Source organism: Phocoena phocoena, chromosome 14, assembly GCF_963924675.1.
Source record: "Phocoena phocoena chromosome 14, mPhoPho1.1, whole genome shotgun sequence".
In the NCBI taxonomy this organism is placed as follows: domain Eukaryota; kingdom Metazoa; phylum Chordata; class Mammalia; order Artiodactyla; family Phocoenidae; genus Phocoena; species Phocoena phocoena.
This window is the reverse complement of record NC_089232.1, coordinates 1,603,023-1,735,061: the sequence shown is the minus strand read 5'-3', so window position 1 is coordinate 1,735,061 and position 132,039 is coordinate 1,603,023. Positions and strand designations below refer to the sequence as shown.

General features: G+C 45.8%; 1 pseudogene; it reads left to right on the top strand.

The window, feature by feature from the left end:
• Positions 1–56,651: 56,651 nt before the first annotated feature.
• LOC136134116 (transmembrane protein 14C pseudogene) lies at positions 56,652–87,390 on the top strand (annotated as a pseudogene).
• Positions 87,391–132,039: the final 44,649 nt, after the last annotated feature.

The window sequence follows — 132,039 nt, the reverse complement described above, 5'->3', positions numbered from 1 at the left end:
CAAGGTAAGCAAGTGGAGATTTGTCCCCTGGGGCCCGATACTCCCTGACGAGACTAGCAGGACAATCAAGACAGGAGGCTGGGCCCTGCCCAGAGAGAAGGGAAGAGACCACAGATTCCTCATTCTCCAAGTCAGGAGACCTCCCCGATTAGAAAGCTCCTTGGAGGTCAAAAAGGGAGTGATGTCAAGTCTACCCATAGGCCTCTCCACTAGAATCCATCTCGGCTAAGAGATGCACACACACACGGGGAGGACCCTGAGATAAACCAAATACGGACTCAGAACCAGGCAAAGCAAGATGACCGGCCAAAGGAAACCCGGAAGAAATGCCCCATGTAAGTGATTCAAACAGCCACGAGGGCACGACTGTCTCTCTGAGTCCGCCCGTGTGTCTATCCACGCGTACTTTACCCTTTTCCTCCTAATAAACACTCTGCTTGTTTCACTACTTTCTGTCTTTGTGGGAGTTCTTTTCTGCAAAGCCGAAGGGCCAGGGCCTTGTCACTGACCACGGGTCTTGTGGCTTGGATTCCGTGCTCTCACTGCCGCGGCCCGACCTCGATCTCTGGCTGGGAACCGAAACCCTGCTTCAAGCCGCTGCCGGCCGAGGCCAGCCGAGCTCACCGCCACCTCAGCTGAGGGTCTTGGGAGAGGGGAGATGCGGTGGGTGTACCTTGGAAAACCTCCGGAGGCACCTCAGTGATGTGTCTACCTCCCCACCGAGGGCTGCTTGACCCGGGCCCATCCCAACAAGGTCCCGTCCTGCAGCTGGGTTACAGATTCCAGTTTGGTGAAGCAGGCAGGAGGGCTCAGCAGAGTCCGCCCTCTCGCACCTCTCATCAGACCACCACAGGCTCACAGCTCAGATACTGTACAGCAGCACGGCGGGCTCTGCGTTTCACGGAAACTTCCGGAAGGGCCCCAGTAAGCGATGACCCAGGGACTGAGGCTGCAGGGCGAGGTGATGTCGAGGTGTCTGTGGACCTCAAAGCAGCCCCCGGATAATCGCCCTCACCGTGAGCCTCTGATGGAATAAAAGGGACAGATGTCAAAATTCTAAACGAGGGAGGAGATGAGAGAGCTAGGCGAGCCTCCAGCTGGGAAAGGGTGAGGAAGGAGGCTGAGATGAAAGGACAAGATACAGAGTCAGAGAGAAGGACCCTCTTCTCCACTCAGTGGCGCAGCCCACGATGATCGCCTTTCTGTTACTCAGGTAGCAAGCACAGTGCCTGGTGCTAAAGGAAACGACAAAATGTCAATAAGAAACGCACCTAATGCGGCTGATAGCGGATCACGGAGTCGTCATAGTTGCACTTGCTCTTTCCCCCGTCCCTATATGAGCCAGTCTTCACAGGGGGCCTCTCCTACCAGTATGGAGGGTCCTCAAGAAACTAAAACTAGAGTTGCCATATGATTCCACAATTCCACTCCTGGGCGTGTATCAGGAAAAACTCTAATTTGAAAAGATACACGCACCCTTATGTTCACCGCAGCACTATTCCCAATAGCCAGGGTCATGGAAGCAACCTAAATGTCCATCGACAGATGAATGGTTAAAGAAGATGTGGTACATATATATAGTGGAATATTACTCAGCCATGAAAAGAATGAAATAATGCCATTTGCAGCAACATGGATGGACCTAGAGATTGTCATACTAAGTGAAGAAGTCAGACAGAGAAAGACAAATACCATATGATATCACTTATATGTGGGATCTAAAATATGACACAAATGAACTTATCTATGAAACAGAAACAGACTTGCAGGCATAGAGAATAGATTTGTGGTTGTCAAGGCGGTACGGGGAGGGAAGGATTAGGAGTCTGGGGTTATTAGATGCAAACTATTATATATTGATCTACATATATAGTAATGCAAGCAAAGCCTTGGAAAAGGACAAACATAAGGAATACTAAGTGAGCTGCGGGAGCTTTAAGCTGGACAGCCCAGAGCCCAGCACAGGCCGGCCCTGAGTAAGTACTGGTTGAAAGAATGATGTGTGTGTGTGTGTGTGTGTGTGTGTGTGTGCGTTGAGGGTGGGAGCTGTGTGTCTGCAGGTGTGCACAGCTGTGTGCTGGTGATGGTGTTGGAAGAAGTGGGGAGACCATTTGTGGGGAAGCCAGGCTGGGAAGCTGCCCCTTCCAGCCTTGGGGGTGGGGATGGGGGCCTACTGGCAAGTCGGGGCCACGTGCTGTGTGAGGTGCTGGTGGCAGGGGCTTTCAGGGAAGTGGGGGGCAGGGAGGAAGGAGGGAGGAAGTGGGGTAAGGGGGGCCTCAGCAGCAAGCAGACACTCCGGAAGCCCATCTGATGGGAGGGGCTCGCAGAGGGGACTCCTCCCCCACCTCCAGGCCTCCAGGAAAACCAGGAGGCAGGTGAGGACAAGACCGTAATGCAAGGGCAGGGGTTTTACTCACATAAGAACTGAAATCAAAGTGGGTGATCCCTAGGTCAGTGTAGTCACCTGGGGACGCTATACACCGTCTCTGGTGGAGAAGAAGATGTGCGAAAGTGAGAAGCCCACGTGCCTGTTACAGACGGACACGGGTCCTCTGCCCTCTTCCCATGGAGAGGTGAGTCTGTGTCTCCCCGCCTTGAGCAGGGGAGGGGCTCTGACCAGGTACCAGGCCCAGGTCCAGCAGCTTCCACGTCCTGCCTTTAAAACGCTCACGATGGGGGAGGTAGCCACCAGCAAAGACAGACGTCTCTCTCACCCGAGTCCACCATGCAGTGAGGAAGCCCGAGCTAGCTGCGTGGGAAAGGCCACGTGGACCGAGAGATGCCCAGCCAAGCCCGGGCTGCCCAGCTGCCCCAGCCTCTCACTGCCTTGGAGTCCAGCCCAGTGGAGCGTTCAGCTGACTTCAGCCCTGGCCAGCCTCTGGCTGCAGCCACACGGCAGACCCCAAGTGAGAACCCAGCGGAGCCCAGTTAACCCACAGGACCAGGAGTGATCGTGACAGGTCGCTGTTCTGAGCCACTAAGTCTGAGCTGATTTGCTGCATTGAAACGATGACTGGAGCAATGCCAGATGAGAGGAACCCAGAATGCATCCAACAGTCCAGCCTCTCCGAGGGGTTATGTGCAAGCAACATTCAGTGGCCTGTTCCAGTTGTGGTTACTTAACAAGTGTTTGCTTTACCCCGTAGTCACGCGAAAGCAAGCCTGTAGATTTCCCTCGCAGTCATACATCAAACCCATATACAGAACGTGGTCTCACGAAGCCAGAAACAACGATGCCAAAAAAAGAACATACAAGGAATAATGCCAGGGACTTCCCTGGTGGCGCAGTGGTTAAGAGTCCACCTGCCAATGCAGGGGACACGGGTTCGAGCCCTGGTCTGGGAAGATCCCACATGCCGCGGAGCAACTAAGCCCGTGTGCCACAACTACTGAGCCTGCGCTCTAGGGCCCGCGAGTCACAACTGCTGAAGCCCGCGCGCCACAACTACTGAAGCCAGCATGCCTGGAGCCCGTGCTCCGCAACAAGAGAAGCCACCGCAATGAGAAGCCCACGCACCGCAATGAAGAGTAGCCCCTGCTCGCTGTAACTAGAGAAAAGTCCACATGCATCAACAAAGACCCAATGCAGCCAAAAATAAAATAAATAAATAGATAGATAGATAGATAAATAAATAAAAAAGAAAGAAAGAATGCCAGCAGTTTACTTGCTCCGTGCCAGACCCTGTGCTCACTTAATACTTTTTCTGGATTATCTCATTTGGTCTTCCCAGCACCTAGTAAGGTAGGAAATACTGCGATGTCCATTTTATAGATGAGGAGGTTGAAGCCCAGAGAGGTTAAGTAACTTGCCCAAAGCCACAGAGATAACAAGCAGCAGATAGCACATAAAAACCCATCTGCTCACACTTTTTTTTTTTTTTTTTTTTTGCGGTACGCGGGGCCCTCACTGTTGTGGCCTCTCCCGTTGCGGAGCACAGACTCTGGACACGCAGGCTCAGCGGCCATGGCTCATGGGCCCAGCCGCTCCGCGGCGTGTGGGATCCTCCCGGACCGGGGCACAGACCTGCATCCCCTGCATCGGCAGGCGGACTCTCAACCACTGCGCCACCAGGGAAGCCCCATCTGCTCACACTTTTAACACTAAGTTCTGATTCCATCTGACAGTACCAGATGAGGCCATCTATTCTAAATACGCCTTCTTAAACTGTCTGTGGGGAAGGATCATTCTCGCCCTAAATTGTCGCAATCTGAATACTTTCACATTTCCATTCCTGACCGTCTCGGCAATGTCCCCATGCTGGAAAAGCTTCTCAGGGCTCACCAAGTTCTGTCCATAGCTCATCAATGAGCAGTATGCAGGCGGGCACTGCCTGGGGACCACACTTTGAGCAGAATCTGCTAAATGATCTTCCTAAACCTGTCCATTGAGGAGCCAGTGCTTCAAACTGTGATGCTCCAGCCTGACGATCTAAAAGCTGTTTCCAGGATTTCAACATTTGTATTAGAAATCACAAAATTACACTTACTAGCAGTTATCCTGCTTCCCCCGCAGCTGAGCGCCGGGCAATACAGCTCTGACACCAACCACTGCAGCTAGCGGGCACCCCACGGGGAGAGGGCTCAGTCCCAAGAGACTGCCCCCCCACTTCCGACACCAGCCTGAAGCAGGATCCCCAGACCATCTGCGCTTCTTGCAACAGGGAAGAGTCAAATCTGACTCCATGTTGGCTCTGTTTCTTTTACTTTCACCTTCGCTTTCTGCTGCCTTTGTTCACTGAAAGGAGACTGTACACAGTGGCCTGCCTCGGGGAACCCCGCCCCTCTGCCTGCAGGTTAAACCAAAGTGCCTTTGTTCAGGGAAGCATCCGGACCCTGTCCACCTGCGGATGGCGGCAAGGAACAAGAAATGAACACAGATGAACACAGCCTCCCCGAGGCTGGCCATTCCAGGGGATATTTGCAAGTCTTATGGCCTTTTTACTTTACTCCCTCATCTCCTCCCCCTCTCTGTGCTATTGAAGAAACTGGCATCCAAACCCCGATAAGATGGTTATTTCGAGACGCTAGTCTGCTGTCTTCTCGCTCTGCCCCGTTTTCTGAATCAAGTCGTATTCCTTGCCTCGGCACCTCGTCTCCCATTCACGGGCCTGTCATGCGGTAAGCAGAGTGAGCTCGGACCTGGTAACATTCTGTGTGACTACCAATTTGGGGGCTTCCCCATGACACCCTCAGGTTTGAAAACTTGCTAAAAAGACTCGCAGAACTCAGGAAAGCGCTAAACCAATAATCACAGTCTTTTGGGAAGGGATACACAGGGTCCAAGGCCTGGGTGGGGGTCATCCCAAGGGCAGAGATGCCATGTCCTCTACCCTTGGTGTTAAGGAGTGTCACCCTCTTGGGACATGAATGTGTTCACCAACCACAAAGCTCTCCTGAGCAGTGGACCCCCGAGTTATGCTGGGGTTTCATTAGGTGCCCATCACTGAGTTCATCGTTGGCCATGTGACTGAATTCACACTCCAGTCCCCCTCCCATCCCCAGGGGTCAGGCTGGCCCAAAGCCCCTCATCACAGGGTTTGTCTTTCCGGTGATCGGCCCCCATCCTGGGGGTCACCAAGAGTCACCTCATTAGCATAACAAAGACACTCTTGTAAGCCAGGAAATTCAAGGGTTTTAGAAGCTCCATTCCTAGAACTGGGACAAAGACCAAATCATTACACCACAGCAAGGTTGTAGTAGCTAATTTAAAAGGCAGTCTTTTCTGGCTGGAATCCTTCTTACCCGGCTGCGTGCACTGAGAACAGCTCTGAGGCTCATCCTGGCGGATCACTAAAGAATAGGAAACAGAGGTTTCTTATTCCAGCATTCGCTTGAGAGACTATTTTTAAAATCTCAAAGTGAGGCGTGTACCCAGGGCTGCGGTGGGGGAAGCCTTGACCTGCCAGGAGGAGCTGGGGGCCAGCGCACCCTAGGCCAGCCGACCCCCCAGCTGCCTCCATTCAGTGGGGTCAGGAGGCCACGGGAACTGGGCTGGGAGGGGACCCGCCACATCTCAGGGCAGGACTCAGAGCATCACACACAGAGCCTGCTTTATACGGAAACGCCTGGCTCCCAGCCGAAGGCTCGAGAAGCTGTTTCCTTCGTGGGGGGATGAGAGACATGAAAGGGAGCGAAGTAATGAGAGGAGGTACGGGGACTCAGAGGGAGGAAAGGAAAAGCCCTGCAGGACGGGTGGGGTTGTGAGGGGCCAGGACTCGGGGCGAGACGGGGTCCCCTCCACCTGGTGCCCTGAGAGATGGAAAGGGCAGGGTCTGTGAGGCCTTGAACGCTGAGGAAAGAACAGCATACCAAGGCACAGGGTGCCTTCTCGTCAGGTGAGACCTGCCTGATGCTCGGTAATAACAGGAAGGCATGCGCTCGCAGCCCCGCTCCGGGCGAGGCGTCAACTGCTAATAATCCACAGCCTTCCCTGCACCCTCTGTCAGTGCAAACCTCTCCTGTCAATTAAGGGAACATCCTCCGAAATGATGAAATCTCAAGGCAGCGCAAATCCTCTGCTGGCAAAATGCTGTAGGAATCATGACATGTAACATGGCCCCAGTCACCAGCATTTTTGCAAAAATCCAGGACACAGAGAGGTGGAGGATGCCGTCAAAGTCCACGCCGTGGACCAGTCTTTTCCTTAAAATAACCGAACAGCCTAAGAGGAAGACACGTTGGATAAACAACAGAAAAGACACACCTCTCCCCACTAGCTTAGTACATCTGAAATACTGTAACGATACAGCTCAAACAGGTAGCATCTGTTACACCTGCCACTCCATCCCGTCATCCGCAGGGGGACACACAAATAGAGGCCCCCAGGCGACGATGAAAATGGGCCCCCGATCACGGGTTCACGCAGCCTCGTCGGGGATGAAGACAGTGACTGAGGCTTCCGAGGTCCTGCCAGGTTCCCGGGAAGAGGACTGGCAAGGTTAGATGCATCGTCTGTGCCGTGTGGCTTTCTCTTCTCTCCCGTAGCAATTCCAACATTACCACCCGGCCGTGCCAGGGCACAGATTTCAAGTGGATGGTCTCTGCCTATTTGAACCAATTTTCTCTGATCCCCCCTTTCTCCCACTTTCTGTCGCCTTTCTAGCCAAGCCTCTAGGAAGCCTGTACGATAACACAGAGACAATGATTAGAGACAAAACAAAAAAGTGACCCACTGTGAGAAATCATTTTGATGGTTCTACCTGCTCCGGAATTCCGTTGCCCAAATCTTAGCTACTGACTCTCAAAGAAACGCGTCCCACCGCTGCATGGACGTTAGAGGAGCATGAGAGTATTTAAGGTTTCTTCAAGTCATTCAGAAAGAAATCACATTCCCCAAAAGTCACAATTTATGACAAGCTGTCCAATGAAATTATGAAATGTGAGCACCACCACAGACAGACATTACGTACGATGCAGCTGTGGATTAATACCTTCTTATTTCGCTAAAGGTTAGGAGAAGTTACTTCTGGGCTGCCCCGTTTGAATGACGTCCTTCCTACACCCTGAGGTTGACAAGCTTGGTCACTGGTTTTCTTGAATGTAGAGTTTTTTTTTTTAACACACATTGATCGATGCGTCTGCTACAACTGCCATCTGGCCAGCTTTTCTCTTGGTTGGAGAAACACTCGTGCCTTTTTTTGTGTATAGAAGTTGTCTCAGTTAAATCTAAGTATTTGTTTTAACTCTGAAATAATAATAAAGATTTAGTGTGTGAGCTATAGTGAGGCACTTGTGAATCTTAATAGCCTTCAGGAGTCATTTTCTTTCAAGAATCACTTTTCTAAAATTAGCTCTCATCACATGTCCAAGAACACACTCGGCCTACAGAGCACGGGGAGGGTGCCGTCCCAGCCTCTTTACCGCCTCAGGGGGGTCCTTTCACAAAGGGCCCAGTTTCTTTTCTTTTTTCATTTTCTATAAATGCAAGGAGTCCTCAAGGCCACTAAGGGTCCACTCCCTAGTGCATTCCCTCTCCATCCCAGCCCATTCTTAAGTTAATGTCTACAAGAACAGAAAGAAAAGTCTGCAGGGTGGAGCAGAGCTCAGTGGTGGTGGGAGGGTAGCCCCTTCTCTGCACCTCCCGCCTCGGCAGGACTGCGATTCATCCTCGGGGAGGAAAGGGCAGCCACAATGCTGGTAGCTTCTGGCCAGTCTCCTCGTGACCCCAGGCCCCAGCAAGAACGGAGCAGTCCCGGATGGGGGGAAGGACGCCGCGAGGGCTGGACCACTTGAGGGAGGTCGCTTGGCAAAAGTATAAGTTACAAAAAGTAGTGCCAGGCTTTCCCTTAGTTCAAGATTTGGATGCTGGGGCAATGCCAGTGCAGATGAGTGCGAGCTGCTTGAAGCCGTGTGAGCGGCTCCCAGCAAGAGTAACTGGTGTTGTGCGCTCGGGTCAGGTCGGACTGCGTTGGTATCATGAACGGTAGCTGTCAGGGTGGTGGACCTGCCGTCACCAGGTGCCCCCACGGGCCAGACACTGCACCCAGGGCCATCTACACCGTCTCATTTTAATTCTTCATTTTTAGCTTAATCTTTATAACAAACTCCTTTACACACATTATTATTCTCATTCGACTGAGTGGTTCCTTCCCTGTACATTGTTCCAAAACCCTGTCTTTTTGCACTATATCTTGAAGCCAGGGAAGGTGCACCACGCTTCAAATTTTAACGTGATTTTTTCCTTCTGCCACAAAGTACCACGTGCTGCATTTCAGCCTAGCTCCGCGCGTCGGTAATAAAATCCCGTTTTCCCTAACATCCCTCTTTACGTTCAGTGGATACACGATCCTCCCAGGCGGGCCTCAGAACCACACAGCTCCGTGCTGGCGGTCACTGCAGAGAGCTTCGCCTGGCACATCAACCACGCGGCTTTTGCCCAGTCAGAAGGGGAGGCCGGCTGCCTGGCATTGCCAGAGAGGCTCCAGGTGTGAAGGCTCGTGATGGCAGGGGATTTGCTCTCTTGGTAGGAAGACAAATGATGACTCTGACTGCCTCCTCTGTCCCAAGGTGGGTGAGTGTACAGAGGAGCGACCAGGACTGAAGTCATCCTGGGCTGCGTCAAAGAGGAGGGGACCACAGGCGGGCACTGAGGGACAGCGCGCTGTGGGAGGGGGTAGCCACCTCCAGCCAGGGCACTGCCTGAGCCAGGGCTGCCTGGTGAGCAGACGGGTGACCAGCAGCGACGGGATCTCCAGCCGGACAAGGATGTGTGTGCCCTCTTGTTGAGGCCATGGGGGCCGTCTTTCTGGGTCAATTGGTCAGCAGTCCAAGGTCTGTCCTCGGGTGGCAGGGCAGATGGGAAAGGGTTTAGGAGGCAAAGGCTCACACAGGCGAGCGGCTCTGGGCAGCTTTTAGCTTCCGGGGCTTTCTGTAGGGAGGCGGCAGGGGTTAGCAGGGCAGGGGGAGGCGTTCCCGATGCCTGTCTCTGGCTGTGCAGAGGTGCGCAAGCTGCCCGACAGCTGGGGTCTCTGGCTGCCTCAATCACAGCCGTCTGTTGCAGACACAGTGGTCTGTTTGTTTTGCAGTCATTATCGCTGGAATATTTACGCTTTGTGCCAACCACGTGCCAAGAAGGCTCGCGGCTGCAGCAGTAAACTAGCTTCACACTCACGCTGAAGAGTTAGGACGGGAGACTGCACGCCTGCCACTGAGATGTAAAATTTCCCCCCGATCCCTCAAGTGTGAGTGGGCTTCGCAGTGGGGGTGCAGGTGTCCGGCAGGCGGTTCTTACAAGGAGGCCTCTGTACCAGCAGAAGCCGCCTTCCTTCGGAAGAGCGGGCCTCCCCTTCTCGTCCGAGAGGCGTCCAGAGCATCACCGCGGGCCGGCAGGGAGTGCGACGCAGTGGGGAGGGGTGCTGGCACCACCCAGGAGGCAGCTCAGGGCCACCGTCCCCGGCCACACTCTGCGCGTTGGACAGTGAGACGGATGCCTCTACAGCGTGTGGCTGACCACGAGGCCCCGGGATGGGACAGGCTGTTCACATCCTCCTTGTCACCTTGGATAATCCTTTAAGCCTCAGTTTCTGCATTCAGCGAGTGTCATACACAGCCTGGTCCTCATTGGTCTACGAGACTTAGCCCAGTGACTGGCTCACGGTGAGAGCTCAGGAAATAGTATTTTTCAGTCCAGGTTTTGGATCTCTGTAAAAGTAATCCAAGCCTGGATTTCACTGTGTGACTATTGGTCCACGTATATACCCTCGAGGGTTCACTGGTGGGCATCCCTTAAATGACCCCAAATGGATGTGCCCCGGTTTAGATACACACCTGGCCCCGATCAAGCGGATAAGCACTAAGGGAGCCCCCCAGTAAACCCCCTGCCTGACGTTTCGGTCGTAAAAAGTAGGCCCATCGTGGACTGAATACCTGATAAGCATATCTTCTAATGGCTTCGTCCTGCTCAGAAGCTTTTTCTAATTTATGCAGCTGTAACTCAACACATATGTATTAAACCTAATGTCAGATTGAACAGATATCACCTGATTCTTTGCCCTTGAGGAAATAAAGTACATTCTTGGGGGAGCATTAGATTGAAATTCTTGAGCGGCAGACCAGGGAACGAAAAGTATACTGAAGATTCAAAATCCAAAATCTCTCTGCAGTCGGGAATTGGGGCATCTCACAAGAGCCCAGAGACGAGAGGCTGCTTCGGAGACCCCCTCTCGGGAGACTTCAAACACCCCACGTGGCACTTGAATCCCGTCAGAAGGAAAGTGTCTTATGTGGGCAAAAGCCGCCTCTTAGAAAACCAAGCTCACTGCTCTAGCTTCATCTCCAAAGACCAGTGCAGATAAATCTCAGAGAAATGTTGACGGGAAAACAGGAGCTGCAAAAACAAACACAGCACATCCTACTGTTTATGTAAAATCTGACAACCCGATACAAGCTACAGCTAGAAGCTCCTCTGGGGAGGGAGGGAAATAGCTTGGGTGACAGAAGGGGCAGATCCTGAGTTATCACTCAAATATGTTCTGTCTCATCGAGACAAGATCTGGAGGAAAATGGCAAAATATTCACATCTATTCAATCTGGGTACCAGAAACTCTCTTACCAGCTTCTCTATTTTACGCAGGCTTGAAGTCCTTACGATTTTAAACATAACAAAAGTTGTCAACATAAAACTTGTCCTGAAAGTGGTAAAAACAAGAAAGAGAACTCATTAATTGTGTTTACATTTATGTCTCTATTTCCTAATCCCTTTAGGTCATGATTCCTGCTAATACATCCACACAAAATAGAAATCGAACATTGTACGCGGATGCCAGCTTGGGTTAAAACTTTCACGTGACAGTGTTATCAGTCTGGAAAAGAAAAACTTACAAGCTAAAGTGATTTACGAAGGCATAAAAGAGCTCGGAGCTCACAGTGGGCTGGGAGAAACACATTAATTTTTGTGTTTTAAAACACCTATACACACATATCACGGAGTCAAATAGAAAACCAACCGGAAGATTTAATATAAAACATGAGACTTCAAAGACAGTTCTCAGTGTGGAGCTTTCAACTCTGCCCTGTGAGCTTCAAAGCCAAGTTCTCCATCCGCAGAGCGCCCTGTTCAAAGGTGTGAGGGGCTAGGGTGGACTCAGCGGACATCAGGACAGCCCAGACATGGTTCAGATGTTTTCTCTCTAGCTTGCTTCTCCAGTTTTCATCTTCAAGACCAGTAAAAAGTTTCCAGGTTATGAAATCATTTCTGAAGTTTCTAACTCTGAGGACTGGCCACTCGTTACAACATCCCCTCATTGTCTCCCACCCCGGGTCACGGCCAGTCACCGGGTCACTGTGCCCATGTCGAGAGCCAGACAATTGTTTTTGTATCTGGTGCGTGTGTGCCCACGAGCACAGCGCTGATCTTCCATTACTTCCTTCATTCGTAAATTCCACAGATATCTGGACACCTGCTACGTGCTGGATTCCAGGTATACGATGCTGAGCAAATCAAAGAATAAACCCCCCCTCACTGAGCCTTAAAGTGATTTGGGAAAGACAGACACCAAGTCCGTAAGTTAAGTCTGGCAGGACGCTATGCATCCTAACTGATAGTTTCCACTTTCCCTTTTGCCCCTGACTTTCCTCCCTTCACAGGGACAAACAGAAGACCTCCCATGCCCAAGGATGACTGTCACAGAGGAACCAGGAGCCCAGAACGTAAATTCTTGGAGTTTAAGTTCAAAAGCTGTATTTCAAGGGGTGGGGAAGGGGAGGACAAAAATTTGGAAGGATACTCGCTGAACCGGTTTTCTCTTGCCCAAGGGGAGATGAAAACTCTCTCTGGGCTGATGGAAAAGGAATTGAAACAGAAGAGTGAGACACATGTGCTATGTGTCCGTTTATTGAAGTCTAGTTGATTTCACTATTGTGTTAGTTTCAGGTTACTGCACAGTGATCCATATATACATCCCTATCCCTATATGAATTGAATCGAGTTCCCTGTCTATACAGTAGGTCCCTGTTGTTTATCTATTTTATATGTGGTAGTGTGTATCTGTTAGTCCCAAACTCCTAATTTATCCCTCCCCACCTTCCCGCTTTGGTAACCGTAAGTTTGTTTTCTATGTCTGCATCCCGTTTTGGTAACCGTAAGTTTGTTTTCTATGTCTGCATCCCGCTTTGGTAACCGTAAGTTTGTTTTCTATGTCTGCATCCCGCTTTGGTAACCGTAAGTTTGTTTTCTATGTCTGCATCCCGCTTTGGTAACCGTAAGTTTGTTTTCTATGTCTGCAGGTCTATTTCTGTTTTGTAAATAAGTTCATTCGTATCCGTTTTTTAGATTCCACACATAAGCCATATCATATGATATTTGTCTTTCTCTGTCTGACTTACTTCACTCGGTATGACAATCTCTAGGTCCATCCATGTTGCTGCAAATGGCATTATCTCCTTTTTTATGGCTGAGTAAGATTCCATTGTATATATGTACCACATCTTCATCCATTCATCTGTCGATGGACATTTAGGTTACTTCCATGTCTTGGCTATTGTGAATACTGCTGCTGTGAACATTGGGGGGGGGGTGCATGTATCTCTTCGAATTAGAGTTTCATCTTTTCCTGATATATGCCTAGGAGTGAGACTGCTGGATCACACGGTAGTTTTATTTGTAGTGTTTTCGGGAACCTCCACACTGTTCTCCACAGCGGCTGCACCAACTTACATTCCCACCAACAGTGCAGGAGGGTTCCCTTTTCTCCACACCCTCTCCAGCATTTAACGTTTGCAAATGTTTTGATGATGGCCATTCTGACCGATGTGGGATGATACCTCATTGGAGTTTTGAGTTGAAATTCTCTATTAATTAGCGACGTTGAGCATCTTTTCATGTGCCTGTTGGCCATCTGGATGTCTTCTTTGGAGACAGAGTGGAACTTTTTAATGGAGATTTCATGTAGCTGGTTGCTTGCTCTCAACCCTCTTTGCTTCTTCCCCCTGTAAGACACGTGCGGTCTTGACCTCCACGAGGTACACGGCGTGCGTGTCCTGCTTGTCTCTCTGACCTCACTTCCCACACTCGGCCCCATGCTCCCAGGGGGCCCTGAGCACCAGGAGGCAGACCTGTCTTTTCTAAATGCTTAACCACTCGGGGAACGTAAAGAATGAAGGACTGGGAGACCAGGGCTTCAGGGCACGGCTCAGATGGGGGGCCTGGGGAGGTCCTGTGCAGGCAGTGAGGTGTTAGCCCAGGATAAACTGATGACGGGGAGTCAGGTACCCAGCCGCCAGGTGCATCACACACCGAACAAGAGCTGTGGAGGCAGGGCAGGGAGGAGTTAGCACGCTGAGGACTGAAATCTGGGTAGCCTCTGGGTAGATCACAGACCTCCCATAAAGTTCAAACCACCTGTTCCTTAATCTACACACAGACCGGCCTCTGTGAAATATGCTGACAAGAACTTGTGAGAAACACTACAATTTTAGTGTCTTCATCCCATCTAATGACAGCAGTAAAATGCAGTGGGTTCCAACCTCCCCGTCCGAGCTCAGTGAAAACCTTCCCTCGCAGATAGTTTCAGCTAAAACCGAACGACACACAACTGAGATTTGGGAACTCAGACATACGACTTCTGGAAGCTTACTTTGTGACATACGGAACCAGGAAGGAGAGAAAAGTGAACGTAATAATATATCTACACGCCCCAGCCTTGACTGACGCCTCAAAAGTTTTGCAGGGCTTCAGCGGGACGGGGTGGTGGCACTGAGGGTGCACCCACGCCGAACGCCGGAACCCAGACCCGCCCCAGGGAGAGGCCTGCCCAGCTCAGGAAAGGTCAGGCGCAGAAGTTCAAGGAAGACCAGAAGGGTGAGACCGCAGCTGTGGCAAGTCATCAGAATCTGAACCGAAAGCCAGCTAGGATGACAGGGGAACAGTCCAGCAAAGGAGAGGGAGGACGCTGTCTGAAAACTGCGAGTTTCTGAGGTGATGGATGGGGTCACATCATCTGAATCCTGGTTCAATATCTGTGCCAAACAAGTCATCTGGGAATCTCCCCAGCCCAGCCCAGCCCAGCCCCTCCCTCCTGCTACTGTAATTTCTCTCTGGCCTGGAAAAGCTTTCTTCTAATTCTTATTTAAGTCGTGGCATATAAGCTGCCCATCCACTCCTGATGGGAATTCACACACACACACACACACACACACACACAATGTACGAGCAATTATTATATGTCCAGGCACTGTGCTAGACGGTGGGGATTAAAAGGACAATACGACACAGTCTTATCCTCCGTGATTCTATAATTTAGAGAGAATAACCGCTAACACTGTCTTCATGGTGCCTGTGTCAGCCAAGAGTATTTCATTATTAAGTGGAAATGATGTTCATTTCTTCTTCTTTCTTACTCTATGTAAATACACAAATACTATTATAATTAGGGTCTCTGTATCTACTTTCCATACTAAGTGAAAGTTCTGTAGCAGAGAAAAAAAAAATCACTGCTCCAACGTTTATTCACTCATCAAACGTCTCTTGTAAGAAGCACTCTGACCTAAGATTATTAGCAGTCATACCATATTAGTACATGCAGCTTAACCAAGACGCCAGCACCACGGTGATCAAACAGCTCCAATCTTTCCTTTGCCTCTCCCGCCAGTATGCATTTGTTCATTTTATTTCTGTTCTTGGCAAGATTTAAATAAAGGCTTTTTTCTTTGTTCTACAAATGTTTGCAGCAGCTATGTTACAATGACTTAACACAGCATTAACTCCAGTATAAATATACACTCCCAGATTGCTTTTTGAAAAAGGAAAATGTTTACAATCTTTATCACAGAAACACTGAATTCATCGGCCTAAAATTTATTTAAAATGTCAGATGAGTTTGATAAAAATCTGTATCTGGAATTCATTTCTGAACAGGGTACAGTTATTACCTTGAATTCAAAGGAAAAGAATACACTATGTTCTGGCTTTCTCAGAATGTCAAGTTCAAGTTCAGCCATGTATGGCTCCTGTGGGTCTACTCTGCATTACACGCTAAAAAAGCACTTCTCACTTGGTTGCCCTTCTCATTTTAGTATACATTTTTAGTCCCACTTCTACAGTAAAACAAAGTATCAGTTCTAAGTGAAGACAACTGAGAAGCGTGGACCGAGATGAATGCAATTTTATTATCTTTTACATTTAGTGCCTTTACACGGGTACTAAACAGGTGTGTCACATAAGAAGAACGAGTTTCTAGAGGGATGCAGAGCAGGGCAGGAGAGAAAAGTGACTCAACACTTGAGAAAATACATCACTGAACTACTTTAAATCTAATTAATTTGATGAATAAAATATATTTCTATTTTACCCACCCCCAAATAGAAGAACGCAATGATAGAAAGATGAGTTCATTGTTCACAATGTAAATGTGTTGTTTGTCTTAGAAAAGCCACAGAACATGAAATGCGTGCTGATAATTTTTTCCCCTCCATCCGGGAGACTTGGGAGCTTTCACAAAAGCTGGGGGAGACCTTACAAAAACTCCCACTTCCTCTCTTTTGCATTGAGGTACCCACGGTCTGGGGACACGCAGTGCGTCATCTGTGGCTACAGAGCTGGCTGGTGGTGGACAGAATGAGAACACAGGTCCCCGGGCTCAAGCTCACACCCTCATTCTGTCTTGTTCTCTGTCATTAAGAGATGGAAATAGATGGAAATACCTAAAACCCACAGAAATCTCTTCTACTAGCATTACACTCACTCCTTGTCATCTAGTGATACTAAATAGATCGGATCATGGATTTTACTTCCACAATTTTATAAAGTTCAGTAGCTGAACAGAATGCTGCGGGAGCTGAAGAGGAGGAACATTGAGAATCAAATTACTACGCTGTAAAGTCTGTAGAATCATCCCAGTGGAGCTCAGGACATCTTGGGGAGCCCAGGTGGCCCCCCGTTCAAGGCACGGTGGTTCTGAGGTTGGCCTCGGAGCAGACTGCCACGAGGTGGCATCCAGGGCACACAGGCAGGACTCCTGGGGCCTGTGTCCCCGAGGAAAACACACTGGCAAATGGGGAGAAGTGTGGGTCCCCCAGGTGCTATGGCAGGACCTGCGCTCCTTAATTAACCTCTGCTGTCTCTGCTCTCTCAACTGTAAGATAAGGAGTAGCGAGGGCCCTGAACATCTCACAAGGTGATCGTGGGGACAGATGGAGGCTGGGTGTCAGAGGGCTGGGAAGCTGGGAAGAGCCTTATTACTACTGTGTGTGTCCTCTCTTCCTGGTGGTGAGGACACTGAAGTAGGACGATACTTCTGTGCGTGCTGCTGCACGTATGTTAAAAATGAAACCTCCTGGGCTCTGCTCCAGACTTGCTGAACCAAAAGCCCAGGGGCAGGGACCACACACCTGCATTGCAGAAGCTTCCCTTCGGATGTCGGCCCTCCGATGGGTTGCGTGAGTGACTGAAATCCAAGGGCGGGAGACAGCACAGGCCCTGCACCCCTGCCCCACCGTGCGGTCAAGAGGTGGTTTCGCAGGAAGCCCCAAACTACCCACAGAACTACCCGCAGACGCCTGTCTGGCCACAGTCTCACAGTCCCCGTCACCTTTCCCCAAACCAGCCTCCACCTTGACACCTGCAACCCTGGACCCCACACGCAATGCCCGGCTCACATCTAAGTGCCTCTGCAAGGGCTGTTTCCTCTGCAGGAAAACTGGGGCTGTCACCTTTCAAGAACCAGCCTGGGCATCCTTTCCTGGCCACTTTCTGGGCTACCCGGCGCCGCACCGGTGCCTGCTTCTCCTACAGGCAGAACCAACGGCGAAACTTTCCATGCCTGATGCACAGATAAATGGATGAAAGGAAAAAGAGAGTGTAATTATACTTAGAAAAATTTTCCCAGAGCGCTGAACACTATTACCTTTGCAAGACATATTCAGATTTCCATTCTACCGAAGAAAGATGTTCAGGAGCTGAGTCACAAACACCTAAATTCAAATACTTCTCCGACATGCATTACTGCACTGATAAGCTGTATAAATAAGGGCAAGTTATCCAACCAGAGACCAGGTTCCTCCCCTGCAAGGCTGAGGTACCATCACACAGCTCAGCCGGACTTCCGGAGGATTTTCATTAGATTCTAAACCAATCAGCGTACCGCCAGGCAAGAAGCTCCAAGAACGTTCACCCCCTTCTTCCTTTTTCCCTTTCCCGCACTTTCCAGTGGGGTCTGGGATAGTCCACAATAGACACAGCTTGTAACAAACCTTCCAAAAGGAACTTCTCTGAATCTCATCCCCATTCAGTAATGTGCTGATAACAGTTTTAAAATTGGCTCTCGGGGAAGGGGGGTGGGGGGAGGAGACCTGATTTTTTTTTTTTTTTTTTTTTTTTTTTTTTTTTTTGGTACACGGGCCTCTCACTGCTGTGGCCTCTCCTGCTGCGGAGCACAGGCTCTGGATGCGCAGGCTCAGCGGCCATGGCTCACGGGCCCAGCCGCTCCGCGGCATGTGGGATCCTCCCGGACCGGGGCACGAACCCATGTCCCCTGCATTGGCAGGCGGACTCTCAACCACTGTGCCACCAGGGAAGCCCTGATCTGACTTTTAACATCTGCCCATTTCTGTGGTGTAAGTATTCCCACCACGGCCAATTCCAAACTACTGACGTGTCGTCACTGAACTCAGAGTTGGGAAGAGATGCACAGAAGCTCATCTCGGGTATTTGTATCACACAGATGCAAATAGATGTAAAGGACTCCTGGAAGAGAGAGGACAGAAAATGGGACGAAATCATTAGGAACTGATGAGTTTTGAGAACTGACTACCTTTGTTTTTAATATAATTTAATAAGTGGCTCACAAAGTTCCGGAACATTGACAAGGGAGCTGTAGCAAACACCTCACCCCACCCAGAAGAAGACGACTGTGAACAGTGTTTACGCCAGGGCACCCTGTTGGAGGGCTTTACACACGCGGGCTCCTTTAAACAAACGCAGGAAGTACAAGCTCAGACCTTCTACGTGGGTACGATACAGCTACAGACAGCCGGTGTCTGGATGGCAGTGACAGGCGCACGTGGGCATCGGTTCTGCTGGCAAAGCCCCGGCTGTGGGGAGAGGGTCTCCAGCTCTACCGCTGCCAGGGCCCAGGCGACAGGACGGCGATGATAAAGCTGGTTTACTGGTGCCCATCACGTCTTGTTGTATACACTGCTATGTCTTTGCTTTTATCTTAGGTCCAGTCTCCTTGTAAGACTGGACCTAAGATAAATGATGTCCAGGTTTCAGGACCCACTAAGCCTCTGAGGCTCTCACTTTGCAGGTGAGGATGCTGAGATGTAGAGGAAGAAGCCAGCTCCCCCGGGAAAGGAACAGGGACTGGAAGCCAGGTCTTGTACTTCTATGAAACCGCTTCCTCTTCAAAGCACTGAAGGCGCTCTATTTTTTTTTTGCGGTACGCGGGCCTCTCACTGTCGTGGCCTCTCCCGTTGCGGAGCACAGGCTCCGGACGCGCAGGCACAGCGGCCATGGCTCACGGGCCCAGCCTCTCCGCGGCATGTGGGATCTTCCCGGACCGGGGCACGAACCCGTGTCCCCCGCATCGGCAGGCGGACTCCCAACCACTGCGCCACCAGGGAAGCCCTTAGGCGCTCTATATTATTTGCTGTTCATTTGTACAGACACTGACTCATTTCCAAAGGGCAATAAGATTTATCCTCCGTGACTTATAGAAGCCTCTGTGCAGCTTGCTCAGTTCTGGACGTGACACCGAGTGCCCCAGGCTGCATCTGCACCAGGCCGTCTGTGTCTGAAGCCTCGCTTGGCAGTTGAAAGGGTAAAGTCCACCGGGGCCAAGTGTGCCACTGTGTCAGCAATAAATGGAGTCATTAAACCTGAGGACAGCCTATGAGTTATACGTACTATTAGTGCCTCAATGTTACAAAGAGGAGACAGAGGTTAAGAATCCATCAGACATCACTAGGGCCGGCTTCACGGGCACATGGCTGGTAGCCCCATGGGAACCCACGTGCGAAGGGCCAGCCTTGGTTTTCTGCTTCCCTCTCACTGTCTTGGAGTTCTTCACAGCTGTGTCTTTGAGTCTGTGTGTTCTAAGAGAAGCTGGATGGGAGAACGGGACCACGAAGCATGTACTCCAGCAGAACAGATGTGCACAGCACACGTGTCCCACGTGTGACCACCAACCCTTGCTGCCTCGTCCACATGCAGCAGCCGTGATGCCCCAGGAGCATGGATCCCTGGGCGCCCACTGTGCCCGGCAGTTCAGCAAGACTCAGAGTGAGTGCATGGTGACATGTCACCTCTGTAACTAAGTGAGGGACCCCAGAGTCCCGGGAGGCCAAGCTTCCTGTTAGATCCAGAGCTTGCTCCAAAAGTGGAAAGAAATGCAATCGACCAAGGGCCCATATCATGTCCTTTCTTATCTCCCTTGGGGTCCCTCAGCCAGCCCACTGTCACATGGCTGGTAAGTGGCAGAGTCATGATGTGGAGCCAGGTTGACCTCACATCCCATTGGCTTTGGCAGCATCTCCTTCAGCCTCCCTCGAAGGGCCGCGGGATTCGCGTAGTTTCAGAAAATGTTTGTCATGATTCCACCGTTAGCGATCTGGACACCTGACCCTTATGTGTTTACCCCCTTTGACTTTTTTCCTTTTTTTCTTATTTTCTCTGCATCATTGAAGCTGCATTTTCTCCATTCACTGAGCAAATCATCACTCTGACCCAGGAACACACAACTATGTCACCCAACGGAGAATTAGCAAAGCGTCTACTTTCAGAGACAAGGATGGCTGAGGCATTTCTAAAAATCCTACTAAAAGCAGAGAACTGATGAGTTTCATGTAACTTCAAAGTCTTTCTGCTTCTTTTCCCCAATACCCATACTCTCAGCTGAGGGCCATGTGGATTTCAGATTAAATGTCCAATTCTGACCTCCCTTACACTGCAAAGAAACTTCTCACAGGTCATAAATTGTTAGCACTTGCCGTAAGAAACCAAGTATCTGTGTACGAGTCCCAAAGCAGAGATCAGTCCCTGGAACCCCCCGGCCGCGTCTCCACAGAGCTTGTGTTGATGCGGATGCAATGACGTGATGTGTCGGAGAAAGACGGAGAGAGAGGCTGAGGGGAGGCGAGGACAGAATCCAGGACGAAAAGCCTCACCCACCCACCCTCAGGGTAGAGTCTGGGGGCTTCAGAGACAATCACAAGAAGCCAACTTGCTTCTCTTCTTAAGAAGGAAATTTCTAACCTCAGAATGTATGTGTTAGTCATGGCTGAAGAGCGTGAGCCAGGCAGTGGGTGCAGTAAAAAAACAACCCTATGAAACGCAGAATTCTTGACGGAGAGCCATCTATCGCTTTCCAAGACACCTCAGCCATGGGACAAAGAGTCGGTGGGGTGGGGACTTCCCCGGTGGTCCAGGGGTAAAGAATCCACCTTCCAATGCAGCGGACGCGGGTTCCATCCCTGGCTGGGCAACTAAGATCCCACATGCCGTGGGGCAACTAAGCCCGCGCGCCACAGCTACTGAGCCCGCGCGCCACAACTACTGAGCTCTCACGCCTCAGTGAGGAAGCCCGCGTGCCACAAACTACAGAGCCCGTGGGCCACAACTAGAGAGAAGCCTGCGCACCACAATGAAAGATTCCGCATGCCTCAACGAAGATCCCGCGTTCTGCAAGCAACTAAGACCCGATGCAGCCCAAAACATAAAGAAAATAAACAAATAAATAAATATTTTAAAAAATCATTAAAAAAAAAAAAGAGTCGGTGGGTGGAGCTCCATGCCCGGTGGCAACAAGCCCGTGTCTGCCATGAAAGGAATGTCTTTGATTCAGTAAATATCTACAGGAGGAATTTTCCAGCCCCCGGTGACACAAAAGTAAATTAGATAAGCTCCCACATCTAGGAATGGTCGGTTGTTGGGGGGGTGTTGGAGAGGATTTGGGGAGGTGGCCAGGATACCCACAAGCACAGGACGGTCCACAGGAGATGTGAACAGCGCTGAGACAGTCCTGGGGAGGGAGGTCCCAACTGACTCCCTAGGATTCTGGATCAGGGTCTGCGTCAGGATCTGGGTCTGGAAGGGCACCGTCCCGCGGAGGCGGCCGGGGAGCAGGGGAAGACAGCCACGTGTCCGGAGCTCCCTGCGCACAGTGCTTCGCCCCTTCCACTCAGACACTCCGGGAAATACCAAACCCAGGCAACTCTGTTCATTTCCTCCGGCAAACAGAAAACACATTCCGTCTCCTCTTTCCATCTTTTCCTCCAGAAGCCCCTAAACGACACTTGCCCTTTGTACTCTGTGATAACTGTTCTGGTCCCAGGGAGCCTGCTGAGATGGGGGCAGAGGGACCCCTCCGCCTGTTTTCTAGGTCAGGGAGGGAGAGGCTGCGTTTACACAGTGCCGCCGCCCCTGCCGCCGTCTCCCGTCCCTGGGCAACTTCAGAGCTGTCAGTCAGACCCTTCCAGAAGGCGGAAGAACCCTGGGGAGGGAAGAAAGGATCTCCTTGCTTTTTAGTGCTTCTCATTCACTCGACTGACAGCCAAGGCTTTGCTCTCAGCAGTGCAGGGATCTGAGGCTGAAGCTGAAGCCGCCCCCCCCTGCTCCGGGGGACCCCACTCCCCGACACGCAGGAGGTCTAGACACAGGGGATGCCGGGCCTCTGCGCCTGGGAGACAGATCATCCTTATTTACCTGTTTGTCAGGACTGCGCTGGGGCCACCATGCATGGAGCCAGGTCCCCTTTTGCCTGGTGTGGTCGACGGGCTTGGGGTGCCTGTCAGGGGGCCCGTCTGCAAAACGGCCAGTGGGGAGGGGTAGGGAGAGCCATCGGCACAGCCACCTGGGGGCTGGGGGTGTCACTCGGCCACCGCGTGACGGAGAATCCTCCCGACCGCCCCACAGTGAGATGCCCCACCTTTCACCCGGCCGGGAGCTGAGGCCAGCGTGCGTATCACCTCCTCCGCCGGACCCAGAACAAGGCCTTTCTTTCCAAAAACAGAACGGACGCGATTATTTTGGTGAGCGAACTGAATGCTTCACAGTAATTCACTAAGAGGGCCTCAAATGTTGAAACTTCCACCTACTTCAGATATTCCTGAAGTGGAAGCAAGGGAAAGGCTTTTGTTAGATCCGAGTTATTCAGCATCAGTTTCTCGGAGGCCACAAAATCGTCTTGACTTTGAGGCTCCCTGCCTGAGAGTAAAGTTCTCAAGGAGTCAAAATCAGTTGGAAAAAAGAAAGCCAAACAAATAAACAAGCAAAACAGCTAGCCTGGTACCGAGGTCTAGGCTGAGGTCGCACCCTCTCCTAAAAGCTTGGGATCCACTGGAAACCAGTTTCACTACCCGACGGTTCTGAGTCCCCGGAAGAGCACAACAGAAGCTGGGTTGGTTTCATCACAGGGTTAGGCCTTCCTGGCTGGCCCCGGAATTCCAGAAACCGGTAATAGAATGTTCTAACCACATCCAGTTATCAAAAACCTTGCGCAGGACAACAACATAATTAAAAAGTGCAGAGAAACCAACCGATAACACACACCTTACTAAGCTGGTACAGCATGGCTTACAGGCAAATGAAAAGGGCTCGAGGGTGTGCAGAGAGCAAGGTCCTTGACGATGCAACACTTTTCACAGATTTTTCACATTGTAACGTATTACCATAAATGGCAATAACACCTGATGCTCTGGGACCAAACCCCAAAGCCTCCTCCACTGGGTGTGTGTCTCCAGGACACACCTCCGTCTGTGTGACTTTGTGGAGACCCTGGGCAGTGGGGAGAGGGTGTCACCAGGTGGAACCGCCGGGTGTCACAGCCAGCAGCATGGCGGCTAACAGCCAACACACAGGAAATCATTAAAATCCACTTAACTAGGTTATGAAAGCGATTGAAAAATTATTTCCTTGGGTGAGAGGAAAGCCACACCTAGGTTCCTCTCTCTTCATTTGCAAGTGATATCCTGTATCTGAAGCATACGTAAGTGGAAAAAGAGAACAGTACATTCAGATGTCCCATGTATTTTTTTTTGACACTCCATGTGTTTTCATGAAATTACTGCAGTGTTCTACTTCCCACTGAGAATCACTTGAAGTCCCTAAATTCAACCACTGGTAACGTGTTTTGTTTTTTTAAATAAATTTATTTTATTTATTTACTTTGGCTGCATTGGGTCTCCGTTGCTGTGCGTGGGTTTTCTCTAGTTGCGGCGAGTGGGGGCTACTCTTCGTTGCGGTGCGCGGGCTTCTCATTGCGGTGGCTTCTCTTGTTGCGGAGCACGGGCTCTAGGCACGCGGGCTCAGGAGTTGTGGCTCGCGGGCTCTAGAGCACAGGCTCAGTAGTTGTGGTGCATGGGCTTAGTTGCTCCGCGGCATGTGGGATCTTCCTGGACCGGAGATCAAACCCGCGTCCCCTGCATCGGCAGGTGGATTCTCAACCACTGCGCCACCAGGGAAGCCCACCACTGGTAACGTTTTTAGTTTTAATTCTAGTTGGGCTCAGAGTGAGGGAAAGGGTTCCTTTAATTAACTGACTCACCCAGGCCTGCCCCGAGCTCTCACTTGACCTTTTGGGAGAGAAATGCACAGCGCTTAGCACACAGGATGTGAGTCCAGGATGATGCTTTGAAAATACAGGAAGCGCCATCTAAACTCTAATGACACAAATACACGCTGTCTCTCTGTCACTGCAAGGTGCCCTCAGCCCGGGTGGAAGCGCTGGCAGGTTAAGGTCACAGCCACGTCTGACACTCATGGCCACATCTGACACACGGGAGGGGAGGCACAACACAGCACCGTCCTCGGCTTCCCACCAAGAGTGTGTGTTAGCTTCCCCACATGCACCTGGTGGGTCTGAACTCAGGGTCAAGACTGAATTTACAATTTTTCACAGACAGTTGATATTTTATACCTTCCCCTAGAGGGACATTTTCCAAATTTTAATATCTATTCACAGATGATTTGTGGGCAGGCAGGAAAAAACACGGCCCAAACACAAACACCACCGAGCCCATCACTGGGGATCAGCCTTATTATCACACCAGGTGCTGATAACATATGTGGCTCTAATTGTTAGAATTTTATACATTTATGAATCCGAGACAAGTGCTTTTATAAACTCTCCGTGGGCAGATCCTACCCAATTTATTTACTAATTACTGACCAATTACACATGTCCCTCACTTCTGAATACTTTGTTAAAAAAAAAAAAGAACAAAGATGTTCAACTACATTTGCGATAATGATGAAAAGAAAGGTGAATTTCAGGTTTTCTCTTTGAGATTCACTGAAGCATAAAAATAATACGGTCGAGTGGTTTAACTCTGACTTCCTAACATGGCTCGTAAATGTGTTTCTCCAAAGGGATGAACTGCGCCTCGAAAGATAACGTACGTACAGAATGGTCCACCTGACCCACCGTCCCTCGTCCCGACAAGGTCCTGTTTACCACTGGATCGCTGGAACCGAGGGAGTTATGTACGTGGGGATTCAACTTGAAAAAAAGACATAAGGTCCTGCCCTTTCTCTGTTTCCAGAAATCACGTTTAGGGAGCGGACGGTGGTCCTTTCAATCTGATAGGATTTTAGCTGCCGTGAGTCGACGCGCATGAAGCATGTGAGCTCAGTCTGTGAGGTGTGCTGAGTGCTCTGGGTGCAGCTTCAGGGCTGCCTGCGAGGACCTCACAGTAGGAGGCGTGCGAGAGCTGTAGACGGAAGGGCACCACTCATCCACTGTGTGTGTGTGTGTGTGTGTGTGTGTGTGTGTGTGCGCGCGTGCGTAACGGAAGCCTTGGTGATGGAGGGAGAAGAACCAGGGTTGTCCTTACATCCAGCCTAATGTGGTCGGAGCCTAAAAGTGGGAGGGCGGAGACCATAAGCCGGGGGCCAATCCAGAAGCACATGATGCTCTAAACATCCCAGACTGTGTCCTGGAAGCAGTATGGGCTCCTGGGGCAGCTAAGCAGAGGGGAAGGTCACGATCGAGCTTTGGGTTTGTCCAGTAAGGACGATGGACAGGGGTGCAGGAGGCGAGCGAGAAGGGATGAGACACCTGTGAAACGAATCCTAAGACAAAACGCTCCTTCCACTACCAACACTGCAGGCTCCTCCACTTTTCTGTAAAGAATATGATAGACACCCTTCGCCCTCCAGATACTGTAAAGGCCACCGTCTCCATCAGGAGGGAGATTCCGGCGGGTACACGAAGCAGAGTCACGCGTTTTGAAGCCACTGACGCAGCACACGCCCAGGGGCGCCCTGTAGAAAAGCCAGCATTGTCAGGGGCAGGTCCCTGCACACCCTCTGGGCACGGCTGCCCCAGGCCACCTGGCTCCATCGGCATCTGGCTTTGGGTTTAAGCCGATCTCTTTGGCTTTAGGAAAATCCCGAACTTCTACAATACCGTCTGAGTACATCAGCTCTTTATGAAGCCATCTGCCTGTTACCCTTTTTACTTTTAAAATCACATTTCAGTTACTTATTCTCTTCTTTGCTACACATTTGAAGATATCATTCTAGCTTTTCTTTACATCCCTTTGAACTTGACCGTCTGGTGCAGTGGAAACCTCTCTCAAAGTTGGTCCGGGTACTCCAAGTACAGCCCAGGCCACTAAGAGCCTGTACTGAGGTTTCAGATTTCTCTAGTTTTTAGATTTTTATTTATTGTTTCCAAATTGCAGTGTAGACTATCTCTGTGAGGACAAAAAACCCTGAAGAATCTATAGAACTTTAATCTTCCATGTCTTGTGGAATTTTCCTTCCTTCTTTCTTTCCTTCCTTTTCCTTCCCTTTCTTCCTTCATTTCTTTCCCTTCCTTCGTTTCTTCCTTCCTTTTTCTTTCCTTCCTCCCTCCCTCCCTTCCTTTTTCTCTCTTCTTTTCCCTTTTTCTCTTTCTTTTCTTTCTTTCTTTCTTCCTCCCTTCCTTCCCTCCTTTCTTTCTTTCTTTCTTCCTTCCTTCCTTCCCTCTTTCTTTTTTCTTTCTGAAGTATAGTCGATTTACAACATTGTGTTAATCTCTGCTGTACAGCAAAGTGACTCTGTTTTACACATTTATACATTCTTTTTAAACATTCTTTTCTATTATGGTTTATCCCAGGAGATTGGATGTAGTTCCCTGTGCTGTACGGTAGGACCTTGCTGCTTATCCCACTGAACTTTCCTACAAGCCGGTTCCTTAAGAACATTTCCTAAGAGAGTCTAATGATATCATTTAAAATGTTTCATGGAACTACCCATCTACCCGTGTCCACTTGCAATATTAAAGTATACCAATTCACAGTTCAGAGGCTACAAGCTGCCAAATGAAATTGAATACAGTTAGTAAGGAAAACTTCATTTTAAAGTGTTTTTTCTATATAAATGTTATAGAATCACCTTTATTTCTAGTAAACTGAAATATGGTAAAATACGTCTCCAAGGGTTGAGCACAATGCACTCACTAGCTTTTAGCAATTTTAAAATTTATGTTTGATCCTGTGGTTGACATGAATTGAAAGATCTGGAGCACCCGGCAAATGGCAAAACCAAGCTCCTGTGTTATTAACAACGAAATGCACATCACACAGCACAGAAGTTTCAAGGATGAACACACGTCAGACTTTCTACTTTAACAGCGTAACAAGTATTTCATCCCAGGTTAACTCTGCCTTGACTCTAGAAACATACACTAAATTGTTAAAAAGTTACTTTGTTTAAACTTGAATGTAAGTAGGTGACACACAGCTAATCTATTCTGCTGGAAATCAGGGGGGTGGTTATCTTTGGGGGACAGTGACCAGACAGGGGTACAAGGAGGCTTCTGAGATGGTGGTGATGCTTGTTCCTTGATCTAGCTGGTGACACACGTAGATTAGGCTGATGGAAAGTCACAGACTTTACACTTCTCATCTGTGTGTGCACAGCTGGCATTGGCAAAGGATTTAATCATTCACTTTTCTATGTAGCAATCCTCTGGTTAGAGAGACACAGCTGAAGGAAGCAGGAGTAAAACTGAACATTGGAGAAATGACACAGCTTCCTCCCAGCTATAAACATGGATGCAGGAAGCCCAGGAATGAGGAAGAAAGTCAGTTTTGAACTCTTGGGAGGAAAAAACTAGTGGCAGCGGGAGGTGAGGTGAGGTGGGGATGTCAGGTCTTTATGCACCTCTTTTCTTTTCCCAAATCCCACTGGATGTCACCCACTCCTGCTTTGAGGACCAGTAAGGAAAGAGGCATGAAGGCCAGCGTCCCAAATCAGGATGCTTCGGCAAATCTTGTGTGGCCTCTCCGATTGGCAAGAGGACCCTAAGCCTGCTTCTCCCCGTCCTTCTGAGATCCCGGGAGGTGGCTGGGGACGTTGTTTCCCCTCGATCTTTTGTACCTGAGGTTGATGAAATCTGATACATGAGCATACATGAAGCTGACAGGAACAACGTCATAGGAAGGTCAGCATAGTTTTGTGAATTAAAAAAAAAGTTGAGAAAAGACATACATGCTCCAGACCCATTGTGTTCCACGTCATTCCCCCCGGCATCTGGAGTTCAACAAACGCATGAGGCTTTGAGCGTCTTGGGGTGAACTTTACCATCCTTTTCCCCGTTCTCCCCACACAAGCAATGGGGCCATGACAGTCGCTGTGTTTTGTCCAAACCGCCGGCTCCAAGGGAAGGACATTTAATTTTGAGGTACACAGGTGACTGGACATTCCAAGGCACTGGACTTTTTCTCTAAGGAAAAATGTCCTTGGCAAGTACACAGGGTAACAAGGGGAATGTCTGCATACCTAATTGTAACCATCAATCCTGCTTTTACCCACGGTGTAAAAATACAATATAAAGCAAACCAGCACACACAGCTGACCTTTCTCCTATAATCCTGTCCTACGTCCACCTTTCCGCACATAGAGAACTTGAATTTTCACCTGAGAGAAAAGAGTACGTGGGCTTATAGGAAATATATGCCCTGGAAAGCAAATTAATCAATCCGCGCACGCCTTTCAGTTGGGCGAGCAATGGCTCTAAGGAATGGCCCTCCGGCCAAGCTGCTGGGGTCCAGGGGTGCAGGGACCTGGCTGCTGGCTGGAGCCGTCACCCCAAGCGTGTAGGGCTGTCGCCCTGCATTGCATGGGCACAGTTACTCCCAAACGTGTTGGCCACCATGCAGGGTCCCTTCATTTTTTTCCATGTTATAAACTCACCTCTCATTTTCAATACGGTGTGATAAGTTCAGTATAGATCTTATTTGGGCAACTGAGAAGCAGGGACCCACACGGAAGAGATTTGGGGTGAAGCAAGTTTCATTTTGCCAGGAAAATATGCACACCACGTATCTGATCACACCCACGGAGTTCCATGTTATAACCGGGTTCCACGAACCAGCCAGAAACACAAAGGCCCCCTGGTCTCGGATACCTCTGACTATTACTTAAGCGGCACATTAATTAATACAATTTAAAGTTTTTTTTTAAATCCACTTCTGGTTTTACATCTAACCTTATGCTTACCAGTCATGAAAATACTGAAAAAAAACTCAAAGCAAAAATTAATTCTGCTCTTCCTATGTCTGTATCAGACAGCAGTATGTGGGGTGTTACTAGGAAATGATTATATCTAATACAGTATGTTTGAATTTTGTGGTGTAAAGTATAGAGTGAGGACAGCAGAGAAATGCCTGCGTGTAACTTACAGAAGCCGGCACACCTTACAGACACGCTCCTACTATCAACACAGTCTGACACTCGCTCTCCCCCCTCAGAGTTAATGAGATAATCTCTTTAATGGCCCTCTCTGAATTCAGTCTTATAAAGTACCAAGCATCGAGTCAGGAAAATTACTTAGTTAGCTCAACCCTCCCAGCTACTAGATTTGAACACAGGACAGAGGGATACAGTTTGTAACCACGCTATTGACTCAAAGGGGGAAAACTGCCCTTCGGAATATGGAGATTATATACTTCCATACACATTACATACATGTACATACACGTGTATGTTAACATCAAGTAAGCCATGTTGCACCGTCAGCTTCCCATCATTTGTCATTTGCTCAAAAAGTATTAGTACCTTGGGAATTAGCGGGTATAGTATTTTTTTTTTTTAAAAAGGAACAAAAAAATAAAAAAATAAAAAAAATAAAAAGGAACAAAACACTTTTGCTTATGGTCTTAATTCTTTTACCTAAAGTCTGAAGTGATTAGAGGACTTTACGATTCAGGGTAACTTGAAAGAGTTAGCTGTTCCCCAGGAGAGAGAAGGACTTACATCCACTTTGGCCAACTTCAAGTTGACCTGGAACACCTAAAACGCCCCAACCTCTTTCACGGTAGCCAGGAGCTAATTGATACCAGGACTCCAGTCACCTGGCCCGGCCCAGCGCCCCCGATGCCCTGCTAGAGATGCCTCTGGTGGTCAGTCCCCAGGATCAAACACATCCTGCAGGCCACCCTGGGTACCTGAAGACTCTGACGTCATAAGAACACTCACACTGCACACACAGAAATAAGTGTGTTCCCACACATATTCTACTTATAATAAACTAAGAGTACAGTTTAAACACTAAACATTTTTGAGATCTTCCTACCCCACTGGTAATTTGGAATTCTCCAGAGATCAGTGACATAGGAAAAAGAACGCTCTCTCAGGGAGAAGGCCAGTGTTCGAGTCCTTCCTCAGTTTGTTTCTCAACAGCTGTGAATCCCAGCCATGAATACTTACGTGTCCCAATTCAAGTTCTCTCCCCTCATCACTGATGTAAAAACATATCAATGCAGGGATGTATTCCTGCACTGAAGTGTGAATGTGTGCAAATGTGTGTGTGTGTGCTCGTGGGGTTCTTTTAAAAGGCAGTCCTAAGATAGGAATAAAGACGCAGACCTACTGGAGAACGGACTTGAGGATATGGGGAGGGGGAAGGGTGAGTTTTGACAGGGCGAGAGAGAGTCATGGACATATACACACTAACAAACGTAGTAAGGTAGATAGCTAGGGGGAAGCAGCCGCAAGGCACAGGGATATTAGCTCGGTGCTTTGTGACAGCCTGGAGGGGTGGGATGGGGAGAGTGGGAGGGAGGGAGACGCAAGAGGGAAGACATATGGGAACATATGTATATGTATAACTGATTCACTTTGTTATAAAGCAGAAACTAACACACCATTGTAAAGCAATTATACCCCAATAAAGATGTTTAAAAAAAAAAAAAAAGGCAGTCCTTTTTTTTTGTACTGAGATTCCTCAGGGGATATAGTTTTCCCGACTGTGAAATAGAATTTACATAGCAAGATCTCTCTTCTACTAGTAAAAACAAATTCATTCGTTTAATCATGCACCTTGAGTCTGACACTGTCGCTGTATTAACTGTATCAGTTAGAAAACAAATCCGGTATTAATTGTACTTTCTTCTACCTATTTGTGGCCAGAGGTACAAATATAGGTTTTTAACACATAATATAACTTATATTTCAAAAAAGTCACCAGTACACTTTCGAGGAAGCTGCTTTTCACATTGATTTCTTTTTTTTTCTTTTCATACATTTATTTATTTATTTGTTTTTGGCTGCATTGGGTCTTCGTTGCTGTGCACGGGGTTTCTCTAGTTGCGGCGAGCGGGGGCTACTCTTCGTTGAGGTGCGCGGGCTGCTCATTGCGGTGGCTTCTCTTGTTGCGGAGAATGGGCTCTAGGCGCGCGGGCTCAGTAGTTGTGGCACGTGGGCTCAGTAGTTGTGGTTCGAGGGCTCTAGAGCGCAGGCTCAGTAGTTGTGGCGCACGGGCTTAGTTGCTCCGCAGCATGTGGGATCTTCCCGGAACAGGGCTCGAACCCGTGTTCCCTGCATTGGCAGGCGGATTCTTAGCCACTGCACCACCAGGGAAGTCCCCACATTTATTTCTGAATCAGGAAAGCTATTGGATTATCTACAGGATTTACTCTTTCCCAAATTTAATTTACAGCCAAGTCATTTTAGAAGCCACAATTACCAACATGCAAGAACCTCTACTTGAAAAATTTGTATAATTTGAACATGCAAAACCAATTGTTCTAAATTTATTAAAGCATTTTCCTCTCAGGCTCAAATCCTAGAAGCAGCCTAGCGTAGGACTAGATGTGTGAATTATAAACTTCTGGAAACAGAGGCTTCTGATCAAGACATTGCAGGATTTTTCTGTACAGTGTTTTCTCTAATGCTTTAGCCGATCCATTTCTAAATGTCCCAGGAGACTACTTTCTAAGCTTGTGCTCTTCCCTTTCCCAATAACTCAAAGCACAGGGGTAATTCTCTTGAATCTTAGCTTAAATTTTTCCTTGGAAATTTCACTGCCGTATCATCTTGTGAGCCTGAATTTCATCCTAACACTGCCAGCCTGGCTATTCCAAGTGGCAGGAGCCACCTTTGAACTGCAGCTCAAGCCTCCCTCGGCCTCCAGGTTCTGGAAGACATAGGTTCCCCTTCCCCCGCCTGCAGCCTGGAAAACCTTCTGAGGCCGAGGCTGGGAGCTCCCGGCCAGTCTTCGTCTGGCTCCAGGACAGCGAGACAAGTCTGTCCCCTTCCTCTGCGCGGCGGGACCTCATCTGACCGCAAGGCCTTTGGAGACACAGGAACCCAAGCTCAAATCCCAGCTTTGCCATGCTCTCACTCTGGAGGCAGCCACTTCCTCCTTCTGAGATCAGTCTCCCCGTCTGTAAAACGGGGATGATAAGCCCCGCCCCCCAGGTTGTGGCCAAGGTACCCCTTGGTGCCCCGTGCAGACCCCGAAGCAGTGGCTGTTATTATTCTTGGAAGCACTGCTCTCCCTGGGGCTACGTGGTGTTGGCAGGGATGTCCAGCATGTAAACTAAACGCTCGTTCTCTTCTGTGCAGGGGAATCCGCTTTTCGGTACGCCAGAACACACAGTTATCAACTCCACGCCATCCCGGCACCGGAGGACACCTTGCAGAAGGTTTAACCTGAGTCTTTACCTTGCAGCCCTGGAAGCCACGCGCCGGCCACTGCAGGACTTGCGTCCAGGAGGTCTCCTTGCTGCTTCGCTCTGAGAAAGTCCAGTGCAAATCCGCAACCCCAGTCCTCGCACCTTTGTCAGAGACAACATCTGCCTGGAACTGGGAATTCTTTCCTCAAGAAGACCACAGGGGGCAGCAGAAACCAGGAGGGGCACAGACAGGTCTGTGCAGACAAGTCCCTGAGACTGGGCAGTGGCCTGACGTCACTCCCATCCACAGAGCAATTCCTCCCCAAAGCAGGAGGGACCTGGCGCTGGGGGACAGCCCACAACCTGCACGCGGCCGAGTGAAGACAGTAGCCAGACCACCGCTGGGGCCCAGCTTTTACCAAGTGGCAGTTCTAGGACGGATGCGAGTGCTGGACCAAACCACTAGCTAAGGACTGCCCAGGCCACACCTCACCCCTTTATACTACGACTACCACTTCACCCGCGGGCCAGGTGGGCTCCAAGCATTCTGCATTGCAACTCTACCCCATCAATTCGGAGGCGGGGCTTGGAATTTCAGATCAGGATCGGATTTGGTGAGAGTCATAACAAATCCATGTTGCTGCCCGTGCACTATGTATTTCATAATATTTACAAATTAATCTCTCAAAGGTAGAAAAATGGCAGATGTATGAAATCGAGAGTCTGATGTTTATACACTAACAGTAGCTGGTCACCTTCTACAGCACATTCAGGGTTTGGACTTGACACCAGTCTGTTAAGAACGTTGAAAACTGTTGTGCAAATTACACCCACACTGTACTGACTCCAAAATTAGTATCTGGTTCTATGAAATTGTATCTCTTACTGTCAGTTGTCAATTTCATCCCATAGTTCTTTTTTAAGGAGACGCTTTCAATGCTTAAAATCTCAAAGCTTAACATACACCTGCCTTGCAGGCACTATCTTTCACTAAGACATTTAAGCAAGTAGTTCACTTAATTAATCAATTAAAATTTAAGATCACGTAACAGAAGGTCCAGGAGGGGGAAGAACACCGTACACTTAAAGAGACGTGAATATTAAAACAAGGACTGGGGCTTCCCTGGTGGCGCAGTGGTTGAGAGTCCGCCTGCCGATGCAGGGGACACGGGTTCGTGCCCCGGTCCGGGAGGATCCCACATGCCGCGGGGCAGCCCGGCCGTGATCCATGGCCGCTGAGCCTGCGCGTCCGGAGCCTGTGCTCCGAAACGGGAGAGGCCACAACAGTGAGAGGCTCGCGTACCGCAAAAACAAACAAAAAACAAAGACTGTCCCAATTATCAACGCATAAGATATTTCTATTCAGAATTAGAATAGAAAATTCACCAAATCCGAAAATTAATTAAAAGTTTCTCAAAGAGCAAATCTCTCCAAGTTTCTGGAAAGGAACCCATCATTTGCTTACCTAAATGGTAGGTACAGAAGCCTAGAAATGAGTTTGTCACTGTAGGGCGGGCTGGAGTACTTGAGAAATGCTTGGATAAACTGTAGACCCAGAGTATAAAATCTCAGTTAGTATAACCATTAGATCAGATACTCACACACTTACATCATCTCAGAAAAAGAGCTCCAGAAACAAACAACTACAGGAATTTCTCAGCAACCACTTCCCTATTTAACCGGTCTCGCTGGCTACCCACAAATCCTTCCCCAGACCCAACTTAAGTCTTCACGCCTTGAGGCAACCCTATCCCTCTTAACTACCCTCATCAGAGACCGAAAACAGTTGATTGCCCTTCTCTGCATAATAAATCCATTCACATTTTTTCAAATATTAAATTATCTCAGCCTTGAATCCTCCAGTCTAAATGTCCTCATGTCTTTATCTTTACTTCCCAGATCGCGTACGTAATACACTCACCAAATGCTGGTCTCCGCTCTGAACTCTCTTCCACCATCTCCCCTTCCTGTCTAAATTGCAGGGCTCAGAACCCCACCAAGACCCGAGGCTCACACCACAATCTCTACAGAGATTCAGCTCAAAGCTCCAGCAGCTTCAACTGCACCAAGCAAAAAGGTAAAATGCTCGTTTCTATCACTCACAACAAAAATTGTATCAAGAATTCCAACATGTTTCAGTGACTTTTTTGTACCCTAGCTGTAAAATTCAAGGCAATTATTCACCCATTATTTTAGAACACTCCCCATTTTGATCACAATATCCTTCCCCTGCTGTCAACAGTTTCCCTGATGCATTAGTGGGAAATGCCAGCCTTCAAGTGTTGTAAAAATTTTGGTTGCCAGTTTCAGAAAAATAACAGGGTAAAAATAAGTTCAAGGCCATCACTTCTCCTTGAAAAGAAAATGTTAGCCCCGAGTTTGCTACAACAGAGTTTCAATTTTTTGAAACTCCGGGGTCACGAATTTTAGTTCAATATGGCAAAGTATGTTGACCAAAATGTCAAAAAATGTAAATATCAAGCAACCCGCGGGAGGCTTTTTAAAATGTTCAGAGAGTACTTAAAATGCCTTCCGAGTCCGCCAACAATGTCCTCACCAAGCAGACGGCCCGCCGCGTTGAGGATCAGCTGGCCCCTTCACCGTTAGAACAGCAACCGCACAGAAAGCAAAGATTTCGACCAAATATGGTTCGTCTCTCCTCAAATTTTCAGCATGACCACTAAAAATACGTTCACAAAAAATCCAGCCAAGCATTACTTTCCTCCCAAAGTGCTTCTCGGATTATAAAACAGCTTTGAAAGTTCAGCCTGACAAAACAAATACGGTACTAGGAGGAGAGACCTGGAAGGCGATCACAAAAAGTCTCATTTAAATTCCTGGAAAGCACGGCTTCTTCGAACAGCTATTCAGATCGCTTTGGAAGGAGACATCACTTGCTTCCCTCAAGCCAGGAGTTTAACTTCACTCTGTCCCCCTGCATCGCAAAATCCGAACGAGATGGATGTTCCATTCCGTACCCCCAGTGCATTAAACCTCCCCTCGGCACACGGTGGAAAGTAGAACAACTCAAAAGCAGGAGTTTTCCTCGCGCCAAGTGCGCAAGAATGAATACCCGGGTATTCAGGATTCTAAAGATCCCTTCTGCCCCTAAACGCCTCAGCTACAGAAAACTAGAAATCAGTGGAACGCACTTTAAGCTTTAAGAAGCTCAGTTCTGCCTGCGGGCGGGGTCGAGAAAGACAATTACAGACCTCGACTCCCCTCCGGAGCCCAAAGAAAAGATCACTGTTACTGAGCCACTGGGGCACAGTGGGTCCTCCTGTCCCCGAAGCGCAGGCCTGCCGGGGGTCTCACCTCTCTAAGAATTTCCTGCTTCTCCCCCGCAAACCGCCCTCAACATCCCGCCCACAGGTCTGGGTGCGGGTCGCCGAGTCTAACCCGGTGCTTGAGCTGCCCCCGGGCTGCGGCGACCCCGCGGCAGACGCCTGGCACCGCCCGACACCGAGCCCCCGGTCGCCCACCTTCTCCGGACGCCGCGCCTCCTGGCGCCCGACCCCGAGGCGCTGGAGCCGGGGACGAGCGTGTCACATTTTCCTCTCCGGCGGCCGCTCGGGCGCGCGCCACGCGCTCCCACAATCGCGCCAACTGGAGCGGAGACCCGGGGCCCGGGCGCCAGACGCGCGCGGCTCAGCGGCTCCCGCCTGCCTCCGCCAAGCAGCCTCCCGACGCCGCCCCGGAGCGCCGGCGAGCCGCCTTCGCGGGTCCGGATCGCTCGGCGCCCGGCAGCGGCGGCGGCCGGCGCGGAGCTGCGCTCAGCCCGCGCCGCGCGCCTCATTGTTCCCGGCGGCAGCTCTGGGCTCCTGGCCCCCGCGCCGAGCCTGCGCCGCGCCCCGCCCCCAGGCCCTTCCGCCTCCGCGGCCGCCTCCGGCCTCCCCTCCCGGCCCCGCTCACCTAGCGGGCGGCCACCGGCCCCGGGAAGTTCCCCGTCGGCTCCCCACGCCCCCGGCCCCGCTGCCCTGCCGCGGCGGCGCAGGGCGTGCACGCCGAGCCCCGCTTCTGACACAGAGCGATCGCAGACTCGGGCGGCGCGGCGGCCTCAAAAGGCACGCCTGTCCCCGCCGCCGCCTCCTGCCAGCCCCGGTCCTCCGGGGGTCACCTGCACAGGCTCCGCCCGGCACGGCGCGTGGCACCCGCGGGCACTCGGGCCCCGCCGGCGGCAGGGATGCAGGGATGAGGACGGGCTGTGAGTGGCAGAGAGGGTGTCGGGGCGCCTGGCCCCGCGGAAGTGAGTCTTTGTGCGCCCCTCTCCGGCACACCCTCCCGCGGCGCCGAAGGCCGGGCTACCTGCGCGCGAGGGAGAGCCCGGGAGGCGGCCGGGTGGGGCGCAGCCGGGCGAGCGCAGCATCCTCCCGGCCCGCTGGCTCCCTTTGTTCCGCCCGCTCGGCCGGGGCTCCGCGCCGCCGCCCGGCGCTCGCTCCCGGGAGCTTCTCCGAGGCGCCCGGGGTCGGGGTTGGAGCGGGAGTGGGCCACCTGCCCCCGGGAATTCCCTAGTGCCCTGTCTGCCCGGCCTCCCCGCCGCCCGCGCCCGGCCCCGGGAGGGCCGGCAAAGTTCTCGGGACCGCGGCACCCGGGCTGCTGGCCCGGCCCGCGGAGAACCCGGAGCGGGAGCCGCGGATGCGGCCGCAGATCGGATGTCCGTCTGCCCGCGTGCGGAACGCCAGTTTGTCCCTGCGGCCCTCTTCCCTTCCGAGGGGACCGCAGCTGGTCCCGGGACGGAGACCGCGCCGCCCTTTGTTTGCTAGTGAACACGCGTCTTTGAAGTTAAAGGCGCTCCCAGCGTGTGCGTGGGAGGCGGTGGGCCGCCGGCTGCGCGGGGGTCCTCCCGCGAACCGACAGAGATATTGGGGGGCGGGATGACGGGACCCCCGGGTGGAGCAAGGTTGTGTTGAGGAATTGAGTGATACTACCAGGTAGTGCCCATCTCAGAGGGACAAAAGTTACCGCTGGCCCCTCCATCCCTGGCCGCTGCGAGGGCTAACATTTTGGAGACACAAATCCTTCATTAAAAATACTACTTTAAAATTCGTATGTATTTACGTTCATCGACCTCACTGAGGATTCTTAGGAAAAAAGCAATGAACTAGATACCCAGTTCATTCAGTATTTGAGTGCCCGCTACGTGCTGGGGACTCTGGGTCGGGTAGTAGCCATGCGAACGTGAGTAGAATCTCTTTCCTTATCCTCTAGAAGCTTGCAGAAATTTAAAACGTCACAGGGGTTCAACCACTGATAAAACCGACTGGGCAAAACGCGCTGCCCTCAATCAAAAGTGTGGGCCGAAAACGCTTCCTCAGTGTTTCCCCAATTCTGGTGACAGTTTCTGACACCTGGAATTCGGAGGAACTGCATTCAAAGGACAACTTGGCACACGGACTTAAGGAAGAGTGTTTCGTAACAGTGAAATAGGGACAATACGGCTACAGAAAAGTGACGTGATAGAATCCTGGGGCCAGTGGGCATGGGGGTAAGGCTGAAGAATCCGCCCCATATCCCCCGAGGGACGCCGGGCAGGTCGCAAACTCTATGGGCCTTGGTTTTGTGTTTTGTGTAAGGCACATAACAGTACCTGCCTTCAAGGTTTATGGTAACAGTATAGAGATCAGGTGTTGAAATGTCTCCTTAGTGCCTAGAATGTGATATTTAATAATTGTAGTAATTAATAAATAATAGTGCCATTATTAAAACGCCTTAACCATGAAATAGATAATTTATATGCTCTTCTTTTAGTGTTTAAATGCTGCAGAAGTTGACGCCTTGATTACCTTCAGGAAAATTTCATGAGAAGTTCAATAAGGGCGGCCAAATAACTTTATGCTTGTAGAAGAATTACCACCTGCGGGCAAATATGCAAATCATTGTTGTAAAATTTTAAGTGAATTTATTATTTATGGTTGGGGTAATCAGTGAAGTGGGGCTAAATGGACTTAATTTCTGTCTTCCTAAGGAAATCACGAAGATAGTTGATACATATAAAGCTATCAACTGATGATTGTTTCTGGCAAATAAAATGTTTTGACATCCTTTAATTGCCTAGAGGCACTCGAAGTAGGCGCAGATTATTTAACTTTTTTTATCAGTCTACGGATTTGCTAGGAATTCCCAGCCTCTTATCACTTTAATATTCCTTTCTTACAATAACAACAAAACCCAAAAAACCCGAATAAACTTATTCCTAAGCGTCAGAAACCCACTTGATATTATCCATTTGCTCCCAATAACCTGAACTTCCTCTTCTGTTTTTAAACTCAGCGTTCACCACTGTCTTTTTTCAATCCACTGTTGACGGGTGGGCTGTGCTCACAGGGAACACTCCTTCTGTTTCCTGAACCTTGTCTTTGGTTAGCAGTCAAACTGGGAAGTTCCGTGAGTCTCCCGGCTCTGAAGTATCTGGGTTTGTGTAGGAAATGAGGAAATATTTTCTAACAGTACCATAACTGAATCTGGGGTATTTGTTTTCACTTAACTACGGTTCATAGAAAATATTTCTCTCCTATTATTATGCCATTCAGCTCTCACAATAAACCCCCAGATTATTTTACAGATGGGGAAACTGAGGCTGACATATATATATATGTGTGTGTGTGTGTATATATTTATATATATATATATATATTTTTTTTTTTTGGATCATTTTCCCTAAGTGTAATGTCTTCAGGTTCTGATTTACCTGAGTTGCCATTCTGTAAATGAAATTCGTACCTCAGGGAGGAAAATTACCTACAGACGTGTTCTTCGTACTTAATCAGTGAAACAGATTTGTTAGCGGGCAGTGCAAAAATGAATTTCAGATACTCACTTGTCTGGAGCCCATTAAACAATGCAAACATGGCAAGAAACATTTTTTTCCCAGCCAACTCATAGGTTTTCTTCTTTCAAATTGTCATGTAGTCTTTAGAAATGTTAATGGGGAGATGACCACTATTAAGAAGAAACAGGCTCAGGATCCTGGCTGCACGTAGCGGCCAGAACCCTGGACGTGCAGGAGCTAACACCAGCTCATAACACCTACAGTATTTTCAGATGGGGAGAAAAAGATCTTTTTTAGCATCAGATGTAAGTTAGATGCCTTTTCAGCATCCGATACAGACGAGAAGACACTGAGGTGTGACTGGCTGTCCCTGGGTTGCTGTCTTCCATTCCGCCCCTCCCCATCCTAGGGGTCCACTGGGAGGCAGACCTGGCCTCCGGCGGGGTCAGGGGTCACAGCCACACTTGTAGGACTGAGCCGGTGGAAAACAAGTCCGGCTGTGAAAGAAATTCCCCTTTCCTAAACTTTCCCTTGTAGTCCACAACCTCAAGTGGAAGGGACAGGACTCAAATCTGGGAGATCTGGGTTTTCCTCCAACCTGTCACCATCGTGAAGCTGTTTGAACCTTGTGTTGCCTCAATGACCTTGTCAGTGACGCAGACTAAGCCTGCTTTACAAACACCTAAGAGACCCTGAGCTCACGTCACAGGCTCACAGACATTCACAAGGGTACAGCACTTCAAAGTTTACGTAAAGGCTTTTGCCCCGCAACTCCGAATTACGAAGTGAAGGTATGAGGGTTAAAGGCCATCTAGAGGTGGCCCTGCCACTTCTGAATTGTGTGACAGTAATAACACCTAACACTGACATTTTAAGGCCTATGTTCTAAGTCCTTTATAAATATTAACTCATTTACTACTCATAACAAGGGTGTTTTTTTTTAACCTTATTGTGGAATAATTTCAGACACAGAAAATTGGATAAGCAATACCTTCCCCCAGATTCCCCAAAGGTTGGCACTGGACTAGGGTTGCTTTATCACCCTTTACTTCTGTTTGTTTTGTCCTGAACTGTTGGAGGGCAAGTTGCTTTGTCCTGCCCTTTTCCCCCTAAATACAGGGATCCCCCGCTTTCCATAAGTTCGCTTTAAGCCACTTCGCTTTTAGAAAAAAACCTACATTAGTGCCTGTTTTCACTAACAGGAAGAAATCCTAGGAGGATTTCTCACTTTTACAAAAAAAAAGGCAAAAAGTGAAAGTTGCGTCCGGGTGTTTTGCACGAGTGGCCCCGCCAAGCTCCTTCCTGGAACCACACTCGGCATCCGGCCCCCAGGGCTGTGAAGCGCATCTGTGAGCATCTGTGCTTTTTCTCATTATTTTGTGCACCAGCTAGCAAGACCTGTCCTAAGGTAACTTCTTTGGCTTACGAAAGCTTCCTTGGGAATGCTCTACTTTCAGAGAGTGGGGGCCGGGGCGGGGCAACTGTGCTTTATTTTATTTTCCTAATAACAGGGACATTCTCTTACATAATAAGGGAAATAATATTGTTATACTATGATCTAATCTCGGACTTTATTCACGTTTTACCAATTGTCCTGTGAATGTCCTTTACAGCAAATAATAATAATAAACAATAAAGCAAGCCCAGGACCCGATCCAGAATCATCTGCTCTATTTAGTTATTTCTTCTCTTCGATCTCTTTAATCTGGAACAGAATTTCCTTAACCTTAACATTTTTGCAGAGTTCAGACTATTTCTTGGGTTAAGTGCCCTCCATTTGGGCTTGTCTGTTGTTTCCTCACAATCAAATTCGGATTAACCTCAGATTATGCTCTTTTCTTTTTGGCCAGAAATAACCCCAGTGTTACGTCCTTCTCAGAGCATCTTTTCAAAATTACATACTGGGTTCATTTGTTCCAATACTATGAGCTTAACTTTTATTACATGGTTAAGGTGGCGTCTGCCAGGTTTCTCCACAGTGAATTTACTGTTCCTTCCTTTATAATTAAAAGTAATTTGTGCGGAGATACGTGGAGAGTATGTCAATGTTCCGTTTCTCCTCAAACTTTTACTCGCTGGTTTAAGCCTCTGTTCGTGATTCTCGCCTGCAATGACGACGATTTCCTAGTTCCATTCTCCCTTTGCACAGAGTGGTTGGCATTTTGCCACAAGGAAGAGCTTTTTACATTTCCCCCACTTCTTGATTTCATAACGAGCTTCTGATGCCAGTGTTTTATTTCTCCCTCTTTTGAAAGAGGAAACTGAAAGGTCACAGACAGAGAGAGCGGACTGTCCTGGGTCACACATCCAATGATGGAAGAAACTTGGCAAGATAATAACTCGGAAACCATCTCCTCATCTGTAAAATGAGAATAATCATCTCTAGGGCTGTTCAGTGTGACTTCAAAGTGCCTCGACCCCGTCGCACATCTAGTAATTGTTCAGTAAACAGCTGTTGTTAGGCGGGTGGAGTGTGCTCATTTGTAGATAAGAAAAGCCGGTGGTAGAGGGTGAGAGGGACGCTTGTTACAGAGGATCATTCTGACCCGAGTCCTCTCCTTCAGCCACTGTTTGCTGAGTGCCAGCGCTCAGCCAGCCAGGTTCAGTTCCAGACCGGCAGACACAGACGTCGTCACAGAACAGGTGCTTCTGTTTTTTCCACATAAGACTGAATACACAAACCCAGACAGCAGACCGTATATGACAATGAAACTCTGCCCCAACATCTGTAGCACCCCAACCAGGAAGCCAAACCCAGCCTGTGTACAGTCAGGGCTTAATAAGAGCCAGCTTCTCAAATGTTTGCCCTCATTTCCGACGTACAGAATCCCTAGAAAGCCACATATGCTCCCCTAACCAACCACAGAGGATGCCCCGTTTCTAGTTAGCCCATGACTACGGGATAAATTACATGCCCGTAAAATTTGTACTGTAAAGCCTAACACCCTGTACCTCAGGAAGTGACTGTATTTTGAGATAGGGCTTTCCAAGAGGAGATTCAGTTCCAATGAGGTCGTTAGGGTGGGTGTTAATTTAGCATGACTGCTGTCTTTATAAGGAGAGGAGATTATAATACAGAGAGACCCCAGCGATACCATGTCACAGAGAAGAGACCACACGAGGACACAGCCAGGAGATGGCCGTCTACCAGGCAAGGAGAGAGGCCCGAGAAGGAACCAGCTATGCCGACACCCTAATCTTGGACTTCCAGCCACCAAAATGTGGGAAAATAACCGCCCACCCTGTGGTACTTCGCTAAGGCAACTCTTGCAAACGAATGCATCCACATGCAGCCTCCCCAGACCAGCAGTCTCCAATCAGGGCATCCCTGAAACCTTCCATTTTTTCCACTGTCAAGCTCTCCAAGTCCTCTGCCTGCCTTTGAGTCTCTGTCAAAACCAAGCGATGGTGGCTGACTCCCTCGCTATTGCCAGCTCTGCATTATCAGCCTTTGCTGGTTCTCATTTGTGTGGTCTTCATTTATTTCAACACAGGGAGAGGGGAGACCCATCAGAAAGTTGCCAGGGGACACATAATTCCATCCTTAATCCTTAGGAGGATTTGGAGATGGACCGAAAACTAGTCAAGAAATTCCCTTTTTACAAATAGTCTTACGAGAACAAATGGCCCATATGTGATGTTTCTTTGATTACCTTTCCAAAGACCTCTCCTAACAAGCGAGCAGTATCATTAATTAAAACCCACCTCCACTGCTGAGTAATTTTCCCGTTGATGAGCTCTGCAGTTTGTTATCTTTCACAAAACACTCATCATTTTAAGGCGAGGCAGGCTGTACCGCACACAATTACCACCGAGTTTAAAACCGCATTCCATTTCTGAAGTCTAAATCCTACAGCAAGTCAAAATTTTTTCAACCAGTGATAGAAATGGTATAAAGCAGCTTTAGTTAGTAGAAACTAATGGGTAATAATTGCACGAATTTAAGGGACAGCAGAAGCATGAATGCAAAGTGGAAACTATGGACCATTTTTAAAACCCTGTCAGTTTTTTTTTAAAGAAGTACTACGTTTTCTGATACTTCTCTTGTTCTACTCAAGCTCTTCTTTCCAACGTATTTCTAGGTCTCCTTTAACACAGTTCAAAATCAATACTTGCATCTATGTGCATCAAAGATATTGGCCTGTGATTTTCTTTTTCAGTAGTGTCTTTGTCTGGTTTTGGTATTAGGGTGATGGTGGCTTCGTAGAATGTCTTTGGGAGTGTGGAAAAGAACATGAAGAAGAATATAAACAGACGGATAACTGAATCACTTTGCTGTACGGCAGAAATTAACATTGTAAATCAAATACACTTCAATAAATAAAGTTAAAAAAATCAATACCTGCTTCCCAAGAGAATTCTCACAGAACTGGGATGGGCGGTAAGTTATATATCCAATAGCACACACATTTAGATAGCCATACATTTCTTAATTCGAACAGCAACAAGAATCAAAAGGAACTGCCAAGGTAAACGGTATTACATTACATGCAATAAATAAATTTTAAATTTTTGAGTGACTTACCTGAGGGGAACCAATTATCCTGCAGCATGAGAAAACATTAGAGGGACAGATTGATCTCTTGCCTTCTAGCTCAGCTGTAACTTACGGGGCAGCATTGATGTCATACTTGTTCTTCTGAGAAGGTCAGCACTTTAAACATTGTATCTTCTTTTTCTTTATAGTTTACGTGGGTTGCAGAGGATGTTCCTGATGTATTGAATCACTGAGAAATGATCAAAGGAAAAGTGATAAAAGCACACTCGTTATTTTACTTTTTTTTGAGAATGATAACATCCACTTATGAGCCTTCTTGGAGGAAGAGTTCAGAGCCGTCAGCATCCTGGGTTGTCCTTATGCAGGCAGGTTGTCTTGCACGGACACCTTCCCACACGAGAGCAGGAGACCCTGAGCGTGGCTCAGGTCTGGGGGCCTCAAGACCCTCTCGAGAAGGGTTCCCGAGGTCAAAACTATCTTCGTAATAATGCTAGAGATTAGGTTCCTTTTTAACTCGCGTTCTCTCGTGAGTGTATGGTGGAGTTTTCCAGAGGCTGTGTGGCGTGATTCTGCAGCAGATGGATTGCAGAAGCAGCTGTATTTTAAGCCAGACATGAAAGCAATTTGCAAAACTTAAAGCAATGTGACTCTTTTTCCTAGTTTTTTTGTTTTGCTTTGTCTTGGGAAACAGTTACATTTTCACAAAAATGTGTGACTTACGTGAACAGGTGATAGCTTATTGTTATTTTTAAGTGAATTCAGTGTTTTAAAATTTTCTTAGTTTTAATTATGGGAAATATGCAATAGATATAACCCACATAAATAAATATGGTTGAAATGCATAGGTCTACCCATATAAATAAAAGCTCTCTGGGATTCTCAATAGTTTTTAAGAACAGAAAGAAGTCCTGAAATGAAAAAGGTGGAGAATCCCTCTGCTGGAGGGCTGGAGCCTGTCTGCCCATGAAAATGTTCTCGAATGCGGGGCTCCCTGGCTGGCGGGCAGTAGCCTGGGCACCACCCGTCTGTCTCCTGCTTCACCGCTCCCCGCCTCCCCCGGAAGTGCCCCGGACCCTGCCCTCGCCCCTCCAGGCTGGCCTGGCCGTCCTGCTGTGTCCCCTCCCCCGCTCGCTGTGCCTTCTGCCTGCTGTCCGCCCTCCGCCCCCTGCAGCCCCTTTCTTCTCATCCTTCACATCTCAGCTTAGAGAAAACTCACCGACACCCCAGACCAAGCTAAGTCCTTTAAAAGTGCTCGAAAACAATCACAGAAGGCGTCCCAGGCCTCGTGGAGCTACAGTCCTGGTGCAGGGTGCGGGGGAGACAGACCATAAGCAAGGAAATACCTACATTATACAGTGGCCGGTGATGACGAGAGCCATAGGGACACATAAAGCGGAGAAGGAAGAGAGAAAATGCTGGGAAGGGTGCTTTCAGGCCGATGACGCAAAGCCTCGCGAGACTGTAAAGGAGCAAATCGCGCAAAACCCAGCGAGAGCAGGACCCGGACCAGGAGGAGAGGCAACGGCGAGTCGCAATGACTATAAATACGGTAAGGACGTGGATACTCTACCATGTACTTTCTGTGGCACCTCTACATAAACCTTGTCTGTATGTGGATTTTCTATACAGCCTCTCACTGCTGTGGCCTCTCCCGTTGCGGAGCACAGCCTCGGGACGCGCAGGCTCAGCGGCCATGGCTCACGGGCCCAGCCGCTCCGCGGCATGTGGGATCCTCCCGGACCGGGGCCACGAACCCGCGTCCCCTGCCTCGGCAGGCGGACTCTCAACCACTGCGCCACCAGGGAAGCCCCTTTCTATACATCTTGAACCAACAGAAGCAAGGACGCGTGTGTCGCGTTCAGCGCTGCGTAAACCTCTGTTAGGGGGATGCCACGTGCACGCGCTGTGCCCGGACTCCGTGCCCCGCATTCAGCCCCGCGCCGCGCATCTTCACGGTCACCAGCTGCTCGTCCTCTTGCTCCAGAATCTGGCTGTGCTTCCTGTACTCTCTGGGTCGTGCCCCTCAACACATCCTTGAATGCAGGCTCTCCTCACTCTGGGGCTGGTTCGGCGTCTCCAGCCCGCATCCTCAGGGCACCAGCAGCGCCGGTAAGATGATGCTTCCTCCCTCACCACTGACCTCTTCCCCAGGCCCGCCCCGGGCACGTGCCTGCCCTCAGGGTGTCTGGATCTCCTCCTGCCTACGGGTCAATCATCATTCTTGTCTTAGTCACCCCGGTGTTACTGTGCACGGCCCCGGGCGTCCCCGGGAGTCCCGACCAGCAGGACAAATCCTTGTGAGTCCGAGGAGGAACCTGTAGGGGTTGAAAAGGGAAGAAGGGGCAGGAGACGCGAAAGAATGGAGGCAAGACAAAATCCTGATCAAGCCTCAAATTTTTATTGCTGCAGTAGCTGTATTTATACAGTACAGAGAAAGGGGGGCGGGATCCAGAATAAGGGAAGTACTTGGCAAATTATCATTGGTGCTGCGTGCGCGGGCTTTCGTTTTTAGGCGCGGGCTTTTATCTCATTAAGCAGGAAGAGAAGCAGGATGTCGGCCATCTTCTAATGGCGAAAACTTCTTGGCTCCCAACATCTCCTCCCTTTTTATTTCTTTTAAGGAGGTGGGCATTAACCGAGTGAGGGAGTAGTGACCTGAATCCTCCCGTGGACAATGTATGTGTGTCCACCATTGCTGGCTCTTGGTATCTTTTGGGGAGGAGAGGCAGAGCCAAGAATAATCTTAGATACTGAAGCCAAAAACAATGTTTAGATACCAACCTCTTTCATAATTCAGGTATACTCATAGGGAATAACAGAGATTACCTTATGTATAAAGGTTTTCCCTTGTGCATGCTTTGCTGTCACACTCAACTCGGTACCCATACCCTCCCATCAAAGAGGGGGGTAGGCATGTCTCTGTCTCATGCCGCTCCAGTGGAGGGGCAGCCAGAATCATCTTTTGGTTCTGCTTCAGGTTAAATTCTGAGGCAAGTGTGGAGGGGGTTCAGCCTGGCTGACAACCAGCAAAGATGACAGGATCAGGGTCACAACGGATAGTCCTTGTTGTCTTTGTCGTCTTTTCAATGCCAAAAGGATCTCCATCTTTTTCTGAAAAGGAAAAGAAATACAATCTCAGGGAAAAGGGCCCTGGATAATTTTCATTATTTCATAGAATTTATAGGTTTAATAAGACGCTCGGGCAGCCAACGTCTGGGTGAGGGGAACTTGTCCAGATTTTTGAGGAACAAACCGAATCGCCCCTTGGTTCGGTTCCAAGGAAGGGGCCAGGGGCTGGCCCCGTGAAAAGTTTCCCTGTTTTTTGGGGAGTAGTTGGCCATTTATGTCCGTTTTTGAATAACATTCCGAAGACCAATGTTTGCCTCTTTTACAGCGAGGACAAACGGTGGTGGGAGGAGCTCGGGATTGATGTTGGGGTTGTTGTGGGTTAGCCTTTGATGACTGTCCTTGTCTATATAGTGGACAATCCCGGGCAAAGTGTCCAGGTTGTTTGCAATTATAGCAAGTTTTTTGTTGTTTGTTTAGGGCGGATGTGTCTTTAATAAAATCTTTTAGGGCGGCTCCTATTGCAAGACCAACAGAATGGGAGGGACCAATTCCGGAACACAATTTAATATAATCAGCAAGGCTACCACCACGGTGAGCCCGAAGGGCAGCCTGGCAGGCTGGATTAGCATTTTCATAAGCTAAATGTTTAACAAAGGCGTTATCAGTTTCACTGTCGCCCACCAGATGTTCGGTGGCGTCCGTGAGGCGGCTAATAAACTCACAATAAGGCTCTTCTGGTCCCTGGCGAATTTTCGCCAAGGAAGTTGTGGCCGAACCCTTAGGCGGAAGGCGGCGCCAGGCCTTAAGGCCAGCATTTTGTATTTGAGCCAACAGACCAGGGGGAAAAGCAGCCTGAGCCTCATTGGAATCATAGGGGCTACGGCCAAGTAATTTATCTCGGGTCCATGTCCGGGAAGTTCTGCTTTCAGCGTTTCGTTGAGCAGTTTCTCTACAATTTTCCACGAATTCAGTGCGCCACAAAACATAATCTCCCCCAGAAAGGGTGGCGCGAGCCAGGGTAAGCCAATCATTTGGGGTCAGCCAGCGATCGCTTAATCCCTCCAAGATTGCCAATGTATAAGGGGCTGTGGGCCCATAATTGCTAACAGCAGATTTTAGATCTTTTATATGTTTTAAATTGAGGCGGCGATATTTATGTTCAAAATGACCACCCCTAGAAGGATCATGAATATCTGGTCCCTCATCAGGCTCAGGAGATTCTTCTCCCTCTTCTTCTTCTCCTTCCTCACTATCCTCAGCTTGAATCCCACCTTGGGTGGGTAGACTCTGACTGCGAGTAACAGGGAAAGCTAATTTAATGGGTCCTGATTTTTGTCGAAGTGGGGGTTTGTTGGGACTTCCTGAGAAATTTAAAGAAGTAAGCTCCACTTCAAGGGCTCTAAGCTCCTTTAGGAGATCTAAATGTTCCCGTTTTTGTTGTAAAACGTCTCTCAAAGAGGAAATTTCCTGGGTTAAGGCTGTCTTAGCCTGTCGAAGGGGATCAATTAGGGGGGCAATGGGAGCAGGGGCACTAAAGGCAGGCATCTGGTGAGAAGTATTATAAGATGGCGGAGGCTTCAAAAGGGGAAATCCCCAGGGGTCATCCTTGCGATGATAACGAGCAGCCTGCTCATCGAGAGTTTCCTGGTCTTGGGGGGAAAGCTGGTCATCACTGGGACCACCCTTAATAGCAGCAAGGGAAGGATAAATCCTTGGGACAGTTTTATTATCTGTGGGACATTGATGATAAGTTTCTGGAATTTTTGGGAAATCTTCATTTGAACCCATATCAATGGTAACGGATGGACAAACTGAAGGGGGGCGAGAGGCTGCTTTAAGAATTGTTTCTCCGGTCTCAACAACCTTTTGGATATCGGGGTCAAAAAAGTGACCCATAAGAATCTCTCTAATTAAATTCCAATATGAAAATGCAGTCACAGGTACTTTAGAAGGCCCAAAAGTCTTATAATAATCATTTAAACAATCTCCTACACGATTCCAACATTTTTTATCTATCGTCCCTTCTTGTGGGAACCATGGGCAAACATCAGACAAAAATATAAAAAAATCACGCAAATCTTTTTTTTCTAGCCTTAATCTTTCGCATCTTGAGGGAATCCTCGATCCCCTGAAGAAAGAGTTCGTGGGAACTCAATTCCTGTCCCATTTTTAAGCTCCACTTACCTTACTCTCTACCGGTCACAACTGCCGAAGGGCGGCTAGTCCTCCGGGGACCTAATCGAGCCGCACTTTCGAGTTCACTCTCGCGGCGGCTCAGTGGGTGCCTGGCCAGGCGTTCGTAAGCGTGCTACCTCCGTTAGGATCCGTTCCTCGGGCCCCACGTTGGGCGCCAATTGTGCTCGGCCCCGGGCGTCCCCGGGAGTCCCGACCAGCAGGACAAATCCTTGTGAGTCCGAGGAGGAACCTGTAGGGGTTGAAAAGAGAAGAAGGGGCAGGAGACGCGAAAGAATGGAGGCAAGACAAAATCCTGATCAAGCCTCAAACTTTTATTGCTGCAGTAGCTGTATTTATACAGTACAGAGAAAGGGGGGCGGGATCCAGAATAAGGGAAGTACTTGGCAAATTATCATTGGTGCTGCGTGCGCGGGCTTTCGTTTTAGGCGCGGGCTTTTATCTCATTAAGCAGGAAGAGAAGCAGGATGTCGGCCATCTTCTAATGGCGAAAACTTCTTGGCTCCCAACAGTTACCATCACAACACTACCATAGACTGGGCGGCTTAAACAACAGAAAGTTCTTTCGCACCGTTCTGGAAGCGGGGAGTTCAAGATCAAGGTGCCACAGACACAGTTCCTGGTGGGAGCAACTTCCTGGCTTATAGACGCTGCCTTCTTGCTGCGTCCTCACAGGGTGGAGAGAGGAAGCTCTGGTCTCTTTCTCCTTATCAGGACACTCATCCCATCAGGGGCTCCACCCTCATGACCTCATCCACCCCTAATTTCCTCCCAAAGACTCCGCCTCCAAATGCCATCACATTGGGAGTTGGGGCTTCAACCTATGGATGTGGATCCAGTCCATAGCAATCCTCCCCCCATAAACATGCTCCTTCCCCAAGGTGACCCATCTCTGTTTTCCACGATCAGAGTCTGTGCTCCTGAGGGAAGATGGGTTGTCCCTGCTCCCCCTGTGAGCTAATCTCGGAACAGTTGCCTCAGTGCACTCGCTGAGGAGCAGAGATTTGACTTAGGGAGGCTTGACGTAAAATCTGAAGGTGGCCTGGAATGTCCAGGCTTAGGTCTCTCAAACTCTAAAAGCAAGCAGCAATGTTTCAGGCCATCAGCACTAAATGGGGGTTAACATTGACAGAAGCATGAGGGTGATGGGTCTCAGCAGTGGTGTGACAAGCTGACGGGCACACAGGCTAAACTTGAGCTTACCTCCTCTGGCTCACCCGTCACTAGGGCAGGGACATCTAAACCCAGCCCAGGCGAACGGCATCCTCTTCCATCCAGTTTACCCCAGCTAGGAAGCTGGACGTCAAACACACACCCCGAAGGTCCAGTTAAATTCTGCACTGTCTCTTAAAAACGTATTGCTTTGAGTCGGATTATTGCCATCTCGCACTGAAACTACTGTACAGTCTGGTCTTCCTGATCTCAGAGGGACAGCAGTGAGTGGTCCTGAAGGGAGATTAGCTCCCTCCCAGGACCTGAACCTGGGTAGCCTGGATGAAAACCAGGAATCCTTGCCACTAGACCACGAGGGGCTACAGGCTAGAGGTAAAGTTTCCCTGGCCCCCTGTTTGAAAGCAAGAATGTTTCGAGGAGGCAAAAACTGTAAAAACAGGTACAAAGCTTACTGTAGAGATACAGCACGACCTATGGGAGAACACACAGAGAAGCAGTTTGTTTAGTTAAGACAGAAGCTAGGCAGAGATGCACACCCGGAGAGAAAGGGTGTGGGCGTCCCCCCAGTAAGGAGCCCAGTAAATAGGTGATTAAAATCACTTACATAGGACAGTCCTTCCAGGTCTTTGTTTACCTTTGGCCAATTATCTTGTTTCTTTTATCACACCTGATGGGTCCTAGGACCCTCCGCAACATGTGTGCAACTTTTTGCTAAGATGGATCCCACCACAGTGGCCTGTGGATGCATGTCCACACTTATTATGGGGTGGCGCCCCCTCCCTTTCTGACCCCCAAGGAGCCTTCCTGCGCGTGTGCAGACAGGGAAGTTTTCCTTGACCTCAGGAGTGCTCGTCTTAACCCTTTACTTCAGCAGAGCTCAGCTTCTGCCACTAGCTTTGTCCTTGGAGTGTCTGGGTGAGAACGAATCTTCAGTGTTACGCCACTTGACAAACACCAGCTGTCCGGCCCAGGGGCCCATCTATCTCCTACCTCATTCCTACCTCTAATTTATCCCCAATTCAATCTGTCCTTCATGGCCACCACGTCGTGTTCCTAAAAAATACATATATTTATTTTTTAAAATTTATTTTATTTATATAAATACATATATATATAAATACATTTATTTATTTATTTATTTATATAATCATATATGCATTTAGTTATATACTTATGCAGGCATTATTTATATATTTATATATTTGTTTATATTAATATATACTATTCATGTCTATTATGTTTATATTATACACAAATACATATAAATCTATCTATCTCCATGCATAGATAAATCTACATATCAATATTATATAAACATTATGTACAGATTTGCCAACCTGCCTTTCCCTCTTTAATACCATCTTTGGTTCTTTAATGCCTTCAGAATAAAAGGTAAACACATTTAAAGTGTTGTTCAAAGCCTTCATCTGCTAATTCAAACCTCATTTCCCAGCCTATTTTCTGCAAAAAAAAAAGGAAATGCAATTTTTTCCATATTGGGAAAAGAACAAAATTTGTTCTTTATTAAATAAAATATTCAATTTCACTGTGTCCTTATTCTTTCCCTAATTAGACCCATGATTCTCAGACTGTGTGGAGGTGACCCGGACAGCACAGAAGTTCACCGAGAGGCTGCAGGATAGTTTAAAATTTCAAGGGAAACACAGCGATACTTGATGCCCGTGGGATAACACGGTTTGACAGCCTCGGCATTACAGCGTGCTACACTGTCACTGACGATATCATATCTCTTAGAAATTGCGGTTCCAGAAGTTGTTGTGATTAAAAGTAAGTATCATGTGAGAACCAAAGTGGAAACAGAAACGGAGACAGCCTTCCTCCATCTGATCCCAAGCTTGGGAAGCCACACAGCTGCCAGCAGGCACACAGAATATTAAGTAACGTGGATATTGAGAAACGAAGCAAAAGTATTTTTCTCTTCCATCCATAGGTATTGTTTTTCAAATAGCTACACTCAGTTCTCGGTTATTTGTAGTAGTAACGTTTAGAATGTCCCCGCGAACCGTGGATTAGCAATACTGAATCACAGCGCCATGTGAAAACACAGGTTTGGGTCTTGCAAGTTCCAGACCACAACATTTTCATGAGCCGATCAATTGATAACCTCTTAAATTTGTGTTTCTGTTTAAAGGTATCTTGTTTAATATATATTGTCGACCCATTAACATTGAAGCACAGCTGAGCATGTCAGGCACACGCCTGAAGGAAGCAGTGTCTCGCACATGTTTTTAGTTTTCAAAAGTTTGCCTATAATGGGTCTTCGCATGTGTTTCTTTGGTTTTATTCTGTTTGGAGATTGCTCATTTCTTGATCTGTAGGCTTACACTTTTGGGCAAGTTTAGGAAGTGTTCAGTTTTTATTTCTTTAAGTATTTTTTATTTCTATCCTCTCTTTGATCTCCTGGGATTCCAGTGACATACACGTTAGACCTTTTGTTATAATCCCACATGTCCCTGAGACTCTATTCAATTTTTTCCCATCTGTTTTCTCTCTGTGTTGTTTAGATTTGGTAATTCTTATTCTTCCATCTTCAAGTTCACTGATCCTTTCTTATTTCCTCTCCATCCTGTTGTTGATCCCATCACTGAGCTTTTTATTTTGGCTGTTTCATTTCTTAGTTCTAAACTTTTTACTTGGTTCTTCTTTATATCTTCTACATCTTTTCTGAGATTTTCGATTTTAAAAATTTGTTTCGACTTTTTCATATTTGGTCGGCAAAGCATTTTTATGACGGCTGCTTCAAATCCTTGTCAGATAATTCTGACATCTGTGCCGTCTTGGTGTTGATGTCTACCGATCGTCTTTTCTCGTGTAGTTTGAGATATTCCTGATGTTTTGTATGAAAAGTGATTTTTAAAAAATTAAAACCTGGATATTTGGGGCAGTATATGGTTCAGGATCTAATTTGAAGTCTAGTGTTTTGGTAGGGCTCCTCTGATACCACTCCAGTGGGGGTAAGGGGCTGTTACCCTGTGACTTCCAGGTGGTGGTGAAAGTCTAGATTCTCCACCTGGCCTCCTTGGGGGCAGGGTTTGACACCTTGGATTTCTGGGTTGGGGTGAGGGTTTAGTCCCCCTAGGACTCTTGCTGATACCACCTTGGTACCTGGTATACTGTCCTTTCTTGGTGTACTACACATGATAGATCTAAACTATTTCTCTGTCAACAATCAACTCACAAGCCAAGAGGGAAGCAATGTATTTAGACCAGATAACCATCCTGGCTGATTCTTTCTTGAGAGAATAAGACGGTGCTATGGACAGAGAGCGCTTTTGTGAATGCAGAGCTAGCAGCCACTAGGCAGAGAGGAGGTTCTTCTTACAGATAACTTGGCCAGTTGTTTTAGTTTGGTTTCCCCAGAAGCAGACCTTGAGACAAGTGCAAGTTTTTCTGGAGGAGAGCCCGGGAGACATCCGTAGGGGGGGCTCGGGGAAGGAAGGCCTGTAAGCAGAGGCAGCCAGTAAAGAGTGCGTTGTCAAGAAGATAACCGGTGTGGGCACGCGGAGCTCAATCCTGCGGGGCTCCCGTGGACACCAGCGTAGTACGCTCAGCTCAGAGCACGATGGAGCCGGGGTTTTAGGCTTTAGTTCCTGCCAGTCTCTGTTCAAGGGCTGTGTGGGGGTGGGGGAGGGGGTGTTAATTCCTTGATGCTGCCTAACAAGACTCCAGCTGCCAGAAGAAGTGCCCAGGCACAGGGATGGGGCGGTGACGGTTGGAAGTCAGCCTGCCGCGCTGACGTGGCCGGGTCTGATGGGTGCAAGCAGAGCGCTGACAGCATCCTCACCACCAGCCTAGCAGGCACCTAGAAGGGACCTAATGCTGCACTGGCACATCTGGGCACAATCTGAAACACCCAGTGGAAAAAATGCCTCTTGTAGCTGGGGCCCTCCCTCCATGTGTTTTTCCTTCTGTATTTGTTGCAGGAACACGGTTCGGGAAGATGCTTATCTTCCCTGGGTCTTGTTTCAGCATCTCCACTGCCCTTGTGAGAACTTTCCCTGTTCCCGTCTTCTTTGAGGACAGGTCCCAGGGCTCTCGAGTGACCCCAGGTCTCCTCTCTCCAAGGCAGCTTCAGACAAAGCCACGCTGAGAAGTTACCACTCCAGGCTGAGAAGGGAAGGAACGCGTGTCTAAGGGCAATTCCAGGCACCGGAGCCGCTGAGAGAGGCTGCCCGCTGCAGGGTGGGAGGGGAACAGCGGTAAGTACAAATGGGTCTCCTCCTACAGCTGTTCTGGGAACAGTCTCCTTCTGGCTTCGGTTGAAGGACAAGTAGCGCCCCTGCGAAGATCTGATTCAACAGGGGAGCCATGTGAATGAGTAAATTCACGCTAGGTCCTGGTGTTCTAATACAGATCCCTGAGAGGCAGAGGTCTGTCCTTTCCTGAGCCACTGAATGCTTTGGTGGGAAGTAATTTTGAGCTGCCACACTCGGGCGTTATAAGAATCAATTGAAAATACGATTGTTTAATTTTCCTTATAATCAATAGGATGCTTTCCTTGCTCGGAACCATGTGACGCTTTACTAGAGGGAAGTACTATTTCTGCTCCTTGGTTGCCAGAAGCCTTAGAAAAATGTAAAAATATGAAGAAGCCAATTTAAGTGTATGGAGGAGACTGTCCTCTATTTCCTGAAAGGAATAATAGCAATTTTACCCATTCTTCCTTGTTTTATCTTGGCCTGTAATATAAGAATATGAAAACCAAACAATGGAAATACTTTTTTTTTTTTTTTTTTTGCGGTACGCGGGCCTCTCACTGTTGTGGCCTCTCCCGTTGCGGAGCACAGGCTCTGGGCGCGCAGGCTCAGCGGCCGTGGCTCACGGGCCCAGCCGCTCCGCGGCATGTGGGATCCTCCTGGACCGGGGCACGAACCCGCGCCCCCTGCATCGGCAGGCGGACTCCCAACCACTGCACCATCAGGGAAGCCCAATGAAGTTTTTAATTTAGCATTTATATTAGTTTCCTGGGGCTGCTGTAACAAATGACCACAAGCGTGGTGACTTACAACAATAGAAATGTATTCTTTCCCAGTTCTGGAGGCCGGAAGTCTGGAATGAGGTTTGGGAAGGGCCTCTCTCAGTCTGAAGGCTCTGCGGAGGTTCCCTCCTCACCTCTCTGTTTCTGGTGGCTTCAGGTACTGCTTTCTGTGGCCGCACCACTCTGATGACTGTCTTCACGTGGCCACCTCCTCTGTGACACAGTCATTGCATTTAGGGCAGATAATCCAGGATGACCTTGAGATATTTAATTCAACTACCTCTGCAGAGACCCTTTTCCCAAACAAGGTTACGTTCATAGGTTCCGGGGGGGTTAGGACTTAGACATATCTTCTTAGGGACCACCGTTCAATCCACTAGGGCATCTCTCTTTTTCTGAAAGACATGTGTCACTGGATTAAAATGGTAGTAAAATGAGGCTATATCAGAAAATCAAACACCTTTTCATTCCTTATTTACATTTTCCCTTTCCAGCATTTTTGCTCTTTGAGAACACGACATTGTTTAAAGACTTACAAATCCGTCTGAAGGTTTCCAATGCCTGCTGTTCTCTGCTGGTGCAGTAAGCATCCTGCAGGTGGCAGGGAGCAAGGGCTCCAAGTTCTGAGTCGGGATCTGGGGTGGGGTGGTGGTGAGGCCGCCGCGGACTCCCTTCAAGGCTGATTGGCTGGTCCAGTGTCACGCGACTGCCCCACAGCCTCTGCAGGGGCCCGCGGAACAAGTCCTTATGCTGAGCAAGGAGAAGACGGGTTTCCCCAGGTTCTGAACACAGTTCTCAGGTGAGGGATCCAGGGGAAGAGAGGGGGTCAGTTACCAGAAGAAGAGTAAAGGAGAGACTTTCCCAAGCGGCTCCGAAACCAAACCCCCGAAGTTGATCAGCCTCGGGGGCTTTTCCATGTGTTGAGACCCTGTTTCCTTGACATGTCTATACGGCCTGACAGTAATTCCTTTCTGGGGCTGCAGACACCCCAGGCCACCACCTCACTCTCCAAGGAATAACTCTGATGCCACATGCACAAATGAAATTCTGATGTCTGGGCTTCTCGTGCAACTCGCCAAGGGGGAGAGAATTCAGCAGCTGGGCTGACATAATTCTGTGGTCTGCTTGACCGTAAATATGAGAGCTGGCGTGCTGGCTGCATATTTCTGTGCCCTGTGAGCTGCGTATTAAGTGTTGTGAGGGCGGGATTGTGTGTCAATAATCTCAGTTTTTGGCACAGAGCGTGCTGAGCTAAGCTTGCTGTTCTAGATCAAGGCTGCCCAACAGAACTCTCTGCGAAGATGGAAAGAGCCTGTATCTGTGCTGCCTGACACCACGGACAGTAGCCAACAGGTGGCTGTTGAATCCGTTGAAAGTCCTGTTGTGATTAAGAAACCGAATTTTAAATCTAATTTATTTTTAATTACCACAAATATAAATTAAAATGGCCACGTGTAAAACAAGGAGGAATGAGGAGATTGATGACGAATAGAATTAGAAAAAAATATTGTTAAACTTTGTGGCAGAAACAGTAGGGTTCCCAGGCCTGTGCACCCTCGTCGGCAAATGCAGACCCTGGGGAAGGAGGTGAAGGCCTGGTGTGATCTTCCATTTGGACGGAGTGAAAGAGAGCAATGCAGAAGGACTCCGGCCCCCTAGTGCCTTTACGTTGGATTGGCTTTGGCTGTGTAGCACTGGTTGCTTCCGGCGGGATCACTGGCTATGCAAAAGCAGGCAGTGTCCCGTCCCTGGCTGCCAGGCTCCTCTTAGGTGGATTAGTGGGCCTGGGTGCCTATCAGCTGTCTCAGGATCCAAGGAACATTTGGGTTTTCTTAGTTACATCTGGAACCTTGGCTGGCATTATGGGAATGAGATTCTACCACTCTGGAAAATGTATGCCTGCAGCCTTAATTGAAGGTGCCAGTTTGCAGATGGTCGCCAGACTTGGAATCAGTGCATTGGGTAAGCCCGTCAGTAGGAGTCACGGCCCAGCTTGGACTCATGAAGAATTTTAAATTTTCACTATTTTTGGCATATTAAGATAAATTAGTACAGCATTTTCACATGTTCTGACATTTTGCCTAAAACAAAAACAAACCAAAAAAACCCAACTTTGCAGAGAAAAAAGTCAGTTATTATCATTACAACCCTAAAGGGGTGGGTAGAGTGTAACACAAGAGCTTCCTCCTATAGTAGAAGCATACAGTTTGATTCTTGTATGTTGGTGTTACCTTTTCTTTCTGAATCTGTAGGTGAAACCTCCAGGGATAAAATGTAAGGTGTCACCATTGGGGCCCCTGATAAACATCTGGATGCTGAGAACACATGTTAGACCAATGAAATCAAAATCACTGGGGATGAGACTCAGGCATCAGTAGTTTTTAAAGCTCCCCAGGTGTGATGATTAATTTTATGTGTCAACCTGGAGGGTGTTTTTGGATGAGATTAACATTTAAACTGGTGAACTTTGAATAAGCAGATTGCTCTCCATGGTGTGGGTGGGCCTCATCTAATCAATTGAAGACCCTGAATAGAACAAAAAGACCTGCTTACCCAAGCAAGGGGGAATTCTCCATCAGACTGCCTTTGTTTTTTTGTTTTGTTTTGTTTGTTGGTTTTGTTTTTATAAAATAAATTTAATATCATCTTTTCAATATCCCCCCCAACACAGCCTTTTAATAATTTGGTAGAATATTCCTCTAAACCTTTCTCTGTATTTACACATATTGTTTCCTTATTCTGTCTTTCATTCTTTAATTTTTCAACAAAAAAGTTTACAGTCCGAAACTCCTGGAATTGATTTCCACAGTGTATGATAGCTTGTTCAAATGATAGGTGACTTTTACATTTATAGAAATTGTTTGACTGTTTTGCAAAAAATTTTGCAATCCACACTTTCCAGATAATAGTGGACATGCCCTTTTCTCCCCAAATTCTCTCCATCACAGAATACCATGGATTTTTTAAACTTTGGCTAATCTGACCATCAGACTACCTTTGGACTGGAACTGTACCACCCTGGGTCTCCAGCCTAGCAGCCCACACTGCCGATTTAGTGTTCACCTGCCTCCATGAATGTGTGACCCAATTCCTATTTACACACACACACACACACACACACACACACACACACACACACACACACACAACTGGTTTTGTTTCTCTGGACAACCTCAACCTGACTAATATGCCAGGTGATTCCAATGTTGGAAGTTTAAAAATCAATAGTGAAAACCAATTAAGTTCATGCCAACCTCTGACCAGAGATTGCTGTAGGAAGGCAAATGTGTTTCTGCCCATTTCTACAGCAATTACCAGTACAAGGAACCATAGCTGTAAAATTCAAACCTATGTAACTTCTAATAGATAACACTGAGAAATTCTAGATAGCCTTAGGTTTGGTGATGACTTTTTTTTTTTTTAGAGTTTTAAAGTTTTATTTCTTTGTAAAATACTTATCGAGAGTTTAAACAGTGTTTGCCTTTTTCTCATTGTATAACATTTTTTTTAAATAGATCTTTATTGGAGTATAACTGCTTCACAATACCGTGTCAGTTTCTGTTGTACAACGAAGTGAATCAGCCATGTGCACACACGTCCCCATATCCCCTCCCTCTTGAGCCTCCCTCCCCCCGCCCATCCCACCCCTCTAGGTCATCGCAGAGCACCGAGCTGATCTCCCTGTGCTATGCTGCTGCTTCCCACTAGCTATCTATTTTACATTCGGTAGTGTATATATGTCCATGCCACTCTCTCACTTTGTCCCAGCTTTGCCCTCCCACCCCATGTCCTCAAGTCCACTCTCTATGTCTGCCTCTTTATTCCTGCCCTGCAACTATGTTCATCAGTACCATTTTTTTTTTTTTTTTAGATTCCATATATATGTGTTAGCATACGGTATTTGTTTTCCTCTTTCTGACTTACTTCACTCGGTATGACAGACTCTAGGTCCATCCACCTCACTACAAATAAGTCAATTTCGTTCCATTTTTGGCAGAGTAACATTCCACTGTATATACGTGCCACATCTTCTTTATCCATTCATCTGATGATGGACGTTTAGGTTGGTTCCATGTCCTGACTATTGTAAATAGTGCTGCAATGAACATTGTAGTACATGTCTCTTTTTGACCTATGGTTTTCTCAGGTTATTTGCCCAGGAGTGGGATTGCTGGGTCATATGGTAGTTCTATTTTTAGTTTTTTAAGGAACCTCCATACTGTCTTCCATAGTGGCTGTATCAATTTACATTCCCACCAACAGTGTGGGAGGGTTCCCTTTTCACCACACCCTTTCCAGCATTTATTGTTTCTAGCTTTTTTGATAATGGCCATTCTGACTGGCATGAGGTAATACCTCATTGTAGTTTTGATTTGCATTTCTCTAATAATTAGTGATGTTGAGCATCTTTTCATGTGCCTTTTGGCCATCTGTCTGTCTTCCTTGGTGAAATGTCTATTTAGGTCTTCCACCCATTTTTTAACTGGATTGTTTATTTTTTTGATATTGAGCTCCATGAGCTGTTTGTATATTTTGGAGATTAATCCTTTGTCAGTTGTTTTATTTGCAAATATTTTCTCCCATTCTGAGGGTTGTCTTTTTGTCTTGTTTATGGTTTCTTTTGCTGTGAAAAAGCTTTTAAGTTTAATTAAGTCCCATTTGTTTATTTTTGTTTTTATTTCCATTACTTTAGGAGGTGGTTCAGAAAAGATCTTGCTGTGGTTTATGTCAAAGAGTGTTTTTCCTATGTTTTCCTCTAAGAGGTTTATAGTGTCTGGTCCTACATTTAGGTCTTTAATCCATGTGGAGTTTATTTTTGTTTCTGGTGTTAGGTAGTGTTCTAATTTTATTCTTTTGCATGTAGCTGTCCAGTTTTCCGTGCACCACTTATTGAACAGACTGTCTTTTCTCCATTGTATGTTCTTGCCTTCTTTGTTGTGGGTTTATGTGCATGGGTTTATCTCTTGGCGTTCTATCGCGTACCATTGATCTATATTTCTGTTTTTGTGCCAGTACCATACTGTCTTGATTACTGTAGCCTTGTGGTGTAGTTTGAAGTCGGGGAGCCTGATTCCTCCAACTCTGTTTTTTTTCCTCAAGATTGCTTTGGCTATTCAGGGTCTTTTGTGTTTCCATACGAATTGTAAGATTTTTTGTTCTAATTCTGTGAAGAATGCCATTGGTAGTTTGATACGGATTGCATTGAATCTGTAGATTGCTTTGGGTAGTATAGTCATTTTCACAGTATTGATTCTTCCAATCCAAGAACATGGTATATTTCTCCATCTGTTTATGTCATCTTTGATTTCTTTCTTTTTATTTTTAAAGTGTTTTTAAAAATTTATTTATTTTATTGATTTCTGGCTGTGTTGTGTCTTTGTTGCTGTGCGCGGGCTTTCTCTAGTTACGGTGAGTTGTGATTTCTCCTCTTTCATTTCTAATTTTATTGATTTGCGTCCTCTCCCTTTTTTTCTTGATGAGTCTGGCTAAGGGTTTATCAATTTTGTTTGTATTCTCAAAGAACCAGCTTTTAGTTTTATTGATCTTTGCTATTGATTTCCTTGTTTCTATTTCATTTATTTCTGCTCTGATCTTTGTGATTTCTTTCCTTCTACTGACTCTGGGTTTCCTTTGTTCTTCTTTCTCTAGTTGTTTTAAGTGTAGGGTTAGATTGTTTATTGGAGATTTTTCTTGTTTCTTGAGGTGAGATTGAATTGCTATAAAGTTCCCTCTTAGAACTGCTTTTGCTGTGTCCCATAGGTTTTGGGTCATCGTGTTTTCTTGTCATTTGTTTCTATGTATTGTTTTATTTCTTCTTTGATTTCTTCAGTGATCTCTTCGTTATTTAGTAGCGCACTGTTTAACCTTCATTTATTTGTGTTTTTTACAGTTTTTTTCCCTGTAATTGATTTCCAATCTCATAGAGTTGTGGTCAGAAAAATGCTTGATACGATTTCAATTTTAGTAAATTTTCCAAGGCTTAATTTGTGACCCAGTATGTGATCTATCCTGGAGAATGTTCCGTGTGCACTTGAGAAGAACGTGTGTTCTGCCACTTTTGGGTGGAATGTTCTATTAATATCAATTAGATCTGTCTGGTCTATTGTGTCATTTAAAGCTTCTGTTTCCTTATTTATTTTTTGTTTGGATGATCTGTCCATTGGTGTAAGTGGGGTGTTAAAGTCCCCCACTATTATTGTGTTACTGTCGATTTCTCCTTTCATGGTGGTTAGCATTTGCCTTATATATTGAGGTGCTCCTATGTTGGGTGCATAAACATTTATAATTGTTATACCTTCTCTTGGATTGATCCTTTGATCATTATGTAGTGTCCCTCCTTCTCTCTTGTAACAGTCTTTATTTTAAAGTCTATTTTATCTGATACGAGTACTGCCAGTCCAGCTTTCTTTTGATTTCCATTTGCATGGAATATCTTCTTCCATCCCTTCACTTTCAGTCTGTATGTGTCCCTAGGTCTGAGGTGGGTCTCTTGTAGACAGCATATATATGGGTCTTGTTTTTGTATCCATTCAGCCAGTCTGTGTCTTTTGGCTGGCATTTAATTCATTTACATTCAAGGTTATTATTGATATGTATGTTCCTATTACCATTTTCTTAATTGTTTTAGGTTTGTTTTTGTGGGTCTTTTTCTTCTCTTGTGTTTCCCACTTAGAGAAGTTTCTTCAGCATTTGTTGTAAAGCTGGTTTGGTGGTGCTGAATTCTCTTAGCTTTTGCTTGTCTGAAAAGCTTTTGATTTCTCTGTCGAATCTGAATGAGATCCTTGCTGGGTGGAGTAATCTTGGTTGTAGGTTTTTCTCTTTCATCACTTTGAGTATATCCTGCCACCCACTTCTGGCCTGCAGAGTTTCTGCTGAAAAATCAGCTGATAACCTTATGGGGATTCCTTTGTGTGTTATTTTTTATTTTTCCCTTGCTGCTTTTAATATTTTTTCTTTGAATTTAATTTTTGTTAGTTTGATTAATATGTGTCTTGGTGTGTTTTTCCAAGGGTTTATCCTGTATGGGACTCTCTGTGCTTCCTGGACTTGGGTGACTGTCTCCTTTCCCATGTTAGGGAAGTTTTCAGCTATAATCTCTTCAAATATTTTCTCAGACCCTTTCTTTTTCCCTTCTTTTTCTGGGACCCCTATAATTCAAGTGTTGGTGCATTTAGTGTTGTCCCAGAGGTCTCTGAGACTGTCCTCAATTCTTTTCATTCTTTTTTCTTTATTCTGCTCCTCAGCAGTTATTTCCACCATTCTTTCTTCCAGCTCACTTATTCGTTCTTCTCCCTCAGTTATTCTGTTATTGATTCCTTCTAGTGTATTTTTCATTCCAGTTATTGTGTTGTTCATCTCTGTTTGTTTGTTCTTTGGTCTTTGGTTCTTCTAGATCTTTGTTAAACATTTCTTGTATTTTCTCAATCCGTGCCTCCACTGTATTTCCGAGATTCTGGATCATCTTTACTATCATTACTCTGAATTCTTTTTCAGATAGACTGCCTATTTCCCCTTCATTTAATTGGTCATGTAGGTTTTACCTTGCTTCTTCATCTGTGACATAGTTTTTTGCTGTCTCATTTTTTTTTTTTTATGAGTGGGATTGTGTTCCTGTCTTACTGGTTGTTTGGTCTGAGGTTTCCAACACTGGAATTTGTAGGCTATTGGGTAGAACTGGGTCTTAGTGCTGAGATGAGGACCTCTGTGAGACCTCACTCTTTTGAATATTCCCTGGGGTCTGAGGTTCTCTGTTAATCCAGTGGTTTGGACTCAGAGCTCCCACCACAGGTGCTTCTGCCCGACCCCAGGCTCTCAAACCAAGATCCCAGAAGCTGCGTGGGGTGGCAAAACAAAACAAAACAAAACAAAACAAAAGGACCATAACAAAGTAAAAAATAAAATTAGACTAGGAAACTAACAGATATGTTAGAAAGAATGTAAAAATAAAAATATAGATGAATCAGGCTTCCCTGGTGGCACAGTGGTTGAGAATCCGCCTGCCGATGCAGGAGATGCGGGTTCGTGCCCCGGTCTGGGAAGATCCCGCGTGCCGTGGAGCGGCTGGGCCCGTGGGCCATGGCCACTGGTCTGGAGCCTGTGCTCTGCAGCGGGAGAGGCCACAGCAGTGAGAGGCCCGCATACCACCAAAAAAAAATATATATATATATATAGATGAATCAACAACTGGAAAGTACATCAGTACCACAATAGTAAAAAAGAGGAGGAGGGAAAAGAAAAAAAAAAAAGAAAGAAAAGCGGGGGGGGGGGGAGGCCTTAGCTGTGGAGGGCAGGGCCTAAGCAAGGGTGAGGTTTGGGTGGTGGGTGGGGCCTATGCTCAGGACCCACAGGGCTGGAAAAGGCCCTGGGGGGTGTCCAGGGTGGGGCTTAGGCTCAAGGAACAGAAGGGGCCTAGGCGTGACCCCCATCCCTGGTCTCAGAGGGCAGGGGACCTCACCTGGGAGCCCAGCAGCCTTCCTGGGCTCGAGTGGGTGGGGCAAACGCCCTCCTCTCCTCTCCTGCTCCTTCGGTCCCGGAGGGCCCCTCCCACCTGCTTCTCCTGATCTCCCCGGCCTCAGGGCCGATGACCCTGTCTGGCCTCCACTTCTCCTCCCCCCTCAGTCCCCCCACGTCCTACTGGTTCACTTTGGGGTTCCTCCCGTCTCCTTGGGCATCAGAGTCCCCCACCAGCTGCCGGCAGGCGCCCTAGTTGTGGGGAGACACCAACTCTGTGTCTTCCCACACTGCCATCTTGACTCTGCCCTCTCCGGTGATGACTTTTTAGATACAAAATGAAAAGCATGATTCATGAAAGAGAAAAAATTATTAAGGTGGACTTCTTTAAAATTAAAATAAAATTAGCTTTGTGAATGACACTGTAAAGAGAATGTAAAGACCCCCTGGGAGAAAATCTCTACAAAACACATATCTGATAAAGAACTGTTATTCAAAATATTCACAAACTTTTAAAACTTAACAGTAAGAAAACAAGGAATCCAATTTAAAAAATGGGCCAAAGTTCTGCACAGAATTCATCATTGCTGCTGCTGGTGGTGGGTCTCTGAAAAGGTTTTCTTCTTTATTAAAAAGTGGTGCAAAGGAGGACCATTCTCTCCCCAGGTCTTGGCTACCGCTGTGTGAAGATGGAATGCTCACTTCAGCGAGTTGTAATCTTTTTGCTGGTAGAGGGGCTTGCCTTGAAGCCGATGGCTCCTGACTGATCAGGGCGGTGGTTGCCGAAGGTTGGGGTGACTGTGGAAATTTCTTAAAATAAAACAACAATGAAGTCTGCCAAAAAAAAAAAAAAAAGATGGAATGCTCAGACCTGCTCAGCCTTCCTGCAGTCATGAGGGGACAAGCATGTGGGTAAAAGACAAGCAAATGGTAAAACAGAAGGTGGAAAGAACATAGATCTCCGGGGAAGCTGTTGTGACTCTGTTTTCCAATCGTCAAACCACCTGACCCCTGATTTCTCATTACGTGGCATAATACATCCCTTTATCGTTAAAGTCAAACAATTCAAAGCATAATGATTTGAACCATTTTTGGAAAAATGGCTTCTGCTGCCTTGGTTTTAACAATTAAGTTAGAAAAACATCATCATCGTACACTAGCAGGTTCAGAGCTGTGAAGTGTCAGGGTAGCTGCTGGCCTAGGTGTTGCTTCCAATCCCTTCTCTAGCTGAAGGGATGATTCTGGCACCACCTCCCTTGTCATCCTCCTACTTTCTTCACAAATGGGGAGGTCAGATGACAGTGTTAAACGTAGTTCTCTCCTCACTACTCGCGTTGCCTTTGTTGTCTAATTGGTTATAGTGAGCTGGGATGCTACCTTCTCCAGGTCGATGAATTCCTGTTCCCAAGCTTTACGTGAACTGTGAAAATCTGAGGTTGATATAAATATTTGAAAGACATTTGCAGAAAAGATAGATAGTTACGGCATTGTAATGAAATAAGGTTCTCTCTAAAAGGTCAAACCAGAAGGTCTCCTTAGCATGAAAAAACTTGTATTAATGTATTACAGGGTAAAAATGCTAGAGTACCACATGCTAACACTTAAAGATGTTTTAGTAGGACCTACTGTATAGCACAGGGAACTCTAGTCAGTACCCTGTAATAACCTATATGGGAAGAGAATCTGAAAAAGAATGGATGTATTATGTATAACTGAATCACTTTCCTGTACACCTGAAACTAACACAACATTGTAGATAAACTCTATTCCACTATAAAATAAAAATTAAAAAAAAAGTTTTAGTTGCCAGGATCATGGTGAATAAAGTAAGTAGTAGAATCCCTCTCTTCTCTGCGTTTTTCTGTGTCCTCCTCAGTTTATTCATTATTGCTGACAACTAATAGCTAAGCAGTGGGATTGTGGGTTCTGAGATGTATGTAAACGGAGAGCAGAGGAAAAGAACAGCTGAAAACGTTCATGGTCATCAGATGGTTTGTATCTGCATTTATAAGCGGGAGCCATGAAAAAGACAAGACCAGCAGGGCACAGGCTCTGTCCTAGAGCAATAAACAGTAGTTATTCAACTAGTCACGTGTTGAGTGGATGGAAGGGATCCCCGGACAGAACACTCTAGACTGGAATGCCGCTGGTTTTCAGAGACTGAGGGGACATGTTCCACATGGTCGCCCTCTCCAGGACCACCCCTCCACACGGATTCAGGTATGTCGATTGGGTAAGTGGATCTCTGCAGGTCTCAGTGACCTCACCTAGTAAGTGGGACTGATTTCGTAGGTTGCCGTAGGACTAAATGCATAGGTGTAAACGTGAAGTGCTCAGAACAGTTCTTGATATACAACAATCAATCAGTAAGTCACAGCTGCTCTTTGCAGTAGCGTTAGCGGTATCATAGGAGCAGTACAGATTACATGCCGGGGGTATTTAGAGGCTTAATGAGGTGAGTTACTTGGCCCCCACCTGTTGGAGTGGATCCTCAGAGATGTTGGCTGTCAGTCTGTCTTTGGTGGTGTGTCCTAGTTCACCTCCTGTCTTCTTGCTGGAGGACAGGCCAGCCCCCGAAGTGCTCTCCCCACGGCTGTTCCATTTCTCTGGAACTCTGCGCCCTTCTGAGACGTAAGATGCTCTGACCATTTAAAAAAAATTTTATTGGAGTATAGTTGATTTACAATGTGTTAATTTCTGCTGTACAGCCAAGTGATCAGTTATACATGTATATACATATATATATTCTTCTTTTCCATTATGGTTTATTACAGGATACTGAATATAGTTCCTCGTGCTATGCAGTAGGACCTTGTTGTTTATCCATCCTATATAGAATAGTTTGCATCTGCTAATCCCAAACTCCCAATCCATCCCTCCTGCATCCCTCCTCCCCCTTTGGCAACCACAAGTCTCTTCTCTGTGTCTGTGAGTCTCTGTTTGGTAGATAAGTTCATTTGAAGACACTGACTTTTATGTAAGAAACACAGGGCAGTTTTAAAGAGAATTTTAGCTCTGAAGAGGGATCCACTCATCAAAAGGTTGTGTTTGATGTCTCCAAAGACCTGAGTGTTTCACTTCATGACAATTCAATGACAGGTAATTTGCTTGATTTTTCTTTTTCAGTTTCCATCCAGGTGTTTGGCTCGGCTCCACAAGGAGAGAGTCTGAATGTTGCTCCCTTGTCAGTGTTGAACGCTATTTGCGATTATACTTGAAATCATGTAACAAAGATGTATTCTTCTGTAGCTCTTCCTCTGACTACCCAATCATGTGAGTATTCTTGAAGACTTTGTGTTTTACAAAACAAGCCACCGTCATCAGGATGGTAACTTACATCACGTGATCACGAGTCCCAGGCAAGCCTGATCCTCTGCGTTCTAATCTTATCTCAAACACACCTGAGAGGTATTGTTTGCAATATTCCTTCCCTACTTCCTCTGTGTTCATTTGAGCCACGAAATGAGGTTATGAAGAAAGAAAAATGAGGTAAGAAAAAAGCTAAAAAAAAAAAAAAGACTAGAAATGAGACGGTAGACTTGAAAATTATAATATATGTCCACAAACTGGTAAAAATCCAGGGAGACTGATTTTTTTTCCCTCTCACGCTCAAGCCTGTCTGTCTGCATTTGGAACAGGGAGGCTAAATCATGGTTAAACAGTAAATGCAAATGTCATGCTTGCTGACTTCATTTAGCCTCGCTGCATTTATTAAAGCTTATGTTTAACATCTTGGCTATCCAACATATAACATATGGACATGTGGGTGAGAGTGCTATAAGAACCTTTGCTTGTTCAGTCTTTGACTGCAAAGGCTTCAGAATAACCTGAATGTTAAATTGCTATTTTTTAAGAAAATGACTTTTTAAAACCCTAGGAAAAACACCATAGCCAAGAATTATTTCTTCAAGTCTCCAGGACAGGCTAACAGGGCCAGGAGACCTCTGGAGAGCTGGTGGCGGGGAGATTCTGAGATTCCCGAGCACAGGAGAGGGTCTGGGGGCAGGGGCAGAGTCAGTGCAAAGACTTCCTGAGAGGAAGCATGAGACCTTCGCTGCCCTTGAACTCAAACAAGGAATTTGTTCCAGCCATTGGGGTGTGTGTGTGTGTGTGTGTGTGTGTGTTTAAAACTTGAGAAACAACACAACCTCTTTATCAGCTTCTCAAAAGGAAAACCTCCACTGGCACACTTGAGAATCTAGCCGTTGTTTCTGCACTGCCTCTAAAAAGTTTGCATCTTTTGAAAGGAGACAGCCAATGAGCTTAGGTCAAAATCCACTGGAGAACAAATGAACTTTTATCATCTTTTTAGTGTATATTTTGAGTCAGTTATATTAACAGGATTTGTGTGTGTGTGTGTGTGTGTGTGTGTGTGTGTGTGATTTTGATTCCCCAAATCTTCATGCTTCTTTTTAGTGAAATCTGTATAAAGAAAGACAGTGGCCAGGAAGAGAAGATAAGGTCTGCCAGAAATCGAGGACATAGCAAGTTGTATGAATGTTATGGATCAACGTTCGTTCCATAAATAAGGTCAACCTCATCTTAGTGAGAACTTGAAATCTAGAACTTTTGTATACCTTTAAAATGTGTTTAAGTAATAAAAATAGTCTGTTTTAATTTTAGAAAAACTATATTCTCTACTTTTGAAATAGATGGAACCGTTTTAACACGACTTCTTTCTTTACAAACGTGCAATGGGTTGCATTTTGCTGAGATCATGAATGTAATTTCAGCGCAGTTGTTAATCCAAGCTGTTTAATTCCATCATACAAGGTTTCTTCTCATCTTTGGGTGACAGATTTACAGAGTTAAGAGAATATCAAACATCATATTGTGAGTGGAGGCTAGGGTTGTTTGGTCACTGCAGGTCACTGTTGTAAATACACACAGCACCTGTCCTGAGACACCGGCTCTAGTCCTGGAACTGAGCCCAGGGCTACTGCAAGTGGGTAGACCTGGACTTGACATTGTCTTTTCCTCCCAGGAGCTTTGTGTTCTCAAACAAGACAGTTTGCAAACTTGCATCACTGTTTCTTTAGGTGTAAACTAGAAATGACAATGCCTGCTTTGCAGTGTGCTCTTTGAGCCTTAAGTGAGGGGGTCGGAGCCTCACTCACGGTCGTTGTGGAGACTGAAGACCATGGTCCCTTCTGCTCCTCCCTGGGCAGGCTCTTTCCCCAGCCTCCACTTTCCTCTTCCCTAACTGATGTGAAAATTTGCGCTTCCTTCCTTTGTGGATGCAGGCAACAAATCACATCGCCTTTGAGGTTGGTCCAGAGACAGAGCCTTGGGCTGAAGTATTGTTGGATTCGTTGGATGTTTCTAATATGCTCGTAGCCTTTTGAGGTGTTGACATTCTATGTCCAAGGTAGGTCTGTGGCTGGTCTCAAAATCCAGCCCTCTGTCTGTTTTTGTGAAGGAAGTGGTGTTAACACAGCCATGCTTGTTTGTGTTCTGTTGTCTAGGGAGGGCTCTGTCTGAAAAGGATAGAGTTGAGGACTTGCACCAGAGACCCCGTATCCTGCACATGTAAAACTGACCATCTGTCCCTTTAAGGAAAACTTTGCAACCCCTGGTATATTAAACACACCACTGCTACCTCGGCCAGGTCATTGCTGACTCGTGTGTAGCTGTTTCTCAGATGGGAGTCGACAGCCTAGGAAACATCAACATCAAGCCCTACTATGAGCCAGCTCCTGTGCTACATACCAGGGATGTAAAGATGAAAGAACGCAATTATTGCCCTAGGGTCTTTCTAGTTGGGTGGTGGACACCTAAGAAAACAGGGAGCTGCACACACTACGGGAAGAGCTATGATGTAGGAAGACATATGCGCTCCACGAGGACTTGTGACTGTGGCCAGTCCAGCTGTGTTGCTACCACAGTGAGTGGTCCAGTATGTACATCTATACTTCTGCCCTCAGAAAATTAACCGTTGCTTGAGGGATCTGATATTAACTCATGGAACCCTAGCAAGACCAGGGACAGTAGTTACTTAACTATGCATCAGACAGAACGTGGAGTTCAGGGTCACGGGCTCTCGCAGGCTGTGAGGATGATACTGGAGGCAAGCAGAGAGCTGAGTGTGCTTCAAGGATCTGCACCAGCTTCAAGGAATAGGCGGGATGTGGATCGGAGCCGACCCTCAAATATCTCAGTTTTTGCCTCTCACTGTGGATTTATTACTTACTCAGCTCTTGGTCAAATTTTTTTGATAGCAGGACCTTGGAAGAAACAGGGGCAACAAGATGGTCTCCTTCATGGTTACCTGACATGTCTGTTCTGTTATGATTGTTTCCATAGGGGACATTTCCTGACCTTGACTTTAAGTTTCAATGACACTGAGTAACTTACGATGTCCTTCTCAAAGGACAAAAATGTACTGATTAAGTCTCTGCTTGCCCTACTCAAATCCTTTCTGATTTTATAGGTATTTATCATCTTAATTCCCAAACCTGTTTTTTTTTTTTCTTGTGGTAGTAAACAAAGGTCACTGAATGAAAACAAACAGAGGCTGTTTTTTTATGGCTGGGGGTTAGGCACTGTCACCGTGTTTCGGCAGAGACTCAAGACTCAGAGGCAGAGAGAGGAATGGGTAAGAGTTATGGTGGACTAAAGTGCAGGGCTTGGGTGCTCTGAGAGAGGCTGGGGGCCATACACATATGACGTTTTCTTTATCAGTTCATCCATCGGTGAACACGTTCCACATTGTATCTTGGCTATTTTAAGTAATGCAATGGACTTGGGGGTGTGGATACCTCGTCATGTTAATGATTTCATTTCCTTTGAATGTATACCCAGTAGTTGGGTTACTGGATCATATGGGAATTTTATTTTTAATTTTTTAAAGGAACCTCCATACTGTTTCCCATAGGAGCTGGACCAATTTATATTCCCACCAACAGCACACAAGGGCTCCCTTTTCTCCACACCCTCAACATTCATCGCATTGGCTTTAACTTAATTTTAGTTTAGTTTAATTTATGTTAGTTGAGTGTTTTTTATGTTAGTTTAGTTTAGTTTGTCTTTGTAACATAAGGAGTTTATATTGACTCTTCATCCTTATTTGGGATTTAAGAGCTAAGAACCTGTGGTCTAAATAGAGTGTTTTTGTTTTTTTTTTTTAACACTTGTAAATAGCAAAATAATCATGAACCATGCTTACTGCTTCTTCAAGGGAAACATCTCCACTCCTGGTGCTTTTTGAGGAAATGTCCTCATCCATTTTTGTGCAGCAGGAAGGCATGTTTCTCAGGCCCTGACTGAGTTGGGGCAGGCAGTTCCTCCAAATTTGGGTGGGGTCTACATGCTTTTTAAGTGGCTTATGCCAAAGCTCGCTGGACAAGTCCGAATCGGTGTCTTGGGAATTTAAGGTGAGAAATACGGAGAAATACAGGTAGCTGGAATCAGGCTTAATAGGATGCTCCAAGAAAGGCCATGAGATAGACTGTGAGCCTGGAGGAAGGTGATATTCTGAGAAACAAACATTATGACTAACCAGAGCCGTGGTGGAGAGCCAGTGTCTGGGTGGAAGAGGAGGAAAGCCAGCTGTCAGAGGGCGGGACGTGCCATAGATGTGAACGGGAGCAGAAGCACAGTGGACAGAGTGCAGGCAAAGTGGAGACAAACTCACACTTCTGAGTGCATATAATTTCCTAGGATCTTTGAGATTTTACATTGTATGTTCTATACAAAAATATAAATTTGTCATCTGACTCCTTTAGAAGAATGCAAGCAGATGAGGTCAAAGGCTTTGATTTGCTAGTGTGTCCCCAAGGCCTGGCATAGAGCAGATGTCAGATAAATATATGTTGAGTTAGTAAAAAAGGTTTATAATTTTATGATTTTATACAAGTCACGTTTATTGGTTTGGAGCTTGTTCTTATCTACGGAGCAGATCTTAGGCAGGTGTGAACCAAGGGATTTTACTCTGCAATTTGAAAATCATTGATAAAAATAACAGATAAGGTAGAGTCCAGGTCCATTGTTTAATGAGCTCAGTACTTAGCCTTTTTCATCCACAAAATCCATTTCTAGTAAGTTGCTTGAGTTTGAGGAAATGTGAAACATTATATGAGGATATATATTAAGTAGCCTTCCCATAACTTCCCTGTTAACGGATTAGCCCAAGTCTTTCCCAAAATGAATAATTTGAGGTTAAATGCTGAGAATAAAAGGTGTAATCATAAAAAAAGACTGGAAAAACCCACTAATGATAATCAAAAGCATGTGATTCTACATATGATAATTTTGAAAAAAATTAAGTTCTTTCAAAGGAATTATTGAAGTATGGTTGTGTGTTAATTTCTACTGTACTGCAAAAACTAAATTCTATGTTAAATAAAATTGAGGATAGAAGTACAAATCAGAACCTGAATATTAATAAAACATACAACCACAGCTAAGAAGAAACTCGCATTGTGTTCATGTGTACATATGTGCGGATGCATAGCCATAACATCTGCATCATCTCATCTAAAAAGTTGTAGAGAGTGTATCAGCATAAGTTAGGTCGTGCTGCATTACAAGCAACCCCACATCTCACCGGCTCACCACATCACAGTTTATTTCTCACTACACTCACTTCTGACACAGTCAGCAGATTTGTCACATTCGCTCACATATTCGTCCCAGCAGACTTTGATTTCAAACAGCTTGTGATTCCTGAGGTGGAGGGGGGATGGCGTTGTGATTCATACACTTGCTTTTAAAGCTTCTGCCCAGAAGTGATACTTATTCCACTCGCATTTCATGACCAAAGCATGTGACACGTCCACACCCAGTTTCAAAGGGTGAGGGAAGTACAGTCCTACCGTGTCATTATAAGGAGAAGAACCAGGATATTTCTAAACGGCAGTAATGGCTGCCACAAAGTGTATTTTTACTTTGGCTTTGAGTGAAGGTCTGTAAACAGGGTGGAATGGTTGGGTGTAGGAGTCAGTCCCTGGTTACTCCCCGTTCCCTTTCTGACACCCTTCTTCTCTTCAGGATAAAAGTGTCCTGGGCAAATGCATTATAGGTTCTAAGTTTTTTCTACTCAAGCCCTTTGCATTTATTTATTTCATATCTTCCTTGATTGCATATTGAGTTAAAGTGCTTTTTCTCTGACTGAGAACAAAACAATATTAGAAGAAGACAGGAAAAGAGACAGTGACCAAAAACAGAAAAGAAAATAGAAGAGGCATAGCAAAATGGTTACCTTGACTTAACCTTATCAATAATTACTTTAAATGTAAATGATATAAACACTCCTATTAAAAGGCTGATTTTCAGACTAGATACAAAGCAGAGCTGACTCTATGCTACTTAATGAGAGAAAGCAGACAGAGCAGGAATCACTGAAAACGGAAACAGGCAAGTGATAAAGACAATTAGCCAACTCAAATGTTGCTTCTTCGGAACCCACCTCAGCAACCTTGGCCGGCCTAAACTCCACATCTGTCTTTGAAGCTTAGGGTGCTGCTGAAAGCTTTACTGGCTTCTCGGCCTCCCAACACCTTCCCACTGACCAGCTTCTCACACTCTTGCCATGAGTCATGGATCCAAACACGTTTTGAGAAGAAGAGCTACACTCAGACAGGTAAGTACACCTTAAGAACTTCCCTTCTCTCCAAGATCTGGCCACTCAAATCTTGTCACAGCTGCTCCCCAGTTCCTTCAGAAGGATTTTTAAATGAATTTTAATCCAGATCTTGTAGGCAAGTAGGAGCATGGGTCTACTACAAGCCAGAAGTAGAACTTCTCTGTAAATGATTATGGGTTATTATTACTCATGGATTTGCCCTAGAAAGTACTGTCCATCCTCTACATATGTAGAGTTATTTGCAATAGAAATGGTAGTAGTAGAAGCCTTTGAAATTTAATTCAGTTTTGGATCTGTAAGTCATTGCTTAAGATATATTAAAACATAAATTTACAACTATAACTTTAAGAATACAGCCACTTCCTATGCCAAAAAATGCCTGTCACCTTACAGGCAATATAATCAAAGGCTGTAGGAATTGCCAGGAGTCTCAAAGTGGGAATTTGGAATGGTTGGCGTAATGAACTCATATTCCTGTCACTCAGGGAACGCCTGTCTGTCAAAATGTCTGTCCAGAAGAGCTGCTTTAACGTTCAGCAAAATATGATTCAAGTCAGACAGAAACTTAAGCTACACATTTAATCGTAGGAGATTCATGCAAAACCATAATGTTACTGGACATGTTTCAGAATTATGCTGTTGATTCTAAAACAGCGAAATGGGTCCAAAACACCAACAAGTATGGATTTTGTGAGACAATGTGCCACCATAATCTTATCTATGGCTAGTGGTGGCCAAAAGTCTTCTAGAATAATCTTTCACTTGTGAAAGTAGGGAAACTTTTGTAACAACAGAAGGAAAGAAGAATGAGTTAGTATGTGGTATGTATGTTATTTTTGTTTAGTCAAAAAATCAACACAAAACCCAAACATATGTACATTCTTTTCTCCAAAAGTCTGTTATTAAGTTGATGAAGCAGCTTCTATTTGAGGGTGTCAGAGAATCAAGGAAATAGCAAACATCTGTATAATAAGGAAGCACAGGCTCTTCTTGTCGTTTTTATTTTCCAGTATTTTGTCTATGATCATTTTCTTCTAAACTCAAATCCCAGTTTTCTGATCTGTTGACTTCACTGACCGAAGGGGCCCCGTGGCCTACCCCTCCCAACTCTCTTGTGGGTGCCTTAGCAAAGAACAGTTTATAGCTAATGTGTCTCTTGCTTGTGTTGTGACTGAATCCTTCAGAAATGTATTTTTGTGATTTTAGATGCAAATTCAATCCGGTGGGAGAGAAAGCATTTGGAAAAACCTTGCCCCTTCCTTGTGATTTGCATATTGGGATGACCCATGATCTGAATTTCCGATGTTGGCTGACCACAGCTCACATGATGTGCTCTGAACATTTCATAATTAAAATGGATGACTTTTACCTCTGGGGTGTCACTGAGGTTTTCAGTATATCCGATTAACTTTTACCTTTGAAGCCAAAATTACAAGAAGCAGAACGGTACATTGGATACTAGGTCTGGGTTGTTTGAAAATATTTAGAGATTATTTAGGAAGATACATTTTGTGTGATGATGCTCTTTTTAGATGTGGCTGAAGTTAGCACCCTGTAACGATTTCTAAATTACACGCATGTTCCTGGAGTCGTTTTCAGCACACACTTTTTAAAACATTTATTTTATCGAAGTATAGTTGATTTACAATGCTGTGCTCATTTCTGCTGTACAGCAAAATGGTTCAGTTATACACATATATACATTCTTTTTCATAGGCTCTTCCATTATGGTTTATCCCAGGATATTGAACATAGTTCCCTGCGCTATACCGTAGGACCTTGTTATCTGCCCATCCTATATAAACTAGTTTGCATTGAGCAGAGACTTTTTAATAGTACATTATGGGCCAGTTAATTAAACTCAATGTGTGTCACCACTGAAGTGACACTGACAGGTGACAATTTTCAGGTTGAATGTTACATTCCCCATTATTTCCTCAGGTCATGTTGGGTAGCTCATCTAAATAAACACCTCATCTCCTCCTCTGAGGATTATCAGGTCAGTACCATCCCATGCATTGTGCCATTTTTCTTATATCTGAATATTAGCAGACACATGCAGGAGAGAATTAGGTCCCCAGAACATCAAGATGAACATTTCTGAGCAAAGGAGAAAGCCATCCTCATCCTCTCAGAGCGAGTGACTGACCAGGCAGCTTACTTGAAGGCAAGACCTCCAGACACATGTTGCAGACTGTGTACATCCTCTGCGTACAGGGGATCTGTCAGACTCACCGGTCTCCAGGGAGCTGGGCGCGTTGTTCCTGGTGCAGCCATATAACCATGTGATTTGTCATCCATCCCCAAACATTTTTTTCAACCAAAGGAGGTGCTTTTAATAAGTACTTTGGGACCAAAGACTCAAATGGGGAACATGTGGGGAACGAGGATGGATGGCCAAGCTAAGTCAGCACAAAGTGGTGATTCCTGCCTGCCCACCTGCAGCTCTTATCAGGGCTTGCCTGTCCACTCTGAGGTGTAAGAATCGTGGTCTCAGCTTGGAAGTGTGAGAAAGTACCACTGGTGGGGCAAAGCTGTGATCACTGGGGAATGGGAGCCTGCACGCTGTCTTTCCTCTTCCTTCCCTGACACATGTAGGAAGAGGGCCCCTCCAAGACAGTGGTGGATGAGTGGACAGTGGGGCAAGCTTGCTGTGGAGCCGGGCAGCTCTGCCATGCACTCTGCTGGCCTCTCCCCCGTTCCCTGCTTCCTCTTCCTTTTTCCCACTCCTGATTCCAGAGATCTCACTTCCTAACAAAGCGGTAACACGTAAGCTCTCTGAGGAACCAGGCTAAGGGAATTCTGAACACTCACGTCCATAAAAAGCACGCTCGGACCTGTCTTAGGGGAATCCATTGAATGCATTTCAGTGAGTTCCCTGGGAAAAAACTACTAGCTGGTGGCAGCACGCAGCTGTAAACATGAGTGGCCGGGCTCTTAAGAAAATAGAATTTTTATGAGACCAAACCTATTGATTTAACGACCTGTGGGTGAATTTTCGCAAAGACAGAGCCCCGTGTCAGCAGATTTTCAAGAGGCTCACAAAAGTGAAGTTTGAGGACATGTGGCTTTCACCCTGAGAAAGATACTGTGAAAAACAATTACAGGAATAAGTTGACACAATACAAAGAAAAGCGGAGGAGGTGGACTGTGTGTGGAACTGCACAGAAACAGCAATTTTGCAGAAGGAGTTGCGTGTGGAGGCCAAGGAGTAGAGCACATGCTTTGTGGAAACACACCCGCTTCACCCTCACTCAGTCCTGCAGGCAACTGGCTCCAAATGCCCACTCACTTGACCAGCATGATGGAAATAGAAGGAGAACCTTTCTGTACAGCACCCGTACAAAGATGCTGCAAAAGAAAAAAAAAGACAGTGAAGACAACCAACAGAGGAAGGGGATTCTCCAGAAAATCATTGCTTTGGAAGAGATGAAAATTGTAAAAAATAAAATTTTCATTAATTTAAAATAAGTGCTATTTTAAAAGGTATACAATGAAGCAGAAATGTAAGAACTCAGGTGAAAGATGATGAAACACAAATCATCACCAAAAGGAGGATGGAATTGGATAGAGTCTAAGGGCAAATAAACACTAAAAAAAAAAAATGAAGTGACATGAAGAGTAGAAATGAGAAAGCTCAAAAGAAAACAGGGAAAAAAGTGTTAAAAACATTACAGGACAAAGGCAAGCAGGAAACTAGCCCAAAAAACTTTGAACACAATATTTTGACTATTTACCTCAGCCTGAAGATAAAAATAGTATATACGTATGGAATCCTAATTAGTGACTGTGTTTTTCACAGTCATTTCGGTTACTAACTCTGAAACTACCTCTGATTATTTTAGGATTGAGAAAATAAGTAAATATCTTAAGGATACTTGGCCTCAACTTTCTCCTCTCCTGTTGGATGGCTGAGCTACAAGTACAGAGAGGGTGGAAATTAAAACGAGCCCCATTGTGTGCAGAGGAATTGGAGGTGTCTGTAATCTCACGACTGTGTGCATGCACACGCACACACACATGTGCAGGTACACACATGTGTGACTCTATCCATAGAGTCCCCAGCTCTCTCAGCACCAGGGGCACCCACATCTTGAGCTCTGCAAACCATCCTCTAACAAAAGGCTTGAAAAAAATGGTTTCCTTGGAGAAGTGGCTGATTCTAGGATCGCAGCAAGGAAAGTACAAGATGAGGAACAGAGCATCCTTTTGTGCTCAAAGTAAGAAAGGAACCAGAGAATGGAGACCTGCCAAAAGGCCCTACGAGCCAACTTACAAACACATTCCCCCTGGTCCATTCTGAAACCATTTGAGCGTCAAAATAAATAACAAGGGAAAGAAAGTATTATCCATCAAATAAGCTGAGAATCAGTCAATCCCTGAATGAATGAATGAATGAATGAGAAGGAAACACTCCTTCTTCATGTAGAAAACCAACAGAGAAAAGAGGAAGGGACAGTGGCCTTAGGAAATCACTGTTGGACAGCCATTGACTCGGGTCAAAACCAGGGGGAGAAAGTTAGAGCCTGTAAACATCTTGTTTCCATCCAAGTGTCTCCCCACAAGACACTTATTAGAGGCAAAGAAACCTTGCAGACACCATATTCCCTGAAGGATGGAAGTTAACTTCGCACCAAAGCGAGATCAAGTACCTCTTGCTATGATTCACTGAGAAGATCACAACATCACGTCTGTGGTGTTTCTGCCCCAAACGTGTAAAACCTGCAACTAATCACACCAAAACATCCAAGTGCCCACATTGAATGATATTCTCAAAGACAACTGGTCAAAGTTATTAAAGAAAGCGAAGTGTAAGAACGCTTCAGTTTAAAGGAGACGCAAGAGATGATGATGAACTATGATGTGTGGCCTTTTATGAAACCCTGGGCTGGGCAGGGCTGGGGAGCGGTCTTTATGATAGACATTATTGAGACAGTTCATGACCTTTGAACAGAGACTGTGAATTACATAACTGTATTGTATCAATATTAAATTTCTTGGATTTGAACATTGCTTTGTGGTTTTATAAAAGAATAGCCTTGTTGTCAGGGCATATACTGATATATTTAAGGTGAAGGAGTGCAAATAAAAATATATGTGAGAGGGGCTTCCCTGGTGGTGCAGTGGTTGAGAGCCCACCCACCAATGCAAGGGACACGGCTTTGTGCCCCGGTCCGGGAAGATCCCACATGCTGCGGAGCGGCTGGGGTGGTGAGCCATGGCCACTGAGCCTGCGCGTCTGGAGCCTGCGCTCCGCAACGGGAGAGGCCCGCGTACCACAAAAAAAAAAAAAATATATATATATGTATATATATATATATATATATATGTGAGAGAGAGAAAGAGAGGAGAGAGAGAATGCACAAACCATAAGGCAAATGGGGCAAAATATTTTAAAAATGGGTGAACCAGGGTAAAGGGAAAGTAAGAGTACTGCAACTCTTGCAACTTTTCTGTATGCTTGAAATTGTATCAGAAAAAAAATTATAAAGAGAAAAATAAATATAGATGATAGGCAAAAGAGATCCAGCATGTGAGTTGCTGAAAAAGGAAACCAAAATAACAGAATTGAAAAATGTATTTAAAAACATAACTTCAAGGGTAAAGAAAGAACTTTTAATGCAGCAGGGCAAACTAAGACATAGGGGGGGAGAATGAAGTTTATTTTGTTCTTTTCCACAGGAACTTTTGCAGCAGGACCAAGACATCCAAAGAAATGAAGAGTGAGCTAAGGATTTTATACTCATTGAAATGTTAAAAGAGAAAAGGAAAAAGAAATTGAGAAAAATTAGCTATCTTATTTGTAATAACTGGAGTCCAAGGATCACAGTTTTAAAACTGACATATTTAGGAGTAGACGTAAGATATGAGGGAAAGATACAAAATTGCCCATGGAAAAAAATTTTAAAAAAGAATTTGAGGAAAACTCTGAAGAAGAAGACTGATGGACAGGAATTATGCTCAGGAGACATAAAAAGTTACTTGTAAAGCCAGATACATTAAAACAGCATGGCGTTGCTGCGTAACTAGACAGACCAATGGAAAACAAAATCAGTTAGAAAAGAAACAGTCCAGCACCTGACCCTAATTCAAATTTTGTGTATGGTAACTGAAGAAAGACAAACTACTCAACAATTTGAGATGATACTACTGGACAAGCATCTGGGAAAAAACAAAGGTAAATCCTACAACAGAAACAGAGTAAAAGGGGCCCTAAAATCGCAGGGGTTTAGTTTAATCTAACTGAATTGAACAAAGGTTTATTACTCATTCACATTATTTATCCATCATTGAGCAGAGTGCAAAAATTTGCAGTTTTTAGGTAAATCTGAAACTATTCTAGAATTTTTTAAAGTTTATTTAAAAATCCAAATACCGTATTCTCCCCTGAATTGCTGCCTTCTCTGAAGTGGGTGGGGAGCCCCATGGTCTGGCGATGCCCATCTCCTGAACTTGCCCTCCCTCTGGACAGACTCTGACTCTTGTATTGTCTCCCCCACCTGCCCTTAGTCAGCAGGAAATGCAAAGGCACGAGGATTAGGCCACTGCTGTGGGTTATTGCTGTTCCTAGATCCAGAGGCCTTTCCAGAAATCCCTGGGGATCTGATCCTTTATTCCTCACCAGCAGCCAGGCCTCCAACCTCCTCTAACTCTGATCACCCAGCTCCTGGCCTCTGCTTTGACGTCCTTCTTGCCTCTCACCATTTGATTTATTTCTGAAGAAGAATCAAAGCCTGTTAGTTCTGGAAAGAAACTTAGACTGTGTAGTCAGATCCTTTTGAGTTGTATAAAAAATGAAACAGAGACAGAGAAACGGAGGGCTCAGTGCTAATCCTGACCTTGGGGAGATGTGCCCCGGCCCACCCCCTGCAGACCTGGCTGTCAAGGTTGGTCTTGGCCCTTCTCGACCAGCTGGACACTCCTGACAGCAGCTCTGTTTTAGATTTCGTGTTATATGTCTTGTGCATACACACAGAACCACAAGTGTGCGTGTGTGTTCGTGTGAAGTTTGAGGCTGAAATCAGCTTAGATCTTCCTCGTGTTTTATACACAATGTTTTCGGGAAAGGGTTAGCAGGAGTAAAGGAATATCAGTTGGCTAAAAAGACATACTTCTAATTTTTGAACATTCTGAACTACTTTTTCAATCTTTTGGAGTAAATGTAAGATAAAAGCTTTAGCTGATTTCTTTCTCCTCAGATGTCAAAGCTCCTAAAACTCCTTTTCAAAAGAAAAGGTCATCTAGGTTGGATTCGTTAGTTAATGCAGCAGAGTGTAAAACGTAGAATTAATTTTGACTTTTAAGCCTCGGTCTGTATCTGCCTTTAGAGGCAGAGCTTGCATTTTTCTTCATGGAAATGAGCTTGAGAAGACCGTGCGTTTGAATGATGCGGTGACCACGTTAAGCTCTCATCTGGATGACGTGGGGAGGTGTGTGGAAGCATTTCCCAGGAAGCAATCTGAAAGCAGAGCTGTGCTTTGGGTAAGACGTTGCAGGCTCTCAAGATAATGTGTTTGCTCGAGGACTTCTGCAGATGGTCCCAGTACTACCCCAGCAGTAATAAAAATGGGGACTCTTCTGAAAATATGCTCCTGGTACAGAGGCATGGGATTTCTGCCTCTTCCGACCGGTCATATATTTGAAAATAGGCATGCTGGCCATGTGTTTTTTTTTTCCTTTCAAAAATCATTTTAGACCTTCTAGACTGAAAAAAAAAGGAAGACGGAATCAATTAGCACCTCCTTGAAACGGTTCCACCAAATCTGAGGGTGGGTTTCAGAAATGGAAGAAAATATACGGGATTTGAACGTGTTGTACACAAAAAGTTACGGTGACTTTTGAAAATACTGTTTCTCAGTGCTCAGAGGCAATCGTGTTTGATGTTTATTCTAATCCCATCAAAGCAACACGACAGGAGTATCATCACTCACATTTCAAGGAAAAACACATTTGTGTCACCCCACCCCCACCCCCGCTCTCTGTTATCTTGTTTGATTTTCAGCTTTGAGAAGAAGTTACTTTGAAAATCGTAACTATTTCCTAGAACGGATCATGTGAAAGTAGATCCAGAGCATCTTTTTAATGGAAAGGATAGATCAAATACTGTACCGGGATGAGAATCAACGTACTATCATTACAAGCAACAGCGTGGAAGAACAGTTGAGTTGAAGGTGCCAGACACAGAGCACAGTGTGTGAGTCTGTTTGTGTAAAGCTCAGCGGCAGGGGAGCTAATTTATGGGGTCAGGGTCTGGTTGCCACTGGGGCACGGTGATGGGAAGGAACACAGAGGTCCCTCTGCCTTCTTATTCTGTCTTACGTTCTGTTTCTTCTTCTAGGTGCTGGTTACACGGGTGTTGGGCTGATTACACTTAGGTACATCCCTCTACCTGAATATAACATGCTTCAATGAAAAGGTCATTGAAACAGATGACTTTTAGCTTAGGTTTTTTAGTAAAGCCAATCCACATTCGATCAAAGAAGCTTAAGTTGTAATTATAAACCCACTGAAAGGTTTGCCTGGATTTTAAGGTTGTTCCTTCAGACGTTGGCTGTGGGTTCCGTGATTACCAGGGTCTTCTCCAGGCAGGATCTGACCAGTAATTCTAGGCACCTCACTGCATTTTTTAAATGTTGGGTATCAGAAGCATTTTAGATGTATTGAAGTCAAGGGTATTTTGCATAAAACTCAGAGAACTGAATCTTGGTTGCCTGGAAATGCTACTGTAGTATGGGTATTATTCACTCCTATTTCAACCAAAGTGAAATTGCTTTGTGGATACAGTATTTTCTTAAGGGAATGAGTCAAGTATATACAGCAAGTGAAGGTCAGAGGCATCCCACTGTGTTTTTACTATGTTGATTTCTAGAACCTGTCCAACTCCTGGCATTAAATTCACCTCGGAAAGAACTTCCTGTGATCTAGGGCTACTATACTTTTTCATTAATTCTGTCCAACCTTCCTGAAAGCAAGTAAGCAGAGCTGCCCAAAGAATGGGAGTTTTGACTTGACATGTGAATAAAACTGGTATTAGCGCAAATGGTTATTTAGGACTAAAAACAGTTCAGATTGTCCATCCTTTCAATTTTTTTTTTAAAAGAAAAGCATTTAAAATTGATCTTGAAACATAGCATTTAGTATCTTTCCACAGTGTACACATTTTAGGAGGTTTGAAAATGCTTATTGGATAACCCGGAAGCGCTTATCATCCCAGACCCCTGCACATTCAAAAATCTGTCCATCATCTGGTGGTTGCTACAGCAACAGCCTAGTTCCAGCTGGAGAGACCAGATCCCTTGTGTTGGCTCACATGGGACTCTGAGCTTGCTTTCCCCTACCCGTCCAGCTATAAACCATCATTTCTAGTGGGGCGTGTAACATGGTACCAAAATTCTGGTGGCTTGAATGGAAGGCATGTCCTTGTTGCTGCCTCTTGTTTGTTTCCTTCCAAGTTAGTAACGATGCCTTACCAGGTAGATGCCTTGTAATTACTTCAGATGCCTTGGTTTTTGATCAAGATTCTATATTAAGACAAGCAGTTTTACATAATTTAAACATAATTTTTGCCCTTTCTCTTCTGCTGGAAATCTTGTTAGCATCTCCTGGTTGTCCTCAGGCCCCTTCATGCCTGGAGGGCAGTTTTGATGCTACCAATGGAAATTCCTGCTAATGTTCTCCAGATGGGATGGGCTGAATGCGGTTTCCAGGCTGGAAGCTTGCTCTGAGTGGTTAGGAAGAGGCCCTCTTTGGCATGTCTGATACTGGCCCACTGTCCTCGCATGTTTCAACATGTGGATTTAATTCCGAGTCAGAACACTTGCAAAGATGGCTGTCTAGGGTCCTTTGTAAGAGCTCAGGGTCAGATACTTGAATAAATCCAGCAGGCCTTGCAAGTTTCTCTTTAGATCTACACAGCTCTTGCCTTTAAGTGTCTTCAAAACTATCCATTAAAGAGTAAAGACAATAGAAATGAATCTTTCTCTGACTGATCTATGAGTTGTGATATTTTTGTCTCCTATTCCATTTTCTACAACCATGACATATTAATTTAATAATATAAAATAATTATACCTTATTATTTAAATCATCCTAATTTTTAAACCCTTCATCTTGAAATAATTTTAAGTTTACTAAAAAGTTGCCAAACTAGAACAAAGAGTTCTTGTCTTCCTTCATCAAACCTCTCAAATGTTAACATTTTCTGTAACCACAGTACAATTACTAAAAGCTCACTTATTAATTGGAATTCTACAGTAAGGAGGCGTTTTTCCTCCCCCTCATTTTCCTATCTATCTGTCTATCATCTGTCTATCATCTGTCTATATCATCTATCTTTATGTCAGTATGGAATCTCGTATATGTTTCATTCAAAGCACTACTTCTGCATGTAATGCTTATGAAATTAAGAATAAAAATATTTATGTGCAGAATGAAAATTAAAAAAAATTTTTTTAAGATATTCAGAGTTCATCTTGACTTTTCCCTGTCTCAGTCCCTGGAATTCGACCCCTAAAAATACCTGGTTTCTTTTATTGGAGAATAGTATTTGGAAAACAAAATCAGAGTGCTAGGTGAATTCTACTTTATCTATTTTAAATCTCAGAGAAAATTTTATGAGTTCACACTCTTCTTGCTGTTAATAGAAATTATGCTTTAGAATCAGAATTTATTTAAAAACTGTATTTCCAATACAGAATATCAATTTTTTTGAAAAAATGCTTGCTATTTCTTTTCTGATTACAAAAGTCATATATGTGCACTGGAGGAAAAATTTTAAATACAGATTTTAAATACAAATTCTCATTTGCAAGTGCTAATCACAGTTGATATTTAAAATATTGTTTTCCTTTGGATTTTTATTAATATTAAAATAAATAAGAAGCCATACTGTGCATAATGCTATAACCTACTTTTTTTTTTTTTTTTTTAAGGCTGTGCTGTGCGGCATGTAGGATCTTAGTTCCTGGACCGGGGATTGAACCCAGGCCCCCTGCAGTGGAAGCACTGAGTCCTAACCACTGAACTACCTGGAAATTTCCAATATAACCTACTTTTTAAAACTTAATATAATTTCGAACCTTTTACCACATTATTAAAAATTCTCCTAGGGCTCCCCTGGTGGCGCAGTGGTTGAGTCCACCTGCCAATGCAGGGGACACGGGTTCGTGCCCCGGTCCGGGAAGATCCCACATGTCGCGGAGCGGCTGGGCCCGTGAGCCATGGCCACTGAGCCTGCGCGTCTGGAGCCTGTGCTCTGCAACAGGAGAGGCCACAGCAGTGAGAGGCCCGCATACCATAAAAAAAAAAAAAAAAAAAAAAACTCCTAGAACTCTCAAGAGTGTATAATATTGCATTGTATTAACTCTTTCTTGCAAATTTATGTTTTCCATTTTTTTAATCATATATAATCTGACAACAAATATTCTTATGTATAAATATTTGAGCTCATCTCTGTTTTCTGTAGATCACACTTTAAAATAAAAATATTTATTTTCTTATTTTTCCATACACTGGTTTATAAGTAGCATGTTTTAATAACTTTTAATTTAGGGAAGGGAGCTTTCCAGAATGCTCTATAAATGAGTTACCACTTCTTAGTAGGCTGTCAAACTCAGAACCTAATTAGTCATACATCTCTAGCCTATGCTTACCAGGATACTATATATATTCAGGAGGCCACAGTAGATATATATAGTACCTAAACCATATTTTACTAAATCATACTATAAGAATGGTTTTAGATAAGATAGCAATTCAACTTGGGTCAGCATTGAGAGAATTCACATCCATTATGATAAAAATTTCACAATTATTGTTCATAAAATAAATTGATAGCGTTGTGGACGAACTCTCTATTCTTGACACATTTCTGAATGATCAGAAATTCATTTTTAATTATTTGAATATCCCTGAAGTGGAAATTCCATAGCTGGAGTTCAGTCTTCAAGAGATACACAGATGGGTTGGGCTCATGGTAGCCGTGCTTAAAACCAAGTTTTACACAATTCAGTGTTTGAAGGAATGCTGTAAACTCTGGGTGCCTAGGAATTTTAGAGAGAGAGCATGTGCAGATTGCACCTTCCTGGGTGGCTTCCTCGAGGCAACTGAACGTATATGGTTCCTGAAATACAGCTCAACTTTCCTCTGGCAGTATTGTCCGTTCTTACAGCATCACAGCAGGAATTACACGGGTGAAGGGAATCAGGGGGATTTCTTGAATGGGGAGGAACAGGAGTTTCTTAGTGATGAGCCTGGTGAGAATCATCTCCTGTGTGATATTCTCTAAATGATCTTACTTAGACCTGAAGGACTTTCTCCCAAGATGGGTAGGTCGGAACCAAATGTCAACTCTCGAGCCTACGGCAGAATTTTATCTTCTTCTCTAACAATGAAAAATCTACAAGACCTGGGTTATTGGGAGACTAGACATCACTTTTTGTCATGGATTTTTGCAGGCTGGTTGATTATGTAGATACTGTCAGTAGAACATTACCATCAATTGCTGTGATGAGATTATACTTAGCTTGTCCCCTTTTTATTTCTTAAAATATATGTAATTGGGAGGAAAGCATCTCAAGAAGTTTTTATAATGACACATTCAATGTGCCATGAAAGGGGACACATGAAATTGATAATAGCTTGTGAAACTCAGTGGTCATGCACCTAAATCTACTTACAGGCCGCTGGGCTTCCAAATGTCGCCGAGGCGACTGAGTGATGGAGGTCATAGGTCACAGGGCACAGTGGGTGCAGACACTGTCTCCTGTACATGTCAGAGAAAGTCGGGGTGCTCCCCTGGTGGGGAGCTTGGGATTCTCTTCCTGGGCTCCAAGGGGCGCAGGGAACTTCTGAAGCCAATGAGGCCCCTGGAAGTGTCTGAAAATTTTGGAAGGTTCCCTGTGCCTGGTTGTGGAGAGAGGAACGCCTCAGATTCTCATCGCTGGGTGTGACTCAGTGGGTGAAGAGCCACAGTTTCTACAGATATGATCACGATGGGGAGATTTTAGGTACAGGGTTCTCACTACGTTTCGTACCTACAGTGAAAATATTTTCCTATCTTGAACCGTACACAGGAGCGCCAGCAGACATACGGTCTAACCAGGGTACGGAGTGTTTGCTTCATTTGTCCTAATTGAGGCTATCCGGCAAAATCTTGGACAAAGGACGGGGTGAGGTAACACACCCCCTTCTCGTTTCCGGTCTCAGTGGCTGATGCCCTTGAACCCCAGCCCCCAGCTCCTGAGCTTCCGGGTCAACACAGAGACAAGATCCTGGCTTCTGTTCTCCAGGCATTTGCAGGTCTAGGGTAGAAACAGCCGCAGAATCTCAATGACAGGTTTGCAGGGGGTACTTCCGAAAGGAAAAGGCCTGCCTTTGCGTGGTATGTCAGCTTAGATTTAGATATAATTTATCGAGGTGGAGCTGATTTGCAATATTACGTTAGTTTCAGATGTACGGCATAGCGATCACAATTTGTGTAGACTCTACTCCATGTAAAGTTGTGATAAAACATTAGCTGTATTCCCCATTCTGTATGATATATCCTTGTAGCTTTTTCATTTCATCCATAGTAGTTTTTACCTCTTAATAATTTTATAGTAGAAACATTTTTAAAGTTATATATTTTAACTTACTGATGATTAATAAGAGTCAGATTTCATATTTGAAAACATTTAAGAATTTCTTTGTAGTATTTCTGCTGATGTCACCCCTTTTAGGATTCTGAGTCTTGGAAATAAGGGATTTTAAGGAATCCGGGTTTTGCACAGGGACGTTCAGGGCACATCAGGCCTGTCAGTGGTGCAGACAGTCTGCCTGGTGGTGGCTGGACCCATGTCACATTATGGGGCATGGGGGACTGGGGGCCAAGCCCAACAGCCTTTCAGGTGACTCCTGATGGGACCTCAGTAAGTGTCGGTAAGTGAATGAAAGGCAGCAGCAGACTGATTTCGGGGGTTCCTGCAGAAGAGGAACACGGAGGGGTCAATTCTGTTGGTCCAGAGGCCGTGCTGGTTGCAGGCTGAGGGCCTCGGTCCCCCCGGCTGGGAGAGCAGAGCCGGCCAGAGGGGACGAGAGCTGAGTCCTGCTCTGCTGTCTGTCCTTCTGAACAGACGCAAGGTCGGGGAGACCGCACAGCCTGAAGCCTTCTCATCACCTGTAACCAGTTCCTGCAAGGAGGGTCACATCAGAGCCAGAAGGTCAGTGCCCGAGCCCGACACCACCCTGGCTCGCGCTGGCTGCTCTGTGGAGACCCGGCAGCTAGTGGAGAGCTGAGACCCGGGCAGCGGGGCGCCCTGGCCTGGGTGCGGGAGCTTCCCGGAAGGACGCGGCTCCGCTGACTCGTAAACCCTCCCTGTCCCGCTGTGCGCAGTGGGGGCAGGCCTCCGCCGCGGGCACCGGGATCCCAGATTTCCCGCGGGGATGGAGGCCCCAGGCCCGCGAGGGAAGATGCTGCGGTGGATGCAGTGGCCTGTCCGCCAGCACCTGCCAGCCTGGTCCCGCTGCCTGGCCTCAGGGTGGCAGCCGCCTCACATCGCCTCCAGGGATGCCCAGCTCCCACGGCCGGCCCGCTGTTGGTGGCCTGAATGGCCGGTTGCCTTGGCCTCCACGGGACCAACTCTCAGGGCCACGGGAGCCTGTCTCCCAGGTGAACCCCTTCCTCTGCTCATTGCTACTCACAGGGCTGCTCCTGGGCGCCCTCCCCCTCGCCTGCACCTGCCCATCGCAAAGCCGGTCCCCAGGGAGCCCAAGGGCAGCGGGGGCTCTGGGATCCGACTGCTGAAAATGGGGGCTGCCACTGCCTGTGATGCTGGCGCGCCCTGCTTTCCCACCAAGGCTGGTTTCGTCTCCAGGTTTTGTCGTGAGGCGTGAGTCTCAAGCAGGGCTGGTTCTGTGCTCTGCAGGCCGCTGTTGCCGAGGGGGCCCCCGCTCAGACGGCGACTTCGGCTCGAAGCCTGGGAGTGACGGGCGTGGGGTTTATGGAGCCGCCCCGCCCGGGTGTTGATGAGGGGCGGCTCCCCCGCTCCGCTCCCTGTTTCCAGGCCCTCTGACTCCGCTTCGCGGGAAAAGCGGGTCTGGCCGATTGAGGACGGTCACGTCACTGAGAGGCCAGACGCGGGCGTGTGCAGAAAATGCCAAAGGGATGGAAGGGCTGGGGCAGAGCCCTGGCTGCATCCGCTACCGCTGTTTACCAGCTCTGCACCGCGGGAATCTGGGATGAAACACACTTTGTCTCTGAGGATTCTTCTTGAACTCGAGGAAATTCTCTGAATACTGAGACACTGAAGAGTCGGTTGTTTCGTTTTTGTTCGCTGTACTAACTGCTTGTTATAGCTGCAAACTCAGACTCCCTAGTGAGCAGGTAAGTGCAGATCCTGGTCAGGATGTCACCCAGAACCTCTTGCCGTGGAACTTCTCCTGGATAGAGAGCCTGGCAGGATTCCGTCAACAGCAAACACGGAGTCACAGATGAGAGAAGCTTCTAGTTAACTTTCACTGAAACACGCTTAGGACCATGTCACTGTCTTGACTTAACTTTCTTTGAAACACTGTCAAGAACACAACTGGAAATAAAGGAGGTCGGGACTACTGGACCACCACATACAAAAAGTGAAACTGGACCGCCATCTTAAACCACACACAAAAACAAACTCAAAACAGATTAAAGACTTGAATGTAAGACCTGAAACCATAAAACTCCTGGAAGCAAACATAGGCGGCAAGCTCCTTGACGTTAGTTTTAGTGATTTTTTTTTAGGATCTGACTCGAAAGGCAAGGGAAACAAAAGCAAAAATAAGCAAGTGGGACTACATCAAACTAAAAAGATTCTATATAGCAAAGGAAACCATCAACAAGATTAAAAGTCTGTGTACTGAATGGGAGAAGATATTTACAAATCATATATCTGATAAGGGGTTAATATCCAAAATACATGAAGAACTCATACGACCCAATATCAAAAAACCCAAACAATCAGATTAAAAAATGTGCAGAGGATTACACCTGAAACTAACATAACATTGTACCTCAACTATACGTCAAAAAGAAAATGGGCAGAAGAACTGAATAGACAATTTTCCAGAGAGGAAATGCAGATGGTGCCAACAGGCACCTGAAAAGATGCTCAACATCGTTAATCACCAGGGAAATGCAAATCAAAACCACAATGAGAACCCCACACCTGTCAGAATGGCTATCATCAAAAAGATCACAAATAACAAGTGTTGGTGAGGATGTGAAGAAAAGGGGACCCTCGTGCACTGTTGGTGGGAATGTAAATTGGTGCAGTCACTATGGAAATAGTATGGAGGCTCCTCAAAACATTAAAAATAGAACTACCCAATGATCCAGCAATTCTACTCCTGGGTATACATCCAAAGTAGAAGAAAATAAAAACACAAATTCAAAAAGATATCTGCACCCCCATATTCATTGCAGCATTTTTACAGTAGCCAAGATATGGAAGCAACGTAAGTGTCCATTGATAGACAAGCAAATAAGGAAGATGTGGTATATATACAGTGGAACAGTACTCAGCCGTGATGAAGAATGGAATTTTGCCACTTGAAACAATATGGATGGACCTTGACAGTATTATGCTAAGTGAAAGAAATCAGGCAGAGAAAGACAAATACCATATAATTCCACTTATATGTGGAATGTAAAAAACAAACAGACAAAATAAAACAAAACCTAGACTCATAGATACAGAGAAGAGATTGGTGGTTGCCAGAGGGGAGGGGTTGGGGGGTGGGTGAATTGGGTGAAAGGGGTCAAGAAGTACAAACTTATAAAATAAATAAGTCCTGGGGACATAAAGTACAGCTTGGGGAATGTAGTCGACAATATTGTAGTAACTCTGTACGTTGGCAAATGGTAACTAGACTTTTTGTGGTGATCATTTTGCAATATATAATATATTAAATCACTATGTTGTACACCTGAAACTAATATAATATTCAGTGCCAATTATACCTCAATTTAAAAAAAAGAATACTGCTGACATTTTCAGTTTTACGTAATTTATCATCAGGCAGCCAGTTTTGTACAAAATGTGCCAAAACTTGTTTGATGCCTCTAGGAACAGTGAAATGATGTGTGTAGAAGGCAGCTTAATTAATACAGTTTGCTGCTAGAGTCACGGTAATTTACAAATAAATTACACATTTCTTTCTAAAGGCAATGGTCAGCCATCTCCTTGATGAAGTGTAATTTTCTTCCTTAATCAGTAAAAGGTCATTATATGAATTAGATTTTACATAAATAGAACATGGGGATTATTATAGCAGTGTATATTTTCCCAAGAGTCAAGACGTTTGAAGAGAGAGAGAGAGAGAGAGACAGAGAGGGAGAGAGAAGGGGAGGGGGAAGAGGAAGAAGGAGAAATCTAGTAGCTGTGTACATTTAAAGTGGGGGTAATTTGGGCTTTACTTCGAAAGGAAAGGAAGGCATGGAAAAAAAGTCACCTTATGGCTCTACTTTTTCCCTGAGCTAGTAGGACCCATATATTCTTTTTCCCTAAGGCAAGATTTTACTGAGGTAAGTTACAGCTCCTTTTCATTGACTTAAGGATGCCATTATAAACCTTGCCTTAGCTACCTTTTTGGACTATTGCTGCCAAAATGAACAGGAATTTGAGTTTTCCGGTTTGATCTCTGAAGTTCGCAGCTATCAGAACACACCCCCGACCTCTATAAGCCCGTATCCTATACAAGGGGCAGGGAGCAAAATAAGGGCATCTGAGCAAAATACTCACAGGAAGAAAATGTAATATTGACAAATTTTCATAACTTTATTAATTCAGTGAGTATTTATTGAATTCCTATCACGAGCCAGATCACAGGGTTGGCAAGGATGCAGGGGAGGCAGGCACTGCTTGCAGTTTTACAGAGAAGATAAATAAAGGGGCAAGTCCAGTGCCCTTTAGACTTAGGCGTTTAACTGTATCCAGAGGGTAATGTGGAGCTTGTGGACTCTTAGGCGTTTATTAGGAAAATTGCCCTCTCTTGCTTCTGATGTTTATGCGTGGCACCCTCCTCTATTATTCAGGCATTTTTTGTTTTGTTGTTGTTTTGTTTTGTTTTTTGCGGTACGCGGGCCTCTCACTGTTGCAGCCTCTCCTGTTGCAGAGCACAGGCTCCGGACGCGCAGGCTCAGCGGCCACGGCTCACGGGCCCAGCCGCTCCGCGGCACGTGGGATCTTCCCAGACCGGGGCACGAACCCGCATCCCCTGCATCGGCAGGCGGACTCTCAACCACTGCACCACCAGGGAAGCCCTATTCAGGCATTTTTATCATCCGTAGTGCTGTTAGGGCGGCCAGAGTAGGGGGATGGGAGTAGGATGTGGGAAAAATGGGTGAAGGGGGTCGAAAGGTACAAGCTTCCAGCTGTAATATAAATAAGTCCTGGGGAAGTTATGCACAGCGTGGTAACTAGGGTTAATAATACTGTACTGTGTGTTTGAAAGTTGCTAAGAGAGTTGATCTTGAAAGTTCTCGTCATGGGAAAAATTGTAATTATGTATAGAAACAAAACAAAACAAAAACAGTGGATATTCAACTAATTGTTACTTGAGAACAAACACATACAACTGGAGAATGTTTTCTCTCTAGAGGACAACTCTTTGGCATCCAAAAACCACAGCTGGTTTGACATAGCTATCGATCCTTTCGATTCAGGGTGCAATTTCCTGTCGAAAACATATTTAGTGATGTTCTCATCCCCTCTTTAAAAATTATACATGAGATCATGTTAATGGTCGTGTTCTTCAAATAGAACATCTGGGGATACTGGCAAACCAGATGGAGGATGGATCCTTGATAGATGTGCTACCCAGGGCAACACTTTGCAAGCTCCGTAGGATTTGTTTTGTTCTATGAATCTTAACGCTGTTTTAATGCCATTGTTGGTTTAACTTCTTTTTTTATTGGGTAATAAAAATGAGGAGAATCGGTTCAGTGGGACTTTGTAAAGGTCTGCGCTCTGACTCACATGGTAAACAATGTATAACATCCTTTTTATGTTTTGAGGGATAGGTATGTACAAATGATCATAAATTAAATGTATGGAAGCAGGTGCGGGTCAAATAAACATCACGTGCCGGCCAGCCTTGGGTCCGGCACTGCCCTCGTTTCCGTTTCTTCCTTCTAACTCCGGGGAAGATGTGCTCTTTATCAGTGAAACCTCTATCGTGTTCTGTCTTTTCCCTGGTATGTTGAGTCTCCGGCATACGTCAGCTTTAGTCGCTGCGTTGATGTGAATTCCTGGTGGAGTGTGATGCTACCGAAAGCTTGCACATAATTAGACGATAATTTGGATTTGAGAATTTTGGGCACGGGTTATTTTAAATTTGATTTCTCCAGATCAGTCCTTTACTCGCTGGCTGTTAGATTTGATTTCTCGAATTCAGATTAGGCATTTGGTACATTTTGGAAACGAGATCCCAGGAGCATCTTGGGCCTCTGGTCGGAGGCTGGTAACTGCTCCTGTGGGTGGACCATGGGCCCTGTGGAGAAGACACTCAGAGAATGAAACCGTGTAGCTCGAGAGCAGAGTCATTGCCTGTAATTGGGCTCAGATGCCCGCTGGAAACCCCGTTCAATTGCAGAACAGAAAGAGAATGACACGCTCTGGGGCTGTACAAACAAAATCTAGGGCCAGGGGTAAAGTCCACGTCACAGAGTTGGGAAAATTGTGACAAACACTAAATTTAGGAGAAAACACAAATTCGGGGAGATAATGCCAAAGGTAGGGCTTGGCATTTTTCTCCCTTACATAAATATCTAGACCCAGGCAGAACAAAAGCCAATCGTAGAATTTTTTCCTGAAATACATTTTAGCACTAATCTTAGGACCTCATTTAGCAGGAGGAATAACTCAAGGAGGCGGGGACCTACCTCCGTTTGGTAACTAGAGCTGAAGCAGAAACAAAGGTTTTTCTCTTCCTACTTTCCTGTACAATCACCTGTGGAGGCTCTGGGGGGTGTCGCAGGGGACAGTGACGTGTTCTGGAGACAGACTGGGTTTTGGTGTTGGTTCTGCCATCTCAGCTGTAATCCCTCTTTTGTAAAAATGAGAATAAAGATGGCTTTTCTCTTGTAAAGCTGTCTAAAAAATTAAATGAGGTGATGGATGTAGAATGCCTGGTGCACAAGGCTGGGCACAAAAAACGACAACGAATACAGTTAATACACACGGAGACGTTGAAACGCCGTGATCTAAGACGCGGGCGGAGAGAGGGACTGACCAAGGTCATGAGACACTGGTCCAAAGCCTCTCAGCCTTGTGTCAGGACAGACCTGTGGGACATTTGGGGCACCTTAAAAGGAGCACAGGGAGCCCCTTCTCTAAACATCTCTAACCTGGAATTGCAAATTATGGACTTCTTTTTTACGTAGAATGTTGAGCCTCCTGGAAGGAAATCCTTTCATGCGTGTGTTTAATTGGGAAGGGTGATCGGGTTAGGGACTTGCAGACTCTGGATGGAAGAAAATCCTGCAGCTCCCATGAGCAGAGATGGGAGCCTCTCTTAACTTTTCATTTATTTACTTATTTTTTATCGAGATATAATTGACATATAATACTGTACTTGTTTCAGCCTTGCATCATGTCTCAATATATGTATATATTGCAAAATGATCACTACAGTAATTCTTGTTAACATCCATCCCTCTCTTAATTTTCAATACTCCTCCAAGAAGAGGCAAGGATTAAAGATTATTGTTTGTTCCCATTGGAAGGAACCGGAAGAGGAAGTAAATGGATCTCTGGGTCTATTGCGTGCTCTGTTTCAGATCACTGGAAGCAATTACTTTTATGGAAAAGGATGCAGCAGAGGTGCTGTGTGGATGAGGCCCCACGCACATTCCAAAGTACCCGAGAGATGAAAGCTTGGCCACGCTCCCTGCTGGGGCTCCAAGGCGTCTCCTAATCCAAAAGGGAACTTCTACCTGCTTTTCTAAAGGATTGCAAACAGCAGTTTCATGCTTTCTGGTGTGTTTTCCCATCATTCCCATTTTCCCGTCACCTCCAGTTTAACCACAGGAATCTTATTGAGCAGTTCTGCACAGGGGAGTATGTTTCCACTCTGTCTTCCACCAGACGGAACGTGAATTAAGGGTGGATTAAAAAGCGGCTTCAACCACAGGCTCAAAGCCTTGTTCCCCTCACTCCCGATACGACCCCTCCCTCCTCCCTCTGCAACTTCAGTTTCCCTCCATGCTTTGTCATGTTCACCTCTGAGATCTGAGCTATCTTTATAATAATCAAGAATAGGAGGGCTTCCCTGGTGGCGCAGTGGTTGAGAGTCTGCCTGCCGATGCAGGGACGCAGGTTCGTGCCCCGGTCCGGGAAGATCCCACATGCCGCTGAGCCTGGGCGTCCGGAGCCTGTGCCCTGCAACGGGAGAGAATTGTGGTACTTATCTTCCATGGAACTCTACTAGAGTTTTTGATTTGCTGGTTGGGGAGAGGAAGACAATTGACTTAAGGCACCCATTCTCCACTTGAATTCAGATTCTGTCCTCAGTTTTGCAGGGTGAAAACTATAGATATCATAGTCTAAACTACTCGAATCTTGCATGTATGTCTGGAAAATTCAGAGAACACGTACCACCTTTTGTGTGTGTCTGAAAGTTTTTTATTTAAAAGATTCAGTGGATTTTTACTGCATGAAATATGAACACCATTAACCTATTTGTTTTCATTTGCCATAAAATACTAGGGGGTGGTTTACTTGTACGTCAGTGTTCAAAAAATGATCAGGATGACAAAGTAATTTGCTCTTTGTCAAACAGGGTTGAAATTCATTATAGGTATTTTAAAAAGATGGGAAAATCACTTGAAACACTCAGCTGAAAATGATTCCTTTCTGGCTATAAATCCATAAATAAATCTCAGAAACTGTCATGAACACCAACAGCACTTTTTTGAGTTTATATTAATCTCAGATTTTTACAACAATGCTCATTTTCTTTGGCATGATTTGACATCTGTGCCACTGCTGACTCTAGCAAACTGGTGACTACATTCAATATTTAAAATAGGCATTTAAAACCGCCCATGGAACTAAGACGTAAAGAGTTATTTTAGGTAAAACTTTTTGGAGGGTTCTTCTGAAATCATTTAAAAATTAACTTATTATGAGCACCTCATTTTTAGCACCTGACGACGGCGATTTAAAAAAGTATTCATAAAATTCTTTTTCCGCTGAGGCCACGAGCAGAACTGGTTCTGAGCGTCGTGTGCCGGCGGGGTATAAGTTGCTGTAAACTGGTGGTTGGAGTAAGTACTGTAGTAGCTCAGTTTTAACAGTCTTGTCACAAGCAAGACCCTGCAATGCATAGTGGGCTCCAGTGTTTCATAAATGTATCAGTAAATCTTGGTAGAGGGTTTCGAACATTCTAGCCACACTTGTAGTCCTGTACCCAACTTCAGCATTTAATTTACCACTTTTGTGCTAAGAATGAGCCCTGCCCTGGGCAGAAGTTGTCGGTTCCCCTTCTCCTGGTGACAGCAGTGCCGTCTGAAATTTATGGTGGCGACCACACTGTCGGCCGATGTACTTGGTATCTCATTCCATGGACGTGTTAATTAACTTACTGCAGACATTGAAGACTAAATCGCATCGTTGTGCCACTTGAACTTGTCGATGGAGAAGCAGTTTCCAGCTTTTAGACGTATAGTGCGATTTATGGGTCAGTTACTACTTAGGAGGTCGTAGTCACCGACAATCACCCACAGGTGCCCTTTCTGACCATTGTCCTTTCTGAGAGTTTCAGCCAGAACTAGTCCAGACACTGGTCGCGTCTGCCAAAGGGATGGTTGCCCAGGCGGTTAGATGGCATCAATTCACACAGTCTCCGTCTGGTGTCTGATTCACTCTGGGAAGCTGCTGGATGCAGAGGGGGGTTCCACTGATGACTGTTACGAAAACGCGACCGTAAGCGTGTGTTTTCCGCCGAAGGGTGTCGACGTGGACGGTGACGTTGCCCACGGCTCCAATCCGCGTTCGTGAAGAGGCCTAACACAAACGCCGTGGTCCGGTGTCTCCTGATGGTGAAGGTAGTCAGACACTGGCACACAACAGCAACGGGTGTGGCAGCGTGCTTTACGACTGGACACACTTACGGGAAGGTTTAGAAACCGTCACACTGGAGACAGAGATTCCAGACGAAACCGGCAGGACCTCAAGAGACCCTGTGCCTTAGTCTGTTCAGGACGCTTTAGCAAAAAGACTGGGTGACTTAGAAAGAACAGAAGTTTACTACTCATGGTTCTGGAGGCTGGGAATTCCACGATCAGATTTGCTATCTGGAGAGAGGTCTCTTCCTGGTTCACAGATGTTTGCCTTCTTGCTGGGTCCTGACACGGCAGATGGTGAGGGAGCTCCCCCGTCTCTTCTTACAAAAGGGCACTGATCCCATCTGTGAGACTCCACCCTCAGAACTTAATCACCCCCTAAAGTCCCACCTCCTAATACCATTACATGAGGATTTGGATTTCAACATACAAGTTTTTGGGGGACAGAAACATTCAATCGATAGCATCCTTTAAACCATGACTGTCAAAACTTAGAGATGGTAAGTATTCCCCGCTCCCCCCATAAAAACACCCCCCAGTCATGGCAAACCCATGAGCACAGTGACTCCCTCTGCCCATGAATTGTGCAACTGGCAGCCCAGAAATCCTCGAAATCCTCTGTGAATTTTAGGACTCCTTCTGCTGATTGCAGCCCACTCCCAGGAAAATCCACCATTGTCTGACCTCATGAAAGTTCATTATGCTTTTATTTTATTGCGTGAACTACCTAATGAATACAATAAATAAATAAATCAAGGTCCTAGTCATGTGTTCACCTAGTTATACATTTTCTAAAACTTGCAAAAATAAACTTTGCATCTCAGCTGGTTAAGGCCATTTTTTTCTCTCCACTTTGTCTTTCCAACTGTCATACTTTCTCTCATGTCAAAGGTCACTGGAGGGTTAGCAGGCACTTCTGGGATGCAGATTAGGGGAAGTTCGGTGATGTTTAATCTTTTAGCGGGAGCTGTTCACGTGCTTTTGCGGGCAGTTTTGTGCGTTGTCCCCCTACTGCCAGCTCTCCCCTTGTAGGACTGGCTCCAAGGCATAGTCTCTGGGCCAGTTTAACTCTCCAGGGGTAATAAGGGAGGTGGGGGACTGGAGGTCCCTTGGCAAAAAGACCTGGCTCTAGGTACCTGGCGTGGAAGGTGAGGAAAGGCAGAGCCAGAAGCACCAACCATCTCCAATTCAAAGAGAATCTGAGTCATTCAGGGAGAAACCTTGAAAAACCCTGAAAATTAAGGCCTCCTGTTAAAAAGAAACTTGACGAAAGTTTTCCCAAATTTGACAACCATCCTTAAAATATGCGTGACATTACTAATATTGAGTCGGGAAGATGAAAGGAAGTTTTCTAAACTGTCAAAGGTCAAAACACGTTAGATCGGTCATGCGGCAAAAATATACAGACTGATATTTCCATTCATTCCATAGAAGATTCAAAGTCAGGGTCCTACAAAAGGGAGGCCAAAGAACACACAGATTAAAAAATAGAGGTAAAAAGTATCACAGAAGCTGCCAGGAAGCTAGTTCATGAAAACGTGTTATGTTACTGGATTTTATGGTCTCTGTGGCGTTGGCTTTTAAAGCCGTAGTGGGTTTTTTCATTTGCCTCTTTTCATGCCTACCTTCGTATTTGTGGTTTTGTATTACAAAGCGCCTCCAATTGTAAAAAGCTTCAGACCCCATGAAATCCAGTCTGCTCTAGGACGGGACTTAGGGCAGTTCTCTGGACATAGTTTCTGAGGCTTAAAAGTGGGTAATTGTGCCACTTAAAAGGGCTCTTATGAGGGTAAAATCAGGCAGTGTGATGAGTTTCTGGCACATAGTAGGGTTTCAATAAATGCTTATTTTCTTGTCTCTTATCTGAACTCAGGTGGTGTACATTTGTGATCTTAATTTTGACCTTTATGTCTTTTCTGCTTGGTTAACTCTCTTTTTATCTCCCCGAATGTGTTTCAAGTTCATTACATCCCTACCTGGCCTCTTCCCGTCTCATCCATCTTTGCTCTGCTGTCACAGTGATTTTTCAGAAAGTCCGACCTGATCAGAGTTAAAAATCTGACCTGCTTAAAAATCTTTAACGACTCCCTTTGACCAAAAGATAAAGCTGAAATGCCTCGGTATGGAATTCCAGGTCCTGAAAGTGACTCCTGCGTACTTTTCTTGCCTGAAATGATGCTTTCTTCAAAGCCTGCGATCCAGGCAGCCACACAAGAAACATACGTCCAAGCTTCCAGTCTGTTCAAGTTCAAGAAACGTTCTCTCCCTGCCTGTAATTATTCATTCATTCACCTACTCATTACAGCAAGACTGGGCTCCCGGACACAAAAGCCTTTCTGCGCGCCCCGTTTCTTCATTACAGGAAATGGGCTTCATTCAGCCTCCAGGACCTTCCCTGAGTTCCAAAGGGCAGGTTCACACACACGCTAATCAGGGAAGGGAGGGGATGCAGAGAGCAGGGAGGAGCAGTCAGGACACAACAGCGCAGCCTTGGGGCAGGGTCCTGGTTCACCCTCGAGGGATGCACTCAACGATATCCTTGAGCTGTTTTGCAGGTACTGAAACCCCCTCAGGTGGGAGAAGTTAACTGTCTGCTGCTCACAAGCACGGAGACCCCAGACCGGTTGGAACCAGAAGGTTGATGATGCCGACTCCCGATGACCTCACCGCCAGCCAATCAGAAGAGTGTCCACGAGCTGACCACTCCCTCTTTGAACCATTTCTATAAAACAACTCACAATCCCCTCCAGGCTGAGACACACAGTCTTGAGGGCATTAGCCCGCTGTGGCCCCCTTTGCCTGGCAAAGCAATAAGCTATTCTTTTCTACTTCATCGAAAACTCTGTCTCTGAGATTTAATTCGGTGTTGGGATCCAGAGGCTGGATTCACCTTCAAAACTTGTGGAGTCAGTATTTAATTTGTGCAAGACATTATGGTAACCGTGAGTATGTGGGCACCTGCTGGGTGGGGAATGAGCTTCATGCAATGGTCACCCTCAAGCACCTGAGCAGGCAAGCTCCCCCAGAGGACGTTCAAGACCTCATTGTGGGGTCCACTGGCTCCCAGGGAGAGCAAAGGGATGGAGATGGAGTAGCTCAAACTGCAAATGATGGCATCGGCCTGGCAGGCCCACGCCTAGGTCCCAGGCCTTCCTCAGTGATGGTGTGGGTGTGCGGCCCAGGGTTGAGGCTGTACTATGGGGGCCCCTGACAGGAGGTGTCAGGGACCAGCTCACGGTCTTGCTATGTTGGGGAGCCCAGGCACATCCACTGCCCCGGATGTAGCTCCCCCATTCCTGTGCTGACCCTCAGCTGTGGGCTGTATTTATGGCTCTCAGATAGAGCATACTTGGGGTTAGGATGGTACCACGCTGGGGCCACTGACGTGTGCCTGGTTTAGGGGTGACAGAGCTGTCAGGCCCCAGGCAGCATGATGGTGACTTGGTTTTGCAGTTCTTTTGTTCCGTAAGTGACAGTCCAGTGTGTTCTACCGTGTTGTCTATGACGGCGGTGTGTCTTTGGCACGTCTTAGAGATGAGTGACTGATTTAACACGTCTTATGGCTTTTGTCTGTGACCCATGTACTACCTTCTTACTTATTATCTTTACTCAACACATACATTCCACCTCTATCCTTTGAGTTATTGGCTCACTACCTATACTTGATATTGTTTCCCTGTTTTCTTGTCTCTCTAACAGAATCGAAAATTCTTAAACAATATTGCAAATGCACATCATTCCGGGAGAAATGCCATTTTTCAGGAAACCTGTGAGAGAGAAGACCAAGAGGCCATGCTGTCCCTGCCATGTGTGCTGTGCGGTGGACACGGCCAGGTCTGCTCCCGTCTTGGCCAGGAGCAGAGAGGCTCCGCACGGGGCCAGCTCTGGGGTCAACAGTGGGAGTGACCCAGGCTGGGGGCGCTGGGCTGTTGCGGCTGGTGATGAATCCCACACAGAGGGGTGGGAAAGGTATGTCTGGGAGAGACAGCCACGGAGCTCCTGTTGACGGCCCGGCTGAGGAATTGGAGGTTATCATCAAGAAAGGATTGACAGTCTGGTTTTCCCTCTTCGGACCTTCAAACTCTTCTCTCTCCCTGTGTTGGTTAATTTTACGTCATCTTGGCTGGGCCACGGTACCCAAATGTTTGGTCAAATACTATTCCAGACGTTTCTGTATTTTGGTTGGGATTTAACATTTCAATCAGGAGACTCTGAGTAAAGTAAGCCACCCTCCACAGCGTGGTGGGCCTCATCCAATCAGTTGCCGGCCTCAGGAAAAAGACGGAGGTCCCTGAGCAGGAAGGAGCTCTGCCAGCAGGCAGTGTGGATGGAACTGGGCGCCAGCCTGGTGGCCCACGCTGCAGATGTTGGATTTGCTAGTCCCACGATTACATGAGCCAACTCATTAAAAGAAATCTGGCTGTCTCTCTAGACACACTCATCCTCTTGGCTCTATGGGCCAATTCAAATGTTCCCCTATTTGTAAAATTTCTCCAGCTCCAAGTTAGTCTTCCTCTATCAGCCTCTCCTGTCACGTTTCCTACCTCAGTGTTCCGGACTCAGGATCCACACTTATTTATTTACATCTGTCTCCCCGCTAAAAACTGTGAGTAACTAGGGGACCAGGTCTCATCCCTCATGGACGTGTCCTGAGACTAACAATTGGCTGGTCCTAAAAAAGATGCTCAGTAGATATTTACTGAATGAATGAAAAAGATGGATGAATAAAGGACCATTTGCAGTTGCAGTGTTCACAGCCGTTATGATGCCTGGCGCATGGCGGGTGATGGTAAAGCAGTGCTGATACCATAGGCTCTTATCTACCAGGTTATGAGCCAAACCCTTGTCTGGGCTCTGAAAATACCCTAGAACTTGAAAGAGCTCACACAAATTTGTTTTTATTAAATTAAGGAGTTCTGCCAAAGAGCCCTAGGACCGGCCATGGCTCAGGTTACCTCCGCCACCATAAACCCTCTTCCCCACGCCCCCAGCTCTCCTCAGCACCAAGACGAAGCAGGGCTTGTGCTAGGCAGAGGGAGAAAGGGAATGAAGGCAGTATTGGAACCAGAGGCAGTGGGGCCGTTGATGGAGACCCCAAGGTCACTGCCTCTCTACTCTGACCCTTCCCAGCTCCCCGTGAGCCCCCAAGCTCCCATTCAAGAAACTCTGTTTCCCGGGAACTGCTTTCAATGTATGTGTTTTGAAATGAGCACGTGGGCTAATCAAGCCCCAAGTAGCCTTGGGGGAAGGCTTAAGGAAAGGTAATAGGCTAGAAGAAAACACAGTAATAAATCATAAGTTTTGACACCGTACAGCTGAGAGCAATGACGAAAGCGTGTTTGTAATTTATTTTCTCCTTTAAAAAAAAAAGAGTTCTTGCAGGGTGAACATCAGATCTCTAAAAACAACTTACTGGCTTATTTGTCACTGAAGAGGTGGGCACATCAACATCTACAGGGAATTCGAGTCTCCTGGGCCAGGTGCCTTCAAAGGGAAGACAATGGAAGTCAGAACAAAGACAAATCGCCCTGCACTGGGCTTCCCGGCTTTGCGGATCCAGAGAGAGACAGTGCCGGGGGAAAGCCATTTCAGGTTTCTGAGATCTGATTCCTTCTTCACGGGATTCTGCGTGTCCAGAGGGCATCCGTGGCTCCCGCGATGACCAGTGCTCAGAAACCTCGGTCGGTTTTGCGGCACTTTCCCTCCTTGTCTTTCCTTGCACACCCTTTATCATATTTCTCTCTACCCAAAGCGATTTTTCAATACTCCTGGTCAGGTGGGGATTAGTCGGCGAGAGGGGAATCCCACAAGACAAACAAACAAACGAGCCAAGCCCTACCCTGCCTTCTTGAAAGCCTGGCCAATTGCCGAATGTCTCTGCTCCTCAGTTTCCTCATCTGTTAAATGGGGTCATTTTCGTGCCTACTTCATAGCACGGCTGGGAGGATGAACGTGAGTTGCTCTGTGGAAAGAAGCAGCCTGCGCTCGGGGTTGATGGTACAAGGAAGGGACCCCGAATGCCTGGCTGAGTAAGATGTTTGCCGTCATAAAATGAGATCCCTCGTGCGCTACAGAAGTAGCTATCCATCCTCTGAGGCTGAATTTGTACATGTAATTGGGCTGCAGGTGGATGCAGATAATCAAACTCATTGTCAGCATCTCCATTTTGTGAGTCTGACCACAAAAGGCAAATACGGGGAAGCAGGATTTACGTTTCCCGGTGATCCTGCACCACCCGCCTCTCTGATGAAGAGCTCAGGAAGTGGGCGGGGACTGGAGGGGCTGCAGAGCGAGGAGATGTTAAGCCGAGACTGGACAGATGCCGCTGGCTGCTTTAACCTCTTCAGTGTCTGCCCAGATGCGCTGCGCTCCCAGCAGAGTCACCAGCCCGGAGATACGCAGGACACGCGGTTTTGGAAACACGCTGCAAATCTGAAAGCACTCGCAACGAAGAGGTCAGCCTCATGGCAGCAAGTCAGTCACCGGCCCCCGCGAAGCCTCCCCGCGCCGGGCCGGCCGGGGTGTGTTCGATCCGATCCGTGATTGCAGACCCAGGCTCTGAATTTCCCTGCTTCTCCATCCCGTGTCCACCCCTTCCCCCACCTCTCCAGCTCTCCAAACGCAAGGTTGGACTTGGCTCAAGGGATTTCTTTAAATGCTCAAAGCAAAACCTTTGCTCATTTTACTGGAGGGAAAGTGCAGGGGAGCTGAAGCAGCCTTCCCGACGGCACATGCTTGCTCCCTGCATGAGGAACACCCGCCCTCTGGCCCAGAGCCGCTCAGCCCTGCATCCCCACCGGCCACTGGAAGGTCCTCCGTCATCAGCACCGAGTGAGTCGGCCGCCTGGCCTTGGTTCTCTCTTCTCTGGTTCCATGTAGATGAGGTCACCCACCTGCCCCCAGAGCTGTGGTCCACAGAGCATCTTCAGCTTGGCTTCTACCTGTGTTCTCAGAGGAAGCGATGGGAACCTCCAGTGGGGGTCTGGAAGTCTGCGATTTTCCCACATGTTAAATAGTCACAGCAGTGTTGCCTTTGAAGGATTTTATGAATGATTGCGACACTGTTACAGAGGTGGCCTCTAAAACCAGTATATATAAAAATTCTGTTGAAGAACAGAAGAGGAAATTAATCCAGCTTGCAGCTCAGGGGTCAGTATATTTCATGACCTCAAAAGCTTAAGGCTTGAGGGAACTGTATTGGATATCCTGGGATAAACCATCATGGAAAAGACCATGAAAAAGAATATATATATATATATATATATATATACACACACACATATAAGTGAATCACCTTGCTGTACACCTGCAACTAACACGACACTGTTGATCAACTATTCTCCAATAAAGTAAATTAGGGAAGCAGAGCTTAAGGTTTGAAACATAAGCGCCTGAGGAGAAGCTGATTTTGTAGCACTGCTCTATTCAGCAGATATCTGCTGAGACGTAGTCTGTGCAGGCAGGGTTCTGGCCCTCAGGTAGCTCACCGTCTGGAGGAGGAATCTGAGCACAGAGTAGAGGTCAGGGTTGTAAGATGCTGGGTCCAGGTGCTGTGGGGATATAGGATGGGCTGGCAAGCTCCCCACAGGGACTGGGCCACGGAACGCTTCCAGAGGGAGGGGTAGTTGGACTAAACTCGTAGCCTTTAGAGAGTCAAGGAGGCTATTAGGAGGTCAGTGACATACCCACAGCTATATTTTGGGGAGGTGACTGTGGCAGCTGTGGGTGAGTGGGGAGGGCGCTGCAGGACGGGGGACAGAAGCCTCGGGGTGTGGGGAGACGGCAGATCCTGGGAGGAAGGAGTCCGCCGAGTCTGGTTACCAGTTTGTCCTCTGGGGAAGGAGGGGAGGGCTCCAGGTGCCTGATCCTCCCTGAAGGAGGGAGGTGGCCCGTGGACTGAGAAAGGGACACACAGCTTCAGACGTGGGTTTGAGATGCTCTTGGCCTGTGGGGTGTTTGAAATGCAGGACTCGAGTGTGAAGATGGAGTGGGTGCAGACAGTACCCCGTGGGACACACTGACGCAAACGGTGTCGATACATGACACTCACAGCCAGTGATGGCCCAGGAGAGAATGCAGAGAGAGGAAGGGGGAAGGCAGGGGTGGGGTGAGTTAGACAAGGAATTCTTGAGAAGGGACGGCAGAAGCAGCAGCGGCGACGTGCCGGCATCAGAAGGGCACTGGGCGCTGTTGATAAAGAGACACCTCAGGGGTGACAAGGGGACACATGTGGGACAGGCTGGAGTGCGAGGTGAATTCCACTTCCCCCTCTGCCTCGTCAGTCCTCGTAAAGAGCATCAAGCAGCCAGGGTACCATCTGCACATTTAATCTCCTCCCAAGTTAAATCCACCCAATTCAGCCTCAGAGGATGGACGGCTACTTCTGTAGTGCACGAGGGATCTTCTTTTATTACAGCAAACAGCTTACTGTACGGGGCACTCGGGGTCCCGTCCTTGCACCATCAACCCCGAGCTCAGCCTGTTTCTTTCCACAGAGCAACTCACGTTCATCTTCCGAACCATGCCATGAACTAGGCGCAAAAATGATCCCATTTAACAGATGAGAAAACTGAGGAGCAGAGAGATTCAGTAATTTGCCCAAAGTCACACAGCCAGTAAGTACTGAGAAGTGAACCCCCATCTTAGTAATTTCGCAGGCTTCACATTGCGGTGGCTTCTCTTGTTGTGGAGCACAGGCTCTAGGCACATGGGCTTCAGTAGTTGCACGCGGGCTCAAGTAGTTGTGGCATGTGGGCTCAGTAGTTGTGGCGCACGGGCGAGGTTGCTCCGTAGCATGTGGGATCTTCCCGGACCAGGGCTCGAACCCGTGTCCCCTGCATTAGCAGGCGGATTCTTAACCACCGCGCCACCGGGGAAGCTCATGATTTCTTGCTTCTAAGAAAGGTTTTGTACAACTGAGCCAAATCATCTGGGCCATCTTCTCCCTCTTAAGGAGAAACCTGACATTTTTCTATTGTTAAGAGCAAGGGAAATTGAAATCTGTATATCAGATTTTGCTCAAGACAGTTGAAGGTATGTGCACGTGAAGGAGTGAAAAAGGAATCTGATAAAATAATTCATTTTTGGAGCCAGGAAATCTACTAACTTCTTTAGAAAAAAATTGACTGGAGTCTAGTTGATTTACAACGTTGTGTTAGTTTCAGGTGTACAGCAAAGTGAATCAGTTATACATATATCCACTCTTTTTAAGATTCATTTCCCATATAGACCATTACAGAGTATTGAGAAGAGTTCCCTGTGCTATCCAGTAGGTCCTTATTAGTTATCTGTTTTATATATAGTAGTGTGTATATGTCAATCCCAATCTCCCAATTCATCCCCCACCCCCTTACCCTCTGGTCACCTTAAATTTGCTTTCTACGCCTATGACTGGATTATCTGTGTTCTTTTAGGAAATCTACTAACTTCATCAAGCCTGAGGACTGCAGTACGTTAACTCTTTATTCTGGAACATTTCACACATACATCAAAGTAGAGAGAATAGGATAACAAGCCTGATGAACCCATCTCCCAGCTTCAACTGCTGTCAACTCACGGTCCGTCTTGCTTCATCTCCCTCCCTCCCATTTTCCTACCCTATCCTTGGTGAAAGGATCGGGTTTTACAGCAAAAAAGATAGCAAAGAGTAGGCATCTGGTTATTCCATCCATTCTGCCCATCTTGAAGATGACCTCAAGGTACCCGTCCTGGCACTGGGCTCCCAGACAAGCCAGGTGAGCTGGACAGCAGGCTCACACACAGACGTGAGAGGGGCAAAGTCCTCCTGGATTTCAGAAAAATGACTTCTTGCTTTCTGAGTCTTCATGGACATCAGTTCTAGAAGAGGAGAACAGTGTTCTGGGCCAGGATGAAGTGAACCCAACAGAGATGTTCTAAGGGAAACAGGACACTCTCATTTTTTTCCCTACAAGCAGCCACATGGTCCTTATTGCCTTTTCCCATCAATCCTCCTGGGGAGGGTGTCAGGGTCTTGTCCAAGACCAACTCAAAGAAAAGAACCAACCTCATTTGTTGTCACAGACTCACAGCCGAGATGTGCAGGACAGGGGCACCAAGCCCACCTCTCTGCCTTCAGGTAAGTCCCTGAGATAAGAAGCCTTCTCGCTTTGAAAAAATCCAATAGGGAAACTTCAGGACATATTCACCACTTAGTCACTCCCGGGAAATTCCGTCCTTAGAGCCAAGCTTCCTTACTCTGTCTGTTTCATCAGTTTCCTTTTTATCTGGTCCTTAAGTTTTTAGAGAAAAGACATTTACTTTACCTACAGAAGAACTTCTCCTACCCGTGATAAACTTCATAGCCTGCCAAGGCTTTTGCAACAACTTTCCTAATCCTTATTTAGGAGTTGTCTCTATTATAAATCGACATCCAGCCATCCTTATAAATCTCTTAGAATCTTCTCCAAGCTTCCATGTCGCTTTTAAGGTGTCAAGCCCCAAACCGAGAAAGATGCTGCAATAGTAACTGAGAATGGAAACACGATGAGAAACTTACCATCTTTCTTTTAAGACTCGCGTGGGTTATCATTTTCTGTGGAGATCAACCTGCTTTTCAAAAATTGGACAAAAGTCCTAGAAAAGAGGAAGAAAGTGGGATGTGTTCAGACATAGAGCGCTTATCTTGATTCCGTCAGAGAACATGTAGAAAAATACTTCCACGTAGCAGCTTCACAAATTCCCAGTATTTAGTGGCAAAAACAGGGAGACGACAGGGACTCCCCTTCTCATCACCACGTCTCAGATCTTAGAATCGTCTAGCACTGAAACACCCTTTCCTTCAAGGGCTAGATAGTCAATATTTAGGCTTTGTGGGCGAGGTGGTCTCTCTTGCAGCCACTCACCTGTGTCCCTGTAGCCTGAGGTGGCTGTGGACAATAGGCACCGGAGTGAGCCTGGCTGCTCCAAGGAAGTTTTATTTATGGAACTGAGATTTGACGTTTGAAAGTTTCATGTGTCATGAAATTCTTGTTTAGCTTTTGTCAACCATTAGAAAAAATGTAAAAGCCTTTCTTGTCTCTCAGGCCATACGCAACCAGGTGTGTTGGCTTGTGGGTCCTAGTTTGCCTACGTGTGATTCAGCATCTTCTTTAAATGAGCTCCAAAAGAAAGCATGAGATGATTAGGGAGATAATCTGTGCCCTTTAATGTTTTCACTACAACAATATTTTAAAGCAGGAATGGCAAGTCACTATTCTTTGCTTTGAGCAGACAACTATGTAGGGACACTAAATTGTAGGGTTTTTAACGGGGCCGGGCCGGGGGGACCTGGAGCGTCTTTGCCTGATCAGGAACTCTATCCCAGGAGGTCCAGGGTCCTTTTATATGAATTTTGACTCTACTTTGAGGATCCAGAACCAAGAGTCATACATGGATAAAAATTTATTTATCAAGATTTGTAAATTTATTTCCCCAAAATTATAAATCTTAAATGGCATTACTTATGTAATTGATTACTTATGAAAAGAGTTGGAAAATCTCTGGAAGCTTTAGGATTTATGGTATTTATGAAGAAATTCATTAACACGCAACTTATTAAGGGATCTTTTCCTGGATATGTGAGAGCCGGGCCCCGCCCTGTATCAGGGCCCAGGACCTGGCCTCGCCTTTCTGACACTGAACCTGGCACAGCTCTTTTGTGGACGGGACTTGGAATCTGTTAGCAGGTCCTGCCGGGCTCACGATGGTTGCTGACGGCCTCTTAGGGCTTTAAAACTTGACCGAGAATAATAGCACAAGACGTGCTGTAAACCAGCCTGTATCATTTTATCTCTCAATTTGCAGTTCAGAACAGACCGTAAAGTCCTCTTGTTCTAGGAAAAGTGATCAACTTTCCCTGAGCAGAGCCGGCGGACATCTCGTGCTACTTTTGTAAATGTTGAAGCTGAACGGCGAGCTCCTAGATGGGTCTTTGAAAATAGATTGAATTTTGGTGGCGACTTTTCTCACAAGTAACAGTGGTCTCTGAACAATACTTTTCTTTTTATACCTTTATTGGAGTATAATTGCTTTACAATATTGTGTTAGTTTCTAGTGTACAACAAAGTGAATCAGCTCTACGTATACATATATCCCCATATCTCCTCCCTCTTGTGTCTCCCTCCCTCCCACCCTCCCTATCCCACCCCTCTAGGTGGTCATAAAGCACCGAGCTGCTCTCCCTGTGCTCAATACATTTATGTGAGGCAGAATCCATGTAGATTTTAATGGTGTGGAAGTTGGGCTGGAATAAATAATCTTCAATTAGGGGGCAGATCATCCTCTTATGGTTAGAAAGTCAAGTGTTTGGCTATCGCGTATTACTTCCAGGTTCAAAAGTTGAGAGAATTCATAACTAAAATAAAAAAGATGTATCCGCTCAAAAAGACTTCTTTGTCGGAACACCATCGTGTACTGGAACCTTGAGTCCTGTTAAATTCTGGGTGTATGAGAGGCCGCCTGAGGCCGAGGCCACGTGCCACCCAAGGCGGACTGCTGACCCTCTGCTGTGCCGTGGGAACGCTCCCGTCACCCCTACCGCCTTCCCATCCGGCTCTCCGAGTGAGAGGTTACTATTTCATAGACGGGGGTATAAGATGGTTAGCTCAGAATTATTCTGAGTATAATTATTCCAGCACTTTGATCTCCTTTCCAAGTTAAAGACACTTCTCTGTGTTGCTTTCCTGTGGTGCAAATTTCAAACAGGGGAAAGTCCGCCGGCTCCGACAGTCACAAGGTCAAACACCGTCAGATCCTAGTACAGAGAGAACATTCTCTTTTCCTGAGGAATTAGAAGTTGGCAGGAAATGGAAATATCAGACAGGAAGGTCTGGGGGTGGGGGGACTCCTACCTTAGAGGCTCAGGACACCACCAAGTCCCGATGTCACACGTCTAGAGAGGGATTTAGGCATCTCATTTTTCTTACTCTACCTTCACTGCTGGTTAGTACCTGGAAAGAAAAGAAACTCCACCGTGTCAAGTTTGGGGAAGAAAGCGGTTTGCTAAAATTGGATGTCTAGGAGTCCGTTTATCCACGAGCGTCATTCATGAAAACTAACTCTGTCTCTATACCACAGGGAAATGAAGATTGATTGCGTTATTATTATTAATCTGGAACCAACCTCCCTCCTTCCTTCTTTCTTTCCTTTCCTTTATCTCTCCCTCCCTTCTCTCTCCCTCCCTCCCTCCCTCCCTCCCTCCCTCCCTCTCTTCCTTCCTTCCTTCCTTCCTCTCATCCCTCCGCCATACTCGATAAACAATACTGTGCTAGAATAGTAACAGCCTCTGGGTTCTGTCTGGGACCCCTGATAACTCTGCGGTCACCTGTTTCTTATGCTGTCCCTCTATTTGCAGTAGCTAGCATGCGGTAGGATCAAAGTACTTTTCAAAGTGTGCCGATAAATGACACATTAAAAAAACATAATAGCAGAAGAACCGTAGCCGAAATGTCCAGCTGAGAGTTGCTGAGTACAGAAGAGACAGCCATTAATTATGCCTGACAGGCTTAGCAAAGACTCCACAGACAAGGGCACCTGAGTCTGACCCAGAAGGAGCAATAGGATTTAGGCTTAAGGTAGTTGTGACCCAGTCGTGAAGGTCAGGAAGACGCTGTTCCTTTAGTCCTGTGATTTGCGGAATTTTTTGGTCCCAGACTTGCTTTATGATCTCAAAAATTACTGAGGCCCTCCCCAAAAGAGCCTTTATTTATGTGTGTTCTGTCTATTCATATGTAAAGCACTGGAAATTCAAGTTGAGAATTTTGGGTTTTAGAAATATGTCTTTATTAATCCATTTCAAAGCGATAACAAAGTCATTACAAGTTGTCGTAAATAATATACTTCAAGAAAAATAAATTCGTTTTCCCCAACAAAACATTTAATGAGGACAGTTGCACTAAGCTGCGGCCAACCTCTTTCGTAAAAGACGGCTGGATTTTCACATCTTCGACACTTACTGTGGCTCTGACGGAGCAAACGTAACTTTAATTCCTGACTTCACGGAGCCTGTGTTAACATTGGGTCATACTAAGTAGCGCGATATCACACGCTGGGAAGCCTTTGGGAAACTCCACTGTGTATTCATGAAAGGAAGAGGGTCAAAGAGACGAACGACCTCCTAACACGAGGGGCAAATAGCTTTTATCTTTTAAACCATCTGAAAGGCTCTCAGAGGCCCTCAGTGGACACCCAGGAGGTTCTAGGTGGAGAGAATGGCCTGACCAGAATACCAGATGCTTCTCTTAAAATGTATTTCCTAGGTTCTCCCCCAAATTCCCTCTAAGTCTCTTGGGGCCCAGCACACACCCATGTTCTCAGCTGGTCTTGGGTTGTCAAATATGGGCCTGTTATGTCAGCACCCCCCCACCCCAGTTTATAATCCTTGAAGGTTTCTCTAGAGCCCTCGAGATGAAATTAAAATTTTTAGTATATTTTAGGGTGGTGCTGGTCAAAATGCTACGAGTAACGGGTATGGGGTTCGTAGAATCAATTCAGCTGTCCTTGACCAGCATCTTATAAAAACTATGATATACTAGAATAGGAAATATTAGAACATTGCAAGTCAATGTTCAATAATCACGGTGTTGTCCCGTGAAACGAATGTTGCTGTTACACAGATGCGTGTACGTGTGTCTGTGGATGGGGTCTCAGTGCCAAAGGTACTTCTTACTGCGATTCATGGTCCAATCAGTTTGAAAAACACTTTCTTAGCAGCCCCCCTGTCTACTCCCGGGACCGCCCGACTCTCCCATGGGTCAAGTTACTTGCAGCTCTCCGGAGCCTTAAGCATGTTTTTCTTCCCTCTGGGCCTCTGCTCAAGCTTCTGTCTATATATATCAACGCTGCTCTTCTCTCCATCACTCAGATGATTAGGACTCAGCATTGAAGAGTCGGCTCATAGAATGCCTGCTGGGAAATTCTCTGTCCCCTGCCTACCGCCCCCGACCTTGGCCTCCCCCGGGGTCATCCCAACATTCCATGGGGGTTGGTGCAGGATCCAAAGAACCTAACACACACCGTCCATCCATTGCATTGCTCCTTGAAGACCAGCACGGCATCTGTCTGTGTGGCCCGAGTGCAGTCCTGACACAGAATCAAAGCTCCGGGCACTCGTGTTACCTGAAGTCATCAGTGATGGCCTCAAAAATTCTCGAAGGCATTTTTGATGTCTCCCTGTTTCCCAGGGGGGAAGGGAGACCCTGAGCACACTCTTAATGGGGGCTCCTGTAAGTTACTGAACATTAGGATGTGACGTGCGGCCGTGGCATCTTAAAGACTGACGGCCGCAGGGAGAAAGTGGGACCCCGAGGCACAGTCCAGCATGGTTACACTCTGCCCCAGCGCCATGCAGCCTCTCGCCTCGGGGAGACTTCCCCCTAGTTCTCAGACTCAGTACCATTTCTAGTTTATTGCCTCCACTGAAAACAGCTATCACCCTGGCAATTTTCCATTCATTTCTCTGTGTATCTCATTAATCTCTCTAGAGTTATTACAAGTTCCTCACTAGAATATATGGTCTGTGAGGTCAGGGATCGAATTTATTTTTGCTCTATCACATCCACCATCAGTGCTGGGAGAGTGACCGATGATGTGAGCCCCTAGCAGGCCACAGACTGGGGAGGAAGAGCCCGCCTGAAAGGTACAAGAACTAGGCTGATGAAGGTTAATTTTATGTGTCAAACTGACTGGGCCTCGGCGCCCAGACAGTTAGTCAGTCATGATTCTGAATGTGCCTCTGAGGGCATTTTAGGATGAGACTGGCATTCAGACTGGTGGACTTGAAGTAAAGCAGGTTGCCCTCCGTGATATGGGTGGGCCTCACCCAACCAGTTGAAGGCCTGATGAGAACAAATGACTGACCTCCTCCAATCAAAAGGGAGTTCTGCCAGCGGACGGCCTTTGGGTCTGAACCGCAACCTCGGCTCTTTGGCTCTTCCTGGGTTTCCAGCCTGAAGGCCCACCCTGGAGATTTGGACTGATCTGTCTCCATAATCGCTTGAGTTAATTCCTTAAAACGAATCTCTTCCTACAGAGAAGCATCCTAGTGGTTCTGGCTCGGCAGAGAGAATTGTGAAGGCATTGCCTGCTGTCCTGAGGCATCAGGGTTCATCCTCTCCCCATGGCTCCCCTCTGAGGGGCTTGATGCCCATTTGCAGGGGGCTGAGACGCAGCCATGTCAGCATGGAGCTACAGATGCACTCAACACTTTGGGGAAAAAACGACTGATATATTAAAACAAGCAGGGGGATCATGTAAACTAGAATCCAAAGTGTGTATACGTTGGAAAAACAAAGCAGGGGACTTCAGAGACACCTTGGAGAGGCAGCTGGCGGACTGGCCCTTGGCCAGTAGGCAACCATCGGGTGTGAGAACCTTTAGCTTCTCCAGTGTCATGTGCTGAGAAGCAGTCGTGAGCACTGGAAGAGAAAGGAGGATTCTAGGGTGCATTTCAGGGATATTGCTCTGTAAGCGGCATGGGCTCCCCTGGGAGAGGCTGGTGGGGAAACCGGAAGAGAGGGGCTGGCCATAGTGCAGAAGAGACCCGGGGGCGGGGCCACGTGGAGGCAGAAAAATTCCAGTTCGTTATCTACGGTCAGTTCAGCATCATCTTCTTTAGGGACCCTTTCCTGACACTCCTGAAGGCACGTCCGCCCTTCCTCTCTGCTGGCCAAACACCTGCTGCTCGATCACACGGTGTCCCGCAGTGCATCACAGTTGTGTGTTCAAGAGTGGGCAGCTGCAGACTGAGAGCTCTTTGGGTGCGTTTTCTGGACCTTATTCATCTTTCATTCCCCGTGGCTCATCCAGAGCTGAGCGCAATACAATATTTGTGGCATAAAAGGCTGAAAGGCTAGCCTCCAATGGCGGGCACCGCCTTCCACTGAGATAGGGACTCAAGAGATGAAATGGGTTTGAAAAACAATATACTAATTCACACATATCCCTCATCATTTTACTATTATTGCTATTGATAGTTATTATTATTTTGGTCAAACAATTTCTTTTCACCTATATTCGGAAGGTGCGGCAGCCCAGGTACGCACAGTCTATAAATTACCAGTAATTTTGAGTTAGCAGATGCTTAAATAATGAGGATTCATTTCAAATTTAATTAGTGCTTATATATTGGGTCATAATTTTAAAAATAGGATTTCCCTAGAAAATGATAACTCACTTTAGTAGATTTAGAGTGTATCACTTTAGTGAATCTCCTTAGAGTATTATGGCCACTTGACAGAAATATTTAGTAGTATTCTTTTTCATCCAGGGACCGTCCACAAAAGCCGAGCAGAGATGTTACGGGACAAGACTGCCTCAAAAGGAAGAATTATACTCCAGGTCCAAAGAAAAGGGACATATCATCTCCACAGAATAGTTAACTTCCATATGCATACATTTTCAGAGTTATCATAGGCTACGTGGTTTTTTGGGGGGACATGGGTATTTCTTCCCCTCATCCTTATTTCACTGTTTTAGTGTTGGACATTTAATCCAGTCCGATTTTTAAATATGAATGAGAAAAGCTGTGCTCATCAAGTTTCCAGATACTCCAAAACTTACAAAGACTATTGTCTAACAGCAAAGCCCCGTTTTGATAACAATTCACGAGGGGTCAGGTGTCTCGTCTATGCCTTGTGACTCTGGACTCTTGTGTTCTTACCTTGTCACCTCCCTAAAGACATGGAAAAACACACGGTACTTTCAAAAAGGCTTTGACTAAATTGTTTCTCGGATTTGAAAAAATCTCTGAACAATTATGATGGAAATATTGACCTATCTTCCTTCCCTCTATACCACACAATTAGGAGGTCCCTTTATAATGTAATATAATCATGCTGTCTTTCTCTTTTCTCCCATTTTTTATATAGTAAAACGTAGTCTGGATTCAACTGTAAAACGTGTATCTAATACACTAACCACGACAGAAAGGCTTCTCAAAGGGAAAAAAACCCCTCCCAATCTCACACATCAGCTGTTTCTACCTTAGTGGTTGCATTTTCAGAAGCATACAACTTCTGACATCATCGCAATCGCTGTGTGAATACGATTTTTAGATTTAATTTCTTAAATCCACAAAACCTTCCGGGAGATCTGCCGGAGAGAGAAATTCAGAGGACTTGGCTGAGGGACTGGGCTGGGGGAGGAGTTCCTGATGCGGATGTGACGTAGTTCAGGGAGCAGACGGGAAGTCCTTGGAGGGTGGGGGAGGCCTCGGGGTGAGAGCTCCTGGGGCATCTCCTGGGGGCCTGCGTTCTAGGAAGGCGGCTTCAGAACGACTGGAGCGCACTCTCTCTTCAGAGACTCCTGGCCCCAAGTCGAGTCAAGACAACTCAAAGACTGGCTCCCAGGCCAACTCAGAGATGCAACTGGGAGGACGCCCGGGGTAGAACAGGGCTCGTGAGGGTCACTGTCTACTCTGAGGCCCCAAGTTAATAACAAAACCACCGTGTACCGAGCCCCTGGTGTGCACTAGGCAGGATGCTGGGCTCCAACAGCTGGTTTGCCATCATTCAGACCTGTCACTAAACATCGCTTAGAGAAAGGAAGGTGGACCATAATGAAAAAGGGCAGGAAAAAGCCCCCGGATCCTTTAATAACCGTGGAGGGCAATATTACAGGTGAAAGAAAGTAGGTCTTTTCAATTGTTTCAGCATATTTGAAGCCTTCCTTTGGATTCTAGACAACTCCTCCAGTACACACACTTACACACACTCACACAGAGCTACACAGGGGTCTCGCTTAATAAGAAAAAGGAGATAAACTTTCCACACACCTTTCCTGATCTATCTAGGTCAGTTCTCGGTACCATCCTCACACCACGTAGCTCTAATTTAATAGCGCTTTTAAGGTTGTCATTTTATAAATGCAGAGCTGGTTTTTTTTTTTTTTAAGTTACTGTTTCTCTCCATTTTAAATTCTGCGTGTTCCTCCCGGCCTCCTTTCTCTTCTTCCGGCTCTCCCTCCCTTCTCCCTCCCCCGCATCCACATTCTCCCCCAGAACTGGGCACAAGTGCCTGGTGCACAAGTGCCTGGGACGAAGCACCGGGCAGGACACTCAGTACAAGGAAGCTGACAGCTGCCCATGACGATGAGTGAGCCCCGGAGAAAGGAAGTCTTCACATCCCGGCTCTACAGGAAGCCATATGGCTTCCTGTCCCCACGTTGGGTTTTCCCACGTGAGAAGAACGCCTGGGACGTTACAGTGATTTTTCCTTGTGATGGGATTGCTAGCGTGGCCCCAGAACCTCCCACACTCAGGTGGTTGAATTGCTGGCCTGGTGGGAGCCGGCCCGCAGAGGTCCCAGCTGTGATGAAGACTTAGAGATGGTGCATGTGGCCCCTGGGCCCCAGGCACCATATACACAGATACATGTGTGGCCATGCACAGGCACAGGTGCAGACTTGATATGGACCCAAATAACACTGATGGGTTTTGCAAATGTGCGTGTCCAGTGATGTGCACTGAGCATTACCCACCTGCTTTACTATGATTGCCGTTGACTGGGCTTGCCACACTTGTGTATTTGTGGCGTGCAGAGGCCAGCCCATAAATCAAGCTGTGTGTGACAGGATAGAAAAGAAAGTGACGGGGTCTGCAGTATCTGCTGGGAGGGCTTATAGGAAGGAGCTTAGTTACAAACTGGGAGTGACGGGGAGAAGACACATGTTTTTGGTTATTTTATGATTGTTGGGCCCAATTTCCTTTCCATATGTAGAAGCACACAGGCCAGATGCTTTGAAATTGCCTGAAGCCCCATGACTGACGCACACGTGGGCCGAGAAAGGAAGAGACTAGGGCAAGGGGAGCATCTGCTGTGTCTTTGGGGGGGTGACTCCTGGCTGGTCCGGTGTAAATCACGGTTATGTGCCATCAGAGCTAGAAAAGGTGGAGGGGCCATGGGGCTGTGACTGGGTGAGACATTGGGTGGGTTTTTGTAAAAATACAAAGCAATACTTGGTTGACTCTTGATTCCCCACCCCCAACAAAGAAAAGAAGATAAAAATGCATTGATCCTTTGTAAAAAGGAATTTGCTTCTATCAAATAGGAAGGAGGAATAGCAAGTGTTCACCGTAGAAATAACTTTGAGAAACCCAGATTGACGTAAATACGGTTTCCCAGTAAGACCATCAAGGAAAACACACCAGCCTTTGTAAGTGATGGGCTTAAAGGGCCTTAAGGAAATTGGGTGAATTTACAACTTTTTGAGGGTTTGTTCTCTGGGCAGCCGTTGGGCGGGAACTCAAGCAGTGATGTCGGCAGGACGCAAAGCGAAGCGACCGGAGCCCCTGTACCTGCGGGATTTCATTAAAGACTCAGAGAGTGAGATTAGTATGATGGGACACTTGCAAATTCAAAACCAAACGCTGTAACTGAGGTGTCCCCAAACCTCAGCTGATAATAAACCAACACAGTTGGCAACTGTGCCAATAAAGGGAGAGGAAATAGCCCTCCTCCAGGGTGACGAGAGGCTGCCAGGAGGGGCAGCCCTATCACTAGCCCGAGGGGACCGTCGGTTACTACAGACACAGCCAACCTTGCGTTGCAGCAGTGGCTTTGAATTCCAGCCTTGGAAGCCTGATCCCAACCTGATCTCGTTAAAGACAAAGCAGGGGCAAAGTTGGGACAGGACAGCAATGCTGAGGATGTGGCCTTTGGCACCTTTGTCTCTGTGCGGTTTGCTTGCGGCGAAATACCAGCCACTTGCAATTTCAGACCAAAGGTGGATATTCTGAGGTCCCAGTGGAAACGTGTGATGAATAGGGTGGGTCTAATCCAATCCACTAACCAGGGCAGGGGGCTGCTGGGCCCCTTCAGCAGTGGCTGAGAACAGCTGACATTTCCATTCCTTCTGTTTGGGGTCAATTACTCATACAAACACGCAATCCACATATAGGATGGGTTTGCGGGCGTGAGTATGCAGACCGGGGTAGGATTAGATGAATCAGTATCAGAAGGGATCATTGGAGCTAGTCAGTTACGTGACTCTTTTAAAACAAAAGTTGGTGTGGGTGCACGTGCGTGCATGTTTGCATGTGTGTGTTTTGTTTTTCCACGTGTAGTCGTATGGAGCAAACACCGGGCTTTTAATCTTAGAAGACTTACGTTTTAATCTCGGTTTGATTTCTAGGTGTGCGTTTGTTGGCAAATTGTTTAAATGTTCTCGTTCCAATTCTCCTTTTTCGTTTTCTTCTGCAATTGTTTATTGTAAAGCACAGGCTGAGGAAGTTTACTTCACTGTAATTGGAACGTGTAATATTCTCCCCCCTCCCCTGCATCATTTTCCTTTTCTTCCTTAAATCCCCACAACACGATTACTGTCCTTCCATTTAGTTGAGAGAGGTTAGCATTGTTGAAGACTGTTTACTCGGCTTCCTAATTTGGGGATGAGAAATCTATATCCCATAATCTAGCCCTCAACTCCATGTCATCCAGCCCACAGAGCTAATGAATGAATCAAAGAGCCCATACTTCTCTTTATACATTCTAAAGATGTAAACTCTGCTAAAGTTTTTCATTTTAAGTGATTTTTAAAATTGTGGTAAAATATACATAACATAAGCTTTTCTTTTCTTTTCTTTTCTTTTTTGCGGTACGCGGGCCTCTCACTATTGTGGCCTCTCCCGTTGCGGAGCACAGGCTCCGGACGCGCAGGCTCAGCGGCCATGGCTCACGGGGCCAGCCGCTCCGCGGCATGTGGCATCTTCCCGGACCGGGGCACGAACCCACATCCCCTGTATCGGCAGGCAGACTCTCAACCACTGCGCCACCAGGGAAGCCCCGAACTTGCATTTTAAAAGAACTACTCTGCTTGTTACCCTGAGTAAAGATTCCACAAAGGGAACTGATTATGGACACAGTAAACCAAGTTAGAGAGCCGTTGCAACATTCCAGGGTAAGATTAAATTTGCTGAGAATTGGCCAGGCTCTGGATTTACTTTAAGAGAGGACCAACACAAACTGTTGATGGTTTGGATGTGGGGTATGCAAAAAAAAAAAAAATAGGAGTCAGGGATGAACCTGGTGGTGTATATACTCAGCAAATAGAGGTGAAGTTGTCATTTATTGACAGCAAGAATATGGCTTGGGTGGAGAAGTGGAGGGATGGTGAGTATGTTGGACAAATGGTATAACAATGGAAAATTTCCCTAAAATCATCTTTAAATGTAACGCAATACCCACCCTAATCCCAACGTAATTCTTTATTGAAGTGTATTTGATTTATAGTATTATATTAGTTTCATATATTATAATTAATTGAATGACCATTGGTGCATGGGTTTATTTCTGGATTCTTTATTCTGTTCCATTGATCTGTGTGTCTGTTTTTGTCCCAGTCCCACAATGTATTCATGCCTGAAGCCTTGTAGTATAGTCTCAAGTCAGGGAGCACGATGCCTCCAGCTTTGTTCTTTTTTCCTAAGATTGCTTTGGTGATTCAGTATCTTTTCTGATTGTATGTAAGTTTTAGGATTATTTATTCTGGTCCTTTGAAAAATGTCATGAGTATGTTGATAAATATTGTGTTAAATCTGTAGATTGCTTTGGGTGGTAGGAACACTTTAATAATATTAATTCTTCCAATCCATAAACCCGGGATAGCTTTCCATTTCTTTGTATCACCTTCAATTTTCTTAATCGATGTTTTATAGTTTCCAAGGTATAGATATTTTACCTCCTTGGTTAAGTTTATTCGTAAACTTGGTTAATAAACTTGATTAAGTTTATTTCATTCTTTTTGATGCAATTTTAAATGGGATTGTTTTCTCGCCTTCTCTTTCTGACAGTTCATTATTAATGTATAGAATAGCAACGTATTTCTGTATATTAATCTTGCATCCTGCAAATTTACTGAATTCTTTTATTGTTCTGATTGTTTTGGGTGGAGACTTTAGACTTTTCTATATATTTTATCATGCCATCTGCGAATAGTGACAGTTTTACTCTTCCCTTCCAATTTGGATGCCTTTTATTTCTTTTTCTTGTCTGATTATTGTGGCTAGAACATTCAATATTACGATTTTTTTTAAATGAAAATGTAAGGTGTGGAATTCTACCTTTTAAAATTTAAGATCTATATGAGTAATTTTTAAAATCCATTTAATGATTTAAATTTATGTAATTTTGTTTTTTAAAAATTTTCTTAATATTGCTTAAATTGATAATTTGATGGATATATTATTTAGTAAATACTGATATGCAAATTCTATCTTTTTGACAAAATTATTTTCTGCCAGTTATTCACACCTGAGGAATTCCTGGGAAATCCATGTGACGTTACTAGAAGCATCGTGGTGGGTGGAAGCTTCCTAAATTAGAAGGACGGCGCTTAGCATAAAATAAACATACCAATATAGGTTTGGCCCTGCAAATCCAATGTCATGTGAAATCAGTTTAATAAAACAAGAATGTATATAACAAATATCATGACATGAACAAAATTGGTTAAAATTTAAAAGAGTGTTTGTGATTACAGGATAAACTTCAGTTACCTGAATTTACCCCTTTCCCCGACAAAACACTATGTTTCCATGCATTCGTTTTCCTTTATGGAAAAAGAGCCATATCAGAAGAAAAAGCGTCACATTCACCTCAGTAGAGGAAGAATAACATTTTTTAAATTTAGGAAATAAACTTGGTTGTATAACTTGATAACAATCGAGTTAATAGGTTAATATTCACTAACGTGTTTTCTCTGCAGTGCTGGCACACGTATAGGAAACATATATCAATGGTGGAAGTTTCATTACAATTTTAGTGTTTGAGAACAAGACGTTGTTTTGGTGTATATCATATATATTTAAGAGCTATGATCATTTAAAACTGCGAATGCAGGAATAAGTTTAGGATGCTGTTTTTTAAAGGAATGTGTTTAGTTACCTCTCACGAAGTAAGTATTTATTGAATATCTGCCATATGCCCATAAATTCTGTGCATTCAAATTTATACATTCAGAGGGAGAACTTTTAAAAAAAATGTCTTCTTCTTTTCGACAAGTTTGTGAAGTGAACGTGAGGAGGATGGATCTATTGTCATCTCACCCACATTCTCAAGGGCTTTTCACAGTGGGCTTCTCTCTGCTGTGAAAGCGTTTCTACTGCTCACGTCTGCATTTTTTGGAGTGAGTCTAAGACGGCCCCTGAATGCAAATCTGTATGAATTATTCCAATGTTTGCAGAAACCCTGGAAGTGTTGGACTCATTTACACTCATGGGAAACTGGTCTCCAAAATAGTACTTTCCTAAGGAAATTTTATGCAAAATTTTGACCCTTGACATTTTTACTGTGGATATTCACATTAGCATGTATGCTTTTCCCATCACACGAGTCTAATTGCCGGGACTGATACACATGGCTACACCGAAATTTTATCTCCAGGGTCATAAAAGAAACACCTTGCCCTTATTAACAAGAGTAACCAATAATTAGTGAGAATTTACTGTGTGCCAGGCACTGTTCTGAGACTTACATATGTTAATTTATTCAACCCTCTCAACCAAATTGTCAAGATATTCTTTCTGACTCAAGATATTTGAAACAGAGGCTATATATAGAACTCACAGACAGTTAAAGGAAAAATCATAAAAGACAACTGAAAAACTTTCAAGTGACACAAGTTGAAAATTCACAGAAGAAAAGCAATACGAAATGGTTAATAAACACAAAAGTAGATCTTTCATGAATAACTAAAGGAATTCAAATGTATATAACCCAAAGTCACCATTTTTCAGGTAAAATGAGCACATAGAAAATCATAACAGTACTGGTGAAGGTACAGTCAACTGAAACACGAATGGTAGAGACATAATTGTGCCTTGACAATACGCATACAGATATGTTTTAAAAAAACATTGCCTCTAGCTATTAAACATATAATTTTACCCCCCAAATTTATCTTAATGGGACCTTGGAATTTTATAGAGGAAGTATTAGAATCTTTGGAAATAGAATGAACCATTTAGTAAGTGGTTTTGCAAATTGAAAAAAAGTGACCCCTTTGAACAGTACACATAAAATAAACATGGTGGATCAAGATTTTAATTATTTTAAAAAAATTTAAAACTAGCAAGAGAAAATACAGGGAAATACCTCAGTGAGACACACAGTACAAATTATAAAGGTAAAAACTGATACATTTGAGGGTATAAATTTTTAAAAACCTGTATAACAGAAAGCAACACACATAATATTGAAAAGAGACAGACTGGAAGAAGATGTATCGGTCAAAGAACTGATCTATATTTAGAACTGTAAATAATTCATACACATCTATTGAGAGGTACATAATAGGAAAAATAGAAAATTGAAGAAAAAGGGTCAAAGGATATAAACAGAAAATTTACAGAAGAAAAATCTAGAAAGACAAAAACGTGAAAAGATTTTCAACATTAAGAGTAATCAGAATTCTTTCAGAATTTGACAGATTAAGAGAACAAAAATTAAACAAAAATCCAGGAAATTAAAGCAACACATATAAAATGTTGTATTCTAAGTAGAATATAAGTGGTATAATCCCTGGTTTCTTAGGCAAATACTGGACCATCAAGCAAACCTTAATGCTGAGCAACAAATGTTCCACAAATGGCCCACAGATCTGCTGAGATGTGGCTCGTCTTAGTTATCTGGAAAATGGGGCAGGGCCTGGGCAGTTAGCACCCCTACCCACAGACAGTCTCATCCATTTATCCAGTGTGCTGTGCAAATATTACCATTTCTGTGTGTACCATAATGTAAACAAAATGTCGGGAAGTATCGCTTTGATGATCTCCAAAAAGCCGAGATTTTGCAGATCACATTTTCTCACCATATGAACAGAAATCAACTGTAAATCTATGTTAAAAATAAAAAGAAAAGAAAAAGAAAAATACCCTCCCAAACAAAATCAATGATAATAACAAAACTTAATTTCTTGGAAATTTAGTAACATCTTTCTAAATAACACTTACATCGAAGATGTAATAAGAACCAAAGAGCCAAAGTATCTAAAGAGGAGATTACTTCATATAAACACTTAGGGAATGCAGTCAAAGCTAAAATCAGGAAGAAATACATAGTCTTGGAAGTTTTTATTAAATAGAAGCCTCCTTCTTGATTATGAAGGACGCACTGCTAGATAATCAATTCTATGAAATCACACACCTCCTATAGAAGCAGGATCTATTTTATATTTCCTGATACAGTTGTCTGTAAGAATTTATGTTTGGAAATAAAGTTATTTTTAAAATAGGGGATTTCAGAGCTGGGCTGTAATCCTTCCTCTAGCCCCAGGGATGCTTCAGAAAAATCTGATGCTCCATCAACCTTTTTGCAGTATCAACTCAAGGAATATATCTACCAGAGAGATCCCTAAACACGACTCTCTTGGTTGTCGGGATTGTGTATTTTGTCATCTGTGACTTGCTGTCAGCTGCGTTAAACAATGGAAGTCGGGCAGTTACCCATCCGATGTGACACAACCAGCAAGGTGTTTACACTGACAAACCCCAGGTCCGGAGTTACCTGTGCTGATGGGATTTGCATTTATGTCAGTGGTCAATGCTCATCTCTCAAGTTCAGTATGGATTTGTGTTGGGAGATTGGAGGTCTTGTCTGAGTGTCGGAGACCTTCCTAATGCTTTGTCTTGTGCAGGCCTAGCTACTCTCCTAAAGCCGAGTGTGGTTGGTGCTGGATAAGCCTACCTTGTAAATTTGAATGACAGTCCCACCTGCAATCCACGACTGCTGTCTTTAGGGAGATAGATAGTAAAATCTCTGAACAGTACACTGTACATGACAAACATGTGTCACAAAAGAGAGAATTAGCTCTGGTGAAATGGGAACCGCAGTTGTAGGTCATTAGTTATTAATTCTTTCTAGATCAATGAAATAGTAAATAAAATAACTTGTTCATAACGAGTGGATATTTAGTCTGTAGGCATAACAATATTTAGGGCTAATTCTCAACTTAGGTATTTGGGTCCCAAAGAATAGTCTGTGATTAACCAATTATGCAGGGACTTAAAAACTCATATCAACACTCACACAACTTGAGTTCACGCAGGTAGACTGCTCTTTGAGAAGATAAAATTTCAAGATGGTAAGAGAAATTTATCTGGTCAGAAAACAGAATTTTAATGGAAATATAGGGAATGTGGGCAGGGTGATGAAAGTAGAAGTGTTCAGGGAATTGTCTGGAAAGTTCCTCAAAGGAAGTGATTCAAATGGAAGGAGGACTCCTCTTCCTATGCATCCCTTCTCCACTTGGTACTTGCTGATGTCAGGAAAGAATATGTGATGTCTGGATCTTAGTAAGCACTTTGTGAGCTTGAGGTTGGGTCCAGTGTGCTGGAAACAGCAGAGCAGAAAGATAGATGCAGCCTGGGAAAACGATGGAGTCACACATCTTCCTACCAGGCCTGAAGTGACAGCTCAGGATTTATTTTACATGAGAAGAAAAAAAAAATCCTTATTTGTTTAAGCCATTGTATTTGGGTTTTCTGCTGTGAACAGCATAACTGAATCCTAATTATTCTACCACCTCCCTCCCCCTTCCTCTCTCCTCCTTTCCTTCCTTCCTTTCTTCCTTCCTTCCCTCCCTTATAACAAATATAAAACTGGGGGTGGTGGTGAGGGATAAATCAGGAGTTTGGGATTAACATATACACACTACTATATATAAAATAGATAAACAACAAGGTCCTACTGTATAGAAAAGGGAACTATATTCAGTAACTTGTCATAACCTATGATGGAAAAGAATCTGAAAAAGAATATATATATGTATAACTGGATCACTTTGTTGTACACCTGAAACTAACACATTGTAAATTAACCATACTTCAATTGAAGAAATGGTTAAAATTTTGTAAAATGTATGAAATCACTTGTTACAACACATATGATTCTGATGAGTTAAAAATAAGAAGAAAGAGAGAGAGAGAGAGAGAGAATCAGAAATTAACATATTAAGAACCTGGGATAAAAGTTGTAAATGGAAATTGATGTGACGACTTTAAAATTTTTTTAAGTGTCTGCAGACGAAGGGTATCAACTCTACAATTAATAAATGCATTTATGTGTGTGTGAAGTTGCATTTTTGGTGTGGTTTTCCTGACACAGTTTGACCAAAAGGAAATTCCTCCCATAGCTCTTATTAAGCTATACACTTCCAAGCATTGACTAGCTTTGATTAATAAAGAGAATATTTACCTTTCTATTTTGCATAAAGGGAAAGCTTTGCAGTGCTCTTGCTAGGTGATGACAATAAGTTAAAGCTTCCTAGTCTAGATCTGATTCCTTTTATAACAACCTCCTCCGCTACCTGATAGAGTTTCCATCACCAGGAAGCAAGGCACCAGGTCCAGCACCAATGGTTTAAAAACACATTAAAAGCAACATGTTAAGATAACACATGTGGGACTTCCCTGGTGGCGCAGTGGTTAAGAATCCACCTGCCAATGCAGGGGACACGGGTTCGAGCCCTGGTCTGGGAGGATGCCACATGTCGCAGAGCAACTAAGCCCACATTCCACAACTACTGAGCCTGCACTCTGGAGCCTGCGAGCCGCAACTACTGAGTCGGCGTGCTGTAACTACTGAATCAGCCCGCATGCCTAGAGCTTGTGCTCTGCAACAAGAGAAGCCACCGCAATGAGAAGCCCACACACCACAATGAAGAGTAGTCCCCACTCGCCACAACTAGAGAAAGCCCACATGCAGCAACGAAGATCCAATGCAGCCAAAAATAAATAAATAAATGAATTTGTTAAAAAAGAAAGTTAAAAAAAAGATAGCACATGCATGATATTAGTACATGAAAGTACAGGACTGTATTCAAACAACATCAAAATTCATAAAAGGAAAAGAAATATTTTCCAGTCTATTTTCAGAATCACACAGTAACCAAGTTCCAGTAATTTTGTGTTTCTTTTCAATTCTTTTGTGGTTATTACTATAGTTAAAATACATCTGTGCTACTGATTCTTGATTTATCAACTTTAGTATCTATGGGCTCTCCATTATGAAAGATGAGAAACTTTTCCTTAAAATTTATTCTTTTGCAGGCATTTTTTTTGCCTTATGAGTTGTGCATTTGGAGCTTCATTTAAGAATTCCTTCTTAAGGACTTCCCTTTAGTCCGTCTCCTCCCCTAACTCACAGTAATAGCCTGCTGCATTGTCTTCTACCAAAGTTATAAGTTTACTTTTAATCTCAAGATGCTCATCCACGTGGCTTCTACATGGTGTCACGGAGGATGTGCTGGCTGGATATTCTTTCTCCATGTTTTCCTACCACCATTTACTGAGGAGTCTCTTTCCCTGTCTGTCTTTGCACTGTCCCCTTTATGATATATTTATTAGATGTAGACGTGCGTATTTGTAGGTACACATGGGTGTGTGCGTATGGGTGAACTAATGTGTTCCACTGCTCTATTCTGTTCCCTGTTCTCATACTAGCTTTGTGCTGTTATCCTAACTTTTATTACCCTGGCTTTAGAGACTGTCTTAATATCTAGAAATACAAAGCTCGCTTATTTGATGTTCCTCTTCAAAACTGAATTAGCTCTTTTGCCATATGAATTTCGGGTGGAATTTTTGTTGGGATTGCAGTGATTTTACTGATTAATTTGATGAACACTGACGTCATGACATCCCATCTAAGAACATGTAATAGATGTTCTTCTATGTTACCTAATAGAGTTTAAAATTTTTCTCTATGAAGCCTTTGGCATTTAAAAATTTCATTCCTAGGTGTTTCATAGCTTTATGGCCATTGTCTCTAAGATTTTATTTTAAATTATGTTTTCTACTTGGTTATTACCCTTATAGAATGATGCTGTTGAGTTTTACAAGGTGATATTTTATTTGGCAACTTGCTGACCTCTTGTTTCTAGTAGTTTAATTTCGTTCTGTTCCAAGAAATGACAGTTTTACCTCTTCTGTTCCTCTCTTTTCCCTTCTTATTTCTTTTCCTTTCCTTACAGTGTTGGTAAGGCCTGTTGATTTTAAACCTTCATGGTAATGGTAAGATAAGATTTGATCTTAAAGGATATTAAGAGATATGTGTGTCTAAAGTTTCTCTGTTAAGTGTGATGATTATTGTAGGTGTTGCTATAAAATATTTATTTATGTAAGGAAGTTTTATCCTATTCCTAATGGCTAAGATTTCTAGTGTTAAGGTGTTGAATTTTCTCTAAGGTAATCCACATACTTTATGGACAATCTCTTTGCACCCTCAACATAAAATGATGAAATATCCCTCCTTCACTCCCTCCATTTCACCAACTTTCCTTCTAGCTCTGTCATGTTTATATTACACTTGCATTATCAAAGTTTCTTATTTATATTATGTTTGATAACTAAAATTAAATCTTTCATATTTTTACTTTTTGTATATCACAAAATTAAAAAAATAATAACCTTTAGAATTTTATAATTATAAAATAATATGCACTCTAGAACCAAGTTTTATGATTTAGTCCTAAGATAAATGAATGTAGTTTCATGTCATTAAGTTCTGCTCAGATGTGAAATTGCAAGAGTAAGGTAAAATTATTTCTATTTTCCATATTCTTCAATTATTTCGTATCATTCCACCTTTTAGATTTCTCCATGTTTAGACAATGCTTTTTTGCAAAGTACTTTGTTTTCTTGATTTTCTAATTGCATTTTTCAAATTTCTTCTTAACAGAAGACACCTAGCATTCTTAACAAACAGTAGTATCTTTCACATCTTGATTGTGTTGTCTACCTGCTCAAGGGAACCTATGTATGTTCTCTGAAAATATTTTTCTCAAATTTGCTTCAGTCCTGGTTTGGACGAATCACCTTCTTTCCCTCCAACTTAGTCATCATTCTGATATGTGTCTGTGTACACCCCTGTTTCCCTCAAGCTTCTTCTTTCTCAGATTACCTTTTTGTTTTAATGGAATGTATTCTGGATGAAATTTACGAGTGTCATGTTCTTATTTTTTGCGTGTCTCAAATGACCTTTTTGTTTGTCTTTACAATCTTGCTGACAGTTGGATTTGGTTTGGATTTCCAGGTTCAAAATAAGTTTTCCTTAAAACTTTGGAGGCATTACTTCACATTTTCTAGAATTCAGGATTGCTGAAGAAACCTGAAAGCATTCTCGTTGTTACTCCTTTGTAGAAAAGGTTCCAGTGATAGTGTTCAGGTTCTTTTTATGAGTGTGTAATATTGATACCTTTATACCAAAATGAAACTCTACATGCTAGTCAGTGTTCAGGTTCTTTTTATGAGTGTGTAATATTGATATACTTATACCAAAATGAAACTCTATAGACATTCTAGTAGAGACAATATCATATGAGACCTAGAATTGGTTGAGACAAGAGGTTTATTGTTTCCTAACATCAGGCAAAGTTAGCTAATAAAGTACTAACTATGTGTTCATAAAATAGGTCCCTGATAGATGCAAGAATAGCATTTACTACACACCAGACACTTCACAAGTCCTAACTCCTTTAATTGTCACAACAACCCTGTGAAGTGGGTAATTATCTTCATTTTGCAGATGGAGAAACCGAGGCCCAGAGATGTTAATAAATTTCCCAAGGTCATAAGGCCAGTGAATGGCAGTCAGAACTTGAGGCCAGGCAGTCTGGCCTTGAGTCACTCCTCCTTCTCCCCACCCCCAGTCCTGTCTCCTTCCCTCGCTCACCCACACCTCTGTCCCCAGTGTCACCCACCCTAGTCCCCACTCTCCCACCTCAAGGCCTCGGCCTGCCCCCTTTGACCGGTTCTGCCCACACCTGCCCCGTGTACACCTGCCCACCCTCACCTGCCCACAATCCCCTCTTTCAGGCCTGGCCCAGTCGTCATCTCCGCAGGAGGGCACTCTTGATACTTTTGGGTGATGCACCTCCGGGTCTGCCCAGGACTGAGGGGTTTCCTGGGCTGGAGACTTTCGTGCCAAACCTCGGGAAACCTGCCCCAGTCCCGACCTGTTTTTTCTGATTCTGATCTCCAAACGTTTATATTTTCCCTGCCTGTCTGCCTTCACCAGGCCCTGAGACGAGGGCCCTTTGTTCCTTTTCTTTGTTTGTTTTGTTTATTACTGTTTCCCGGGACATTAGAATAACACCTGGCACAAACTATAGGTATTTGTTGAGCAAGTAATTCAAGTGGGTCAAACAATTTTTTTAAAAATCCACCACTATAGGCAATGAGGAACCATTACATCTTGCGATCCTTTTTGGGAATACGAGAGGTCAACTCTCTAAATACACCTTTGTCCTAGGATGTTACAGATTTAAAAAATCCTCTTTGTTCACGTGGCCACCACCTCCCATTCTGTCTCTCATTTACTTAGAAATTTCAAAAAATTTAAATATTTTTGGATGCATGTGAAAGAGGTGAGGACATAGGAAAAGGAGATGTAAAGCTGTGAAGAGAGAAACAAGGGAGATTGGAAGAAGTTCCCAGGAGCTTTGTTCCCCCGAAAAACGGGGAGCGTTCTGGACTGAGGCCACCTTAGGAGCGGGTCCCACTCCCGTGGGAGGGGACGCGCCCAGGACCGGAGCTGGGCAGGCTCCCCTTGAGCAGCTCACCTCGTGGAGAGCATCTTTCCTTCACGCCGGGACTTAGATGTAACACTAACCGGTCTTTCTTTCTTGAACCTGTGACTCTTTCTTGCTAAATTCAACTCACATCCTTTTTTCAGCTTTGCTATGCAGGGGGTAAAAGTTATCTTGGAAAGCGGTCTGCACATTTTCATAAAAATCACCTTTTCGTTTTTGATTCCAAAGTCTTCGTCATTCTGGGAAGCCTTCTTACCTTGTTACAGAGATGATAGCGGGAGCCGGAGGGATGGCTCTGGAGTCATTAACTTAAGGGATTCAGGGGGCATAAACCCTCCACTCACATTTCCATACCCCCTCCCACCAGCAGAGCTCTGCGAGAAGTGGCATTTCGATTGTTCGAGAACTCTGCCTTTAATGTACATGCTGGGCGACGCGTGTAACTGCTACAGTGCTAACTGTCTCACCGGTCAGGTCTGTGTCCCTCCTGGGGGCGAGGCGGGGGCTTCAGCTCCATGCCCTCGTCCTCCACCCAGTCCAGGAGCGATGCTTTCATCCCCGTATCAAGCACTTGCTCCCTCAGCCGTGCGCAGCAGCAGGGGAGAAAGAATTTCCACTTTATATAAAAAGCGCCCTGACGTGGAAGTCTTGAAATGGGAAAGTTTGTCATCTTCATGATTCCTTCCCTGCCAGGAGGCACTCACTGCCCTTCCTCAACTTGATAACATTTCGCTGGCTGGCACGACAGTAAAACACGTCTGGGGGAACGACGGGAAACAGCCAGGGGAGGACACAGCTAATTGTATGTGTGTCAGGCTTTGGGAATAATCGGTACGCGCTTACTTTATTATTTACATCTGCCCCAGTGTGTACACCTAATGCTCAGTATTTTCCTTAGCTTGTTTTCTTCCCGGAGCTCATGGAACACGCTGTGCCAATGCTTCCTAAGAACAGGGAATTGCCTCCAAAGACGTGGGCGCTTATGTGGCCTGAAAGCTTAGAGGGGCAAGTGTCTGTCCTCTGTAGCCAACCACGGCGTCTTGTTTCCTTCGGACTGTAACCTCTGATCTCGGCCACAGTCTCAGGTAGGAGCTGAAGGTCAGATCACTGTTTTCTGTTTCCGTAGTTGAATTAATTCCCTGTCCTGAGATGTCCGCACTCCTGGCCCAGCTGGTTCCTCAGCAGGGAAGCGTTCTTCTCTCCCTCCGTAAGAATTTTACCGCCGTCCACCCCGGCGGTGGCCCCAGTTCTGCCCGGTGCCGTTGGTGCAGTGTGGCTGCCCCCTTCCCCGAACCCTGTCCTCACACCTTCCAGTCCTGGAGTTTCCCCACTGGTCCGGGCACTGCCAGGCAGTGGTGGTTCCCTTCGGATTCTGATCTCTCCCAGCATCTCCTCCCATCCTGGCTCAAACCTGCTGCATCAGACCCCCAGCGCTGCCATCTGGGGGGGCCGCGTTGGGACCAGATGGTGGAGGAGCCTTAAAATGGTCCCTGAGTTTCGGCTCTGGAGAGCGGTCATCTGGCATGCTCATCCCGAGACGGGGTTGAACAGAGAACAGCAGATTCGGTGGGAGGCGTTAGGCTCCTGCCTGCTCTTGGGCCTCGTTTTCTGAGCTGAATGTCGGCCTCACTCATGGCAAGGAAACTGCTGAGTTTCCAGAGGCAGCAGTGACGCACCGGGGGGCGTGTCCTGCGTCGTCTGGGTCCCGGCCCAGGTGAGCCCTCCCAGGGGCCCCACGAGGGGGCCGCGCATCTTCCCCACATCCGTGTCCAGATCCCGGAACGGGACCCTGACGGCTCAGCTCTGTGGGCGCACAGAGGCCACACTCAGACGACCGGGGCCCAGGTGCCACCGCCGAGGTGTCCCTGGTGCCGGCCTGCGCACTCCTTGTACTCACTGGGGACCCTGCTCCCTACCTGCCTGTGACTTTAGAACCCTGACCACGCTCTGGTTTCCCCCACTTCATTTCATGTCTCTGGCTCCAGGTTGGCTTTTATCAGCTCTGGCATACTCCCCTCTTCCCCAAACTCAGCAGCCCAAGAGGAGTGACAGGGTTTGAAATTTATTTGCAGCCCAGGTGGCGGATGCGACCCCGATCCTGACAGAAGCCCTTAGCAGTGAGCGCTTGCCGAGGGCCGGCCTGGCTTGTGGACGCAGATCAGCTCATTCAATCCTCACGGCAGCACTAGGAGCTAGCGCTTTCATTACAGCTGTTTACACAGGAGGAGGCTGTGAAGCCCAGAGAGGTTAAGCGCCTTGTCCGAGGCCACACAGAGATCCATGGTGACGGCGGGCTTCGACATCGGGCAGCCTGGTTCTGGCCCCTAAACCATCACAGGTAGAGGGGTGTCATGCTCGGGTCACACAGGGTTTTCAGAGATCAGGAGGTGTCTGGTCAGGTCCACGCAGCCCTGTCTGCAGCCCGGGGGATGTCGTCCTGCAAAAACACCCAAAACTGTTCCTGTCCATCCCCTATTGCTGGCTTCTGATTTTCCTCCGTTCTTGTCCTTCCTCTGTCTTTCCTCCGAGGGGAACCTACACACAGCTGTTTGTGGCATCTGTCCTGTATCCTTCCTTATCAACGTTTGGAAAAAAAATTGTGTCACTTGTTAAGAACACCGATGGGTTACCTTCTCTATAGAGTTCTACCCTGGAAAACCACATTGGCAGGAAAACTAGGATAGCTTTTTAATACCCCCAGGGCATTTCTGGACACTTTCAAGTTACCTTATATTTTTCCTTGTTTTGTGGGTCACTTGTTTTTATTTTCCTTCTAGGAGTTAGTAAGTTAATTCATTATAGAAATTAGTTAAAAGTAAGATATGTAAACTAGTTCCTGTACTTTGTGTGTAGAAAATAGCATTTCCAAAAAATGCCTATGATATTAATGAATCATGTAATAAAGAACCTCTTGGTAAATCTGTGCTGGATTTGTGACAAACCAAATTTGCTTAGTTTAAAGTAATCACATGGTATTTTAAGGTACTTTTTAAAAAAATTAATGAATTATGGCCGCGTTGGGTCTTTGTTGCTGCGCGCATGCTTTCTCTAGTTGTGGCGAGCGGGGGCCACTCTTCAGTGCGATGTGCGGGCTTCTCATTACGGTGGCTTCTCTTGTTGCGGAGCACGGGCTCTAGGCGCGCGGGCTTCAGTAGTTGTGGCTCACGGGCTTCAGTAGTTATGGCTCACGGGCTCTAGAGCGCAGGCTCAGTAGTTGTGGCACACGGGCTTAGTTGCTCTGCGGCATGTGGGATCTTCCAGGACCAGGGCTCGAACCCGTGTCCCTTGCATTGGCAGGCGGGTTCTTAACCACTGCACCACCAGGGAAGCCCTTGGGGTACTTTTGATTTTTGACCTGAACTTAACCTTTTTATAGATTAAAATTTTTTTT